Source organism: Arvicanthis niloticus, chromosome 17 (assembly GCF_011762505.2).
Source record: "Arvicanthis niloticus isolate mArvNil1 chromosome 17, mArvNil1.pat.X, whole genome shotgun sequence".
Lineage (NCBI taxonomy): Eukaryota > Metazoa > Chordata > Mammalia > Rodentia > Muridae > Arvicanthis > Arvicanthis niloticus.
The window spans coordinates 33,955,220-34,088,304 of record NC_047674.1 but is presented as its reverse complement, the minus strand read 5'-3'; the positions used below and the strand labels follow the sequence as shown (position 1 = coordinate 34,088,304).

Sequence of the window (133,085 nt, the reverse complement as noted above, 5' to 3'; positions counted from 1 at the left end):
ATGTATGTATGGGTAGGGGTGTTTTTGTGTATTCATCTGTAGGGTCTGCTTGTATGTGCACCATGCAGTGACACACAGAGGCCAGAAGAGGGCATCAGATCCCCTGGTACTGGCGTTATAGGCGGCTGGCAATTCACCAGGTGTGGGGTGCTGATTAGAACCTGAGTGGAAGAGCAGCAAGTACTCCAGACTGCTGAGCCATCCTTCCATCCCCCTAAAAGCCTATATTTAATCTCAGAGAACAAAATAGGCTGAGTCTATCAGCTATGCCGGCATCATTATTTTCTAATGTCAGTGTAGGTCACTGCACACTATAAAAATTGTTTTCTGTATCCAGAGGCAATTGAAAGGCAGACATCCCTGTTGCAGCAATGATACTGACATCTCAGAGATGCTGTCAGTGAATGAGCTCTCGTGCATCTGTCTCATCAACAATGACGGATTAATATAATACTCAGCCCTGGTAAACAAGACTCTGGGCAAACTATGGACACTGGCTTCATAAAGAGGAAAAAAATATACACAGATGCAATTTTACTTTCGCTAAACCATAAGCAGTCAAAAACAGGGTCGACTGTGCCCTTTCTGTAACCACCACTCCTGGATTCCGAGAGCCTTTAATAATTATTTACGAAACAAGATTGATGAGCCCCGGAAAGATGCTGGGTTCAGCTTCACATTAAACAGATGGTTTGAATCAAATGTGACTCTAACCTAAGGAACTTCAAGTACTCATCTGAAAACTGTATACACATTCCTTCTGGAATGACTCGGCTCCCCAGTTTATCCCGTAATAAAGCACAGTACCTTTTGCAGCATAATTTCCATGACTCATTGCTGAGCACTGAGCATGGAGCCTGTGCTGGACAGTGCCAGCCAGCCAGCCTAACTCAGCTGGCATTCACCCCTACTTGACTTGGCCGCTCCAAAACCCCTATTCTGTGGTGCGTTACACAGTTGAGGGTTTAGTCGCCATATTTGGTAAGTCAGACTGCATCCCTGTTTTTTTTCCCAGTTTGGGGTGTGCTATCCTAGAGGGAGGATGTACTAAGGCTCTTTACCAAGTGAGCATGCTGTGACCACAAGCCCTGCCGGCCCTGCTCACATGGAAAGCACAGGAAAAGAAGTCTTTCCAACAGAGTGGCTGACCCATTAAAAACTTGGCCACCTTCTTCTCCCTCCACCCTCCTGACTTCATTTCCTATTTCTGAGAGTTTGGCTATGAGAGAAGTCTAGAAACAACCATCCCGTTCTTCCTCCCTTGGCTTCCATCAGCCTAGCAGTGAAGGTCAAGAGAGCAGGAGAGGGAACATACCCTTAAGAGGTACTACAGGGAGGAAGAAACGCCCTCTCAGATATGAGCACAGTTTCTTTTTATTCTGGAAACATCAGGGAGCCCTACTAAGCGCCAGGCAGGGTTTTCTGATGAAAGAGCCACACAACTCTACCCTCTTGAACTTTACGGTCTAGTGGGAAAGAGAGATAAACAAACTAACATATGAATTAATATAAATAACTGCCAAGCAATAAATAACTCATCCAGAGGAGGCGTACGTAGAATGTTTGAAGGAGCCTTAGAAATTCTAGAAAGAGTGGCTGGGAAAGGTTTAGGAAGCAACAACAGTAAGAAATTTAAAGATTTTATCTGTAGCTTTGAAGCGTGTATCAATGGGAAGACTGTAATATTCTTGCAGTACTCACAACACTGCGATATTGGAACAGGAATGTGCAAATTAATTGAGCAGAATAGAGAATCCAGAGGTGGTCCCACACCTGCAAAGAAGCCAGCATGTGACAGACCCACTGCTCAAGTCAATGGAGCAAAGATGGACAGTTCTAAATGACTCTGGGACTAATGGCTCTCTGTGGGAGAGCAATTTGATTCTCTGTCTCTCACTACCCACAGATATCAACTCCAGCTAGTGGAAGACCGACTCAAGAGAGGTAAACTAGTAAGACTTTCAGAACAAACGTATACATGATCTTTATACTGCTTGTGTTCCAAAGAGGTCCATGTGCATGACAGTACAGGCGCAGCTGGCAGGCGACTATACTCTCTACTATTTGGGAGGCTAAAGTAATGACATAGCTTACACCCAAGATCTGGAGGCCACTTGGAACAGCACAGCAAGACCACATTTCAAAATGGGGGTGTGATGGTTTGATGCTCGGCCCTGGGAGTGACACTATTAAGAGCTGTGGCCTTGTTGGAGTAGGTGTGTCACTATGGGCATGGGCTTGAAGACCCTCATCCTAGCTGCCTGGAAGCCAGTCTTCCCCTATCAGCCTTCAGATGAAGATGTAGAACTCAGCTCCAGCTGTACCATACCTGCCTGGATGCTGCCATGCTTGATGATATTGGACTGAACCTCTGAACCTGTAAGCCAGCCCTAATTAAATGTTGTCCTTTCAAGACTTGCCTTGGTCATGGTGTCTGTTCACAGCGGTAAAACTTTAAGATGGGGGATTAGAGGTGGAAAGATGAGTAAAAGCAGCAGAGTCTGGAGAGGGGGCTCAGCAATGAAGAGTGTGTACTTCTCTTACAGAAGGGCCCAGTTCAGTTCCCAGCACCATGTCAGACAGCCTGCAACAGCCTGCGACTCTAGCTCTAAACTACCCAACCCCACTTTGCTGCCCTCATGTACATATGCCCTTATATGGACACACACACAGGCACAGAGAGAGACAGAGAGACAGACAGAGACCGACAGAGAAAAAAAGAGAAACACACAGAGAAAGAAAGAAATACAGAATTATAAAATAAATTACAAAGAAAGAAAAGTATTAAATTCAGAGCTGAAAAGCCGTGATGGCTGTGAAACAATTTGAATGTCCACACTGTTAATGAACTGTACACTTAAAATGGCCAATTCTGTGCTATATATATTTTAACCACCTTAAAAACGCAAGCTAAAAAGTAAGAAGTCACAAGAGTGGATAACGAGGGTGAAAATAGAAAGAACTGATTTGGGGGCATCCATTAGAACAAAGAACTTAAGTCTAAAATTAAGTACACGAGTATTCTAATATCCACAGAATTGGAACAGTTGTGACCAACACAGAATTAATATCCAAATATAACTAGTAAAAACAAAACAAATCAAAAAAAGCAGGGGCTTGGGTTACACCATAGTTAGTAGAATGCTTACCCAGCATGCAGGAAACCCTGGACTCAATCCCCAGCAACACATAAACCAGCGAGGTGGCACATACTGTAACCCCAGCTACAGGGAAATAGAGGCAGGAGGATCATCCCCAAGGACATAGAGTTGATGGGCCACCCTGTATACAATGAGACCCCATCTCCAAAACTATAAGTAAGTAAGCAGATACTCAGTAAAGAATGAGGGGACATCTGGGGGACATTTTCAGGGCAGAGGAAGCAGTGCTCCCTGCACAGATGAGAACACACAGGAACAAGCAAGGAGACGAACACGCACAGCAACACCACAGTCAAGGTCTGAGAATACAGAATCTCAGGAAGACTTACTGTGCTTCGGAAACAGACGAACCAATGCCAAGCTAGTGTCGGCTGGCAGGTCTCCACGTGTTTGCCCCAGCTCAAGAGTTCGAATCTAAGCACTGTAGAGTTTCAAGAGAAATTTTGTGCCTATGCATCAAAACACACAGGAATATTCACAAGCACATCAAAACACTAAAACACCAGATCCTATCCACTGCTAGGGAAGTAAATTATAGCCTTTTCACCCAATGAAATATTAAAAAAAAATTCAATGTAAACAAATGAACTTCAGCTGGAGTAAGCACAGAGTCATGAGTGGCCCAGTGACATAAGAAGCAGGTCACTCGGGCATTTATTTATCTGCTAGGTGTATTTAATTTCCCATCCCTTACCAAAAAAAAAAAAAAAAAAAAAAAAAATCACTCCATCCCTCTCCATCCCTCTAGCCTGCTCTCTGATTCCAGCTTGCTTGGGATTTATAAGCATTTTTGGTGCCATGTGCTTACACTTAGGGTTAGTCCCAGAAGGAGTAGAGAAGGAAGGAGGATCAGTATGTTTACTACCTAAGCTGCCTCCCTGCAGGGCTGTGTTCTTCCACAAGTCACTACACATCTCAAGGTAGCTGACGTTGAATGGCTTGCTGGCTTTGGGTCTGGTAGCAATTCCTGTCCCTCCACAAGACTAGCAACATAACAAACTGACTTAGAGCGCGTGCTCATAAATTATCTCAAACGCACAAAAAAATTAGCGTATTTTGAGTGTACCGTCTACCTTCTCTTGGACTCTGATACAATTTAGGATTTATATATAAAAAAATCTGAAGATTTAATCAATATAGTATTGACGAATACATACTGAAGGATGGGCAGCCATTCAATTCAAGACACCAGCATCCTTCAGAAGAGACGTGCATCGGTGAGAACTTTGTGCCTTCTTTCTCTTCCCAGGGAATACATAGAGACCTCGTAATATTGTAAAAGAAAATGAGATTTCGGAAAATGGATTCCTGACATCTCAGTGGGGCAATTTCTAGAGAAGTAATTTCTTTTCTTCTTCACATCACAATCCCCCCTCCTCCTCTATCTGTCTTGTCTCTGAACTCTATGGGGGGCATGGCATGAAGGTTCTTTTCACTAAGCCACCACCTTCGCCTGACTTCTGATCTCCAATTGCCAATAGCCCCACACAGACACACTCAGAGTGGTACAAATACGTACATACATACACACATACAGAGAGAGAGAGAGAGAGAGAGAGAGAGAGAGAGAGAGAGAGAGAGAGATACACGGAGAAAAAGAGAGAGACATGCATGTCATTCACCATGCACATATGCACCTTGCAATAATGACCTGATCGGGATCCACTGAGCATCCCAGACACACTTGGTCCTGCCTGGACCTTCTCAGCACCCTGATGACATCTAGAAGGTGGCAATGGGAGGCAGGTTTGTGTGTTAATTTGGGCATCTCCCTCAGATTAGAAAGGTGTGCTGCTGATCACAGAAACCCCAGGCTAGGCCAGTGTGTTTGTTGGTGAGGTGAGGTGAACCTCACCCTGAACGTGGTAGCAGCAAAGCTATTCTCTTGGAGCGATGTTTCTAGATATAAGAGACTGAAAGGAATACAGGGGATTTTTTTTAAGTCTATCTTTGGTTTAGCAATGTGAAACTAACTCTAAATATTAGAATTTATGAACTATGTCTTACATAGATAATTGCCGTAGGCACGGTAAGGCCAACAGCTTCATTTCTCTGGTCAAATTAACTTTCTGGAAGAATTCTGACAGTATCCAAAGATTATGAGAAATGTCTGGTTTTAATAATCTCTGATTAAAGCCTAAGCATTTAGTAGACCTTTATCCTCTATTTAAAATTAAGCTGAGCTGGACTCCATCGTACATGGCTCATCAACCTCAAATCATCTTCAATAGTGATGTTCAAAGGAGCTGGCTTGAAAAAACGACTGCCTAAAAAACCCAGGAACTGCCCTCAAACCCAGTTTTACCACACAGAGACGGCATTTTGATGAACTGTCCAAATAACCTCTTCGGTGAGATTATCTAAAGTGAGCAGGTCATTTCACATCACTCCTGCCTGATCCCGGCAGCCTTTAACTGCCATGTGAAGTCAAACTACTCTGAAAATCTTATTTTTTAAATACAAGTCTGATTCCTCATCCACAAGGTCCTGAGACGGAAAAGACCATCGCGCTGGGTTTTCCGCTCTGCATCTATCCCTTCTCTATCCCAGGACAGACACTCCAGTGGAGCCTGCTGAACTGGATTGAACTCCTACATATTTATCCCTGACTTAAGCCAGATGGGCTTCCATGTGCCATATGATGTAATCCTCCCCAAAGACGTGTTTTCACTCATGATTTTGGCTTTCTGATCGAACCTCCTGATGAAAATATTTTCCTTCCATTGACCGAGCTTTGGAAACTGAAGAAGGTGTAAATAGGCCTCTGTTGAGGATGCCAAGATCTCATTCCAACTTGACTGATCAATAATCACATCTAAAAGCCTCCCTGGAAAACGATCTTAACGTTTTACTAAGTAGAAGGCATGCGTTAAAAAGGAATCCAACTAACGTTTATTATATAAGCTGTTAAGGGTAAATGTTAAGATCTTCTTGGAGGCTCCCAGAGACTGAACCACCAGCCAAAGCCCATACCAAGGCTGGACCTAAGATCCCTGCACATATGCAGGTACCCCAACAACTGGAGCAGGGGCTTGTCCTGGCTCTGTTGCCTGCCTGTGGATCCTGTGCCCTTAGCTCAACTATGTTGGCTGGCCTCAGTGGAAGAGGATGTATCTAGTCCCGCAGCGACTTGAGGTGTCAGGATGGGTTGGTACCCAGGGGGTACCTCACCCTTCTCAGAAATGAAGGGTAATGAGGGAGGGATGGGGAAATAGCCATGTGAGGGGAGACAGAAAGGAGAGGGGGGCTTTGATCGGGATGTAAATTGAACAAATAAATTAATTAATCGAAGAAAAGGAAGGATAGTCTCTTTCAGGGCTCTCAAAAGATAACCCACCATATTAGATTAGGGCCCATCTTTATTTATCTCAATTTTCTTATTAAATACTATCTCCAAAGACACTCATATTCTGAGGCACTAGAGTTGGGACCTCAAGTTATGAATGTGGTGGAGGATACAGTTCGCCATGGCCCCTACCTAACAGATGAATAGGAAATGTTATTGGACTTTGCAGTGAACATAAGTCACTGAAACAGAAGTGTTGAGGACACTTCGAGGCTCAAAGTTCTCAAAGCACTAGCTGAAGGAATGGGGCATCGGTGTACCTTCTAGAGAAAGACATAAAGAATTAAGTTCAGATGAGCAAACTCTTTAACACATCACAGAAAAGTCCCGTGCTCAGTCCCAGTCTCAAGAAACGTATGTTATAGCAAGAAATCTGTACAAACAACCCACACAGCCGCACATGAGGATGCCTTAGGACAAAAAGTGTTTTTGAAACAAATGAGTAACAAATCAGGTTAACATGTTGTACTATGTTATGCTTTGGATATGAAGACCACAGATTTCAACTCAGGGTTCTACATCTTAGCATAACTTGGTTTTGAGTAAATGTTAGATCAAACTCAGAGTCAAAAATTGGCCAAAGTCACATGGAAGCTCCATTTTACGGCTTTTTCCTATGACAGAATTTTTAGCAGTCACTTATCAATGTCTTGGTGAGTGGGGATTCATCTGGAAGTCATACACACAGCTGCTCTCACACAAAGCTAAGATGGTGAAGGTCCCACCAGGGAGAGCACTGCCCCGCCTGTGGAGCATCCCAGGTTCCTGCTTCCTAGATAAGTGCACCCCGGCTCCAGAGGACATCTGCTCAAGTACAGTTGTGCTTCAGGCTGGGAGTGTGCAAGTGTGCACATGACCCAGCATTAAGGTGGCTCTCCATTTTAATTAGCATACAGTTGCAAATTTCACTGGAAATACTAGCAGCCAATATATTAAGAACAAAAAAACAAACAAACCCAGCCATGGGAACAAGGAAGATGTTAACATTTGAGAAACAAGCATTCAGCAGATGTTCTTTATACTGTACACGTTATACTACCTTTGAAACATTTCTGTGAGTGTAAAACTGTTTCAAATTTAAAAGGGGTTTGTTTTGTTTTGTTTAAAAAAAACTGGGCATAGTGTCATAACGCTTATAATTGTAGCACTGGGGAAGCCGATACAGGAGAATTGCCTCAAATGCAAAGCTAGCCTGGGCTACATAGTAAGCTATATATAGTTCAGTTGGTAGAGTGCCTAGCACTCAGGAAGCCTGAATTCAATCCTCAGAAGAAAGTTTACTTTTTAAAAGAGGGGTGTTCAGGGACGTAGCCCTGTGGTTAGTGCATGCCGTGCCTGTACAGCCCTGAGGACAGTGCTCAGGGCCACAACAAAAAAAGTGTGTTTACTTGGAAAAAAATCGAACACAACCCACCAGGGCCTGATATATTGATGCCTATTTGCAGTGTCAGCAGAGGCAAGAGGGTCAAAAGTTCAAGGCTAGACTGGGCTAGGTAGTAAGAGCCTTTTATTTTTAATGGAAACAGAATATGAAAACTCCTAAGAACAAATGCTAATGAGAAACAAACAGGGTGTTGGCACACGCCTGTAATCCCCGGCACTTGGGAAGCTGAGGCAGGAGGACTTCTGGGTTCAAGGCCAGACTGATCTATAGAGAGAAATCCAGGACAGCCAGTGCTACATAGAGAAATTCATGTCAAAAAAATATTTTAAAAGGAAAAAAGGGAGGGAAAGAGAGAGGGAGGGAGAGAGGGAGAGGGGAGGGAGGGAAGAAAAGAGGGAAGGGGAGGGAGAGAGAAAGGAAGGAAAAAGGAAGGTAGGAAGAAAGGAAAAAAACAAGTGAAAGGTAGAGTTTTATGTACTAAATGACCACAAACATGTAAAAAAAGATATACACACAGTCCAACAAGTGGCCTTTGTGTGATAAAGGTAGATTTCAATTTTTTTTTCCTTGCATTGCTAAGTTCCTGAGGAAAAAGTAAAGACTAAACCAGAAACAAGGAGCTGCAGAGATGGCTCAATGGTTAAGAGCACTGACTGCTCTTTCAGAGGACCGGTGTTTGGTTCCCACCATCCACATGGCAGCTCACAACATCTGAAACTCTGGTTCCAGGGCATCCCATGCCTACTTCTGACTCCTTTGGGCATCAGAAATGCATGTATTACAGAGACTCCTGTACACAAAACACTCAAACACAGATTTTTTTAAGATGGAAATAAACATATATTTAACATATATTTTGCCAACTACCTTATGTAACATTCTTCAGCACCTCTGTGGAAGGGGGAGCATTCACAGCTCTTCATGTTTCTTAACATAGCACAGGGACATGTTAACATATAACACACAAAAAGGGGCTTCCGGTATGTGTTATCTCCTTCCCTCTGCCATTCTAGCTATACTGAAGCACTTACAAGCCCACAAGCCACCTGATACATGGAGGCTGTCTTCCATCTTATTCCCCCTTCACTCCCCACCCTCCCCCATCCCCATGCCTTCGTCTCAGGACTCAGTCCAGAAAGCCTCCACCCAAGCACCACAAACAAAGGAGCACACTCTGTTGTCAGAACTCACCATACTTTGATGGGTCTGTGCCCTTGTCAGTCAAGTCCTTGAGGACAGGGACTCTGTGTTATTTTTACCTCTGAAACACAACAAGCAAGGTCTCAGCCTTTTAAAAACAAGACTAAGTTCATTCTCCCATATCTTATTTCACACACACACACACACACACACACACACACACACACACACACACAAAATCCTAGTATTCTATACGCAGAGAAATTTACCCCAGTCTGATCACATACTTCTCCAAAGTGTGGGTGGCTGGATCCTGCCTGGGATAGAGAAATACAGAAGCTGTGAATTCCTGGAAACTTCCAAATGCCACGATGGTTCCTGACCTACAGAAGGTCCATCTGCTTAAAATGCTGGAGGAGGCATCTCTGGTAGCTCCTCAGCTAGACTCCCCACAGCTGGAAAGCAACCATCCCACCTGCAAACCGAGAGACGTGTGAGACAGTGCTTTCTTTCCCACCTATAATATCAGGAATTACAGGTTGCCAACAGTATTTAATTCACCCTTTGAGACATGAATATACCATATGTTAAAAGAACTAGCACAGATTTTTAAATTTTGTGTCATCAAAATATCATTGCCACCACTCTTGATGTTGGTGCACATCTTTAATCCCAGCACTCAGGAAGCAGAGGCAGGCAGATCTCTGCGTTCGAGCCTAGCCTGGTCTACAGATTGACTTCCAGGACAGGCAGGGCCACATAGAGAAACTCTGTCTCAAAAAAACAAAAACAGAAGAAAATTTTTTCTTAAAAGGTGGGATTAGGGGTAGGAAGAACTTCTTTCCAGCCGCAATCAACAACCTTGGTAGGAATTTAGATTGCAATTAGTAGTTACATTTTAATTTATTATCTTATGTGTACAAGTATTATATCTGAATTTATGTTGCAACATGTTTTCTTCTTCCTTTTTTTACTGGATATTTTATTTATTTACAATACAGATGTCATCCCCTTTTTCCACTTCCTCTCCCTAGAACCCCCTATCCCACCCCCCTCTTCCTTTATGCTTTTATACCATTTTGATTACATGCATGTATTAAAGTCAATTCTAGGTTGAGGGACTAGCAATACAATAGATGCAAATAGTTGAGGAACAAGCAAGACAATAAACACAAATAGTGAAAGAACAAGCAAGGCATTAAGCTTAATTGTGTGAACACTCCCATAATCACTATTTCTAAGGGCTTATCAGGATGACCAAACTATCTGAGCCAACTTTCCTATCCTAGCCAAAGTCATTTTCATGTCTGAAGCCTACTTCCTTGTTCTAGCCTAAGATTTAGATTCCTGCCTGAAATTACTTCTTTGTTCTAGCCTAATGTCAGATTCCTTCCTGAAGCCCACTTCCTTGTCCTTGGCCAATGTCAGCTTCTATGTTGCAACATGTTTGTGCTAGTATCTAGCCAGGCCAGGGAGGTAGACCCCTTAGAAGTGTATATATAGACAGTGTGAATTACCGGGTGCTGGGAATTGAACTTAGGTCCTCTGAAAAAGCAGCCTGTGCACTTAACACCTGACTGTTGTTCCAGCCTCGTAGTACCTTTTTCTATTGAGCTTTGAAATGAATCTCAATATACTAGTTCCTGGAGAATTACAAGACTATTGATTTACATTATCCTCCTAGCCCAGGATTACCAGAGGGAACTGGCCAGTAAGCAGTATTCCCCCATGGGTCCTGCCCGGAGAAATTGCTGCCTGGCTTCTTTCAGAGGTGAACTGTGACTTGAAGCATAAATTCAGTAAACCTTCTTGTCCCCAGGTTGCTGTTGGTTGTGGTGCTTAACACAGCAGCAGACAGCAAACAGCAAACGGGGACAATGATCACATTTTTTTTTTCTTGAGATTTTCCTGTAAATGAAAAGGTTGTTTTTATTTCCCCGGGTGAAGGAATAAAATGAGAACTGTATACTCAAGCTTTACGCATACATGGCTTGGGCTGACCCCTGAGCATTCCCTTCTCTGTACTAACTATCCCTAGGCCTAGACCTGGAAGCTCATAGCCTCCATACAATCTAATTTTCTGCAAGCCTGGACCTTGAAGGCTTCAGCTTCCAGCCTCTGCCTGCTAACCTAGGCCTGGAATATTTCACCCTCTGGGACTTGCTGCTGAATAAACTCACTCTTTCTAGCTCTTTCTGATCTCTGGCTGGTTGATTCAACTCAGTTGTTCTGGCCCAAACTTCTTTCCAAGCTGACTGATTCAAATTGGCTTCTCTCAGCTTCCGACTTAGTTGCTCTGCTTGGAAAGACTGCCTCCAAACTCTATGAACTGAACTGCTCCCAACTGAATGGATCCAATCAGCCTTTCTCTCTCCCTCACTGCTCTTGAGAAATCCACTGAAAAATTAAAACCTTAAAAGTGGAAAAAAAATTTCAGTTTCCCAAGAAGCAAACTGAGGTTCTCAGAGAAAGCTACTGACAATGGGCCTTTAATCAATGATGATCCCAAAGTAGGGAGAAGAGGTCCAAAGGTGAGTTAGTGCCGGGACACCTGGCCAGGGGAGCTAATGGGGCCACAGCTGAGCTGGCCTCTGAAATTCTTTCAAGGTCTCAACAATTACAACTAGAGTAACATAGTAGCCAATCAAAACTGTACTGATGTCACTGCTTTGCCCCTACCAATCATATTAGAGGTTACCTAACCCTTCTGGAAAATTCCCCCAGCCCTGCACAAAAAGGCCCTTCCAGCCCCTCTGGTCGTCATCATTTTGATGAGTAGTTGATGTCCTCCACCCCATGCTGGTAATTTCTGCAGAATCAATGCTCTTTGCCTTTCCATACTATTTGAATCTGGAGTCTTCCTTTAGTGCACCCTGACACGCTTAGGTAGCCTCTCTTTCCTGTCTGTTCTTGTGAGAGTTGGGTGTGTCCTATCTCCAGACTCATCTGGTCAGATCTTTCTCTGATTCATCACTTTGTCTGTCTCTCAACTGAATGTTGTTTGGGATTAAGGTGTGGCGGCAAAAATATTTTTATGACACTAAAATTTAAAAGCTGTGATAGTTCTTTCAACATATGATATATTTATGTGTCGAAGGCTGAATTAAATACTATTTTCTGTCCAGTTGGTGGTAGTATGGTTGTTTGTTCTAACATTTTGTAATCTTTTATTCTACAGAGCACAGAAGTGTACACAGCTATTTGAGCACCACCTACTGGGCATTCTGGCTACATTCCTGATTTGAAAGAATAACAACACAGTACATTCCTGAGGTCCTACAGACTGCCATCCCTCCCTCTCTGTGGTGAATGAAGTAACAGTTTACATAATTCATAGAACCTTCTATCCACCCAAACCAGTCAACATCGTTCACAGGGCTCTTCCATAACCACTTCACTTCAGCTGTGAAACCAGGATGATCTATTTTCATTTTCAGAGTCCCGAGAGATGCTGAGTAGACAGCTCATGCATGCTTAGCTCCTCCGGGGCAGTGACTTCTCCTCCAATCAGCAGGACAAAGACTTCATTCCTCACGAGACTCTCTCTCTCTCTCTCTCTCTCTCTCTCTCTCTTGCTCTCGTTCTCTTTAATAAAAAAATTTTATTTACTTAGAAGCATTCAGAATGTCAACAAAACAGTCACATTTTTTTTTTTTTTGCAATTACAGAGTGGTATTCAGTTAACAGAACAATTATCTTCATATAAGCTGCATCAGAGACAACTGAAGATGAAAAAGAAAAGCCCCAAAACCCAAAAAACCCAAAAAATAAAACCAAAAGAAAAACAAAAATCAAACTACTGTCCCCATACATAACTAATTTGTGCTGTGCACCACCAACAAGAAACTTCTTTAAATTTCCATGCCAATTTACTACCCCCCAGACTGTACCAGGCAAGGTTAGTGGCTATTGAAAATACCACCAGGACAGGGCTATTTAAAGACACATTTGGTAGTGTGTTAACTATACCAAAAAAGACACTGTACAATTTAAAAACAAACCTTACACAGCCTTACATTTCCATTTTTTTTCTTTAAAAGGAGTGAGTTGTGTACAAGGAGGTTAAATGCTTTATAGACAAGAAAAAAATCTGTGCTAGAACCAACTTATTCATCATCATCTTCTTCATCTTCTTCTTCATCTTCTTCCTCCTCTTCCTCATCTTCTTCATCCCCCTCCTCATCTTCCTTTTTCTCTGCATCAGGTTTTCCTTTAGCTCTGTAGGCAGCAATATCCTTCTTATACTTCTCCTTCAGCTTGGCAGCCTTCTTCTCGTAGGGCTGCCTGTCATCCGCTGCAGTGCAAGACAGGAGGGTTGCTAGGGTTTGCTGCCCAACCAGGTTACCCAAGTCAGGGGGATTTGGTGAGAGAAACTGTACCAAAACATAATGTGGAGCCAGGCATGGTGTGTGCCTTTGATCCCCAGAACTTTGATCCCCAGCAAATGTGATTGGGGCTTTATGAGTTCAAAGCCAACCTGGTCTACACAGGGAGTTTTAGGGCCACCAAAGCTACATAATACGATCCTGTCTCAGTGATGATGGATGATGGTGTGTGTGGGGGGAGTGATGATGGTGATGATGTCGGGGGTGATGATGACAGTGATAGTGATGATGATGAACAAGAAACAGAAGGATGAGGAGGAGAAAGTGAACGTGATTGAGAAGACAGTCAAAAACCTCAGACTTCAATGCACACAAGTGCACATAGACATACGAACTCCCAAACTCCCAAGCACACACATGTGCATGTACCTAAGATAAATACTTCAACAGCAACAGATTGCTCTCCCTGCTCCCTGGGAACCCATGAAGAACACATATGGGCTATGGTGGCCACAGCTGGATCAAATCTATACAACATATGCTTAACTGAACTTGGGCTCAACCTGATCAGTCGCTGTGATCAGCCCCATAAAGCAGCTGTGGCTGCAGGATTTGTCCGGCGGACTCCTTGACTAGACAAAGCTAAAGATTTCGTTAATTTCAGAGTTAATATCATCAGCCCTTTAGCAAAAGGACTTATATTCCCTCTTGCTTCTGTAGGCTTTCTGGATTTGTTTCCTAGAAGCAGAAACAGACTTGGTACTCAAATCCAATTTGAAACTGCTGTTGTCTCCACCAAAGCCCCAGTTTCTTGATTTACTTAAACTGACTCATCCTACAAATATTTAAAGTAATGAAAAACTCTGCGTATTCTACTTAAACGGGTGAAAACTTTGGCCTTTCCTCTTGTTTCTAGATGTCTCTTTGGTTCAGGTTACTTCCAGTAGCAATCCTGAACCCAAATATTATGTTTTATTTACTTAGTGTTTTATCACTTATCATTTAAAACTTAAATTATCTGACTCCTTATATTTTCTTAAGAGAGGACAAGAAGCCTGCTTCTCACGGATGGTGAGCCGAGAGTATGCTGACAGAACATTGGAGAAGCCGGGCTGCATCCTGGCAGGGAAACATCAACTGGGGGGAAATGTCCTCAGATCTGGAAAATGACTCAGTGTCTAGGAACTAACTGCGTTTAACTCACAGACTTTGTTCCAAATGAGCAAACTGAAAGTTCTTCAAGGGAAGCTACATAAGAAAAAATACCCAGAGTTGTCAAGCAAGGAATTACGTATTATAAATTTCATTGACTTGCAATGATATTAGTTTCCGGAGCATCTGTGGAGCAAATTGATCATTTTTTCAAACTAAATCATATTAATCACTAAGTGCATCCTGAATTGCTCTGAGAATTGGCAAACTCCCCATGCCCATGTGTGCTCTGCTCAAGCCACTGGTCATGTGTTAACCACTGACTCAAGCTGCATGTTGATCAAACCAAAGTAGAAGCAAACACAAAAACGTTCATAGGAACAAAATTATAGGCACATTCCTGCTGTGGGTCGCCCTGGTGCTGTTTGTTTTCTGATATTAATTCTGCTTCCTCAAGAGGGGCTGAGTAGATCACATCCCCAGGTGACTTCACATGAACCTTCTCCCCATTGTAACCGGTCAAATAAAGACGAGAGCTTGTGATTGGACAGTGGAAAGAAAAGGTGGGACTGGGGGTTTAGAAAGTGGAGAAAGGGTTGGGGAGGAGGAGGAAGATGGAGGAAGAAGAGGTGGAAGGAAGATGGAGCAGAACCATGTGGCCCGGAGAAGCTGCAAGTAGCAAGGGATCTCATAGCTGGGGAATAGAGTAGTGTGGTGGTAGATCTGCCCAATCTAGGTGTACGGCTTATAAATATAATAACTGAGTTGTGTGTTTTTGCACAGGCTTGTTGGGGTTGGAAGTTTACTGCAACACATTCCAAACTGGCAGCAGATGTACAGGAGAGAGGTTACATCAAAGAGGTAATTTGAAGCCCAGTACAGGGATATATGCATTTATTTCCAGCACTTAGTAGGATGACACATTAGGATTGAGAGTTCAAGGCTAACAGGCTACATACTAAGCATCTCTGTATGTATATGTGTGTGTGTGTGTATATATGTTGATTGAGGAAATCAACCTAGTAAAATCCTTGTTAGCTAAGGTCAAACTCCTTCTAAAAAATGCATGCACAAATGCACATACACACATACACAAATTCTACACACAGACACACACAGTATTGCAGCAGTCACAGGTTTAAACCACACCTCACCATGCTGGCATCAAAGGGATTGCATATGTTTACTGAAGAGGAGCCCATCAAGAAAGGAAAAAATATTCATGTGATGATAAGTTGGACTGTGAAGATAAAATGTTTATTACCTCCCTACTGACAAGCAGTTACCAGACTAGAAAAGTAGCCCAAAATTTAAATCTGAAGCTTCGACATCATCATAAATCAGAATTAATGACAGCTCCAGGTAACACATCATCCAACACTGTAGGTAACACTAAAATACTTCCATAGCAACTGTCACCAAGGGCATCATCGGGATGCTGAAAATGTAAAAGAGGAAATCGGAGCCATAAACTGGAGACAAACAAGATTGCCTCTCTGGTAGAATGAAGCCCACTGTTCAATTTCAATAAATATTGAACCGCTTGAAGTGCCTGGAAGCAGCTATTTCAGTTTGTTAAACCCTTCTTTCTGATATATACTCTTTTAAAGGGAAAAAAAATCACCTGAAGAACAGAAAACACAAGTAACTCCCTCATGGAAGTTAATGGGAAGAAAACAGCATGTTTTAATCTTAAGTAGATTGCCCATGAGTCAGAAAAGAGAGGCGTGAGCCCCAACCCAGCTGCTTAAGTATTATCAGAGACACAAAAGCAAATCAGAAATAGCTTCTTCCCTTGGAATGTACAGGGCTAAATTAGTGAGGTGTGACAAAGGTCAAAGGAGAGGTAAGATTATAGAGGTTATGTTTTTGAGTATTTCTGGATGGTACCGTAGGTGGAATGGTATCCTCCGAGAGCATTTGTTGAAATTTTAACTCTTAAGTACGACAAAATGTGATCTTAGAAATAGCATATCTCCCCCCAAAGACACGGGTTAAGAAATGAAAATCTCAGCAGTAGGTGTGCAGTACTTCCCGGTGATACCAGTCAGGGAGGCCCCAGAGACTCAGAAACAACACAGACTCTTGGTTGCCCGCTATAAGTAGACGATGAAACCTGTTGCTAAAGAAGATAAAACTGGAAGTGACCTAAATATTTGCTCTCCGCTGGCTAGCTTTCAGTGTTGGAAGGTGCTAGGCCCCTGAGAAGAAGTGATATCAGTGATCTTACTCAGTCCTTGACTCTGAATGCTACAACACCGACTAACATGCCTGGCAAGACATGCTCACTGCTGCAATGGTAGCATGAAGGTTATACAAGGAACCACTGCTTTCTGGTTTTGGGGGGTGCTCTAGCAGAGGAAAGTTATGCCTGGGACTGTGACTCTGGCCAAAAGACCTTGGTTCAAAGGTTCATAGGCCTTGGAAGAAACCTGCATGTAAACTGCAGGTTAGCTTGGTAAGTGGACAAGTTGTCAAACTGACTTCTATACTATGTTAGAGGTTAGCATGGCTGTCAGCCCTGGCCAGAGAAACGTCTTTCTTCAGTGGGCAATAGGGCAGGAGCTCATAACTAGTGGACACCATGAGAATAAGTAGCGGTTAAGTGCTCGGCTCTCAACAGGACATCAACAGCCCCACAGACATGTACACACACGTACTGCAAGGCTCAGGGAATACTGTAGAACAGGAGGTAGAAAGAATCTAAGAGCTGGAAGATGGGGGAGGGGTCCTGTGAAATGCTGCTTCTGGATATTGAATGCCCATGACACTCATGAACTCTCTGGAGCTATGGGAACCTGCATAAAGACCTAGGCGAGGTCAAGGCAACAAGACCAGTTAATATTACAGCAAGCACCTCTAATTTGATTCGATGGGTTACAAAACTGAAGAGGGGGCATGATGTATTGAAGGGTGTTTCAGAGAGGCAGGTGGGAAGACTTGAGGGTATGTTCAAGCAAGATAACCATGTCAACAAATAAAACATTAAAGTCTTTGAGGGTATAATGAAGTTAAAATGAGGTCTTTAGGGAGGATCATGGCCCACTATTACCTTTATATAACAGTATCTATGAAAACAGAGACCCGAGACTGCACAGGGCAGAGTCAGAGACTGGAACAATGTTCTATAAACCAAGCCAAGGGACAACATAGCCTGCCATAACAGAGGCAAAGAGGGTTTTACACCTTCATTTCAAACTTCTAACCTCCAAGGATAGGAGAGAATAAACATCTATTGTTTCAAGCTACTCTGTTTGGATAGTTTGTAACCAGTCCTAGGAAACTAGTTAATGTAGAGAGATCACTTCATGCTAAGCGGAGCAAGGCAGACTGCTGGTAAGAAGTAACAAACATTGAACTTAGAAAACTCATACCATCTGGTAAAGCATGATGCACCTGCCTATGGTCTTAGCTACTCAGAAAGCTAAGTCAGGAAATCACTTGAGCTCCAGGGTAGTCTGGGAAACATAATGAGAGGCCATCTGTGCTGGCTAATTTTATGTCAACTTGACACAAGCTATAGTTATCAGAGAGGAGGGAGTCTCAGTTGAGAAAATATTTCCATAAGATCCGGCTGTGAGACATTTTCTTAATTAGTGATTGATGGGGAAGGGCCCAGCCCATTGTGGATGGGGTCATTTCTGGGCTGGTGGTCCTGAGTTCTATAAGAAAGCAGGCTGAGTAAAGTATGATGAGCAAGCCAGTAAGCAGCACTTCTCCATGGCCTCCGCATCAGCTCCTGCCTCCAGGTTTCTGATCTGTTTGAGTTTCTGTCCTGACTTCCTTCAGTGATAGACAATGATGTGGAAGCATGAGCCAAATAAACCCTTTCCTCCCCAACTTGCTTTTGGTCATGGTGTTTTATCATAGCAATAGTAACACAAACTAAGATACCATCTCAGTGTGTGTGTGTGTGTGTGTGTGTGTGTGTGTGTTTATATTTGTGAATATCCAGAAATGGGTTTTTCCATTTTCATGATTATAGCATCTAAGATTTATCAGGAACCTACTGCATGCTATATACATGGTGGTAGAAATTATTCTTCTATAAATGGACAGGCCTCTCATCGACAGATGACGTCTGGATTTGATGTTCCTGACTGACCCTGCTCCTTTCATTCTGTAATGGTTGATACATTTAATAAATTAGGCAAACAAAACTGAAAATTGGGTCATTGTGTGTGTGTGTGTGTGTGTGAGAGAGAGAGAGAGAGAGAGAGAGAGAGAGAGAGAGAGAGAGAGAGAGAGAGAGAGGACATGACTAAGCATAAGCCCAGTCTATCTGGAAGTGAGATGACTCAGAGCCTAGGAGAACATTCTCCATTTAACCCCACAAACCTAGGTCACAAGGGCATCGTTCAAAGACCAGATCCTTAAGGAGCATAAAAATCCACACCTTTGGCACAAGTTGTATCCTACAGACAAGCTGTGACACTGAGGAAAAAGGTTCAGCCTTGGCAAAGCCTCACTAAGTGGCCCTGAGACAGAAGATAAATATGTGGGAACAGGAGCAGAAGAAAGAAGGCAGGACAGTAACCTGGAACAACTATTAAAGAAAGATTGTTTAAAGGAAACTTCTAGAAATGAATAGAGGTAATTGAAGGGAGTTAGTCTCCTCTACTCAAATAGAAAAGATATTTATGGCACTGAAAAAAAAACCAGAATATAAAGGGAAGACTGTTTTGTGAGACCTTGCTATAGGATAACACAGCTGCAGGGGCCTGTAATTCGTGGGTCAGGGCTGATTTTCCAATGTAAGCCAACCTAAACCCTTGAGACCCATTTCCACTAGCAAGGATATGGAGATTGACAAGTATGCTATTTAACCTTTCCCAGATAATATTCGGTGAATTACTGCTGCTGGATCCAAAGCTAAGCCATGCATTCCTGCCACCAGAGCCATGGGGAAGAGCTGACACTCTTAAGGAGCATGGACAGGAAGCCATGAGATCAAGCATCAGCTAAGACTGCCGACACACAGAATTCAATCCAAGTTATTTAAATGAAAAGACCTCATGCAGAACACTCTTATGTGTAGGCCCATAAAGACCCAAGGCTATGGAGGAAGGATCAGGCAGCTTCAACCCCAGATACCTCAAACATTCGGATGCCAGGAGTTGGCTACCTCCCCACTCCCAACCTGACGCCATAGAGCCAGCTCCCAGCCTGTCAACCCTGGTAAGAACTTATTACCCTGACAGTTATTTGGCTTCACTTCTTGTTTGACCTCATAAGGTTCCCCTGACACATACCCTATGGCCCCTGAGTCTGCAGATGAAGCATCTTCCAACACTCCTGCCCTAGCCAATGGTACACGGCCACACAGACCTTGTTTCAGAAACCCTGGCTACCTCCCCAGGAGCATAAATACCCCTTTCTCTCCCCGCACCCCCCACTAAACAAACCAGTTCTCAGAAACTGTTCCCAGGTGTGTTCAGTGCCTTTGCTAGGCACTCACCTGCGCCAGACTAAACTCTCTCTCCAGTCCAGCTCATAAGTGCGCCGAGGGAGAAGCTGACATGGGGTTGTACTTACATTGGTGGAGACAGGATTAGGGGGATCAACAAAGTGATACTGAGGTACCCAAAGCCCAACAATAGAAGAGAATATCTTCTGTGACTCCCAGAGATGTGGAGCTGGAGTTACAATTAGGATCTGTAACCATGGAAGGACACCATTAAAGCCAGAAAGACTGATCTAAAGCAGGGAGGAGAAAGCAACACCCTACCAACATCACCTGGCACCTGGCACCTTCGAATAAGCGTAAGGGTGCCTGGGTGAAGCAGAGGCAGCATGAGAGACATAGGAAGAGAAGGACACTTCCACCGGGGGCAGGGATCCTGTCCTAGTCCTGTCTCTGCTTTGATGTGTCCTGCCATGTATCACAGAGAAACCCTTCCTCCTGGTTCTGGTTTCTGGGCCAGTTTAGCCAACGGGAGGCCTTGAATGGCAATCTTGTAGGGAGAAGCCAGTGTATTTCTTCTCTCTGTCTCTGCTTCACCCATACTGAATCCTAAAAATAAAACAAGAATAATAAGAATAGGATTATAGCCGGGCAGTGGTGGCGCACGCCTTTAATCCCAGCACTTGGGAGGCAGAGGCAGGTGGATTTCTGAGTTTGAGGCCAGCCTGGTCTACAGAGTGAGTTCCAGGACAGTCAGGGCTACATGCCAGGGCTACACAGAGAAACCCTGTCTCGAAAAACCAAAAAAAAAAAACAAACAAACAAAAAAACCAAAAAAAAACCAAACAAACAAACAAAAACCAAACAAACAAACAAACAAACAAAAAAAAAAAAAAGGATTATAGACTAAAGCATCAACATTCAAAACCTAGCATAGAATACTAGGAAATTCCTGACATGGTTGCTCACGGGTTACCTTACAGGGTTTCTCATTTCAGAGGATACCTGCTGAGATCACACTCACACCCTGATAGGGCATTTGTCTTGTGAACTGGTAATCGTCAAGAGGTTCTCCTGGTCTGACTCACTGGTCAATGCCCTGTTAGAGCCCACAGCAGAAACATGCCCTTCTTGAATTCTAGGGAGCTGGGCTGGCACTCCTCGTTACTAGTGCTCACTTGAGAGTTTGTGTCTGTTATGCTTCATTGCAACCTTCCCAGGCAACTGCTTCAAACATGTCTATAAAGATTTCCCTCACTGAAACTCCACCATCAAGTTTGGCAGACTGCTTTATTCTCTTTTACTTGGAAAGCTAACAAGGAAAACCAAAGGCAGAAAATGCACAGCAGATAGAATGACTCTATGCTGTTCTTACTTTTTATTTGCATCAGAAAAAAAATTATTTCAGATAAACCATTATTCAGTGAGGCTTCACACATCCATGTGTTATAAGAGAGACTTAAAGTGCTGATTTTATATTTTGGGATCAGTGGGTCCAAGCCACGGGCTCAGAGGGAATTGAGAGTTTGGGGGAAAATATTCTGCTTCCATGCCCAGTGAAACTAGAAGTCACCCTCCCTCTCTTCACAAAGCCCTAAGACAGTTACTCTTAGAGACATGAAAAACAGCACATTCCTGAGATATTAACAAAGATCAACCGAAGAGACTTGCCACACTCCAGTGATGAAAACCCTGTGGAAAGGCTAAGATAAGGCTTCCAGAACTTTTGCTTCAATACAAATTAACATGTGAGGCCAGCCTAGGCTACACAGTGACCTCAGAAAGAGAGACCCTCTCTCAAGAGAAAGACAAGAAGACACTAAAAGAAGATAACAAAAGATTAAGTCCTGTGTGGTGGTTTGAATATGCTTGGCCCAGGGAATGGCACTATTTGGAGGTGTGGTCTTGTTGGAGGAAGTGTTTCACTGTGGGTGCGGGCCTGAAGAACCGCATCCTAGCTGCCTGGAAGCCTTCTTCTGTCTTGTCTGCTTTTGGATGAAGATACAGAACTCTCAGCTCCTCCTGCACCATGCGTGCCTGGAAGCTGCCATGCTCCTGCATTGATGATAATGGACTGAACCTCTGAACCTGTAAGTCAGCCCCAATTAAATGGTGTCTTCTATAAGAGTTGCATTGACCATGGTATCTGTTCACAGCAGTAAAATGCTAACTAAGACATCCTAGACATCTAGAAATAAAAATAGAAATAACTCCTGTCAAGGAGATCTCACTGGGTGCCTGACACTCTTCTGCTATTTAGCAAAACTAATTGCTGATTCTCAGGAGAATCCCATGTGCCAGGTAGAACTATTATTCCCATTTCACAGATGAGAAGACTAGAGTTGAGACACAAAGACTTGAAGCAACTTGCTTAAAGACATGTAGTGAGAGAAGGCAGAAAGAGGACGCAAAACCCACAGCTGTTAACGACAAGTTGTCTACCACCAGTTTAAACTCTTGTTAAAGTTTCAGCTTCAAAATCCATATGAGGGGCTTAGGGAAATGGCTCACTGGAAGTGTCTGCTGCATGAGTGTGATGATCAGAGTTTGGATCCAGCACCCACGTAGAAATTGAGGCATGGTGCTGGAGACATGGCTTAGCTCTCTTTGGAAAATGTTGGCTTCTCTCCAAAAGACCTAACTTAGATCCTCAGAACACACATGGCTGTTCACAACCGTGAGCCCTACATGAACATGGTGCACATACATACGTGCAAGCAACACACACACACACACACACACACACACACACACACACAAAGATTCAAGCATGACTGCATGCATCTCTCAGTGCTAAGAGGTAGAGAGGGGGAGATCTCTAGGGTTTGCATCCTGGTCAAATTGGTAAGCTCCAAGCTTAGTGAGAAACCCTGTCTCAAAAATCAATGTGACCTGTGATTAAGCAGATGATAAAGAAGACTAGTTAGTCTTCAAGAAGAAAACTTAGCATGGAAACCAAAATTCACCACCTCATTCTGATTTGGTTTTATTTATTTATAATAATAATAATAATAATAATAATAATAACAATAATAATTATATTATATAATAATATATAATATTATATTATATAATATTAATATTATATAATTAATATTAATAGTAATATATAATATATAATATAATATCTATTAATATAATAATTATTATATATCATTATATATTATATAATATTATATAATATAATAAACCAAATAATTATTATTATTATTATTATTATTTGGTTCTTTGAGACAAGATTTATCTGTGTAGCCGGGCTGTCCAGGGACTCTGTAGACCAGGCTGGCCATGAACTAGAGAGCTCCCTGCTCCTGCTTTCTCGGTGCTGGGATTAAAGGCGAACACCACGACCACCTGGCTCCTGTTTTGTTTTTAGTTAGCCAGTCATGATGATGCACACCGAAATCCCAGCACTGCAGGGGCTGAAGCAGGAAGACTGTGAGTTCCTAGCCTGGCTTGGCTACTTGGTCAGTTTGAGGCCAGCCTCATTTACATATCAAGACTCTGCCAACCCTCTCCCCCTCCCCAAAGTCAGGGGTTGTTTGGTTTGTTTGTTTGTTTGTTTTAAACCATTTGTCATAGTGTCAGGACACATAGGGTAAATCAAATCACAGGGCCATGCTGCCTCTTGTAGGACTTGGTCCCCACATGAACTGAAGGCTGGAATTTTTTTTTGTTATTTTTTTTATTGGATATTATATTTACATTTCAGATTTTAATTCCCTTGCCCCATTCCCCCCACCACCCAGGAAACTCCTATCCCATCTCCCTTCCTGCTTCTATAAGGGTGTGCCCCCACCTACTCCCCCAACTCCCACCTCCCCACCCTTGAAATCACCCCTACTCAGTGTTCATCCTTCATGGGACCAAGGATCTCCTCTCCCACCTATGCCCGACAAGGCCATCCTCCCCTACATATACAGATGGGTCATGGGTCCCTCAATATGTGCTCCCAGGCTGGTGGTTTAGACCCTAGGGAGCTCTGGTTGGTTGGTATTGTTGCTCTCCTCATGGGGCCACAAACCCTTTTAGCTCCTTCAGTCTTCTAACTTCTCCATTGGGAAACCCTTGATCAGATCAGTGGTTAGCTGTGAGCATCTGCCTCTGAATATGTCAGACTCTGGCAGACCTCTAAGGAGACAGCTGTATCAGGCTCTTGTCAGCATGCACTACTTCCTGACATCCACATCAGCATTTACCTTTGGTGACTGCACATGGGATGGATACCCAGATGGAATGGTCTCCAGACGGCCCCCTCTGAAGGCTGGAATTTTAAATACCAGTCTTCCCACAGCAGAAGGTCAAGAAGCAGCAATGCTAGGAGACAGTCCCTGAACAAAACAACCCCACTTCTGTAGTAATATCTCTCATTCAAAGTCTTCCACCCAGCCCAGAGTCTCAGACTCTAATCTCAGTCAGAGCTCGTGGCTCAAAGCCTTTGAGCTGGTCACAGGTTGATTTTAAATTTTATTAAATTTTCCTTCAACATTGCTATTTTTTTTTTTTACAATTTTATTTATTTTTCTTTTGTATGTTTAGGTGTTTGGCTGTATATAAAAGTCCTTGACACTGTTGGGTTCTCTGGAACCAACTGGAGTTACTCACAGTTGTAAGCTACCATGTGGATGCTGGGAATCGAACCCAGGTCCTCTGGAAGTGCAGCCGGTGCTCTTGACCTCTGAGCCATCTCTCCTGAGCAAATATTGCTATTTGGGTATTTGCATTTTTTTTTTCCTGAGATACTCTACATCCTGTTTGCAACACCTGGCCTGCTCTAACTGGGCAATGTTAGTGTGAATCTAGCTCTGAATATAGATCAGAGCAAGTGTTCAAACAACTGACCCAATTAGAAAAAAACTTTTTATCATAACTTTACCCAATTTTCAAGATAAAAAAAATTGTTCGAAACAGATGTGGGAGAAATATGGCTTTTTTCTAGAAGCAGAAGAGGAAAGTGGGTTTTTTAGAGTGTTACTTATTATAACATTCTCATATTTACAACACCCAGACACATGTTACACATGCTTCTGTTGTCTAAGTACCTGAAAGCTGCACAGTTAGTCTGTATCCTTTCAAATTCGTATGTTTTCATAATTATTCTTCCATCTTTATTCCAAGATAGCTGCGTCTGGTCACAGTCCAACAACATGGCTTCAAATGTAAGAAGGGGACATGACCATTTTCCCAGTGAATCTACAGAGAAGAAATGTACTGTGTAATTTGGAGTCTGTTATTTTCAAATCGCACCAGAGAAGGTTGAATGAAAATCACTAACTAAGGTGCCTTCGAAAGATGTCATTTCATCTAAATGACTATTTAATGAGAGTTAAAAGGACCGTGATGCTGAGCCTCGTAGCTGCAGCTAAGGATAATTAGGTAAGTTAAGAGTGTGATTCATCACTCTCTGTGAATAGCAAAATGAATCTGAAGAATGCTTCATAACTCAAAGTTCGGTTTCAAATGCCTCCTACCATCTGTTTCCAGTGTTAACTTGCTATGTGCATAGGTATTACACCCTCCTGATCAATACAGTTCTAATTCTAAGTCATATGAAAAAAAAATCCACATGGAGTTGGAGGCATAGGCTAAATGCACAATATACTTGTATAAAAATTTTTTAAAAGAACAACTACTTGGATACATATGTATGATACACCACATAATACATATAGGATATGTAAGAAAAAATTGCATGATAAAAATATGCTAACCGAATCCATAGCTACTAAGTCAGCATGACAGGAAACACTGGAAGGAATTCTGCAGACTGAAAAAGAAAGTCAGCAAACCCGAAATGCTCCAGGACAGAACAGACAATGCTGGAACAGCAGGTAAGTAAATGAGGAACACAAAATTTTTTAAAAATCCGCAGAAAAACAGCAATCAATGCACATCTTTCAGTGCTAACAGAACGTTAATGGTCCCAGTTCCCAAATTGAGGAAGCACACCAGCAGGGTGGATTAAAATAGGATCCATTATATTTTTTTGCTTCTAGGAAATTCACGTCTCCATCAAAGGGATCTCACCCACATCGGGATGAAAGGTTATAAAAAGCATCCTGGCAGATGTCAGTAGAAAGCAGCAGGTGACATCATTCTAATATTCGAGAAACAGACTTCAAAACAAAACTAGTCCGAATACACAGATGAGAGCCTTTCTGGGCCAGAGAGATGGGTCAGCAGTTAAGAACACACTCTACTTGTCCAGAGGACCTGTGTTTAGTTCCCTGCACCCATGTAGGACAGCTCACAACCACTGTCACCGTAGCTCTTGGACAGTGGTTCTCAACTTGTGGGCCAAGACTTCTTTTAGGGGTCAAACAACCCTCACAGGTCACAGGTGTCGCCTATGACCATAACAGCAGCAAAATTACAGTTATGAAGTAGCAATGAAAATAATTTTATTGTTGGGGATCAGCACAACATGAGGAACTGTATTCAAGGGTTGCAACGTTAGGAAGGTTGAGAGCCACTCTAGAGGGTCCCCACTCCCTCTTCTGGCCTCTGAGGAGACCTGAACCCACAAGGTGCACACGCATGTGCGCGCGCGTGCGCACACACACACACATACACACACACACACTTTAAAATAAAATAAAAAATGTTTAAAGAAGGGCACCTCATACTAATTAGGGAAATTATCTATGAAGACAATGTTACTATGGAAACATGCACATTAAACCCAGATGTATGTGATTTCATGAAGCAAATATATGTAAACATAAAGTCATAACTTAGTCCCAACCCAGTCACAGTGAGTAAATTCAGTATTCCACTCTCATCACTGGATAAGCTATCCTTAGAATTAAACAGAAAACCACTTGAGTAAAATGATCCCATAAATCAAATGGCACTAATGAAAATACAGATGTTCCCAACACTCCAGAATATACATTCTTCTCAGAAACCAGGGACCTTTCTCTAAAGAAGATGGTGTTACAGGATACAAAATAAGTCTTAGCAAACACAGAAAAATTGAAATAACCTAGTGTATTCTATCTGATGACACTGGAAGCTTAAATCAATAGCAGGAGAAACAATGGAATACACAGAGAATAAGGAACACGCTACTGAATGGGAATGAGTCACTGAAGACATGAACACAAAAGAAGGTCTAACCCTGGAATTGAATGAAAATGAAAAGGCAACATAGCAAACTCTTAGATAAGTGCAAATTGTCATTAGAGGAACATTTATAACTACAAGATTCTCATTTAGAAATCAGAGAATGGTGAGTAAGCTGGCTCAGGGAAATGATCTTGTCACTAAGTCTGAGAACCTTTCATCACTGAAACCCACAGGGAAGGAGGAGAGAACCCACTCCCATAATTCATACTCTGACCTTCACATACACACTTTGGATCTAATACATGTACATGTATGTGCACTCGCATGCGTGCGCGCGCACACACACACACACACAAGTCAATCAACCAATCAATAAATAAATGTAAAAACATCTGAGAAATCTCAAGTGAATGACTTGTATACCCTAAGGAGTTGGAAAAACATGCCCAAACACATAGCAACTGTAATTACACACACAAGACCTGCCAAGGTTGTCCATGGAGGAGGGGAGGGGCTCATGAAGCACCCTCTTCCCTGAGTATCAATAGGTGGTTAATAGGGAGATGGAGGGCATATCCACTGGTAGGCTGCCAGTGATTGGTCCCGTACATGACTTCTCACCTATGCTCTTGTAGACAACCCTAATTAAGCTCATTGGGACACACACACACACACACACACACACACACACACACACACACACTGAGAGAGAGAGAGAGAGACAACTGAGACAGACAGAGGAGGGAGGGAGAGAGGTTGGATGGGAGATGGGTGGGAAGGGAGACGGAGAAGGAGAGAGGTGGGATGGGAGAGGGAAGAAGAATAGAAGAATGGGGTGTCTGGGAAGATGAATGCATCCTCAGGAGTGGAGGAGAACAGAAGAAGTTACAGAGAAGGTAGCATGATCAAAATACACTGTACACACATGTGCCAGTCCTATAATGAAACTTAATACCACGCGTGCTTAGCATGTGCTCATAAAACAGCAGATGTTGGCAAGGATGCAGACAAAAGGAATCCTGGTGGATTCACACTGCTTTCACACTGCTGGTGGAAATGTGAACTATTCCAGCCACTATGGAAACCAGTATGGAGATTTTTCAAGGCTGAAAAGAGATTGTCCACATGACCCAGCTAGACCACTGATGACTATTTACCTAAAGAATATTGGCATACCCCAGAGATATCTGCATGTCAGTATTTATTGTAACACTATCCACAAGGACACAAAAATGAGCAAACCCAAGTGTTCAGTCTCTGAGAGATGGATAAAAAAAAATGGGATGTGTTTATAGACAAATTTCTTTCAGCCTTAAAGACACCAATCAATGTCATTTTCAGGAAAACAGGCGCCACCTGAGATAATCATATTAAGCAAAGTGAGCAGTGTCATAAAGATTGATCTGTTCTCACTTGTGGTCCTTAGTTTTTTATATAGATATATGCAATTGTGTATATGTATATGGCATGGAAGTAGAAATCAAACTGCCAAGGGTGATGAAGGAACTGATGGACAGGGAAGGAGGGAAAAAGAAGGAGGGGCTATAGTGGGAAAGGTGTACAGCATATAGTACATATGTGAATGAAAACTTCTATAAAGTTTTATATAAGGCTAATAAATAGATGTGTGCCTAGGCACTAAGCAAGAATATGAATGCAGCAGAGGGAGAGCTTTATTGGTCATTGATTGATTTGTGTTTGTGTGTGCACACACACACCAGCACAATTGTAGACGTAAGAGGACAACTTTGAGATACTGAGACTTTCCTTTCAATACATGGGTTGCAGAGATCAAATTCATTGGGCTTCTGTGACAAGTGTTTTTACCTGCTGAGGCATTTTGCTGGCCCCAGATTTTACTTGTTGAAAGTGCATAATGCTAGGATTCCCCTCCAGCAGAAATCCCTTGAGTCACGAATCTAGGTTCCATAGAAAGAAAAAGTAAAGGTTCTTTCAACCACTACTTGAAAACTACGTGTTAATGTGTCATCCTGAGAATAAGATGCTGCTGCTGCTGGTGATGATGGTGGTGATGATGATGGTGGTGGTGATGATGATGATGATGATGCTGGAGATAGGTTACCAGGTCAGGCTGTCATTGAGTACAAGATGTAAACTGAGGATTACCTTGAACCTCTGATCCTCCTGCTTTGGGGGTGGGACTATAGGTGTGTACCACTGTGTCTGGAGACTGAACTCAGAGTTTTGTGTATTCTAGGCTAGAACACAAAATCTATCAACTGCACTAAGTCCCCAGTCCTCTGAGACAGAGTTTTGGCAATATCATGTTCTCACATTGACCAAGCCTTACAAAGAAAGAACAGTTCTATCTCATCTACCCCAGCTCTAAGGGAGAATGGAGAATTTATGCTCTTTCATCTTTTTTTTTTTTTTTTTTTTTGCTATTTTTTACTGAGAATGTTGACATTTATCTAGTCCTCAAAACATACCAAAAATAATTTTGTTCTGAATAAGCATCAATTATAACTCTGTAATTTATTTCACAATACTTTTTTTTTTTAAATCTCTCCTCAAAGCTTACTTGTTGATGGAAAATTCTTAAACACCTTTCAAGTTCCAAATACCCTTGGTGTCAAACAGACCTTTGAAATTTGATGAGCCCTAGAATTCATTTCAATCTACCTGAGCTACAGAAGAAATTCAGGATTTTTATAAGATTCAATCAGTATCTCCAACAACACAGCAGTGCACAAGGGCTAGCTTGAAAGAGTAAACCAAGTTGTCCTGGCTTTTTTCAATGTGACACAGCCTTGATGCATCTGATTTAATCATAGGCAAGCTTAATCTTGTATAGGCATAAGATGGTACAGGAAACACGAGAGCCATATGGGCCACTTTTGACTTAGACAGCTATGGTGGCTATTCTTGGTTGATAATTTCACTTAACTAAAACCCCAAAACGGAGGGACATACCTGTGAGGGACTTTTGCTCAATTTGAAGTAGAAAGAAATATTTCTTATCTGAACCTTTGAGGTGGGAACACCCACTTCTAATCTGGGCCACACTTTCTGCTGGAAACCTATATAAGGAAGCTTGTTCTCTGTTCCTGCTTGTTCTTACCTTGCTAGTATTCCTCCACTACCATTAGAGCCTACTTCTTAGGGATTCCAGTGTACAGTGAAGATCAACTGAGACATCCAGCCTCATGGACTAAGCAACTGCTGGATTCTTGGACTTTCCATCCATAGGCAGCCATTGCTGGATTAGCTGGACCACAGCCTGTAAGTCATCCTAATAAATTCCAGATAGATAGATAGATAGCCCTGACTAATACAACATTACTCTTTTGGGGGTATCTAGAATGATAGTTAAGATGACAGCTACTGGATATTCAGAAAAGATGAGCAAGCAATTAATATGACTATTATATAACATTATATAACTGATTCTAACAAGATGCTACTCTTGCGTGATTCTGTATAAACGCCCTTGAACCCAAGAGTGTGTACCTTCTTCCAGAGTGAACAGAGTATGGCACATCTGCCTGTGCTTTGCCATCTTCTTTAAGTTTCCAGCCCCTCATGACCCCCCATCCTTGGCTCCAGAGCTATAAGATAAGTAGACATTCCCCAGCTTAAGTTCACCCAAAGGGCACAGGCTGTCTTACTGAGGATCCATCTGAAACCAGTCCAAGAGGCATCAGCCTCCTGACTCTAGTTCCTGGATGTTTCAAAAAATGTTTGAATGGAAACTAACCACAAGGGGGTGGGTACTACATTGCTAATAGGCAGGAGTAACTTATTACTTTGTTTGAAGTGGTGTGTATGTGTGAATCAGTATAGGCAGATAACCCAGATTGCTAAGTGCATAGTTAGGAAATGCTGTGTGTATAGCTCAAGCCAGGCAGAGTCCCAGGTTGCTAAGCTTTCCTCAGAAGTGGACAGTTTTCTCCCTTGGGCAGGTTGTGTACAATTATCTCCTGGGGATGGAGATTGTTTGCTTAGTCAAGGTCCCTTTCAGGACCAGGTGTAGGAAACAGAAAAGCACCAGCTGGCCCAGAGACAGTGAGATCTAGGAAGTCCAGGCAGTCCAGCAGGTGAGAACAGGACTCTGCTCCCCATTGGCCCTAGGCAGATCAGAGCAGCATCAGCCTGTCCTACTGAGCTGTCCTGAGTGGAGAGATGCTCAAGACACCAGTGCAACACTCTCAAGATGAAAAAGCCAGACTGCTCATGGAGATAGTGCATTGTTAAGACTGTGCAAGGTTAAGATAGAGCTTCCTATCTATGCTGCTGAGCCCCTACATGCTGTGCCATTCCCTTCTTTATTTATGTAGCCCAGAATTCCAGCCAGGGAATAGCACTACCCACAGGGGATGGGGGTTCCCAACTCATCAATGTCATCAAGATAATCCCTCACAGATGTGTCCAGAGGCCTATCTCCCAGGCAATCAGGTTCTGTCAAGTCAACAGCACTAACCACCACACTGCCCTCTCCTCAGCACCTCTCTCCCTTAATGCCTATCTATAGTAAAACTTTTTCTTCGTAAACTCCAATTTTACTTCATAAGAAGCTAACAACTTCCAAACAACATGCAAACTAAACTTAGTGGTGACTTGACATTTGTGTCTCAAACATGATTTTTATCATGGATCAAACCTCTAATTTTTAAACCTGAAATTTTTAATTTTAAAACTACTATATGTGATGTATACGTCTAATACAGAAAAAAAATGTGGATGAGAGCAGAACTTAAGCAGCTGCTGTTGCAGAAAGGTAGGATGTTGGGCCAGCATGGATGCGGCCCTGGGTTTATAGAAAGGTCAGTTTGAACATTCACAAATACACAATGCTACTAGCAGCAAGAAAAACAGAAATTACCTTCCCAGAACCTGAAAAGAAAGCCCTTTCTTTTGGTTACAATTCCTTGAACATCACATAACTATTATGTTAACTCCCAGCATCTCAATCTTTCTGTTTCGTTCTCTATAGTGAAAAATTCCAGGGTGTTCAGTATTTAATTACCAGGACCAGAGAATGGAGAAGTCCAGGTCTGGGCGAGTGGCTGTGAGAGAACTTAAGAGCTAACTAACTACTATGAGTCCAAGTCAAGGCTCTTCCACATTCCTGAATGAAATATGAAATCATGATTCAAGACCCTAGCACTCCAATGCCCACAATTCTGTTTAACATGAGCTCAAAGCAACAAGTGGTTCACACAGACCCTCTTAGCTACGGCTAATGTAGGTTTTCTTTGTCAAAATTTCATTTAAAAATACTCTTGACTTGGAGTAGCTCAGCTGCTAATTGTAGGCCATACCCCAGGACCAGGCCTTTTTTTTTTTTTTTTTTTTTTTCCATCTGTAATGACTGCACAAAACCTGTCACTCAGAGAGAACTTAAAAAAAAAAGACTTATTTATTTTATGTATGTAGGTACACTGTCACTGCCTTCAGATATACCAGAAGAGGGTATCAGATCCCATTATAGATGGTTGTGAGTGACCATGTGGCTGCTGGGGATTGAACTCAGAACCTCTGGAAGAAGAGTCAGTGCTCTTAACCACTGAACCATCTCTCCAGCCCCAGTCAGGTAACTTTTAGTGTCAAGAGTTTTGAGTTAACAGCAGAAATGAAATGAACACTTGGTATGAGGACACAGCCTTGTAATTTCAGTACTAAAGAGGTTGACACAGGAGGAGTTGAAATTCAGCTGCATGGCATGTACTTAGCCAGTCTTGTATAAATAGCTAGACCTTGTCTTAAAAAGCAAAAAAACAAATCAAACAAAAACAATACAAATAAATAAACAAAAACCAAAACCAAACCCATAACCAAAAAGGAAGTAGAAAACAATGGGTTTAACATGCATTGTGTACTTTTGTGTCTAGCACTTATGCTCAACTGTAATCTGTCATTGTCTGTGTTGCCTACAGCTGCAGAGGCTCCTTTTGCATTGCTGTGTAGTGGGTCCATTACACAACGAAGAGGTATTAGTTTGTTGATGGTCTTTTGGGTTATTTCCGTTTGGAGACTATCAGGACAGATGCAGCCATGGGTATTCTGATATCTGTTTGCCTCTATATCATAAGGACAGTTCCTATCAGCTGTGTGACCAACAAACCAGTGGATCACAGGGTGCACAAGTATAACAAACTGTCCTCTTCCAAAGGAGTTGCTTCAGGACACAATCAAATTCAGTTAATTCATGTTCTTGTCAACACTTGGTATTTTATATCACCCTTTCCTGTTTTATTTTGATGTATACAGAAACAATTGAAGAAGTTTATGTCTTTTGAGACAGAGTCTATTGTAGTTCAAGGCTGGCCTTGAAATCCTGATCTTCATGCCATCATCTTTCCAAGTACTAGGATCACCCATATGTGCTACCACACCGCGTTTGAAGCAAGTTTGCTTTTTTTTGCAGGACCTTTTTTATTTGCGGGTTGGTTCTCTGAATTGTTAGCCATCAGTCTTCTATTTTGTTCAGTCATACGCTACAAAGTGTTTGTCTTCACTCAACAATTTTTCTTTTGGACACTCATCACTTCGATGCTACCACGTGCGTCTCAGGTGGTGACAGACTTCTGAGGCCCCTGGATGCCTGACCCTGTGTAGGGAAACAAGCAGCGCCTTTAATAGGTTTGCACATCCTGCTCACCTTGGTCTCCTTGGGTACCAAGGCCTGAGGCTGTGGAAACCCAGCCCGCTCCTTCCCTGCCAGCGCAGGGCGGGGCCGGCGCTGAGCATGCGCAGACGAGGTGGCGCATGCTCCTCAGCGAGACGGGCGGGAGTCCGGCGCGCCCTCCATCCCCGCCGGCGTCGGCGACGAGTAGCCCGGTGAACCCGGATACTAACAAAGTTCGCTGGAGACTCATAATCGTTCTGAAAGAGCGGAGCCCGTGCGAGGCGTCCTCGGGGAGGAGCTCGGCTCGGTGTTGCGGGCTGTGCGTTCCGGGCACGGTGTTGCGGGCTGTGCGTTCCGGGGCTCGGTGCTGCGGGTTGTGCGTTCCGGGTTGCGGACTCCAGGCTGAGGGTTCCGGGCTGCGGGCAGAGGTGAGTGCGGCCTGCGCGGCCTCCGCTCCGGGCTGCGGTGCGGCCGGGATGTCGCTGTGGGCGGGGACAGAGGCTGCGGGCGGCGCTCTGCTCCCGCGTCTTCGTCCTCGTGGGGACCGCTCCGCACCGACGACCCCGGCCGCGGCTCGCACACCAGCCGCCGTGGCTTCCCAGGAGCGGGAACCCAAGAGTGGGAGAACTCGATGCGGGAGGGGCGCACAAGGCTGTGCGACTCCGCCTGGGACGAGCCCTGTACCTTCTGTATCGGGCGTGATGTTGTAGAACAGAAAAAACAAACCCGGCAAGCCTTTCTTTAGCAAGTTGACCCATCCTTTCCTTTGCCAACGCCAGAGACTGCACTGGTTGCCAAGGGATATGAAATCGAGAGGGAATGATATTGATAATCATTGTCAGTTTTTAATTATACCCGGATTTGTGCTTTTCTAAGAACATAATTATTTTTTGCATCTTTTTTTTCTTAAAAGCGAGCGTGATTTGGGATAGGGTCTCACTGTGATGTCTTGGCTGGCTTGGAACTTGTGTAGACAAGCTGGCCTCAAACTCAGAGATGCACTTGCCTCTTCCTCCTGCGTGCTGGGATGCAGTGTTTTAACTCTAGTTTCCGAGAATCTTAACAGTTATTCCCGGCACTACGATCTGCTTTCATGTCTTTGTCTAAATTTTATTTTTTTAACTTCCATATGGAAAAAAAAAAAAAAAAAAAAAAAAAAAAAAAAAAAAAAAAAAAAACATTTGGAGCGTTTTAACTTCCATATGGTAAAAAAAAAAAAAAAAAAAAAAAAAACATTTGGAGCGTTTTAGATTCATGTAGCCACAGATACAGTCAGGATAGGGAACCAGCCCTACTACCTGTTAAAACCTCATGTTGTCTCTTTATATCTCACCTCTTCTTCCTGATTTCTAGAAATCACTGATGTTTTCAGAATGTCACTTAAGTGTAACAGTTTGAGATGTTGACAACTGTCTTCAGTGACTATATATAAGCAACCTTTGAGATTAAAGATGCAGCCCCGTTGGTATTTTGGGGGAAAGGGAGGTTCTAAATGTATTTTTGAGACAAGAGCTCAGGTGGTCCACACTAGCCTCAGACTTGCTCCAGTAGCCAAGGATAATCATGACCCTATGATTCTTCTGCCCCCACCTCCCAAGTGCTGTGATGACAGACATGTGCCATCATGCCAAGTATGTGTTTGTGCTTCCAGGCATGGCATCCAGGGCCTTGTGGAGCTTGGCAAACAATATACCAATTGAGCCACATTGTCTGTTCCCACAGTTTACCGTATGGATAATCTCCATTCCCTCTCTCTTTTTTATTGCTAAGTATTTAATTAGGTAGATGGGCCAAACATATTCAGTTATATTATCCACCCACTGAAGTGCATTTGGGTAGTTTCCAATTTAATGTGATTACAAATAGAATTGTTATAGGGCTGGGTGGGGGGAATGGCTTATTTTGTTGTTGATGATATTATTGAGGTGTTTGGGGTTTTTTTGTTTGTTTGTTTTTTTTAACTTCTAGGGAAAAGGAAGTCGACTCCCCAAAACTGAGCCAGTGTGAAACACAAGCTGGATGAACAGGGTCAGATCTTGGTAAGGACTGTAGATTTGTATCGTTACTGTTTTTGTTTTCTGAGATGACATTTTCACTGTGTAGCCCACACTGGTCTGAAACTCCCAGTTGCTCTCCAGCCTCAGTCCACCCTGTGAGGCCCAGAATGACGACATTCTCCGCCACTCCTGCTAGATTTAGATTTGCTCCTGAGCTTAAGAGTAGTAAGAAGCTGGTAGTTGAAGTCTTGGTTTCATCCTAGACTGTTGAAATCATATTCTCTGAGCACAGGATCTGTGTTCTTTGAAGTTCTGGGTGCCAGCATAGGTATAGAGTGCAGAGTCTCTAGCATAGGCTCGTGGGTCTAACATTTACGTGAATATAAAATCCCGTGAGGGAGAGTGTCCATTTGAACTGCTAAAGAAGCAAATGCCAAGATAGAATTAGCCAGGAGAGAACCTTATGGGGGGGCATTCGTGTGACCGCCGAAGAGCCTTAAGACTGCGATGCCCTTTGACACCTGTGAAAGGAGGGTTTCGAGGAAGGAGCGCCAGCCTACAGCTGCTCTGGTGGAGAGCCCAGTGCAAAGAGGAACCCCACACTCCTCAGGCTAGTCCTGCCCACCAATGTTCCTCTTAGGCAAGTGTGGATCCTGTGGTACATCCCAAAGGTGGCAGTGCAAGCATCTTTCTGAAGGGAAGGCTACGCCTTTCTTGTTTGTTTTGTAGCCATCATCTCACTGTAGACCAGGCAGACTTTAAACTTGTGGTGAGCCTCCTTCCTCTGCCTCTGAGTGCTGGGATTGCAGGTTTGGACCACCATGCCCAGCTTGCACTTCTCTTCAAAATTACATTCATGGCTACTGCTGCGAAGTTTCTGATGATGGATGATTAGATCTCAGGAGGCCCGCTTTAACAAGTACTTCTAGGAGATTCTTCAGACCATTCAAGTTTCTGAAATACCTGGGGCAACTCTGAAGAATTAGGAGAGTTCTTGCATTTCAGGTGTAGTCTGTGTAGTGATGGGTTCCAGTAAACAGAGTTTTACTGGATATAGAATAGCCAAGTAGGCTGGTCATTTCAAGAACGAGGACATTAACTTTCTATTTTTTTTTATATAAAACATGCATATTCTATTACTTTGATTGTCTGATAAGCTATGACTGGTCTCAAACCAAATAATTTGTTGCTTTAGATAATTTGCAGCGTTCGCTGTGATGTGCACACTGAAACAGTTAACCCAGAGCTCAGTCTCATACATGACTCTATATTATTACACAAAACCTTTCTTTGGCTGCTTATAAAAAAGGATCTCTAAGGTTTAACAAGCAGTTTTCTCAGGTTTTGTATCTACAAACGCCTTTGTAGCTACACAGTGTGGGGTTCACTGTTAAGTAAAATGAATGTTTGCATGTGTAACTTACACATTGCTAACATTTGTAGTGTATCCTTGGTCAGCAACCCTGTGAGATGGATATTATTGCCAGGAAATTGAAAAGGCTAAGTAATAAACTTAGTTCTTCAACCCCAAGGACAAGACTCTGTCTCTATGACAGAGAGAATTGTATGGATAAATCTTTTACCTTTCAAAGGTTAAAAAGAGAGAAGGTGGGGTGGGAGCCTCAGTCGTACAGGTTATTGCAGTGCCATGTGATTATTTCTTGATTAAAAACAATTTTGTTTTAAATTATAGGTTTGAGGGAGACGATCTGATCTCCTGGAGTTAGAGCTGGTCCAGAAACTGGTCCTGTTTCAAAATGTTGGAGGAAGACATGGAAGTGGCCATCAAGATGGTGGTGGTGGGGAACGGGGCAGTAGGAAAGTCCAGCATGATTCAGCGTTACTGCAAAGGCGTCTTCACAAAAGACTACAAGAAAACCATCGGCGTTGACTTTTTGGAGCGACAGATTCAGTACGTACCTGGCGCTTTATCCCTTGGTTCCAACTTGTAAAGTGGACTGGAAAGAGAAGCAGCCGTGCGGTCCATCCATGCCAGGCAGTGATTGGTGGAGGCTTGTGGAGCAGTTAATGCTGTTGGGTTATGTTTTTTAAATGAGGTCTTCACGTTGCCCACACTGGCCTTGACCTTGCTTTGTGACCAAGATGACCCTAAACTCCAGTCCTTGTGCTTGTCCTCCCAGGCTTCAGCTCACACCGCTGACCCTATGTTTATTTTTTTGAGACAGTCCTTTTGTTGCCCACGCTGGCTGCAAGCTGTGTTGCGATAATATAACTGTAGCACAAATTCAGGCTAGCCTGCCCCAGGGTCCAGAGCTGGATGGCAGATACGCACCATCATGCTGACACTCAGGGGCCTGACCTATTCCCCAGGAATAGGATAGCACTGTATTTACTAATCTAATACTCTCAGTAACATTTGGTGTCACTCAGTGGTAAAGCACATGACTAGCATGCAAAGGGACCCGGGTTTGATCTCCAGCACCACCCAGTGATAGAGACCACAGCGACTGCAGTGAGAATCAACTACACGACAATGGTTTTTGTTTGTTTCTTTAACATAGAGGTCCACCAAGCTGGCTGCTTCTTTCCCAATTCTAATCCCATTGCAAGGATGCCAAACCCATTTAGAGTGGTGTAGTAAGAGGAGGAAAAGATTCGACCCGAGGGATTCCACTTTCCCACTCCTGCTGATCTCAGAGCCACTGTCTCCGACTCACTGTAGAAACAGTCAGACAGGGTGTAATGTAGCTATACTTTCACTACTAGAAACGTCCCTGTCATTCAAAACCATTTCACTCTGAGAATCAACAACACAGCTTTCAGACTTTTGATTTAAAGTAAACATGTACACAAACCTTTCCATTTTGGATAGAATAAACTCATCTCTTGTTTCAGAGTTAACGATGAAGACGTGAGACTAATGTTATGGGACACTGCAGGTCAAGAGGAATTTGATGCAATCACAAAGGCCTACTATCGAGGTAAAATAGGAAACCTTTCTTCTGGCTAAAGATATTGCTTTTTTTTTTTGGTGTCTTACGGTTTCTGTTGGCCTGACAAAATACCATGACCAAAATTAAGTTTAGGAAGAGAGGGTTTACTTCATCTTACAGTGTTCAGGTCACACTCTGTGTCACAGAGGGAAGTCAGGGCGGGGACTCTGAGCAAGAACTGAAGCACAGACTGTGGATGCATGCTGCTTCTCTTGCCTAACACTCCCAGAGCCCTGAGTTCAATTCCCAGAACCAGAAAATGATAACAGCAAAAACAAAGGAAGTACTGGCCGGGTGTGGTGGCACACACCTGTCATTTCAACAAGGGGGAGGCAGAGAAGGAGGGTCATGGCAAGTTTGAGGCTAGCCTGGTCTATGTAGCCAGTTCCAGGCAACCAGTGATAGATAGGGGATCTCAAAATATATATAAAGAAATAAAGAAAAGTTTTAGGGGGTTTTTAAAGGCTCTCGTTCAGTATCCTTCTAAAGAGTTTTTTTTTAATTTATTTATTTTATGTACATGAGGGTACTGTAGCTGTTTTCAGGCACACCAGAAGAGGGTATCAACTCTTGTTACAGATGGTTGTGAACCACCATGTGGTTGCTGGGAATTGAACTCAGGAAGAGTCAGTGGTCTTAACCACTGAGCCATTTCTCCATCCTCCCTTCTAAAGATCTTGTAAAGAACTAAAGCTTTGTACTGTAGACAGTTTGTCCCACCCTAAAGTCACATGATGCCCAGAGGCCCGAGAGATAGAATCAGCCAGAAACTGGTCCACCTGTTTCTTTCATTCCTTCTTCAAGAAAACATTGGCATCTGGTTTACTTTCTTCCCCATGATTGAGTTTTGCTATTTTATTTTTATGATTTGGTGCTGCTAAGGATTGAAGCCTGGGCTAGGCACATACTCTTCGAGTCTACTGAATCGTCCCCCCTGGGTAGTGATTATAACCCTACCCACTCACTACTCTAGTACCTTTTAGATAATCCCAGATCACACCATTCTCTGTTTGTAAAGTCTGTTCGTCCCCAGAAGTACAAAATGACTCTAGTGTTGGGACTTGGATTGTAAACACGATGTTTAAATTACGTTCTGTTTCCCTTGGATTAAAAGGCTTTAAATGGCTTTGGTTTCTGTAAATTCATCCTTTTAACTGAAAATGGCTGTAAGTTTATAAAGAGATGCCTGTGAAGAGCTCTTCACAGTAATGTAACCAACTTCTTATCCAGGTAAGTTAGGATGGCACTGGGAGCTCCTCCTTGTGTGCACTTCTCATCACAAAGAAGGGGGGCTGAGTGAGGGGGAAACGGCAGCAAGTCTCTTAACATTTGAGAGGTGCTTTGTTCTGTATCCCTGTATGGTTTCTTTGGGATTCCTTAAGGTCACTGAAAACAGAAAAACACCTTCAGATTGGCTTAGGGCACAACAAGGCGTATTCGTTTGATTAATAGAGGAATAGCCTTTCACACTTAATTTGTAGGATTGTAGCTGGGCGTGATTTACGCCTTTAATCCCAATACCCAGGAGGCAGAGGCAGGTGGATATCTATGAGTTTGAGGCCAGCCTGGTCCACATAGTGAGTTCCAGGCTAGCCAGGGCTACATAGAAACAGAGGGACCCTGTCTCCATGAAAAATGGTGTCTACCCTGGATTAAGGTTGATGGTGTATATACCCAGTGTTGTGTCTGTGTTTCCCCTCTAGTGTAAACATGGCAAGTGTCAAATATTTTATTGAGTACCTAATGTCCATCACTAGGATGCTCTTTCCCAGCACCGGAGCAACATGAGGCGAAGTAGGCGAAAGGCCAGTCTTTAAGAGAAGGGAACGGCCGAGTGTGGTACTTAGTCCTATCTCTCTGGAGGCAGAGGCAGGTGGCCCTGTGAGCTCAAGGCCAGCCTGGTCTACAGAGTGAGTTCCAGGACAGCCAGGGCTGTGTAGAGAGACCCTGTCCCAAAAACAAAGAGAAAAGAAAAGAGAGAAAGGCATGCCAGGCAAAGTCATTAAGGATCATATAAAGTCTATTAACCTACATGATCTGAGCTGCATGTTTGTTTGTTTGTTTGTTTGTTTGTTTTTAGGGGTGTCCTCTATATGTGACGTAATATATGTGTATATATGTGACGTATATATGCGATATATAGTAGGAATACCATAGTCATCAGTTGGGCCCCGTGATGTAAAGGAAGCAGAGGGGCTTAGGAAGGATCCTAATGAAAATCATTTTCTTCTGCGTCCCTGAGTCCACGTTCCCTGATGCATCCTGGGACGTTTCGTCCCTGAGTCCACGTTCCCTGATGCCTCCTGGGACGTCCCTGAGTCCATGTTCCCTGATGCATCCTGGGACGTTTCGTCCCTGAGTCCACGTTCCCTGATGCATCCTGGGACGTTTCGTCCCTGAGTCCACGTTCCCTGATGCATCCTGGGACGTTTCGTCCCTGAGTCCACGTTCCCTGATGCATCCTGGGACGTTTCGTCCCTGAGTCCACGTTCCCTGATGCCTCCTGGGACGTTTCGTCCCTGAGTCCACGTTCCCTGATGCCTCCTGGGACGTTTCGTCCCTGAGTCCACGTTCCCTGATGCCTCCTGGGACGTTTCGTCCCTGAGTCCACGTTCCCTGATGCATCCTGGGACGTTTCGTCCCTGAGTCCACGTTCCCTGATGCCTCCTGGGACGTTTGATTTGATGGTTGGAACACTTGAAATAGTTCACTATCTTTAATTCCAGTCTTTCTTCTATCTGACTCTAGCTCCACCACATGTGGAGTGGCGAGCTCTAATTTTAGAAGACATTGGTCTGTAGTATCTAAGCTGTTGTAACTCTCATTTGTGGATAATAACCTGATTTGTCCTATTATCTTGCTTTGAACCAGATTCTACTTTGGGAAAGTAAAGAGAAAGTTACGTTCCAGACGAGATCAGATAACAATACAGTATCTTTCTAATTCCTTCTCAGCAGCAGAATTACCCTGTCCTAGTGTGCCAGGTATTTCTGTTAAGGTGGACAAGAGGCAACAGCAGTGGGAAACAACCTCACCAGGATCTTCTCAGTTCACACAGAGGGAAGTGGATCCAGGGAAGTGGGTCCAGTAGGAGTAATTCTGTAGTATTGTTCATCCATTTCCTATTGGCAGGGTGTGAATATTTAGTATTTTATTATTTTTTTCTATTTAGTATTTTTCTAATCCTAACTGCATCATAAAGTTCCTTGAAGATTCATTTAATCAGGGAGCATGAGCTACAAACTCCATCTATTATTTTTCATAAAATCTCCATAGACCATTCATCCTAACCTGGGCATTAAGAAGTTTGGCCATTTCTCCATAGCTGCCTCATAGATTCCATCTGTGTTGACATTGGTAACCGTCTGTGCTGTGCTGAAGGACACACTTCTTCCCACCTCTGTCTTTGAGTCAGCCCTGCAAAGTTGTCTGGTATTTTTAGACCATTCTTGCAATATGTCACTTAAATTTACAAGAGTTCCCCATCTTTTCTCCTCTCCTTTTTTCAATTCATTTTTATTTGATGTGTTCAAGTGTTTGCCTGCATGCCTGCCTGTATGTGTACCACATGTATGCAGTGCTCCTGAAGGCCACAAGGGGGTGTCGAGGATGCCCTGGAACTCAAGTTCCATGGGTTATGAGCCACCGTGTAGGTGCTGGGAATGTCACCTGGAGTTTGAAGCTACCAAGTTAGTTCCTGTGGATCAGAGATCACGTGATTGGTAGGTTTTGATAGGTGCAATACTATGAGATCTCCAGGCCACACTTACTGGGCAAATGGTCACTAGACAAGTTATGCTGTGACAGGGAACATGGGCAGACTCCTCAGAGCAAGTGTTAGATCTAGGAATTGGATGTATCTTATTCCAGTATTGATGGCAATGCAAATAGTTTTTAAAAAAAAGTGGAGAGAATTTATTTCAGTGTCTTGGCTATAGACGTTGACGCTCTAAATTACAGATATCCAAAAAGGAATTCCCGTAGGTATAAGGTTTACAATAGGGCTCTTCCTGGATTTTTTTTTTTTAAGTTCAAGTTACACTAAATTAAAAGTCCTTTCCTGGGGGCAATGAGAAATTTGAATCTTTTCAAGAATAAAGACTTGGCTCAAGTAAGATGGGAGGTCTGGGTAAGAAGCAGGCACAACTGAAGCATAGCTAGAGCAGGGGTAGCCTCATTCAAGACTTCAGTATCAACATTTTTATCTTCTAAGGAAACATACTAAAGAATATTTTTAAATTCTCAGAAAATTTCTGAAAGGTCCCAGGATAGGGTTTTAAGCCCTATTGCTGGCCCTTATTTGATGGTGCAGTAGGAGGTGAGGATCATCCCACCTTTCTGGGGTCCACATGTGACGTCAGGAGGAGGTGCTGCATGTCAGAGGTGGACATAGGACCCTGAGCTTGTGCTGCAGCACGGAAGGCAGTTAAAGTGCCTGACAGGGTCCTTTCCATTGGGGGCAAAAGACAGACAATTACTGGCTGCTTGATTCAACAGGGACGCTAAAAGAGACACTGCAAAGCAGGCTGCTTTCAGGGAAGGTTGGATAACATGGTGCGGGTATTAGGCACCACTGACTGATAGTTGGTGAGGGATGACTTGGCTGTGGCGTGGAGCTCCCGCACCCGCACAGACCTCTCCAACCTTCCCGTTGGCTCCCTTGTTGTACTGGCTGCTGTAGGGGCTGTGCAAGGGTTATGAGTCCTTCTCTCAGAACTCCTCTGTATTAATCAGGGTTTTCTAGAGTCACAGAAATTATGGGTAGTCTCTGCATAGTAAGGGAGTTTGTTGATGACTTACAGTCTGTAGTCCAGCTCTCCAACAATGGTCAGCAGCAGCTGTGAGTGGAAGTCCAAGGACCTAGCAGTTGCTCAGTCCCACAGGGCAGGCAAAGAGTCTTCCTTCTTCCAGTGTCCTCATGGAGGTCTCCAGCAGGAGGTGTGGCCCAGATTAAAGGTGTGTGTCAACACACCTGGACCTGGGACTTGCTTTGTCCCAGATGACCTTGAACTCAGAGATCTCCTTGCCTTGATCTCCTGGGATTCATAGCCACTAGGCCTCAATATCTCCATGCCAAGATCCAGGTCAGAAACTTGTATCTCCCAGCCTCAAGATCAGGATCACAGGTGAGCTTCCCAATTCTGGATTGTAGTTCATTCCAGATACAGTCAAGTTGACAACCAGGAATAGCCACATCCTCTGTGATGGGATTGATTCCCAGGAGGCCTTCTTCCTTCCAGAGAGCAGCCAGGGCAGCTGACCTTATTACCTGTGTCTGTTGAGGATTTGTCCATGATTCCATGGTACTTGTGAAAGAAGGCTATCAGCTTCCTCTTAGAGAGATCTTCTGGCTTCTTCATAGGTGGTGTGGAGACCTTGGGGGCCACCGTCTCCCAAACTTATCATCTTTAGCTTTTAGGGAAAGGCACAATGAACATTTTATGTTTCTAAAAAGTTGCATCCTAACAGGGGACAGGAACACAAACCAGCAGTAGAAGAGTCGACACCTGCAGTTTTCCAGTTGAAACTCGATGGGGTTTGTCTTGGAGGCAGCTACAGAGCGGTTAGAAACTCCCACCGTTCAAATCCTACTTTTCCTCTGAGGAGCGGAGTTTTTAAACAGTGGGATTTAAAGCAGACAGTAGCTCTAGTACCCGGCAGGGCCTTTGCTTCTTCTTGGTTAATAATTATTTCTATTTCTCTCAAGGCATCACTAAGAGAAAAGGAAAACTCTGGATTCCCACACAGCAGCCCCCTTCCAGTCTGGTGTTTTCTTCCGAGGTCTCTCAAGGCCTGTTGTCCGTTTGGGAGAACATCAACTTGAGTCTCTTTCGGTGTTGAAATGTCTAGGCTTTTTACAAGTCCTCTTGTCCCAGAATGGGGGAGCTAGTCTCTTTGTCAGGAAACTTAACTGTTTTAATTACAAGTTCATAATCTGGGCAGCCATGTCTTTTTCCCCCCACTCATAATAGTTCTTAAAAGTTGACCTGCCCATACTGTGTGGCCCATACTGTGTGGCCCATACTGTATTCAAAGTGACCAGATCTTCCAGCTTTTCCATTGTGGAGGATTTAACAAAGCATCACTTTGTCCTCTAAGTCCTCAGGGGACGTTCGGACACGGCTACCTCCCGTAAGGCGCACTGGTCAGGGAAGCCCCAGAGGTACCAGGGACAACCCAGACTGTTGCCGTTTCTCACTGTTTCCACCACGTCCAGATGGTCAGAACTCACTCTCTATAAAAGACATAGAGGAGTCAACCTCTGCTGACCGGGAAACTCTCCCAGATAGCTCGCTCTCACAGGGCTGGGAAGCACCGTGCAGGCTCTTGGAGGAGAGGAGAAAACATCAACATCTCATTTAGCATTGTACTCCTTATGGTACCATATAACAGACAGCCATGCCTGGCCACATGTGCTCACTGGCACCGTAGTATGCCAGTGGGGGACAGTTATGGGGTGACCAACTTCCTGACTGAGTATGGAGCTGGCATGCCTGGTACTGCGAACATAGAAGCCCATGACTGAGATCTTAGGTCCCCGGTGGGGAACCTACTGCTGCCTTGTTAAACGCTGTGCTAGTAGTTGTGAGTTGCCTTCTAATGGTTTGTGCTTACGTGTACAGGTTTGGGTTGCTCTCAACTATAGTGAGAAGCTGCTTGTTTCCAGTGGGTGGCAGTTAATACAGACATTCATAAACAGTCAGAGTGGTGAGGGAATGGAGCGCTCAGCTGTGGGGCCCCCACCCCCAGTCAGAGTGTGGGAGACACCACCAGGGGGCAGAGAACATTTAAAGGCGGGTAGAATGGGGAGCTGTGATACTGACTTCTGGGCATGGCATGACTGTGATACTCCGTGCTTATCTGCTCAAGACCTGCAGTCCATCAAGCCAGTTAAGATTCCAGCCTGGGTGAGGCAGGGCCCCTAGCAGAGGAGCTATTGCCAGTGAGAGTCAGCACCATGATTGGTGTCTCTGATCTGCCTGTTTCAGGCTTCTCCTGTGGTGCCATAGGTAGTTTTTACTATGTTATTTGCCTTTAAACCAGTCAAGTCTCTTCTTGAGCCCCACCTCCAGCCCCAGTGGTTTATTTGGGAAGCAGCAGAAAGGGGAGGATGTTAGGGAAGGGGGAGCTTCAACAGCCTGAGGCTACTACTGTATTGAATATAAAAACTAATTCTCACTGCAGGAAACTTGGGTTCAGTCCCTTTAAAGAACCTTGTAGAGCTGCCTGGGCAGGCTCAAGGATTTACCAAATCCTGTGGGAATGCCCTAAGAAACCCAAGAAGACACAAATAAAAACAAAATCCCTTAGACACAAAAAGAGGAAAGTGCTGGAGGTGCTGGCCAGTTGGTGACCGGCACAGGATGGATCTCTGCAGCTGTCCCACAGGGAGGGGACACAGGCAGGGGCTGGCCTACCTCAGTGTCTGCCTGGCCAGTGTCCACCGGTCGCTCAGTTACTCCCAGGTCACCTCAGCTGTTGCACCAACATTACGTCTTCCTCTGTCCTGACATTCTGTTAGCCTCTGCCAACCTAATAGCTGGGGGGAGCTGTGTTTAACACTGAGTTTTTCTGAGATCTGTGCTTTAAGCAGACTACAAATCTCACCATGAGGCTTTCAGCAAAAGCCTACCGTTCCCACTTACTGTCCTTTCTGCCTTTAGGTTGGAATTAAGCCCTGTTTTGTAATGTTTAACTATAATGTGTTCAGTTTGAGTTAACTTTGACACTTGAACTGATTGTTCTTCATAACAGCCTGTGCTTTTAATTTGAAAGTCCATTGACTGAAGCCTAAGCAGAATGTTTAAATGTGTGTTTAGTGTTGATCCAGTGGGAGCCATCCTGAGTGGAAGTTGTCTGTGCTAATCTGGTGACAGTTTCCTTTTGTGATCTTGCAGGAGCCCAGGCTTGTGTGCTTGTGTTCTCTACCACAGACAGGGAATCTTTTGAAGCAATTTCCAGCTGGAGAGAAAAAGTAGTAGCAGAAGTTGGAGATATACCAACCGCACTTGTACAGAACAAGATCGATCTGCTGGACGATTCATGTATCAAAAAGTAAGATGTCTTCTCATTTTTGCCTGCCCTCCCTCCCATCTCTCTTTCCTGTTCTTTGTGGCCTCTGTGTCTACCCCCTACTCCCCTTGCTTAAATCTGTATTAAAGCATTTCTCATACTGACTTGTCCTGAAATTCTTTCTGTGGTAGACATAAAAGTCTGCTGCCACAGGGGACTGTAGGCAGGGCTGATGTGCTTCTCCTACCCCATGGTGCACAACTGGATTCCAGCATGCTGGAAGCTGAAGTGGAGCTGCCCAAGATTTGGGCTAGCCTGGGCTACATAGGAAGGACCAATTTTTAAAAAATTAATTAAAAAGGGAAGGAAGAGAACAAAGCTTCTCTAGGTGTTCGAATGTTTATAGTAAGTAGATCTCTGTGTGGATGGCATTAAGCAAGTTTTATAGTCTCAGAACTGTTAGCTCAATTTAGAAAATTTGTGCATGAGAGAGGGAGTGGGGAGGATGTTATTTGAGGCAGGGTCTCTCCATCAACATGGAGAGGAGACCACTGCTAGCCTTTAAAAAACAAACTAAAACCAACAAGGCTTATACTTAGCAAGCCCCAGTGACCCTCCTGTCTCCATACCCCAACAGCTGTGGTCTTTGAGGTGTGTATGAGACTGTACCCCACTCATTAGCTGGGTGCTCTGATCTGACCTAGTAGTCCACATGGCTATATAGCAAGCTGTCTTTTTAACCATGGGGCCATCTCTGTGTTCCCTCGGCTTTTTTAACAGTTAATCATCCATATACATATTTTATATATCCATATACATTACTATACATATTTATTCCTTATTAATAATAGTTTGATAGCTTTTAAACACTTGCTTTATTTTTACCTTTTCTTTCTCTTACTCTCTTTCTTGCTTTGCCTGTTGAGAGTGAGTGGCTCTGTAGCCCAGGCTGGCCACAAGCTCATTCCCTTTCCAGGTGAACTCAGACCCATCCAGCCGCAGCCTCCTACATGCCGGGCCTGTATTCCTGTCCTGCATCCCGGGGGGAGGGGCTGCTCTGAGGCGGCGGCTCACTCACTTGATGTTCTCATATTCTTATAACATGGCAGCCATTTTCTTGAGAGGAACCATAATGACTTTGATGACCTCTCCAAAGGCTCTTATTGGACATAGGCCAGTCTTAGTGACAGGGTTTGGAGATCTACCCAGGGAATGCAAATCAGCAGTCTGGGGGTCACAGGGAGCCATTTTGGAGCAGGCCAACTGCAGTCCCATAAGTCTACACAGTCCTCATGAAAATAAAACTCTGTCACCAGCATGGGCACGAATGTGCTTTGTCCTTTGGCAGGAAGGGGACGATAAGTAACTGACAGAGTACTAGACTCTAATGCTGTTAAAGATAACCAGCTTCTTACCATGATCTCATGGATTCTAGAGTGGCCTCAAGCTCTTGTAACTGAGGGTGACCTTGAAACTTTGACTCTTCTGCCTTGTTATTCGGGCACTATCCCAACTGAGCTGTGGCTCCAGACCCAATTTAAGATATTCTCTAGAGAAAAGTAATATATAACTGACTTCTAGATACACATTTTGTTCCCAGCTATTGTAAATGATTGGTAGGTATCCCACAAGAGGAAGGCCCTGTTCAAGTGCCACACTCAGCTTCCTCTCCATTTTAGTTAAGGGAAAACAGCACCCCTCCACCAGCCACCCATATTATCCCCACACCCCCACACCCCTTCACCCTCCACCCCCTTTACCCCTCCACTCCCCCCAATGCCCGTCACCTCCCATTAGTCCTCTACCTCCCTTTCCCCCTCCGCCCCTCTGGTGTCGTAGATACATTGGAAGGTGACTTAGGAGACCCTCTCAGCTGTCCTGGCTTTGTTTTTGATTGCTGTGCAGTGAGGAAGCTGAGGGACTGGCCAAAAGGCTAAGGCTGAGGTTCTACAGGACGTCCGTGAAGGAGGATCTGAATGTGAACGAAGGTAACCACTGCAACACAAGTTTGGCTTGTTTTTTAAAAGGTTATTTCCATTGTGCTTAGAAATTGGATTTCAAAACAATCTGAGAACAAAATTTTCTTCTTGCCACATCATATTAATTTTGAAGGTGTTCTGTTCCAAGGGTCCCTAATGAGTCAGTAATATTTGTAGTTCTTTGACACTTTCTCTCCTGAGATTATAGTGAGCTCCTCTTGGCCAGCCTTTGTTTTCATAGCTCTTAAACCTAAGCTGTGGTCCAGCAGGCACCCAGCAGGTGTTCAGCCCTGCAGCCCAGAGTGGGGGGAGACGGGACCAGCTCCCACGGAGTTTCCCACCATCCACACGCCTGTGCACACACAGAGTAAATAACTGACCGAAAGACATATTATATAAATAATCTATGTATTCCTTGCATAACTTTTAGAAGTTACCAAATTGTTTTATTATTGTACCGTAGTAGAAACTCTGCCAGGCATCGACATTTCTTCACTATTTTCTAGTTTAAGACAGGAAGGTCAGCCAGAAGGTGGTGGCGCAAGACTTTAGTCCCAGCACTCGGGAGGCAGAGGCAGGTGGGTCTCTGAGTTTGAGGCCAGCCTGGTCTACAGAGTGAGTTCCAGGACAGCCAGGGTACAAAGAGAAATGCTGTGAACAAGACAAAAACAAATGGAGTACAATTAAAGACAATTTAGAGATTTTCTTCATTCTGGAATTTTCATGTTTCGATTGCAGCTGGATTGTCATTAGGGTCTTTCCGCTGTGCACTTTTCTTCATCTGAAGAAAGTGAATGTGTCTTTCAAGACTGAACTAGTTTAAGCAGGGCGTAGTGGGTGTGTGCCTGTGTCCTAGCACTTAGGAAGTGCAGGCAGGAGTTCAGGCCAGCCTGGGCCTTGTCTCCAAACAAGAGGATGAGTCAGGGTCACATGGCCATGTGTTCAGCATGTCCAACTTCTCAGACAGCAGAGCCGGCCATACAGTGCACTCCTCTCTCCGCTAGACACTTCAGTGACCAGCACATCACTGTACTTCTCAGGGGCTGCTCAAGTAATTTCTAAAAGTTGAATTTTAACTAAATTGTATCCTTTTAATCTAATGTAATTTAAAAGTTATGTAGAAAGTATAAATAATGCAATCTGAAAATAGACTTACTTGCATGATCATACTGTGTGTGTTTTCTAGTTTTTAAATATTTGGCTGAGAAACACCTACAAAAACTGAAACAACAAATAACTGAAGATCCAGAACAGACACATTCAAGTTGTAACAAAATTGGTAAGTGCACGGGAAACTCCTGCCCGTGCGTTGACCTGGCTCTCTACTTACTGTACGTACCTTTTAAAATGTGTAACGGGCTCATTTCTTTAAGAAGTCTGGGTTAAATCTGTTTGAATCTTGATTACTGAGCTCAGTGAGTATCAGCTCTCTTGTTAAACTGGGATTTGTCACTTCTGAGTTTTCACTCCACACAGCAGTGATGCTGTTTGATGCTGTCTTGGCCTCAGAGGCTCATGGACACAGAGACAGGCACCCCACCTTTAGTACACACTCCCTCCTTCCTTCCTTCTTTCTTTCCTTCCTTCCTTCCTTCCTTCCCTCCCTCCCTCCCTCCCTCCCTCCCTCCCTCCCTCCCTCCCTCCCTCCGTCCTTCCTTCCTTCCTTCCTTCCTTCCTTCCTTCCTTCCTTTGGAGCTGTGCAGTTAGATCTGCCTTTGAACCACCCGGTGGGTCTGTGGTCTCTCATGGGTATTGCACAAGATATATCTTGCTTGGGCATGGTGACAGCAAGATGAGACTAAGCTACACAAAAAGACCTTGTCTCCAGAAACCAAAACACGATGATATACTGTCGTATGGTATTTCTTCCCTGTATACTGTACATGACTGCAACTTCCCGTGGGCAGCGACTGGCCTTGGAGTCCGTTTCCTTGATGGTGCCTATGGCAGGGTTTAGTGTATCTTGATGTTCGGCAGTTCATGAGTTAGTGGTTCTGCTGTGTGTACAGCACATGTCAAGGTGCAGATATAATAGCTTCCTCTCTCACCCACTGGTCACTCTACCTGTCGGCCAATTTGGTTTCTGGTGTTTTAGCCTCAGGATGCAGTTCCTGGAGATGGTTAGCAGTCGGTTAGAGCAGCACTGAGTTAGGAAGCTGACCTGCATGCTCAGGATGTCTCTGTTCTAGTAAGGTAAAAAAACGGAAACAGCCGAGGTACTGGATTCTCTGTCTCCCTTTACTAATAACTGAGATGCACACGACAGGTGCCGTGGAAGTGGATCAGTCACTGTGCTTTCCCTGATTTATACAGGTGTCTTTAATGCGTCCCTTGGAAGTCACTTGGGCCAGAATTCAAGTTCCCTTAATGGTGGAGATGTCATCAACCTTAGACCTAACAAACAAAGGACCAAGAAAAGCAGAAATCCTTTCAGCAGCTGTAGCATACCCTAAACTGTCTTAGGGAGGAGAAAGCTGAATTGCACCGCACAGTTCAAGGCACCGTGTGCGGGGTGTGTCCTGCGTGTGTCAGCGGGCCTCACACTGCGCTCTCAAAGCTGACATTGTAATGTTGTTCTGCCACGCTTCTCAGAATGTAGATGGAGCCCTCTGCTGGGAACTTACTGCCCTGTGGACTCACTGTAGTTTTTACCTTAGACGAAGCTTCTCCTGTTTTTGAAGAGACATCATAGGAAATGTCAAAAACAGGATTTGCTGAATTTTAAATGCTGAAAACAAAAACAACATGACTAACTACATTGGTAACCATTTTACCCTGACGGACCAAGGAGAGATGGCGAGCTTTCTTGTTCTGAAACTGGTTGTCAAGCTTTTCTGGAATGTTCAATCTGAATGCTTAAAGGACATACCGAAGGGGAAACCCAGACTTTGTCAGACTGTCCCGGTGTGTGTGTTGTCAGAGGTACTCGTGCAATAACCGTGAGGTGTGGACTGTGGGTGTGTATGTGCATGCAGATGCCTGGCTCGGGCAGAAGGCCTGTGCCCTGGGAAACGGTGTGCAGATTCTAATTAGTTCACTCGTACAACCATTGTTCCTGGTCTCATATGAGACTCTAGGACATCCTTTACAGAACGAACTTGGACTCAAGTGTGCCAAACACTACCCCTAATTTTTACAGTCCTTTCCTATTAGACTTTGTATTTATGACATCTTGTAAAGCAGTTTCTCTCCGACAGGTAGGTGAAGGGAATGTAAATATCTGAGTGTTAGGTCCTGTCCCTCGGGGATGGACTCTCCAGCATCTTCTCCATGGCCACTGTAAGCACAGTGAGCTTGTCCCAGTACACACAGCAGCCTGCAGCCACTCACAAGACCCCATGGAGTATGTGCACACTAGCTTCTGGCTGCTCACTTGAGACCAAACTCTGAACTTCGAAGATGAAGGGAACCATCTTTGGTCCTAATCACAGATTTTCTGAAGCCCTGCAACTCGAAAGCATCCTTTTGTTTACACACTTGGTATAGCATTTTACGATTATTGCTTGAATTTTTCTGTGGCCTTTGGTTTACATGGCACCTTATCAAGAAGTATGGATGAGAAGCATCTGTAAAGAAGTGACCCAGTATGTAAATGAAGGTCAAAAACCTGTGAGTTGGACACTAGCCTGCCAAAGAAATAATGTCATGAATTCTATTAAAAACTCACTATCCCTTAGTCAGTAATTTGTTTTTGAAAGTATCAAAACCCGTTTCCACAGTCCTGGCTTTCGTATGACTTCAAAATATATAAAAGTGATTTTTCTTGGAACATGTGCTATGAAGTCCTTTTCTTTTCTTCCTTTTTTTTTTTTTTTTTTTTTTTTTTTTACTAAACTATATAGTTCCTGTATTTCTCTTGTCTTTTTTTAAGTTTACCCTCAGCGTACCACCCCCTCATGCCCAGATCCCTGTTGTGCACACAGTGGTCACTTAGCGCCCTTGCTCCATGGTGGACCCCATGCTTGCTTTTCACACCGTGCATCCCAAGCAGTGAAGATCAGCTGTGTGGTCAGCTGCCAGCGCCCCGTTGCTGGGGTAAGGCGAGGGGCGTGGCTCCTCAAGGGTCAAGTACAGACTCTTCAGTTTTGCATAAAGTAAATTTGTTGGTAAATAAATTGGTTGCCACTTTTAATGGCATTGGCAGAAAATTCATTCCTTATAGAACACCGTAGCTTTATGTACAGTCACTAAATGAGTGTTAAAAAGGTGTGTGCTGTGTCTCTATAAATAGTGTCTGGTGACCGCTGCAGTTTCCTTAATGTTTGTTACTTTGTCTCTTCCCCTGGAGCCAAGGACCAAACCCAGGGCTAGGCAAGCGCTCTGCCACTGAGCTAAATCCCCAACCCTTCCTTAATATATGTAACAGAAGTTTATGTGTTTTGTTTTACCCATTTTTTTTTTTTATGGAAGTGTTCATTACACATTTGAATTTTTACTTTGCAATACTGTATTTTATACCTAACTTTAAAAGGTCTAAAATCAGCCACAAGTAATATTAATTTATCAATACGTTCGATTCTGAAACCTTCAAAAGTCACATCATTGGTTTCTTCTGTGACTGTAATGCTGAAGAACTTTAGTATGACATTCCAGAGTTCGCCCTCTTATGGATGAACGCTGTCCAGGACTCTGGGCCGTTAGACATTGTGTGCTCTAGTTAACTTTTTTGCAGTATCACCGGTTTTTAGTGTCAGGCACATAGCTGTGGAATAACTGCCATATTTACGGTTCCTCAGGTTTCTTCCAGTCTCTGCCTATGAATGAAATAGTATATAAAACAATCCATATACGGCAGTTCAAATAAAAGCAGGTTGAACTGTTTCTTCTTGTCCACTCAAGGTGACAGTACACATGGAGATTTCAAATCCCAGCTAGCACTAACACAGAGAGGATGGCTGACCCCTTCCCTGCCGAGTGAAGTTTGGGCAGATGCTCCTGACTTGTGTAGGCAGTGCTGAGAACTCAGGGGTATGGCCCTACTGTCCCTGCCACCAGGGACTGGGGTCTTTTAGAGGATTTAGGATGAGCAAATGGCCTGATGTAGCACCCTAAAGTGCTCTTGTAATCTGAGATGATACTTGCCTTTGGAAGATTCTGGTGGCTGCTGTGAGGTGCCCTGGGAGCACCTCAGAGAGAATTGCTGCTGACTGGCTGCAGGGAGTCGGGGTGTGTGTGTGTGAAGCTTTGGTCTCCACAGCCCTAGGTGAACAGGTGGCTTTATTCACACTAACAGTTACTATGAACATTGTGTTGCTCTTAAGAGTTTCACGTATAAGACCTAAAAAAAATCTGTCATACAAATGAAGTTATCTGCACACAGGTAAACAGGTAAAACCCCAGCAGGGTCTGAAATGCCCAGGCAGCCAGCGCCCAGATGTGGCAGAATGATTCGGCCACAAGAGTTACTGCTACTTCTCTGTTGTCTCTTGAAATATCTGTAGTAGGATGTTGATAAATGGTATTTTAAAAATAAAAAAAAAAATGTTTGGATCAAAGGAAAAATTTAACCCCTTCTATATTTTTGTTACTAATAAATAATGCTTTTGTAAATCTGAATGGAAAACTACTTGTATGTATTCCTATTGACTGGTACTTAACGCCTTTGGGGTTAATTTAAAAATGTACTACTTGATTAAAATTTCCACAAAGATGAATTTCAATAACCAAAAAAATAAAACATTTCAAAGTTAGAATTGTGTGTGGTGTGTGTGACATGAGCCAGCAGTGTGGGGCAGAATACTCAAAGGAGCCAGGTGTGGGGCAGTGCTAGGCCGTCCTTGGCTAGAGTTCACTGGCATGCTCCACCTAGCTACTTTGAACACTGATATGCTCACAGTCTGGGCGCCGGTTACTCAGTTTCACCTAATAGTCATGCTTTAAGTGGTTTTGCTACAAACACTTTCACTACTAGCCTTTAAAAGAGTCATGTTCTTGTTTTGGGGCTTTGGGTCTCCCACACTGTTGTTGTACCTTCTGGTGTAAACTTAGTTCATTGTGTCAGACACCTCGCTCAGACACCCTCTCTCTTTCACACACCTCACAAACCAGCCTCACCTCCTTATGGATAGGCGGGCAAGATCTCAACCACTCGCCCTCTGCTGGCCAAAAGGTGCCTTGACTGTTCACACTGACATCTCTACAGAACATTCTGCTCTGTCCCTTTCTCATTTCCTTGTATGAGCAAACAAGTAAAGACCAGCTAAGTTTAAGCTCATTCATGTCCCTGTTATTACTGCCTCCACATCTGCAGCTGTTTCTATCTCATTTTGCAGGCTTGGGTATTTATTGCCCAGCTTTCAAAGTAGCATCGTATAGACGGGCTTGAGAAGTATCAGCATTTGTCAGAATTGAGCTTTTGAAAATAACCAGTCGTGACATTCAAACCCCTCTGTGCTTTCAGGTCATCAAATACTCTCTTGCTGTAATAGCAGTGGCTGGTAAATTCTTTGCTGTTTTTCCAGTTACAAAATGGAACTCAGGCTGGAGAGATGTTCATTGCTTAAGCACACTGGCTGCTCTTGCAGAGGACCCTGGTTCGACTCACTGAACCCACACAACTGTCTGTAACGTCAGTCCTGGGGGATCAGTGTGCTCCAAAGACACAGTAAAACACCCAGGCTCATAAAAGATAATAATGATAATGAAAAATGAAACTCCATAAGAGTTGACCACCTCTCACTACATAGCCCTGACTTAGCCTGGAACTCACTATGTAAACCAGGCTGACCTTGAACCCAGTATAGGTCTGCCTGTTTCTGCCTCCTTAGTGTTGAGATTAAAGGCCTGCACCATCATACACCCATGAGCGTATAAGTTCTAGGGTAAAGTCTAAACACTGTAATGAGGGTACAGACCAACCTTCATTCTGTACTTCATGTTCCTGTGCATAGACCCTGGAGCTGCCTCACACCCTCTACTCTCCTACCCACCCAGGGAGTCAGGCTTTCCCTGGAGCCCCTGCCCCAGCTGCAGCTGAGCAAGGGTTCCCCTCTTACTTCGCCACTCAAGGTCCCAAGAAGGCTGAGAACCACAGCACTTAATTTGTGATCCATCTTCCCCACTGTGGCCTAAGCTTCCCTGGGCTCCCATATGACAACCCTGGGGACACCGAAGCCTAAAGCCCACTCTGCCGACGGTTGATGAGTGTGCATAGGCTGCTCCCGGCATCTCTTGTAGGTCCTGCGAGCTCCCACACTACAGAGCTGTCCTTAACGGTAAAGGCAGAGAGCAGCTTCATAAGAGCAAGTGTAGGCGGGAGTCTTGGGAAGCAGAACTAATGGGGCCGAAGGGTGGCCTACAGTCACGTCCGGCGACTCACAACTGCATGTGACTCCAGCTACAGGATATCGAATGCCTTCGTCTGCTCTCTGTGGGTATGGGTGCACACCACATAGAGAGAGAGAGGGAGAGGGAGAGGGAGAGGGAGAGGGAGAGGGAGGGAATGAGAAATAATGATGCAGGGAATACAAAGGTCAAGGAGGTGGCCAGACTTTCTGATGGAAACTCTGATGGGTACGGGGTGAGCTGGGGAGCTGGGCATATCTTAGCAGGGTGCAAAGGAATCAGACACTGACGTTTGAGAACCTAAGGGAAATGTGTGTACTTTTTTAAAGATTAAGAAGCTGGTGAAGAACATGATGACAAGCATCAAGCCTGCTGGCCTCGGGTGGTAACAGCTTTCCATAGAGACAGCATTTCGGGACAGAAAGTTCAGCTCAGTAATGTCCGCATGGATAACAGTCCATGTAAGTCTTTGTCTTTGGTATGAAAAATGTCAACGTCCCCATAGAAATTGAGTTTGAAATAGTTCATTTCAATGTAGCGGGTCAAAGTAGCTGAGGGTTTGGTACGTCGGCAGCAGATTTACTTTTAATGAGAACTCAGAAGACAGCCATGCTGGCCAGCCTTCTTAGGAAACAAGGCACCCATTAAACAGAGGGCTTTGTTGTCTAACTGTAGAAAAATTATGCCCAATGCTAGAAGTTCAGCGAAATGGATTCTTTTAATTACTGAAGACAGTACAAATTGATATAACTTATAAAAGTTTAGAAATATGTTTCTGGGCCATGAAAATGTATATATCCTTTGGCCCGATGGAATTTTATACAAAGAAGACCAAGAACAGAATGAAGCTCAGCGGACAGAAGCATGTTCAAGTCACAGCAACAAAGTGAAACCACCCAACTGTCCACAGAGAAGTGGCTGCACACACGTGAGCTCAAGGCAGCACAGAAAGGCAGTCAGCCGTGGCCGTGGGGCGAGGCCCTGCAGCGCACAGGGTGGGGGGGGGGCGGAGCTTCACAGTGGTAAAATGAAGGCGGGCTCTTCACATTGTCATGCTTCCACACACACCTAAAATTACATGGTATGAGATGCATAGAGAAAACAGATGCCCAAAACATGGAGAACATGCAGAGTGAAGTTCTGATGTGTTTATCCTTCTAGGCGCACTGTGTGGTGTGAGTGCACTGCTCAAGGGGACTGGGTGCTCTGTTCACACTGTGATGTGAGTGCACTGCCCCAGGGTCTGGGTGCTCTGTCCTGAAGTCAAGGAAAGGGCAGTAGTATTTTTGCTGCCCCGCCCCTTTATCTCCCCCACACACTGCTTGTCCATCTTCAGAAGTTAAATATACAGTGCTAGAGTCCAGTTCAAGATGGGAACACTGTCCAAAACTTCCAAGTAGGTGACTGAAATATTCCTAGTATAAAGTGTTATTTGTGTGTCTGCTGACACTGGAAAACTTCCCCATCTGAAATAATTACCAGTATCAATTAAGTGGTTATGCCTAACATAAAGACGGAGCTATTTAAAATAGTAGTTTTCTTTTCTACATCTTTTGTAAGGGCCTGTGGATTTGAAGGCTAGTTAAATTTGCTGTCAGTGTTTTGCAGGCTTTTGGAACCAGCTCCTTTAGCATGCTCTAATAGTTTAATGGCCTTGTCAGAGTTGTCAATGTTCCTCAGCAGAGTCTCCAATCGCCTCTTGATTTTCTTCTGATCCTCCAGAGCACAACCGATGACTATTGATTGAAATTTCTGATCGACCGGCCCAGGTGGCACCTCTGATGAGCACGCACTGTAAAGTGACATCAGGTGGCTCTTGGCATTCCCCAGGTCATCCAGGAACTTACTGACTACCTCGTCTATTATCTTCGTGGCGTGCTTTAAGGATTCCTCCTGCTGGGGGTTTCGGATCGTTTCCACTGAGACCTCAACAGTGAGGGTCCGGCCCATCAGACGGTTGGCAGTCAGGTTTAGTTCCTCTCTTTCTCCTAAACAGGAAACATCAGTCAGTGTGAGGCAGAAACTTCCCGCCTCAGCAGTGCCAAGGCATGCACTTGTGCTATCTTTATTCTCTGCAAGCACATCTGTGAATGTTTCTAAAGGTAAGACATAAATACTACAGCGTATCAGCATAACTAAGGAAGTGTTGGATTACAGAGCAGAGAATTCCTTCCCCGGAAGTCTTCACACAGAAAGGGACAGCTATCATCCTGAGTCTGTATGTCCACACAAGCCAGAGGCATGGACAGCGTGGATGGAGTAAATTCAGAGCAAGCACAGTTTAGTTAGGATGGCTAGGGCTTATGGCGGGGGAGTAGGGGCACTAGGGGCTTGACGCTGCACACAGCATGTGGGCATGTGCATGTTTGTCAGAACACACTACCCACTGTCAGCCAAGAAGAAACAATGGCAGTACTGGACCAGTAGGCTCCCCAGCAAGTCCTGGCCTTCCCCCTGCAGACACACTCAGGCTGACCCCGGGTGTGATCTTTACCAGTGACTGGAAGCTGTGGTGGCCATGAACTCTTTTCCCGTTCCAGAACTCTCTAACTCGTTGATCTTTTACCACGCTGGTGAACAGACAGGCTAGGCAGGACCCATTGTGGATGGACAGCATTTTGGGTCTGGGAGTTGAGCTGCGTATTTCCACAGCTCATTAGCTCACTGTCTCCAGATGCCATCCTGCTCAGAGGACCATGACAATGCATTTGCTTGCCACGCCTCAGATCGCTCCATCAGTCTCTACTTTCACCTAGTCGCTCAGCTTTTACTGTACCTGCAGTCCAGGACCTTGTAAAAGGCTGTGTTCCTGAGGTGAGCTGCAAGGCCATACTACCTGCCCCACCCTGCTGGAGCTCACAGGCCTTCTCCCACCACCCCTGCCAGTGTGGGGAGCACAGTGAAACGAAGACCACCGACAGACAGACAGCGGCAGCTGCACCCCGGCTGCCGTTAATGCTGAACTGGGCTAGGCACACCGAACGACGGGCAAGCTTATCACAGACTCCCTAGGCTTGTAAGGCGGCCCTGTGGAAACGGCTCTCACCGTCGCTGATCTGCCTCATGTCCTGGCTGTTCTGGATGCTGTGGATCATCTCCAGAAGGATTTCTTTCTCTTGTTCGACAGCAGTAGCCGCGTCTCTCAGAGCTTCAACCCTGTGTGAATTGGCAAAAACAAGACGGTCGTTATAGGGACAGTGTCCTCCCTGTTCATTTTCCTCAGCTGCTGTCTACATCAGCTCAAGTATAAAGGACAGCAAGAGCACTTTTTAAAACTGTATTACTCAGGTGCCAGGTGAGATGACACACGCCGAGGAAGATGAACCTCTGAATGTGGGGCCAGCCTGGTCTACAGAGAGAATTCCAGGGCGGCCAGGGCTACACAGAGAAACATTGTCTCAGAAAGAAAAAACTAAAATGGTATTACTTAAAAAAAAAAAAATTCTTCCCTGGATGTTAATTGTTTTGTCAAAGGCAGGCCTAGAACTTGCAGCAATCCTCCTGCCTCAGTGGTTGGGCAGCAGACATGAACTATTCTCTCTGGCTCCTGTTCGCTCAGCTGTTTCCTGTTGAGGGCAATGTTAGAGTCCATTTTCATTTATGTGGACTTGTTCTTTAAAAATCTGTATTTGTTCTTTTGCGTTTTGAATTTGTATCTGCCTCTCTCTCTGTCTCCTTCTTGATCTCTCTCCCAACTTACTCTTCAGAACCACCTGGTTCCTGGGTATCGTTGCTGCGTTCTGTGTCACGTGTAGACCGTCTGATTCTCTTCACTCTGACCCCTCAGAGACAGCCACTGACGCTTACTTCAATGCTTGAGCTGGAGTCTGTATGCTCACACGTTGACTCCTTACTGGTCAGACATGATAAGCCATAATCAACTGCCCTGTGAGCTTTGTTCAGGATGGTCCTCACCAAAGAGATACTGCCCCTGCCCCCGAGATAAACTCATAATAACTGTATTACTCAGGGTGGCCCTGTGCTCTGTTTCAGCCTCAAGCCCCTGGGATATCCTGCGTATGTTAGCCTACCCAGTTAAGGGAGCCTCAGTTTACTTAATTACAGATTTGTTATTATGTGACTGAGTGCTTTAGCTACATGCATGTAAGTGCATTGTATGCGTGCCTGCAGAGGGCAGACGAGGGCTGTGAGTCCCCTGGAACTGGGGTTATGGATGGTTATGATGGATGCTGGGAACCAAACCAGACCCTCTACAATGGCAGCCAGTGCTCTTTAACCACTGAGTCATCTCTCAAATCTTGTTGTTGCTGCTGCTGTTGTTACTACTATTATTTTGCAACAGGATTTCCCAGCATAATGCAGGCTGGCCTTCCTGCCCCTGGTTCCTGAAGAGAGGGAGTTTCCAGCCTGCTGTGGCTTTGTGTGGAGTTTATACCTTTGAAGTTTTAGTTGCTTTCCTCATATTCTGGTCATAGTATTTTCCCATATTCTGTAATACTTTGACCTTCCTAGTATTTGTTAATTCCACCAAAATAGATTCCGGCATTCTATCAAATCCTGTGCCACCTATATATACAAAGTGCACTTTAACCCCTCCAGTCAGTACACTGGCTATCTCACACCCCACCTGCTTTACAGCATCATGGGCTTTGTCCCATGCAATAATTGGTAGCACAACCTCCCCCCAAAATCTTCTGTAAAGATAACATAGATATTTACTCCTCCATATAAACTGTACAAAGTTTGTACAGATAAAAAGTTTCTTTTTTAAAAGTTAAAAAGTTTCTTTTTTAAAAGTTAAAAAGTTTCTTTTTTAAAAATGGGGAGAAATTTGACATCCTTTATGGCAATGTAATTTAATTTACATCTTGTTTTCTTCAGTTTTTTTTTTTTTTTTAAGATTTATTTATTTATTTATATGAGTACACTGTGGCTGTCTTCAGACACACCAGAAAAGGGCTTCAGATCCCATTACAGATGGTTGTGAGCCACCATGTGGTTGGTGGGAATTGAACTCAGGACCTCTGGAAGAGCAGTCACTGTTCTTAACCACTGAGCCATCTCTCCAACCCTCTTTTTCTTCAGTTTTATATATTATTTATTAGCTTTTAAATATCCTTTACAGAAGCCTTATGGATTTCTGAGTGCTCTAGAGACCTGGTGGATAGTGTTGCAGAAAATTTTAATTACATTTCTGGTCTGGTCAATTATTACTGCTTGAGACGTGCTGTTTTTGCAGGCTCAGCTTACAGCTGGCAGTACCGATGGCATTAAATACTAACAGTTGTCCTGTCATGACTACCATTTCTTAGACGATCATACCATCTTTAAATTAAAAAAAAAAAAATACAACCTTTATGTCTTTAATACAATTGTTGTCTCTTTATAGCATTGACTGATGTCTTCTGGTTCTATACTAGACAGCTGCAGGGATGGGGGTTTTGCCTTTTCTCAAATTTAAAGGGAAAGCCTCTTAAAGATTTTGGTGTAAAACCCGAATCATGCCATAAAACACTTTATTCATTACTGCACATGCACACGCGCGCGCGCGCGCGCACACACACACACACACACACACACACACTGCATGCAGAGAACAAACCTAGGGTGTTTGAATCATGAAAAGCAAAAGAAAAGCATCTCACCTATTTGTGTTTCCAGGTCACTTTTCTTACAGGTTACAGTGACCACATTTCCAGCTTTTGTAGAGAAATAGTGACAGATGACCTCAGAGCATGAGGCCACCACAGGCAGGCATTCTAACTCAGACCACTGGCCATGGAGGGAACTGGTCCTTCAACCCCAGGACCTCCCATTCTCATCCCCATCGAACACACCTGTCAACCCCCAAAATAGCATGCAGCTATTAGGTGTGACACTGTGACACTCTAAGAACCAGTCTCTAAGAACCAGTAAAAGTAACTGTATGGGCAAATCTGGCCACAACATAAGGCAGGGCAAGAGCTTCCCCCAGCCCCCTGGATTACAGCACTGTCCTCTAGCAGATACATGAGCCCAGTAGGTACAAAGGAGGCCCAGCTGGCACGAGTGAGAGATGTCTATAATTAGAAACTCTAATTATGACTCCCGTGTTTAGAGAGATGATGCACAGATGCTCACAGACCAGATTCCATTCTAACACTCGAGCTCATATTAAATGTGAGATGACTGTGGGATGAGGGCTGTTCTAAAAAGGGCTCGTTTACAGTAATCGGTTAAGGCAGTGAGTCTGTGGAGCTAACACAACAGATGAAAAGGGACACATCCTTAGGGGGGAAACACCTTTCATCTGTGTATAAAAAGGCTATTTTGAGCAAGGGGAAAGAGCTTTGCCATACAGAATGCACTTCAGTTTGTAAAACCTTGAGTATGATGTCCAGCAAGTGGGGGGGGGGAGGGAGAGGAGAGAGAGAGAGAGAGCGAGCAACGGGGGCGGGCGGGGGGCATGAGAAAGAGTTCTTTATACATAATACAAGTTGCCAGTGCGATGCACATATCTAGTTACCATGGGCCTTTCATTTGCTGTTCTTACAGTATTCTTCCTTATAGTTAGCATCTTTTAGAAAACCCTTTCCCCTGGGCAGGAACTGTTCACAGCTTCCCCCTTCCTTTCGGTTAAGGAGATTAATACCTCCTTTGGAGCTTGTGTTAGTCACGGCTTCTATCGCTGTGATAGTCACCATCACCAAAAGCAACCTGGGGAGGAAAGGGTTTATTTTCCAGACTCTTCCATATCACAATTCATCGCACCAGGAAGTTCCGGTGTTCAGACAGGGCAGGGACCTGGAGGCAGGAGCTGATGCAGAGGCCACAGGGAATGCTGCTTCCTTCCTTGCTCACTCACAGCTTGCTCAGCCTGACCCAGGACTCCCAGCCTAAGCAAGGCACCACCCACAATGCACTGCTTTCTTATACACAAATCACTCATTAAAAAAAAGAAAAAGACCTAATGCAGTTGGTCTAAACCTGTGGGTCACAGCCCCTCTGGGATCAAACAACCCTTTCACAGGGGTCCTCTAAAACTATTGGAAAACACAGATTTACATTACAACTCATAACAGTATCATGAGAAACTGTATGAAAGGGTTCCAGCATTAGGAAGGTGGAGATCTTGCCTACAGCTTGATGGTTTTTTTTTTTTTTAAGATTTATTTATTTTATGTATATGAGTATTCTATACACGTGTATACCCAAATGCCAGAAGAGAGCATCTGACCCCATTACAGATGGCTGTGAGCCACCACATTGTTGCTGGGAATTGAACTCAGGACCTACGGAAGAGCAGCCAGTGCTCTTAACCTCTGAGCCATCTCTCCAGCTCCTACAGCTTCATCTTTTTTTTTTTTTTTTTTTTTTGGTTTTTCGAGACAGGGTTTCTCCATATAGCCCTGGCTGTCCTGGAACTCACTCTGCAGACCAGGCTGGCCTGGAACTCAGAAATCCGCCTGCCTCTGCCTCCCAAGTGCTGGGATTAAAGGCGTGCACCACCACTGCTCAGCTTCCTACAGCTTCATCTTAATAGAGGTATTTTCACAATCCAGAGTCCCTTTTCCCACATGGCTGTAAGTTGTGTCATTTTCTTTAAAACTAGCCAGGACAACACTGTTTTGTTACACACACACACACACACACACCACCTACCTCTTCTTTTTTGAGACAGGACCTCCTCCTGTATCTCATGCTAGCTTGGAACACACTTGAATTTTTCTGCTCCCTCTGCTTCTACCTCCTGAGTGCCGGCGTTACAACCATACCCCGTGCCTGGTTTGTCAGTCCTGGTGATGGAACCTAAGGCTTCATGCATACTAAGCCAGCATTCTTCATTGTCTGGCTTGTTTAAGACCATTTGCACTGTTTATCAACTAGTGCTATATGTAAAACTCGATTCACAAAATGTTACCTATGTAGCTTTCCCATTGGTTTGCGATTAGTGACTGAGCCTTAAATACTGCCTGCCTCTCTATCATTTCTCCAGTAATTGGGATAGACATATATAAACACAATCTTAATAAACTCAGGGGATGACTCTTCTCTTGTTGGCAGTTCTGAGCGGACTGGGATCCAAGGAACAGCTACATGTTACCTGTTCAAACAGGGAAAGAACACACCCTCACAACGCAGCTGACTGGGTGGAGCTTCTAGACAATTTCACATCACCCTAAGCAGGCCTTGGAAGAATTTTCATAAGCATAAAACTGGAGCATCCTCACCTGGCTCCCAGCCTGCAGGTGTCTCATGAGCCTGCCGTGGCAGTGGAAGTATAAAATATCAGGTGCCGGCAGTTGTCCCTAACCGGCAGCTCACAAGACTGCAAACCACCCACCAGTTGTGTGAGAAGCTACTGCTGACTTTTCGGAAATTCCCACCCCCACCCCCCCACCCCCCACCCCCCCACCAATGATAAGGAGATCTAGGCTGCGGCCAAACAAATGAAGCAAAGCAGGCCTGGAGTTTAGCACAGTGACTGACCGAACTGACTGAGAAATTCAGCATGAGTCAACCGACACAGATGATGTCAGCATGCGCTGGTTTCACGGTTGGTCATCCTGTACTTACTGTCATGAACACAGGCTCATTTGGCAATGACAAAATCACATGCTTTCATAAACAGGGAGGCAGCAGCCACTCATCTCCAAGGATTTATGTGAAGGAAACTTTTTCTTTCTTTCTTTTTTTTTTTTTTTTTTTGGTTTTTCAAGACAGGGTTTCTCTGTATAGCCCTGGCTGTCCTGGAACTCACTCTGTAGACCAGGCTAGCCTCGAACTCAGAAATCCGCCTGCCTCTGCCTCCCAAGTGCTGGGATTAAAGGCGTGCGCCACCACCGCCCGGCAAGGAAACTTTTTCTTAAACTCATTCTTAAACTCATGGACCAGGCTCCATGTGAGACCCAGGACATCTCCATACTGTCCGGAATTGGTTTTCCCAGTCACCAAAATGCTGTGTTTCACTCACCCTCATTGTGAACAAACCAGTGACCAGTAAGGCAAGGCACCTAGTCCCTCAGTCCGTCGCACCCCCCCCCCCCCCACCATCCCCATACAGCGTCTCCTCTGTCCCAGACGGACCCAGAACTCACTATGTAACCCAGGATGACCAAATCCTCGTGACTCTAGGATTTGGGCTATAGGCATGCACCACCATGCTGGTTTTCTGAAGCCAGAGATCAAACTTAGGGTGATGAACATGCTAGACAAACATCCTTCCAACCAAGTCCCATCACAGCCCAGCGTTCCCATTGCTAAAAGATAACGCCCTCCTCTCCCAGGGGTTTTGTAAGATTCAAAATTACAGTGTACACGAAAAGTGTTCTTTCTAAATTACAGACTGTTACTCCAAATTAAATATGGTGTCAACTTGCTTTGTGGGTTCTGGAACACTGGCACATCCTAAGAGGAACCTTAAACAGTAAGAAACTTAAGTATGTGTGTGTGGGGGGGTGGGGGAGCTGGTTTCCCTGGCCCCTGCTGGCAGTCATTTCCTCGCTGAGTGAACTGGAAAGGAGCAGCTAGTTCACTGTGGGATGGATCGGATTTGGGAGATGTGTAAGCAGCCAATCTCCCAGTCCTGCCAATCATTTGTACCTCCTGGGCCAGTGTCCAAACCCCAGCCCTTGAACTGCTCCCTTATGACCCACAGCTTCTAGAAGCTACTCAATTAACTGGCATGGTCTAGGTCTTCAGTGTTTACGGAATCAAATGCTAAATTGATTTTCTTCTCTTTTGGCAAAATCATACTCATTCATATGTCAGCTGGACGGTTTGAAAAGTGATATTCAAGACCAGGACACATGGTGCTGATGTAAGCAGCCAGTCTTGCCATGTTCGTATGTGAAGCCCGCTGCACTGGACTGAGACACATTGTGAATATCTGAGCTTCGGTTTCTCATAATACAGATAGTGGTAACTTCCACAGAGACCCGAGGCCTAGCCTACAGACTGAGGCTAATGTGGATTATTTAGAACCACTAAAAAGGAAGGCACTTAGCCTCGACAAGCACAGAATCCCCATAGGACTAGTCGTGAAAATCAGTAAAGGACAGGGTTACCTTTTTAGAGAAAACACCGTAGGAGAAAAGATGTAGTAAAAAAAAAGATTTTTTTTTAATGTAAGATGATGTAGCTAATATTATAAGCCATAGAAACAAATGACATCCTTTACCAGTTTGTAAAACAGGGCTAAACATTTCAAAGCATTTTAGACGCCCCAGTGGTCAGTTCATCCTGAAGGAAGTAAAGCCTTTGGTGTGGTTTCAGTTTCAAGAGGATACAGTGGGATTTTTTTTTTTTTTTTTTTTTTTTTGCTGTTCCATTCAACTGAATGGAAGATGCCCACTGGCTACAAACCAATGATTTACAGTACCCTGTCCACTGTTTTCCTCAGACACTTACACAATGAGAGGTAAGGGAAGTCACAGGAGTGTCATCTTTTCTGTACCCATATTTTAAAAAGCCTAATTTTGAATAGTGTCCTGCTCTGCCACAATGTCCAGGTGGCTTCTAAAAGGAGGCCCCAAACCTTAAGAGGCAGCACCTCTCTCTCTTTCTTTGCACCTTCTGACGTAATTACTTCTAAGTGTGCATTACATTTTTAAGGGAGAAAGAAGACTTAACAGAAATTCGCAGTTACTGGTAAAGGCCTTGAACCATTAAACACAGTAAGAAACCCCCTTCAGCACAACTGTTAATCTGTTAATAAGTAACATAATTTAATCGCTTATGTGCCCTAATCAGGAGTCCTTTGACAGTAAGCAGACCTTAGAATGGGACACTGTGCAAATCCCAGACTTTCAAGCGGCCCCCAGGAGAAGAGGGAGGACTCAGCACGTGGGCAGGATCAACTCCAGTTTCAGAACAATGACTCAGCTTGAAGAAGAGTAACAACTTCCTGAAGCCTTTCAAGGGAAAGGTAGAGCATACGTGGTCAAAGGTCAGAGCCTACCTCACAGACAGAAACATTGCCCTCTCTTCAGAGGGGCTTTAAAGCTGAGGCCCCTTTCTCAGCGCAGGTCCCTTTGTCTCCCTCCGGGATGGGAGACATAGGGTTGAGACTTCTCTGTGGCTACTCCGGAGGCTGTCAAAGTTTTTACACCTTCTGGCTCTAATAGTAATAGTAATAGTAATAGTAATAGTAACGAACGCCTCACTTGTAACAAACACTGCACTTCCCTGTGTCTGGTGGATGCACGGAGGCAGATGAAGACACACAAGACTCTTAAGACTTTGGCTCATATTCTTCTGCTTACGCAGAACCTGGAGAAAACTCGAGAACAGAGTGTGTCAGGGCGTCTTGATAAGATTTCCATGGAACAACACCTGCACACAATCAAAACTTGCACAACTTTGGAGACGTTAACGTTTCCACCAGACACATAAGGGCTCCACCAGATACATAAGCCCACGAAGTGTTCACAGCATTTGCTAGTAGTCGGCATGATTTAGAAATTTTACTACAAGGCTGTCCCCGTGACAGAATCTTAGGGAGAGTGTGACTCCTGCCTTTGGTGTTTTCAAGCCTGCGACTGGCACTTCCAAGGTGTTCTAAACGCACAACAAACAGGGACAGACTGCAGAGGGGACTGCACGTGCTCAGGAGAATGAAAGATGGTATCCAACTTGGGTACCTCGCGCGGCCCCTCATGAGTCTGATTCTCGCTGGTCCCCAGGATGGACAGTCCTGGATTTTTGTTTTCTCCTTACTCTCGTCTGACTATGAAGTGATCTGGGGCAAAAAACAACTTACTACAGTGTGTGGTGAAGGGGGGGGGACCACACCAACCTGCTGCCTCTCTCCTGGAAACAGGAAAGTTAAAGGCAGAGGAGGACAGAGCAGAAGGTCCTGGAAGTTCTGCAAGCCGCCCCCGCTCGCAGGTCCTCCGGGCCGGGGGAGGGGAGCCCACCCAGAGCGCGCCCCCGGCCGCGCGCGCCCCCGCCGCCCTCACCTGAGCTCCAGCTGGTCCAGGCTCTCCAGCAGGCGGCTGGAGCGGTCGGCCATGGACGATGAGCGGCAGAAGCGGCCCTCGTGGGCCTTGGCGCTGATCTTCGCCTGGGCCATGAGCTCCGGGGGTCCTTCGGCGTCCGCGGGCAGCAGTGGCGCGGGCCGCACGTCGCCGTCACCGCGGGCGCCGCTGACGCGGACGGCACCGCCCCCACCTCCCCACCCCCGAGGCCGCGCGGCCAAACAAGGGCAGGCGCGAGCGCGGGCGCCCGCACGCCAGGGTGGGGAACCCTGTCCCGGCGCACCGAGGGCCTCCGCCGGTCCTCCCAGCACCCACGAGTCACTGCAAGGATGCAGTGGGTGCAGCCCGTGACGTGCGAAGAGCAGGAGACAAATCCAGTACGCCCTGAGGGCAATCTTTACTAGTCCGACCTGTCCGGTGACCAGGCGGCTCCCGGAGAGGACAGGGAAAGCCTGGACCACGAGCTCCAAATAAGGAGAAGCCAAGTGCATCTGTGTTGTCCCGCCTTTCCAATGAAAGGGTTATTACCTTCGCACATAACTTGTTTAAATCCTCTGCGGATGATATTCAGAAAGCTCATATGTCAGAAGCTGTAGAGGTCAGTAGGGCTGAAATGCAAAGCCGCATCTACCTAAAGTTCTGTTTTGTCTTCTCTATGCACAGGGTACAGAAAATGGGAAACAAAGTTCATTTATATCCTTTACCCAGAACTCAAAGCCATTAGATACTGAACAGAGACAAGCCCCTTAAGTAAGGCTGGCTTCTAGTCCCGCCCCCCAACCCCCCCCCCCCGCCCCAACTCATCTTAATACCAACGAACAGTGGATTATCTTGGCTTCATTCAACACTGTCATCTGACGACACAACCGTGAAATCTGAACATTTTGTAGACTTGAAAGTCTGAGCTTGGGCAGGTCGCAGGTCTAATGCTACTCTGGAGGCTGAGACAGGGTTGTGTAACTTGGGCCTGCGTGAATTCAAGACTAGTCTGGGTAGCTTCCGCAAGCGCCGGTGTCAAAAGGAAAAATAAAAGGGGCTGCAGACATAGCTCTGTGGTATAGCATTTGCCTCTGTGGTTTGAATGAGATGCCCCCTCTGGCACTTGAACACTTGGGTCCTACGTCACTGGGGAGGATCAAGTGTGTCGTGCTGAAAGAAGTGTATCACTGTGGGCAAGTTTGAAAAGACTCAAGCTATTCCCAGTGGAACATTCTGCCGCCATCATTGACTCGGACTCTGTATGGTTTCTTTTACAAGTTGCCTTGGTCATGGTGTTTTATCACAGCAGTAGGAAAGTAAAATAGCAGGTATGTTTCACAAGTTGAGCATCCACAGAAGGCATTTCCACACTAAACTGCTATGGGTATGTTCCTGTCTAAAGACGTGTGTATGCACTTTTCCTTATATAAGTTACAACCTTAACCTCAGCATGATTTGGAATGGGCATGCTCTTTCATGTATATGGGATCCCTGAAAAGCAAGATCCCTCAGTGCTTCCTGAGTTTCTGAAGAGCTTTGCTTTGGTAATAGCTCCGAGCTCTTCCTGCTTGGTGCAGGTTGCAAATCTTTCTTTTACATCCCTGCTGTGCCTACCTTGACTTCACAAGCAGGAAGCCAGGTAATTCTCAGGCACCGAGCCTAAAATCACCCTGGACTCTTTCACTCTTGTATCTTAGATACAATCCATTAATAAGTACCAGTTCTACCTTCAGAATCCATCTTGATCAACAATATACCATCATCCGGTCGGTCTTCACCTGGATGACGGCAAAGCCCCATCTGCTCTCTCAGCATCTGTCTTGCCTCTCCCATGGACCCTCACTACAGTATTCAAACACAATAGACTGTATCATAAACTCTCGAAAACCTCCAATGGTTCATCAGAGTAAACAAGAAAGCATCTCTCAAGGTCAGGGGCTACCCTGTTTGATCTTCACATGGCTCTTTCCTTAGCCTCCTTCCAATCTTTGCTTAAGCTCACTTATCAGTGAAAATTCTCCTGGATGTTAAAAATATCTTCTGAGTTGTGCACAGTGGTGCCTATCTGTAATCCCTGCAAGCTGGAGGCTAACCCAGGCTGTACAGCAAGATAGTGCCCCGGATTTGAGATCCCCAGAGCTGCAGGTAAGCTCAGTGTCAACCCTGTACATCTCCCTCCCTCCTTCAGTCAGTACATGATCCCTAACAGATATGGCTTTATCTGCTTACTTATTATCTAATACTGTCCATACAGCCCACTCTCCTGTCTGATCAGTAGAGGGACAGGAGCACTTAGGATCACAGTCACATCTCAGGTACGCCAAGCAGTTGCTGTCACATAGTAGCATTCTAAGCTCTGCCCCAGTTACCTGGCAACAGCCAAGTAGGCCTGACCCACTATAAAAGGGGCTGATTACCTCCTCCCCCTCCTCTTATTTTCTCTTACTCTTGCTTTCCCTTCCCCTTTCTTTCCCCATCCCCCCTTCTCTCTCTTCCTGTGTTCATGGCCAGCCTCTACTCTTTCTCTCTCTTTCTGCCTTTACTACCCTCTTAACCTCCCTCCCCATGCCCTTAATAGGGGGACGAGATGCTTTAGCATGGGCCTGCAGAGGCACCCCTTCCCCACACCTGACTACACCTCCATAGAACATATTCCTCCTCTCTTTATCTTTTTATAAACACAACAGTAACTTGTGAAAAAATGAATTAATGATGGCATGAAAAAAATCAGTATTACAAATACATTTGTGGTAGTAATCTACAACTTTGTTATTAATGACTCCTGTCTAAATTACAATGCAGTTTTATAATGTTTTAAATCACTTAGTGAGTAGAAATGCAGTCAGTGGTAACATTACCTCTTCTTAGGAGCCTCAGTGAAATACCCCTTTCTTGTCAAACCACAATGTTCAGCTGTTGTCTATTACAGCCCAAGATGTTGTGCATGCCCTGTGAACTGCTGGGAGGGAGTCCCTGACAGCCTACAGCGAGTGTATGCTGAGTGAGCACACGTGAACCATATACTTAACCCAGAAGCTCCCTAAGAGACTATCAGTATACAGCATGCTGGGTGAGCCCGTGTTTTAGTGGTGGTGTTTACCAAGCTCCTGCAAATGTGTTTAAGGTCCTAGGAACACCTTTTATGGCCTTGCTTGACACCTTAACATAAAATGTCAAAGCAGCCTGGAAGGCACACTGCCACCACCTTAAAAACAAAAATAGGGGGCTGGGAGAGACTGACTGCTCTTCCATAGGTCCTGAGTTCAACTCCCAGCAACCACATGGTGGCTCACAACCATTTGTAAAGGGATCTGATGCCCTCTTCTGGTGTGTCTGAAGACAGAGACAGTGTACTCATACACATAGAATAAAATAAGAAAACAAAAACAGAAGAAAAATAAACCACAGTCTGGTTGATTTTGCAATATGAATATCAAATTCTCAACATATAATATCTACTAAAAAGTCCGCAGAGGACCACTTAGGAAGTAGAAGAGGAATAGCCAGAGGCCATTGTAGGAGCTTGCTATCTCCTCCAGGAGAGCCAGAGGAAGGAACATGAAAAGACCAGACATTTGATTCCAGACTAAATTATCCAGTGCTGCAGAAAAAGGATAAAATGCAAGCTACATCTTTCTGTCTTAACCAAAAAGAAAAGCTTCATATTTAGAAATTTGTTACTTTGTCTTTCTGTGACAGAGTCTCACCACAGGGTGGTCTTCCTGTCTCAGACTGAGTGCTGGAATCACAGGCATGCCTGGCTAGAGAAATATATTTAATATTGACAAATTATGTCTCAAGTATTTTATATGACACTTCTGCCCAAATAACATGGAACCTACAATTCAAGGCAATACGAGATGCCGCTTCTCCCACTGATGCAAGGTTTTCACTCTCAATGAAGCCTTAAGAACTAAATATACCATTCCAGATGTAACTCAATGAAGAACTAGACAAGACAGTCCACATGAAGCTGAATTTTTAAGAAGTTAAGAATTATTCCTGAGTAGACTAGACTTTAACATTATTTCTTTAAAAGTGTATTTACAAAAAAACCAGAAAATGATTAAAAAGGTTTGCATGAAATATAATAAAGAACTTATACTAAAGTAAGTTTAATTCTGTGTATATACTTTGATATTCCAAATCATACAAAAGTCTGAAGGGATAGAAAAGGTTTCATCTAAGTCGCTTTAAAGATGTTTTTATTGTAGCAATGTGAAACTAATCAGAGCAAGCATACACCTGCATGATAGCACATGGAACCTTGCCGACTTGAATCTGTTTCTGTGATCAATGTCCATTCCTCTCTTCTAATAATTATAAACAGTGATCTCCAAGGTATATTATACATTAGGGTCACATAACACACAGAATTTCTGGAAAAAACTGAGTTATGGCACCTTTTATTTATATTCATTTTCATTCCTAAAAAAATAAAACAGAGCCATTTATAAAGCACAGAATATGATGCAATGCTAAGGAGAGACAGAACTTACACGCTTTTCCTTCTAGAAAATGACTGCAACCTAAACGCATGAACTCGACGTTAGTTGGAGAAACATGTCACCCATTATTAGAACATGATTTATGTTTCCATTGGTATGCATTCTGTTCCTTCCATTCATTTTTTAAATAATAGCACAAACTACAAAGCAACATAGAGATTCTGAACATAGAAAACAGTAAGACATGTTTTTGATAAATTTATCCTAGTAGATTTCTGGTCTCCTTTAGAAAACAAAGTCAAGAATTCATTTTCCTGAGTCTCTTCAAGGCCACTTGATGTTGTGTGGTAATATCTTTAATTACATTTCCTCAAGACTTCTTCTAATAGCTTCTTCTAATTCCACATCTGCATTTAAAAAAAAAAAAAAAGATTTTAAAACAGGGCAGACAGCAGACAACTAATCATGTGCTGTCTGAGTTTTATTAACACATTTCTTTCCAAGTAGCAAACTTACAATGCAGTAGAATTCCTCAATAAAGTGTCAGTATTCTGAAATAGCACTTAATGTTACCTACTTCAATACTGACCAATACCTTTATTTCCTAAAAGATTCATGATGATACATACAAGAAACGGAGACAGTGGGCTGGTGGGATGGCTCAGGGGTAAAGACACCAGACACCAAGCCTAGTGAGCAGAGTTCAACTCCCTGGACCTACATGGGAGGAGAGAAGCAACTGCCTCAAACTGTCCTCTGGCCTCCACAGGCACACACACAGTGGCATACACAGATACACAGTAAAGAAAATGCAACATTAAAGAAATAGAATCCAGACGTAGTGGCATGAGCAGTTAACACCAGTACTCGAGGTAGAGACAGGTGGAGCTCTGTGAGACTAGCAGTTAGGGCTACAACAGGGAGAGATCCCTCACCTGGTAGAGTTGGGGATGATGACAAAGAGCGAGTCAATAAAAATAGGCAGATCTCTTGAGTTTAGGACCAGCCTGGTTACATAGCATGTCCCAGGCTAGCCAAGGCTACAGTGAGATCCTGTCTTAAAACACAAAAGAAAAGGAATGAGGGGGGTGAAGGGAGGTAATGAGGGAGGGAGGGACAGAGGGAAGGAGGCAGGGAGGGAGGGAGATAGAAACAGAAAGGTAATACTATGAACAACTATTAAATTTACTTTCTATTTGTCAACCATACCTCAATAAAGCTCAGGGGAAATTAGCTTAGATTTGTAGCACCTAAGGCAGAATGAGGCTCTCGATACACAGCATCTAAGAAGTGTGTGTGTGACCAATAGTCATTAACTAAATGCACATCATATACCAGCAACAAGAATACAGTAGAAGAGGTGGGGAGAGATTTGGTGAGTAATGTTACTGTCACAGGCATGAGGATGTGAGATTACATCCCCACAACCCATATAAAATGAGGGCATGATGGGATGAGCTTGCAGCCCCAGCACGGAGAAGCAGACAGAATGACAGTGTAGCCTAAAGGGCAATTTCAGTTCAGATTCAGTGAGATACGCTGTCTCAAAAACAAACACAAGCAAAAGAACATGGAATATTAACCTCTGGCTTTCAGACATGTACACATAGGGACATGGCGGGGGGTGGGGTGGGGGCACGGGATGAAACAGTGAATAGGACAAGCATCCTAGGTCACACACTGGTCTTTTCCTGTTCCCGCTAGAACTTATGCTAAGATCAAGAGGGTGGGACTGTAAACGTACAGTGAGAATGTGGTATTACTGATACAGAGCAAAAGAACAGAAAAGCCGCCTCAGACACAGAACCATGAATATATGGGCAACTGACTACAACAATAGTAACTAGGAAAATGCTCTTTTCAGTAAATGAGATAAATCAACTAACAGCCCATGTAGGAAAATAGGAATTCATCTCTATCTTATGGAATAAAAAAATTCTTGATACACTAGATAATTATAAAAGCAAAAACATATTAATGATGTAAGAAAACTCCACAAGATCATGGTAGAGATCAATGAGAAAAGTAAACTAAAACGACGTTTATCAATCAAAAGGTGCCATAGCTCCGTGGGGGCTAAGACAGAAGAATGTCCAGAGCGTGGGGAGTTTGAGGCCAGCCTTTGCGGCACAGTGTGGCCCTGTCACAGAGACGACGGCTAGGGAGAAGGGCACTTGGTGATTAGTTTATGTTGCTCTTTCAAAGGACCTGGCCAGGATCCACAGCACACACATGGTGCCTCACAACCATCCGTAACTTCAGTTCCAGGGGACCCGACACTCTTCTGACTTCCAGAGGCAAGAGGCATGCTTGTGACGTACACACATCAAATACATTCTAAAAACAAAAAACAAAACAAAGAAACGGAGACAGACCACATGGCACCACTCAATGAGCAAAAAAGGCAATCAGAGTCCAGAATGGGAGCAAATATTTGCCACCCACAAGATTAGTGCCCAGGAAAGGGTGGGGGGCAATATTTAACCCATAAACGTCAAGTTGATCCAAAAGAAGAAGATACTTGAAAGGGCATCTGGAAAATGGTACTTATGTAGTTAGGAAACATTTCTCACTGAGGGGTGGGGGCTGTGTGCCTAGGGAGCATGAGGCCCTGGGTCTGATAGCTAGCACTGCATCCAGCACACAATTATCTGACTAGTTAAGAATAAAAGGACTAAATGACCATGTGTGGTGGCTCATGCCTCTTATCCCACTCAGGAGACTGAGGCAGGACTGACATAGGTTCAAAGCCAGCCTGGATAACAGTAAGTTTCAGACTTGCCTAGACTATAGTATGAGACACTGTCTCAAAACAAAACTAAAACCAAACAAATCCCTTTGATGATTGATCAATCAGTGGGTTCAGAATAGCAAAAACAGGACATGTCGTCACAATTAATAACAACTGATACCACCACACCGGAAAATGTTTTATTAATACGTCAGATAAACTTCAGCAATTTCTGTCCTAGGTTCATATTCCCAGAAATAAGAGAGAACACAGTCAATCACTTCTGTCAAAATACACATAGAATTCAAATGTCAACAAACAATAGGCAGATGTGGTAGATACATAAAATACTGCACATTTCAAAAGTAAACCAGAACAGTATCGTAGACTACAGAGAGCCTCCAACACAGTGTTGCTTCATCCTAGACTACAGAGAGCCTCCAACACAGTGTTGCTTCAATGAGACCCAACTGAAGTACAGTAGGAAAGCCCTGTAATGGCAGCATTCAAGAGGCTGAGGAAGGAGGATCGTATATTTGAGAACAGCCCGTGGAATGAGACCCCACAGCAAACAATCAAAATACTACAATAAAAAGAATAGCTAAAGTACATACAAATAAACCCTGATCTACTGTAGGCTTATACAAATTAAATCACCAACTAAACGATGAATCCAGGTGGGCAGAGGCTTAGTCTACACCCCCAGGACTTATGAGACAGAGATGGCAGGCCTGCTAGGACTCTGTGTGCATCCTGGACTATACAGTGATTTCTAAGACAGCCTGGACCATACAGAGTCTCTTAATCTTAAGTCCTGCAAGGCAGCAGAAAGCCATGGAAAGGCAGAAACAAGACAAAGATGATCCCTGAAGGAAGAAAACACAGGGTCAACTTTACAGCTTTACTGTTTTGCCTTTCTAATCCATGTATGTAAGATGGCTGGACTTTGAAACTAAAAATATAGCTTAGAAATTAAGAGCCCTGACTACTTTTCTAGAGGATCCAGGTTTGATTCCCAATACCCTTAGGTCCAGTTCCAGGGGATCTGAAACACTCTTCTAGCCTCGGCAGGTGCCAGGCATGCATGTGATGCACAGACTTACATGCAGGCAAAATACTAATAGGCATAAAACAAAAAGAAATTTAAAAAGATGACTCCAGACTCCACTCCGAAGGATACACACTTAATGCCTTCAGGAATCAATAGATAGGGTTCTGGTCTTCCAGAGATGCTCGACTGAGTAGACTGGGAGTGAAAAGGAAGAGCCACAAAATAAGAAAGCAACAAAAGTAGGATCCCTGTAGCTAAGTCCTTGAGAAACTTCTTAGTGCAGCACACACGGAGAGTTCCCAAGGTAGCCCCAGAGAGATAGCTTGGTGGGTGTGATGGGCACTTGATGGCCTAAGTTTTGACTCCTGGAGTCCGCAGGAATCCTCTGATCATCACATACACATCACATGCAGGGACGCACTACCATCCCCCAACACATACACACACCCACACAGGACAAGCCAACAGAGGGAACCATAAAAGATGTAAGAAAGTGTAGGTGCTGACTATGAAATAGGGAAGAAGGAAAGATGACAGCATAAGAACGGGAGAGCACTGTGGGATTTTTACTGCCGCTCCTCACTGACCATGCCCTGACTAGTAGTAAGTACTGTTAGGTAGACAGCAGTCTCTGCTCTCAGTGTGGGATCCTGGACCCAGATTTCAGAAAGAACACAGCAGACCTTACAAATTAGTTTGTCTATTTTAATCCTTGGCTACCTGAAATGTTAATGAAATGCAGCCAGTCATCTACTTCCCTAACTTAGAACCCTCTCAGGACAATACATGGAGCATGCTCTGTGGGGCAGGGGGATGTGCTGTAAGCCAGAATAATAGCCCAACACCAACTACAACAAAATATGATTTTTGCTCATACAATCAACCATTAAACCCTGGGAAGAAAACTCAGTAACTGGGTCTCTCTGGGAAGTTAGGGCACCCAAAAGTGTCTGGTGTAAGAAAGATTTATAAAGCCATGTATATGTCTGGACAGGGTGTAAGCTGGGAAGCCATATGAAGAGAATTTCACCACTAACTCATCTGCAGGCTTGACATATACCTGGCTGGCTGGAGGTCTAGCACAGAGTAATCTGCAAAGACAGAAAGAAGTGGGCTTTTAGTTCCTGGAATTCAGCAAAATTTCTGTCAAAAACTAGTCAAAAAAAAAAAAAAAAAAACCACCCTCCAATGATCACATTAGGAATATAGTTTGTACAACTTAAGTGGCTAGCTGCCTACTCTGTCTGAATCAAGAATGGAGAGGTAACACCTGATTTTCAGTGGCTTCATTCTATCACTCCAGCACCATCAACAGCAAAAGAACATAAACACGAGAAAGTATGAAGGAAGGGCCTGCCCACTACTATACAGCCCCTAACACCGGCAACTAGATCCAGCGTTTGCATAGCCACTGCATGTCATGTGGCTGCCTGGGTGGGCAGAATTTGGTACTGGTTCTCGGACAGCAACCATCACAGGAGGGAACAGCTTAGCTCACCCCAACAAAGCAAAAGCCAAAAGCAAATTTACCTGCTTCTGACACCATCTGTCAAACAGAGTGTTAGGAGAGAGTAATTTAAGAAGATTTCTAAAGTTTTTGAGTTTGCCTCAAACAGATCATGGTAATTATCCAGTAGCAGGAAGACAGGCCCTGGTGGATCTAACACACTTTTAAGTTCTTACTGTAACTTCATCTATCCAACAAGCAATCATTACTGCTCATGCTCTGCGAGGTTCTGGTGAGGTAAACAGATAAGCATGACCGTAACTCATCATCAGGGGCTCAGCAGGGATGAGAAGACAACTATTCCAAGTGAACCAGGTCTGTACAGTTGCAGCTCTCACAGACAGCAGCTATAGCTCTGCCCTCAACCAGAGAACTGTATCTGTGTATGTAGTGTTTACCTGTAACCTCAGCTACTAGGGAGGCTCAGGCAGGAAGGTCAAGGTTGCCTAAACAGTACGAAAGACAACCATCTCAGCAAAACAGACAAAAGCAAAATGAGTAAATCAAACAGAAATGACATTTGAGCTATTTATCATACCAACTTGCAGATCTCAACCTGCAGGTCATGACACATTTGGGTGCCAAACGACCCTTCTTCAGGGGTTGCCTAAGACCATCAGAAAGCAGATATTTGCATTACAATTCATAAAAGTGGCAGAATTACAGCTAAGAAGTAGCAGAAAAATAATTTTATGGTTGGGGTCACCACAACATGAGAGAAACCTATTAAAGGGGAGAAGTATCAGAAAGGGAGAGAACACTGGTGCAGAGGAAAAGGAAAGAAAAGGTGACTAGAGGAAAGTGGGGGGATTGGATCCCTGCCTTGGCAGGGGACACTGTGGGCTAAATACTGGACAGAAGGCATCACCAGGAAACAAATCACACTGTCTCGCCCCTCTGATTGTCTGTGGACATAATGCTGGCATTTCATTTTTATTTATTTATTTATTTATTTGAGACAGGGTTTCTCTGTGTAGCCCTGGCTGTCTTGGAACTCACTCTGTAGACCAGGCTGGCCTCAAACTCAGAAATCTGCCTGCCTCTGCTTCCCAAGTGCTGGGATTAAAGGCGTGTGCCACCACTGCCCGGCAGCATTTCAAATTTATTAGTGAAAAATTTAGGGTGTCTTCTTCTGGATTCTTTGATTTGTTAAATGTTTGAGACAGGGTCTCATGTAACCCAGACTAGCTTGCAGATTACTAAAGCACCAAAGATGACCTTAAATTTAAATGTCCGATTCTCCTGTCTCTGTTAACCTCCACATCTGGCTTTATGCAGCACACTGGGCAAGCACTGTACCAACAAAGCTATGACCCCAGCATGTTACCTGAAATTCTTAACAATAATTCTTTCCCTAAACTAAGAACCATAAAAACATTCAATGTCCTAACTATAAAATAGATTGCAAAAATAACAATGGGGGAGGTTCTGAAATATACCCAGTTGTACACAATGCAAAGTGACCAGGGTAGGCAGAAACTTACAAAACTCAAGCATCCCAATATATGGGTAGTTAACATTCACAATTTTAACATTCACAATTTTGATCAGCATCTCCTGGACTTAGTCAAAGGTTTTAAAATAAAGGTTGCAAAAACATGCTACTGTGTTCTAGCCTGCGACGACTAGGTCTGCTTTTTAATCATCTTACAGAAGGAAGCAGTTTTAGAAGAAGGAACACTCAGACAATGAAGGCACAGGGAGTTAAAGACAACATGACACACACACTCTGGGTGGCGGGATGCACTCTTACCCTCCGTGGCCCTGAGCTCCTCCGTTGGAGAGCCTTTCACCCCCGAGCTGTCATCGCTGTCACACTCTGTGAGAGAGAAATGCAAAGACAGTTCTGAAAACCCTGTGTCCTGCACTTAATATGTGGCTTCAAACTCACAGCAATTCTCCTGCCCCAGGTGTGAACTACCATGCTTAGCCAAACAATATATTTTCAAAGATCTTCCATACCGAGCTTATTCAGTAGTGCCCCACTGCTAGCCCAGCAGGGCTTGTTAACGCTTATTATTTTCAAACCAGAGGCACTCACTGCTATAAAGAAGCAATAAAAAGCCTTAACTGATTGACAATGGCAATACAGGACACAAAGTCACCTAGTGTTATAATGGCTTTCATAACAAACCTCAAGTTTCTATAAACAGCTATGATTGACCAGGTATTGGGGGGAAATCATTTCTGGTGTAACCAGTAACCTTGTTATTTATTTGGCTAACCACTTTTAATCAAAATTTAAAATTTAAACGAACATATATCAATGTGTCAACACACAACTGTATGTAAAAAAGACACGCATAGCACACAAATATCATAGGGACAGAATTGAAGTCAAAATAACTAAATATAACTAGTGCTTGCCTCTGCAAAAACACAGTAAAGCACCAAGAATTAAGATTTTACTCACAATTTGAATAAACTAAATTTTGTACTTCATTCTCGTTTTTGCAGAAATTTATTTTGCTATTTAAGCATACTGCTTTAAATACTTCAAACAACATCTCGGAGAAACATTTTATTTAGTTTTCAAAACAAAACCCAGTCTCTAGAGTACAGACATTAAAAACAGAGGGAGAGCTGATGGGACGGCTTAGGCTGCTAACTCTGCGCTTGCCACCACAGCCTCATGAGCACACAGGAGGGGGAACTGAAGCCTGCACATGGTCTGGACCTCCACGGGTGCAAATGAATAAGAAAGTGCAATGAAGTTTGTTTTAAAAGAAAACAAAGAGAGAGGAAAAAATGAAAACCAATGAACAAAAAACTACAAAAGAAAAAAAATATATCAACAGGTTCTGTTCCTACAGTGTAATGCCTAGGTCAGCCAAAAGAACATTCCAGACTGACCCCAGCGCTTCGCCTTAGTGGAGGTCCTAATACATGAGCTGTCGGGGTGAACCAAGTGGAGCATACACTAGGCTGCAGAGCAGGTTTTTCTGCCCCAACCAAAGGATCTGCACAAATTGAGAAAATCATTAGCATTCTTCTACTTTCAGTCCTCTGTACAGAATTAACTGGACTATAAAGACTCAGAAACAAGAGGCAGATTTGCTGTCTGACTTACTTCAAGATTGTATGACATAAGTCCTTGTCTACAGGCATAAGACTGCCTCAACTGTCTGCATGCTCACAGCACAGGGCAACTTCTATATCCACTTTCTAAGATGGATTCTCTTCAAGAGAGGTCCACACAGAGGGGAGGTAAGGTGATGGCCAGCAGGCCAGGGTTGCTACTGCACTTCTCAGAGCTGCAGGCTATGCACATCCACTCTGAGATGCCTGAAGAACAGGGAGACTAGTTTAATGGCTCAGCACAGATCCTAGGGCATTTACAAGGCTGACTGCTTCCCCTGAGTGTGTTCAGCATCAGGTCCACTTTATTTCTGAGGCACTAGAACTCTCACAACTAATTTCTATCTTCTGACAAAAATAAATAGAAATTCCTAAATACTGGTTCAAAACGAAAATCTAATATATACCTTTATGTAAACAAAATGCATTATTTTTGTACTATAGCAAAATACATCTCTCCACTCTTTTTTGTTTCTTTGTTTGTTGTTTTTCGAGACAGGGTTTCTCTGTATAACCTTGGCTGTCCTGGAACTCACTCTGTAGACCAGGCTGGCCTCGAATCCTCTTCACTCTTAAAGCAGATGGCTATAGCCAATAAGTTACAGTGCATGTGGGTGAGTGGAGAACCCACCTCTATACCATGGAATCTGGCTTGCTAACAACCAGGTGGTACCGATGAAGAGACAAGCAGAGGCCACAGGTAGGTAACTGAATCTTCCTAAATCACTGCTTCCTCACCCATAAGGATTTAGAATCCAATACATCTAGCTCATACATATATAAAAAAAGAGGACTAAAAAACATCAGAAGTTATTTAAATGTGTCTAAACTCTAAATGTTTAAACAAGACTATAAAAATTATAGCATATTGGTTGTAAAATAGTATGCCCTCAATAAAAGCCATTTTACTGAAAACTTCAGTGACAAGTGTAATGTTCACCTCTGAAACATGAAACTGCATTAAAGATTTCTGAATAAAACGTAAAAGAACTTAGATGCCTGTGGGGAACCTCTGATTAAGTGGATGAAAATAAAAATTACAGAGTAGGAGAAAACATGGAGAACTGAGGTATGGTATAAATAGGAAAGGATTGACTTTCCTTTATAATCTTGTTTGTTTTGTGGACACATTAGGCAAAGCTGAACTCACAATCCTCTTCGGCTCTGCCTCCCTAGGGGTGGCTAATGGCCATGTGCCACCACACCAAGCTTCATTACTGCTTCCAAACAGAATGCTAAGCATGGTGGCATGTGACATTACACCCTGCACTTCAGAGGTGGGGGCAGGAGTACCTGGAGCTCCAAGCCAGTTTGGGCCAGAAGAGACTATTTTAAAATAGAAAAGGGAGAGTAAAAGAAATGGTAATTTGTAGAATCAACTGATCCCCTGTAATTGCTAATTAGAGTAACATTCTTGTGAGTTTTTACTAAAAATATAGTTTCAAATATATTAGAAGAAAACAGGGAGAATAGAAAAATGCTAATCCATCCAGAAACACTCTGAGAAGCAGCCAGTTTTCTGTCACTGAGGCCATTCGCCAAAATCTTCAAATCTTTTTTCATTTATTTTTTTTTAAATTTGACACAGGTTTCATATATCTCATTAGGACCTTTTTTTTCTGGTGGGGGGTTGTTACCTTTAGAAACAGGGTCTCACTTTGGAAATAAAGCCCAGGGTGTTCTACAACTCATAGCTATCTTTCTGCTTCAGTCTCTGAACCACTAGAAGGACCACGTGTGACTCACCACACGTGTATTACACATGTATTACATTTAAATATCATTCTTATATTCTCTTCTTTCATGTTAGAAATTAGGAAAACCAAAGCTACTTTGTCAAATACTGGGCGGCAAAACTGGACTCCTAACCACGGGCAAACTCAGAGGTGGACAGAGCAGTAAGCAAGCAGGGCAACTGAGTAGGAGGACCCAACTCCGAGCCAGGACTCACAGGCGCATCGGCATCTCACCATGTCACAGGCAACCTCTCAAATGGTCTCTACACTCGTCCTCTTGTTTATCTACTAACATCTGAAGATACATTTGCCATCTTAGAACCAGTGACGATCTGAATTCTGAGCTTTAGTATGTTTTATGACATTAATACATATTTTATACAAGTGGAAACTGATTTTTTATCTATTAGAATAAATAAAGGCTGTGGAAAATTACTGTGATTAATCTTCATTCTGAAACACTAAAGAATGAAAGTAATTAATACCAGGCATGACAGCATAGGGCTAGAATTTCAGCACTTGGGAGGAAGAGACAGGAAGATTAAGTGTTCAAAGCTAGCCTCTGCTCTATCAGCTTCTTCCAGACAGAAGTTCAAGACTAGCCTGGGCTATAAGAGATCCTGTTCAAAGCAAACAAATAAGATGTAAGTATGTAAGAAAGGACAAGCAAGACAGACGGATAAAAGCACAAAGGTTTAGGAAACAGACAGCAGTTTACAGCAGTTTATTGGTTTTCTCAGCAGTGAAATCTCCTCCTCTTGGGTGGTTTGCACTGTGGCAGCAGCTGCATACCTTTGGTAGTATCAGATATGCTATTTAACAAGGCACACATCATGTCTCCCTCTAAGTGGTGAGGGTTCAGTATATGAGCTGGCCTCTGGGTCTTCTTAAATTGATTCTCTAGCTCCAGAAAGCCTTGGTCTCCCGAGAGGATGGTAAAAGGAATTTGTTTGGGCAGCTGCTCATCTAGACGGCCAGCCTAAGGTGGAACAAATGACACGGGTTGTTACAAATCTACAAGTTTCAAATCAAGTAACATCTATTTCACAAGGAGCACATATCTAGGACAGTATGTTATACTGATTCCCTAACGAGCCTTCATAGTTGACATATGGCACCTATGTCAAAAGTCAAATGTAAGATGTCAACAATTACAAGACAACCTATGGAGGCAGCAGTGAGAAAACGCAGCAGGCAAACTACAGATACAGAGGAGGCACCTGCATGACAAAGGGACCTAAAGGCCACCTACTCAAGGAAGAACACATAAACCCTCACAGGGAACGTGTTCAGAAGGCAGATTCTATGACTCAATCAAAGGAAGAAGGAATCTCCTGAGGATGAAGCAGCAAGTGATACATTTGCAAAGGCATTCACTCACATGATCAGAGTGACACAGAAATGTTCACGCAGAGGACTTAATATCAAGTGAGTCCTGGCTCCGTCAGAAGTTTCATGGGTGATGGGCAGAGACAGATGTAAATGCAAATTCTACCTAAGACAGCAGCAGTTAATCCAGTACCTCTCAATTTCAGATATGAAGATGTAAAAGGATATTGTCCACAGCAGTGCAGCACCATCTTGACTATTCATTCCACACATAACTACGTTTGCTAGATACAGATGAAATCTGGAGGACTGCCGTAAAAAGTGAGTGTGTCTGTGGTGGGGTCCTGGCAGGACCACACAAGCAGTGTGTAGGACCTGACACACAAAGGTTTATATGAAATCAGCTCTGAATAATAATCTATGCTGCCATTACAGTCCAAAAGGCAAAAATCCAAATGCATCCTAGATTGCCATCCCATCTTTATTAACACACCTACTTATATGCAGACAAACGGAGACTGCCATCAGGTCTTTAATAAACACCTACTTACATGCATACATATGGCAAAATCAGCAGCATCTTTTCTTTTACTACAGCGAGGATGAAGAAAGAAGCATCCAATCCTGTTCAGGTAATTATAGACCTTACAGCTGAGCGGAGGCTTCCAATTGGTGTTTCCCCCTATTAATTTTAGAAAAAAATATAAATGATAGTCAAGCAAGGCACCAAGAGACTAGGGACTTATCAAGGTAAACTAGAACCTCTATTTTCTTCCTGAAAGTACTAAATTACAATGTGAGGGAACTGGCCTGCAGACGTAGCTCACTTATCAGAGCAGATGCCAAGAATGCACAAAGCCTGGCACCTCATAAACCAGGGCTGGGGAGCATAGGCATGCGGGGTGGAGACAGGGTGACCGAGAGTTCAGTTACAATGCCTACAGCTACAAGACATGCTGTCTCGGTCCTGAAACAGGTATCACCATCTTGTCGCTTTACAATCTTGGGAACAGAGTCTGACTTCCTTTAATCTGCCTACACATGTCAGAGTTCATGGGGTGAGGGGTGGAGAGATGTCTCCATGGTTAAGAACACTGGCTCCTCTGGGGTTTGATTCCCAGCACTCACAGGTAGCTCACAACTGTCTATAACTTGTCCAGGGAATCTGATACCATTTCTTGGTCTCCATGAGCACTAGCAGCTCGTGCACAACATACAAAGAGGTAAAACATCCATTTGCATAAAAATAACTTTTCTTAGAAGTTCATATGGATAGAGAGCAGAGTAAAAAAAACTAAAGTTAACATTCTTCTAATGGTGTCACTCTACATAAATTCAAAGTTTAGTAGGTTTTACAAATATGCCAAAGTCAGTGGATAAGAAACAATACATACGAATTCTAAATATTTCTGTTTATATTCATAGGTTAGTGCTGCTCTTGCTCTCTGTCCTTCTCAGACAGGCTTCTCTTGTGTGGGCAAAAGTCAAATCAGACTCCTGAGTAGTGAGAGTGCTGAGGTAACTGCTGTTGAATGCTCAGGCCTAACTCCCTCCAACGCCCAGGAAACCCAAGGCAAGAGGGGGCAGAAGACTGTAAGAGGCAGTGGACAGAGGAGTGAGTACTCTGAAGCACGGTCTGTAGGACACAGCATGGCTGATGAGACTGTGAGGACTTGCCCGGGGTGGGCCTAGCCACATTCCACAATGGACGGGTGATGAGCTCATGGTTGCTGGAGGCGGTCACTGGCTTTAGTGATGCAGTCAGTGCTAAGACAACCCATGCTCACTAAGCAGCCTCTCACCCACACTCATGCCAGCAAGAGACATGTGAAAAGAGAATTCTGTGAAGAAGGGGTTCAGGGGAGAAGTGAGATCACAATGGGGGTAAAAAGGACTATATACATGTATATGTATACGCACACACATTTTTCATATATATATATATATAATTATCAAGAATTTTTAAAAATTAAAAAGTATGACAGCAGAACTAGACTTGATAAAACATTAGTTTGGCCAACTTATCCAGATCAGTATGTTTCTATCTTTAATGCCAATTCTTACCTTTTTATGCCATTTCCTCTAAAAATGCATGCGATACTCACTACACTAAATCTCAGTAAATCAAAGAATTCTTTCCTGTAGTCAGGCCAGTGGTTTATAGAAGTATGGAGTGATGTGGTACTTCATAATGAACTAAAGAGGTAACTGTAGCATACTGAAAATCACAACACTCCCATAGCTACAAGAACACAGTTCAAGAGATAATGCTATTTTCTAGTGATCCTGTAACAAACACAATTCTCTCAGCCTGCTTCCTTAAATTTTGTTTGTAAGTTACTATTGAAATGTTAAACACATACAACTAGTCAAACACAGCCCTCCACGCCTGCTTTCTGGCATTTTCAAAGCCGGACACATCATAGGTGCTGAATAAATCTTTCTTTAATGTGTATCAAAAGATACGTGAATTTGGGGTTAGCAAACAGAGCTAAAACCACAGAAACATGTTAACAACAGCAGCGAAATCCCTAGCTATAGCTGGCCAGGCAGCTCAGTGGGTAAAGGTGCTTGTCACCAAGGCTAATGACCGAAGAATGATACTACATGAACGATACCCTGAAACCTACATAACGTAGGAAGAGAACCATTCCCACAGATTGTCCTCTGACCTCTACACACAGAAGAGGTAAATAAATGTAAACAAGTGACCTAGCAGAGCAGCGCACAGTAATAACACTCAAACTACGTTTTCATGGTCTGTTCGGGAAGGTCCACAGGGTCCTTTTTAAGTGAGTCACATTTTCAGAAGAGGTGCCTCTAATGCTTTCCTTCTTAACCATACCTTGAAAGCCCCAAATAAATGTTCCTTGATTAAGATGCCCAGGTAGATGGCCAAAGAAGTTTGACCAGTTATCAAAATCTACAAAGACTATATGAGTCATGGTTCGCAGGTAGTCCACGTCTGGGAGCTCAACTTCCTCCTCTAAGAAAAACAAACAAACAAACAAACAAAATTAACATGAGTTCAGTAAGAATCATTCATAAATATCCTAATTCCTGAAGTCTAAAAGATATTAGAGGTCCTAAATGTAAAACCGTCCATTGTTCCTATTGTCCATCTCTACTGAAACCTTTTCAAGGAATCCAATCTGTATAGAACCCTTTAGACTTAAGGCAGGTAGTATTCAGGACACTTCACGTTTGATGTCCTTCTTAAGCTGTCTTCCCCTGACTATAAGGCCTTTGTAGTTTTGATCTGAGACAGGATCTTATTTATTTAGCCCAGAATGGACTCAAAATCACTATGCTCTCAAGACTGGCCATGAACTTCTGATTCTCCTGCCTTCATCCCAAGTGCTAAGACTACAGGCATGCACTACTATAACTGGCTAAGGTTTTCTTTTTAAAGAGCCATAAAAAATTTGTTATTAAAAATAAAGTTACTTTTAACAAATTAATATACTAGGTCAAATAGAAGTTCAAATTTTAAGACTAAATAGAATTTCAGTATCCATAAATATTCAATGTGCATGAAAAGACTTGTGAACTTATATCAACACAGACACAAAAATAATCTAGTAGAATAATATAATGCATAGTGACAACATTCAAATTAGGTGCTAACATTCCGTCTAGGACAGCTCAAAGGGAACGTGTAAAAGCAATAAAGTCGAAGTACAAGGTAGGCACACACCTTAACCCAACATTCTTGAGGCAGGATGGAAGACCACAGTTTGAAGGCAGCCTAGGTGACATAATGAAACCCCACAAACATAGTTTTCAAGGTTTGTCATGAGAATCTGCTTTTCTCTAATAAATTTGCTTTTCTACTAATAAATCTAGCTGGATTTATTAGTAGCTCTCTGGCTTGAGGATCAAATACCCAAGAGAGGGTACTTCAAATAAGGGAACTTCAAAGGCCGATCTCACGGGTGCTAGAAACAGGTGCTAGTAGACTTACACCCTATTTCTTGGTTCTCTCAGGTTCTCCTTTCATCTCCCATACTTCCCTTCTTACCCAACCCCACTTTCAAGCTTTTCCACCATGACAGGGCCTTACAGTTTCTAGTGGTTTTCATGCAAGCCTTGGACGAAATGAGTAGTTTCTACTAGGACTAACAGAGACCTCTTCAATGTGTTACTACCATCCTTTCCTATCTCCAAGCCACATTACATCTTCAGGTTCTTAAATGCTACTGTCGTTCTCTATTGAACACAGACAAACACAAGATTCCCCCAAAGTAATAAAAAAAAAAAACTGAAAGAAAAACACAAAAGAACATAAAACGCTGGGGCTACTGTTTTACTTTTTTGAAACTAGAATTAACTAGACCATGAAATATTTAATGCTTTTACTGAAAACTGACAACTAAGCATCAAGACCTATGTACACTACAGATCATACCTGTGAAGTCAATGGCCCATAGCCTAGAGTGGTGGTGCACACCTATAATCAATAGTCTATAGCCTGGAGTGGTGGTGCACACCTATAATCAATAGTCTATAGCCTGGAGTGGTGGTGCACACCTATAATCAATAGTCTATAGCCTGGAGTGGTGGTGCACACCTATAATCAATAGTCTAAAGCCTGGAGTGGTGGTGCACACCTATAGTCTGAAAGCTGAGTTGGGAGGGTCACTTGAGCCCAAGAGTATGACAGTCTGAGTAACAGTATAAGACTCCATGTCAAAAAATAGATCAATGGCAAGTAATCAAAGTCTAACCAGAGCCCCAGCTTGCCAACCTCAGCTGCTGGGCCTCCACACATGCCTACTTCACACATGCTGCCAGCCAGTTCTGGCTGGATAGCTATAGATAGGTAGATAGCTACCTCTTGGTCCACCACTGGCTGTGTATCCCCAGGAGAGGCTGAGGGAAGGTGCTCTACTCTAGATAAACATCTTGGAGTCTAGCAGGTGCTGTAGCAGGGGCAAGAACCAAGGGGGTTCTTGTTCCTCAGCTGAAACCAGGAGACTCTAGGTACAGGCCCACTGGAGAGGGTTTTCCAGGCCTTACATCAGGCAACCACACACAATGTATAAGACCTGGTCTTAAAAAAGCAAAACCAAAGCAAATAAAAACTTAAACTTTAAAATTTATTTAAATTGTGTATTTTTATTTGATGTTCTTTGGTGTTTTACCTGCATGTATGTCTGTGTGAAGGTGTCAAGTCCCCTGGAACTGGAGTTAGACAGGTGTGAACTGCCATGAGGGTGCAGGCAATTAAACCTGGGACCTCTGGAAGAGCAGGCAGTGCTCTTAACCACTGAGCCATCTCTCCTGTTCCAACTTTTTTTATTTGAAAGCAAACAAACCAATATAAATACAAAAGGATTCATCTGGAGCTGGTGATGTAGCTCAATGGCAGTGCATCTGCTTAGCATGCACAAAACTAAGCACAACATACAAAGATACAGACTTAAACACACATTCACACACAAAGGGAAAAAAATCTGCTTTTTAATGAACCTTCATATTTTAAGGAAAGTATGATTTTAAGGTTCAGAATAACTCTCAAATCTTTTAGAAGAGTATCACAACCTGTCATTTCTCAAAACTTCCATTTCTTTGTAAACAGAAAGAGACCTACTGTATTATTTAAAGACAGCATAAGCACAAATCCCTGAAAGTGCACACTGGTTGCTGTCATCAGTGATACTGCTGATGTCAGCACTCACTGAGCTTTTACTGGTGGGTATACGCATATGTACGTACGCATGTTCTAGTGTGAGTGCGCTAAACTTGCCCACACTGTAAAGCCATACCTATGTTCTGGCACCGTATGTCATGCTCAGCTCCCTTTTCCACATCTGAATGTTTCTGATAGTTTGTCTGTTTCAGGTTTTTCTCAGCATGTGAGACACTGGCAGCAAGGTGGCCCATGCGTCCTCTGTCCGCTCCGCCATGGGTCACAGCGGGATTCTGGAAGGCAGCGTGCTTCCTGTGGACGTGCTGCTGAGCAGTCTCGGTGTTCAGGAAGGCTTTGGTGCAGACGCCACACTTGATGACGTACTGCTGCCCCCCATCGCTGTTCTCCTTTTTGTGTGCTTGACAGACGTGAGCTTTCATGTCGGCCACATTCTGTGCTGTGGCTGAGCACGAGCTGCAGCGAAACCACAGCCTACCTTTCTCCAGCATGACTTGCAGACATCTGTCATAATCTTCCCTTCTGTTGATTTTACAGATGTAACTTTCATGACAGCCACAGCTTAGTAAATTACTGGTCTCTACTATTTTAAAATCGCTTTCAGTTTTAATTGAGGTTTGCCTTTTTTCTGACACAAACACATAATCTATACTGTGGTGCTCCTTATAGTGACTCAGAAATGCTTCTTCCTTGTCAAAAATGAGATCACAAAGCCCACAGAAGTACTTCATCTTGATCTCATTGTCATGCTCATCCTGGCAATGTCGGTACAGAGTGTCCACTTTATGGAACGTCTTTCTGCAGTGGGCACAGCTGTATCTATGAAACTGGTGGCTTGTCAAGGACATGCAGTGCTGCTTCACACACTCCTGGGAATCAAACATGTCCTCACAGATGCGGCACTGCCACCTGCCCCTGGGAGGACTGGTTGCTGTGCAGTGATCAACAACGGCAATGGGTGAAGGTGGCTGGTCAGCATTCAAATGGCTCTCCGCAGAGGACGACGGCACGGCCTCCTCCTCTAGCACATCCACCTCATAAAAATACCTATGCCCACTATGAAACTCAGTAATGTGTGCCATGATGGCATCTTTCTTTATTAACTCCTTTTTGCACGTCCGACACCAAAACAGAAAGTTATTTAAATGCGCCCCTCCATGAAACCGGCTCATGTGTAAACGCATGACCCCTGAATCTTCACAAACCTTTCCACAGACCACACACTTGTAACACATTGTGTTTGCTGAGAAAACATGCTTTTCTACCGCATCTTCACTTGGAAACCGCCGACTGCATTCACAAAACCAGGCTTTGACTACTGAACTCTGACTCTGTACACAAGCTGTACCTCCATGGCTTTCAACTCCTAAGTTCACCTTCTTTGTTGGAATGACACAGTCCTCTGCACTGGACTCTTTAATGGACAGAATTCGTTTAAGTGATGAAATTTTGGGTTGATTGAATAAATGTAAATCACAAGGCGGCCTACTCCCTTCACTGATGTGGCAATAAAGCAAGACAGATTCTTCCATTGAGTTTGCAAGTGTAATTTTGTGTCCTGAATTCTTGTGACTTTGGGTGCTGGCTTCATCCATAAAGACCTGGAGGCAATCTGAACAATAACCTCTTACTATGAATTCTTTTGCAACCTGAGTAATGCTTTTCTCAGCTATAGCTACAGGTCCAGCATTTCGACAACGAACCCTAATTTGGATTTAAAAAAAAAAGTATAAGTTTTCTCTGCTTTGTATGACAAGAATTTTAAAATAACAATACAAATAAGCACTAAAAGATATCTTTTCAATAATGCAGTTACTCTATCATCTTAAAATACTTTTATATTACCCCTATTTTATTTTTCTCATCCACATACAAGAGTTAAAAGTAGAATTAGAAGATTCAAAATATGAAGGCAAACTTCAGAAAACATTAATCAGTATCAAATGCACGATATAAGGGCCTTGAAGCAAATTAGATTCGCAAGGTCATTCAAATATGAATGACCATTATAAATTTCTAGATAATATTCTACTTTTGTTGCTGTTTTCTGGCTTCATTGTAAGTTTTTTTTTTTTTTTAACTGATTAACTTACTTAACTGTATTTATTTATTTAACATGTATGGGTGTTCTGTCTATATAGCTGTATACTTCTTGTGGGCCCAGAGTTTTCAGAGTTATCTGTCCCCTGCAATTGGAGGGGTCAGACAGTGGTGAGCTGCCATGTGGGTACTGAGAATTAAGCCCAGGCTTAACATCCTCTTAATCACTGACCATCTCTCCAGCCCATTTTGTTCTGTTCCCCCTTTGGATGGAAGTTCACCATATAATCGAGGCTGGTCTTTAACTTGTGACCCTTCCTCAGCCTATAGTGCTAAGGGTCATAGGTAGGTACCACAACTCCCAGAACTTCTTGTTAATAATTGATTAACTTATGTCAAGAATATGTCCTACCCACATTTCTTTTCTGCTAAAGAACAATTTTCATTAAGAACCACATCACGATAGGCTGGACCATCTGAGAAATTATTCACATGCATCAACAGGCTGGAGAGTCTAAGAAGCTAACTCACAAGTAAGGACCCCTGCCTTTGGCTACACATCCCCATGCTTCCCGTCCACACTTCTCCCTGTGCCTCTTGCTTCTCTCTTTATGCTAGATCTGTGCATCCTCATTCTAAAGGAGAGACACCTGGAATAGAAAATGCTTGCCGCACCCCTGCACTACTGAAGACATCACAAGGAGTTCCTACAGCCTAAGACTAGAAGAGCTATACAAACCTGAAATGGGCAGTGAGCTCCAAGTGAGAACGCAGAGTCTGGTGGCAGGCCACACACTTAACCTGAAATGGAACATCTTTGCACAGAGAGACCAAAAGCTTCTTTGCAAAAGATGGAAATGATATTGGGCGGGCTGTTCCCTTATCATCTAAAAGACAAAATGAACCACAAATTGCAAAGTAATCTGAACAAAGGGAAACCCAATCTCTCTCATCCTTCCCTTCCTGAACTCATCAGTTAAGTAAAAGTGTACAGGAGACCATTTTTTAGACTTAAATACAAAGAATGCCTTTTCATGCAATTCCCCAGACCTCCCAATGTAACAAAAACACTGTTCTGATATGTGCTTTCCTTCCCAAGTTTCTTTTCATCCCTCAAATAGATAGGACATAGCTGGGTGGAGGCGGCTCATGCCTTTAATCCCATCACTCAGGAGGCTGAAAAAGACAGATCTCTGTGAGTTCAAGGCCAGCTAGACCTACAGAGTAAAACCTTGTCTAAAAAGAAGGGAGTTTAAAACATACAGATACAAATAAGCATTTTTGATAAATTAAGAATTTAAAACATTTAATTTTTATGATTCTAAACTGAGAAGTATAGCTAACTTAGAAGAGTGTTTTGAAAGGTGTAAGTTTGACAATGTAACTCATTTACAAAGTTTTAGCAGCAATATATTGACATACCACCCAGTTTAAAGCTCTTATGGAAATGATTCTTTGCAGACATATGCTTCAAACATTCATCCTTGGTACTAAACAGAAGAAAGCAGTGTGGACAAGCAAAACATTGAATAATCTGAGGAAGAAGGCTACTGCTATGTCCATCGGCTGCAGCTGCCTAAAATAAAAGGGAAAGCCATGTCACAACTAAAATCAGTATACAAATGGACACAGTAAAAAAAAAAAAAAAAAAAAAAAAAAAAAAAAAATTTACAATTTCCAATTTATTATTTGGAAAATGTCATACCTATGTTACAACTAAAATCAATATTCAATATACTTTCTACAAACTAATTTTAAAACTTCTAACTTTATTTAAATAATTTGGAAATTTTCATGCCAATTTTTGACTTTTCTGAGTATAAATTATACAATTTCTACTATAAGCAAGATAACATAGGTAAAACGTAACTTTTCCCTAAAAATCAAATTATAAGCATCTTTATTTCACACTAAAGGACATTTATGTCCTATACACTTCTCATTTCTGATGGTTATGTATAGTATCCTATTAACACATAAATGCGACCACAGAACACAAGACTGATTAGAGCACACAGGTATGCACTACCATGCCTGGCTACATGCTTTCTCTAATACCTAAGTTTCCAAAGGTGGTTAGAGCCTCTGCCCTAAAATTAAAATGTGTACATTTGTATGAATAGGTATGTGTGCTTGCTATAAATTTACCTTCATACTGTCCATCCTTACAGTAATAATCTTAAATGTATACTGTGTCTTAAAGGTGCTACCAGTAAGACCGGGAAGTTAGCAACTGTGCAGTGCTTACAAGACCCAAGAGAAAGGATAGGAAATTGACATTTGTACTGAGAACATGTCAAAGGCACACTCAGATTCTGAATGTGTTTATCTCAACTGTCTTGACAAGTCCAGGAGGTACTGCTCTCATCTTATCAGGGGTCACCACTGCTACCACTCATAAACAAGTTACCCCTTAAACTAGTTTCACGTCTACACTCTTCATTACTCCTTACACCCTCTTGATCATGTTTAACTTGGTAAATTCCACAGGAGAAAAATCTAGGAGGACATTCTGAATTACATGGTAAGAACAATAAGGCAATCTACAAGTTTCTCCTAATTTATGAAACTTTTTTAAAAAATTTCTATTTTAAGACCGTTAAGTAAACAAAACATTTTTAGTTTGATTCCACATTATAAGCGGATCCAAAGTAAAACCTCTTAAAGGATTTGCTCACTAAAATCAAAGTAGAATTCTACATAAAATGTTATTATACTGTATCTACTTCAGAAGAGTGGCAGGTTTGCAGGAATCATCAAAGACTGGGAGAAGGAGTAGGAAGTAGAATGTACAGTGAGTTAGACCAGAAAGGTCCATTTCATCATGTTTCCGGTGCACATGAAATACTATACCATACAAAGGACAGTGCTATGGCTTGAGTTTGATCCCGGGACGCCATGTAAAATAGAAAGGAGAAAACCAACTGAATGTGAGGACTACAGAACCAGCTCAGAGGGTAAGTGAGTACATTGTTCTTTCCAGGACCAAGTGTGTTCTCAGCACCCACACTGCATAGCTCACAAACACCTGTAGCTTCAGCTCTAGGGGATCCAACACATTGTTTTTCTGAATTCTCTGAGTATATGCATGAGCACGCACACTGAATTAAAATAATTTTTTAATAGAATAAGATGCAATTTCCTATCATGTGACTGAATTATGACCATGTTGGGTAAGGTTATTTCAAATACCAATACCACAGAAGAGTTTAATGGTAATCTTGAGGACTGCTGGAGTTTAGCTATTAAGCTTAAGTATCCAAAGTAACCTGCACCCCAAAGTCATTTTATTTTCAATAATTAAATTGTTATCTTTTGTGCATCATTAGAGATTGCAAGATTAAAAGCAACATGAAAAAGAAACTTCACAAGCTCATAGTTCTCTAGAAAGAACACGTACTCCCAGAGCGCGCTCTTACCCTGGAGAGAAGGTGATCCTTGTACTGCTGTTGAGTAACAAAATGTTCATAGCACACGGCACATGCAAACGAATTGGCAAGAGGTCCATGTAATGTAATTGTGGGATCACACGGGGAGTGATCAAACCTATACACCGAGAGAAGTAAAGTCAGGAGAGAAGTCACGTCAGAAGGATCTATTTCCCAGGAGATAACCCAGCTTGTCTTGCTTGTGAAGCTGACCCACAAGCACATGAAGCACTCACTGTATGTCTCCTTGAGACATCTGTAAAAGAAAATGGCTGGAAGCTCCGTCTTTCAGCTATCTGAAAAGGAGGCTACAAAGCCCTCTGCTTTCTCATGCCCTACAGGAAAGCAGCGCAGCAATCAGTACAGTGAGCCCCAGCAGAGCGTCTCACTGTGAAGATCGACTTATAGTGGTTGCTGTAGAAGGCCATGCTAGATTATGTAGTATAGACAAAATATCTGCAAACGCTGTCTCCTGCACTTTACATTTATAGGCTGGATTTCTCTACAACTATTTCAACTGCACTATAATGCTGAAAACAACCTAAAATCTTACTCAGTTTTTTAGAAAGCCTAAATATAAATTCCAAATAACACATCAAAAGAGTACAAAACAAATTGAGTTTCAAATAGTAAGCTAAAACTATACTGGTAAAGGTATATCACATTTCAATTAACAAAAATCACCGAGGACTGTTCGAACTTGAACGAGACCCTGGATTGGCTCTCCAGGCCTAGATGACTAACCTTTAACCTTTGCATCCAGAGTGCCCTACTTACCTTTTCAAATGTCCCAACAGAAGGTGCCCATTGTCAAATTCCTTGTTACAGTACATTATAGGACACAGAATTGGCTTCTCAGACCTCCGAATCCTGCCTCCACTTTGGAATGATCTTCTGGTTCCAGACTTAACTGCACTTGTTCTGAGTCCTACATCATCATAACAAATTCCTAGGTTACTATTTCAGAGAATTGTGCACTGGGCTGGTCATCAGAATAACAAAACGGTGGGAATGAGAGCAAAGCATCAAGGATGGTCCCAGTTACAATCAGGTGTTCGCAATCTTAGACTCACAAACACAGTCAAGCTCCCTGGTTCATATAAATGGGAAAAACTCTTTCCCTTGAATTCTTATTTAAGCTAAACTCTTCAACTGGTTTATCTAACTTCTAATAAATATCTAAAGAGCTCAGGGAACCAAAGGAAGTCAACAGCAAAGCAGGACACTGGAAAACAGTGGTATTAATGACTAAAACTCTGTGTGTGTGTATGTGTGTGTGTGTGTGTGTGTGTGTGTGTGTGTACGTGTACATGTTCAGATATGTGCACATCACATATGGAGAAAGTCTTGGGTGTCCTTTTAAGTTTCATCTCTTTGGGACTGTACAGTTTTTGGGAAACAAGGTGTCTCCCTTGCCTGAGCAGGCTAGGCTGGCAGGCCAGTGAGTCTCCAGAACTCTCCCGTCTCTGTCTCCAAAGCACCAGGATTACAAACACATGTATTGTTAATGTGAGGTCCAGGGAGCAAATCCTCAGTGCTTGCACCTGACTGTCCATCTGTCTGTCTATGCTCATAGCAATGAAATCAAACCCACACACTTTCTGCCTTAAGGCTCCCAAGAAGCTTAGAAAATGAATTGTGATCTCCAGTGAATACCTGACATTTTTAGCCACTGGTCCACACACTGTCTTGCTGCTTCTGTTTCTGAATGTCCTTGAATAAATTCCAATTCTTGTAAACCATGAGCGTGCTGAAAATCAATTTTTTCCTAAAGACAAGAAAAAAATTCAGTTGATTTATGATAACTACTGTTTCTTGGGTGAAAAGATCTTTATTTATTGGTGATCAAAAAATACTGAATACTCTTTATCCCAAGAGCTCCACATGTAGATATTTTTAACAAAGATTATATATCTGTCAAAATCAAGTTATATGTACTGTATAAAGATGTTGAGCCCAGAGTTATTTGCTGGAAGTTGCTACATACTTACATCAACAATAGGGGAGGTACGTAAATCACAACGCAAACATCTGACGCAAGAGCATGTATTTGTAGGTCACCAAATGATGTTAATCAGTAAGAACCAAATGAAGGAGTCATCTCAAATTACGTAAACCGTATCAAAAAGGGTAAGAACTAACTAAACATTATTAAGGCAATACTGGAATGCAAACATAGAGGATTATTTACATCTTTAAAATTTTAGGTTTTTTCAAAATTTTTAATAGATTCATAAAAAAAAGCGCTCAGTGAATACTTGTTTAATGAATACTATTAATATTAGGTCCTCAGTAGCATTTACTACATGGCAGCACAAAGTGTCTGTCACCACCTACACTGAGAGTTGGCCTGCACTTTGAACACAGTCGCAGAGCAGACGTTTTTGGCTTGCTCAGTGTGCAGTCTCCACTACTACCTCTCAGCCCTGCTGCTGCGGTGTCAGAGCACCCACATACAGCATGTGAATGAGCATGGTAGCATCTAACACAACTTAAACATAAAAAAGCTTCACTTACAAAACTCCATGTACAAATAAATACATCATGACTCCCGAAAAGATGGATATATACTTAGCTCTTCCTATCCACATTTAATACATGTATGTGACCAACCATTTGTCCAAATTTTCTGAAAACTGTTTCTGTGCTGCCATGTATTGACTTTCTTCTTAGTCTCTAAACAATATAGTGTCATAACTATTGTGCAGCATTAACATTGTATTGGGTATGATAATTAACCAGAGCCAGTGACTCTAGACTTTTCAAAACCGATTTAGCCAGATAATGAGATTTTCCATAAGAAAGAGTGTGCAGGACAGTTCTATGTCAACCTTGACACAAGCTAGCTAGAGTCATCAGAAAGAAGAGAACCTTAAGTGAGAACATGGCTCCCTCATCAGACCAGCTGTAGGACATTTTCTTAATTAGTGATTGATGGAGAAGGGCCAAGCCTGTTGTGGGTGGTGCCATCCCTGGGCTGGTGGTCCTGGGTTCTACAAGAAAACAGGTTGAGGCAGCCATGAGGAGCAAGCCAGTAAGCAGCACCCTCCATGGCCTCTTCATCAGCTCCTGCCTTCAGGTTCCTGTCCTGTTTGAGTTCCTGCTCTGACTTCCTTAGATGCTGAACAAAGACATGAAATATAACCTTTCTTCTCCAACCTGCTTTTGCTCATGGTGTTTTGCTGCACCCTAACAAAGACAAAGGGTTAAGTGAAGAGGATTAAGGTTAAGTTAAGATTTTAATCTGAACATAATTTATAAAATATTGTTCTGTAAAGAATTCTCAAAAATGCTGACATGTACATACTTAAATTCTCTATAGTAAAGTAATCATAGAAATACTGGCTTGAATATAAAACTTTTAAAGTAGCCGGGCGGTGGTGGCGCACGCCTTTAATCCCAGCACGTGAGAGGCAGAGGCAGGCGGATTTGAGTTCCAGGCCAGCCTGGTCAACAGAGTGAGTTCCAGAACAGCCAGGGCTACACAGAGAAACCCTGTCTTGAAAAACCAAAAAAAAAAAAAAAAATTAAAGTATCTATCATATAGAACTTCTAAAGCCCTAACACACTAATGTGAGTTTTCGAAACACAAAGCAAATATCTCGACTTCACAAACCACCAGTTTTTTACTAAATAATCATTAGGTAAAATCTCCTTTAATATTAACAGTATAAAGTGAGGATGACTTAGTGGGTCATGTGCCACGAGCATGAGGACTGAGCCAAGTCCTCATCCCTAGGGCCCACATACAGACCAGGCCTTCGTCCAAGCCAGTGCTGGCAAGGTGGAAAGGCCAATCCCTGGAGCACATTACCCAGGCAGCCTAGCCTGATCCATGAGCACCAGGCCAATATCAAACCTTGTCCCAAAATACAAGGTGGGTGGTCCAAGAGCAAGCTCTCTCCCCCACAGGCATGACCACACACATACAAATTATAAAACACAGAAAGCCACAAACACCAAAAATAACTAAAAGACAGTTTCTGTATGTGTTTAAGTAGAATAATTACTCACTAGAATTCTTCAAAAATTCTATTTAAGTTTCTTTTTTGGAAATATCTTTACATCTTTAATAATTCTATACATTAAAAAAATCTCGATTAAAACACACACATACCCTGAATGCCCTGTTCTTCTCTTCTTTTTGTTGTTTTTCCACTTCAACATGGCGTGCCAGGCGAGCTAATGTTAAAGCAACTTTATCCTTCTGATGGTCTATATAGTCTTTGCGTTTAAAATTCTCCTACAGTACAAACAAAGCAGAAAAATTTTCATTTTATTTAATACAAAATTAGCACACAGTCAATAAACATTCATTTACCAAACAGTTACTATATTCAAGAACCATTTACTTGTTAGAGTTCTAAAAATCTTGATGTGTGTGGGGGGGGGGGGGGGGGAGGGATATCCTGTCTTTGTCTTCGGAGTATATTTTGTATTTTACTGTAATATTTTGTAATTGACATGCTAACAGAAGAGAAAAATAGAATCAAGTAAAACTCTCAATTAAGGGGCTGGAGATATTGCAGTGGTTGAGAACACTGGCTGCTCTCCTGGGTTTGATTACCAGCACCACACTGTGGCTTACAACTGTCTGTAACTCCAGTTTCATGGCATCTGATGTCCTCTTCTGACCTCCAAGGGCATTAAGAATGCTAGTGATATACAGACATACATGCAGGCAAGATATACATACACATAAAAACAAAACACACACACACGCCACTGAATTAAAACTACAAATGGGAAACAATGAGAAAAGACAAATTAGCAATAAAAAAAGACAAAAGAAAGGCAACAAATAAACAGTAAAAATAAAAATACATATGGTATTAACACAACTATGTTATCACTCTGCATGGCAATAGTCTAAATGCACAAATTAAAAGATTCACTGTCCATATACTTTGAAAAACATTTTGAGGACCAATGGGATGCTCAGTGGCTAATGTTCTTGGTACCAAGCTCATAGATACAGATACACAGGCACACAAAATAAACAGATGTAACTTAAAAACAAATTTGAAAGCAAGGTTCAATTATGTTTATAAGAAATCGTCCCTTAAATAAAGAGACATACAAATTAAAAGCCAAGAATGAAGAAACACAGTATTTGCTAAGGGCTAGGGATTAGCTCAGTGACAGTGCTTACCTAGCATGCACAAGGCCCTCTGTTCAATCCCCAGAGGCCAAGAAAGGTGGGAGGAAAGAGAGTAAGAGGAAGGTAACCACGGAAGGGAGTAGGGAGAGATTTGCTAACACAGAGGTCAGAGGTGGACTTCAGAAGTCCTTGTAGTTAAACACTTTCCTACAGATACAGAACATACTGGGATCAGAGTCACCCTGTTCTATCTCTTCACACACACACACACACACACACACACACACACACACACCCTCCCCACACTCCTTCTGACCCCTTTCCTTCCCAATTTCTCCCTCTCCCGCTTTATCTTTTGTTCTTTGCCACCCACTGGGTCTTATTCTTAGTAAGAAGGATTCTTATTTAATTCTTAGTAATAAAAAGGAACTCTGGCTACCAATATTGAGGGTAGATTTGAGAGGCACTGCTGCAAACTTGGGGAAAATCTTAGTAAATGAAGCAGGCACACAGTGTAACTTTGAACCTTTCCAATTTTGAAGTTAGCAATTTGAAAATGAAAAATATTTAAGTGTTTTCTCTGTAACTCAGGAAAAATAAATACATGAGGCATCCTATCATCATCATCAACAACCAATCACAAATCTTCTGTTTGAGGGTCAGAAGAACTAGCTAATACTGAAGGCAGGGCACAATGGTAAAGCACTTACCCACCCAGAATTGCAAAACAAAATAAGGCAAGCTGCTGATTAAAGCCAGGCATGAGTGATGTTACCATTCTCTCAAGAATGCTAAATCCCATGTCTAGGGGTAACACAGCGAGGACTGGCCACTAGACCGCATTAGATTATACTCTTCTGTGCTTCTAGGACAGGACACTGACTCTGGAAAACACTGGCTAAAAGTTGACCTAGAGACCAAAGGGAATCCTATTCTGAATTGCAGCATAGCAGCTAATCCAAGGAATAAAACAACCTAGATACAAATCTTAAATTATCACAACGCTGGGAAAAGAAAACTTTGCATTAGCTCGTTAACACCTGATCCTTTACTCTTCACTGTGGACTTGAATGGATTTGGAATCCCCAAGGAGACACACCTCTGTATTTGTCTACAAGGGTGTTTCCAGCCCTTCCTGTTAGGACTGTGACAGCTGTTTCATGTTCCTGACACAATGGACTGTGCATTCAACCTGAGAGCCAGACAAGCCTTCCCTTTAAGTTGCTGTTACAACAATGAGGAAAGTAGTCCAGCCCAATCCCAGAAAAAGTGTATAGTAGTGAGGGGTACAAGCAGAAAGCAAATTCTGAATTCCAGAACAGATGGAAGTTCTTAAATTCCTATAAAACTAAGGCAAATGGGCCACAATTTCTAAGGACCGACTGGAAATGTTTGCCATTCACTAATGCCCAAATGCTATTGTGATTTAATTTATTGTGATTTAAGTCACAGACACAGATTATAATTCTTGGAAGTTCCCATACACTGAGGCTTGGTTTGCCATCAGCTTACCAAGGCCACACTAAACTAGCTCTGAATCCATGTAAGAATAATAGGATCTGAGTTCTGTTTGAAACATTAGCAGCTAGAGCATCTCCAGGACCATCCATCTTGAAATACCATGGTCACTTAGGACTAACTTCTGTGTAAGGTACACAGTACAACCGGAGAGTCCACGTGGGCAACAACGAATGAGAAGGCTCAGTGGAGCAGTGGGGGTGACCCAGGACTCGGGGAGGTCCTGCTGAGGAGTTTCTATAAGCAGGGAGGTAAGCAACAATACACCCGGCCCCCAGTACTAGGGATTAAACGAAGGCCCTGTGCTCCACCACCTAAGCAACATCCACACCCTCTCTTTACTCATTTTGAGACACAGCTGAAGCTGGCCTCAAGTCTTCAAGCTTTCTACTTTAGCCTCCTGAGAAACAGGCTTATCTGTAATTACTGCATAGAACAAAGAATGACAGTGCAAAGCCAAGAGGCTAAAAGGCAGACACATGTTTAGCCACTATGAAATTCTTAGACTTTCTTACGTGCTGTTGCTGCTAAGAGGGTCTCCTAAAGGCTAGGCTGTCCTCAAACTTGATATGTAGTCAAGGATGTCTTTTGATTCATCTGCCTCACTTGGCAAGTGCTGGGATTTCAGGTCTGAGCCACCATAACTGGTTTTTCCTCTTTTAAACTTGGTTAAACATGTACAAAGTGTCCTGGGTATCCTAGAAATGGCAATCAAATTTAGGACACTAGCTAAATCTGACTATTCTTGCCCATGAAGTGTAAGCAGAGACAGATGCCAGGATAACTTTTAATCTAAAGAACACCTGTAATCCTAGCACTTCAGAGACAAAGGCAGGAAGACCTAGAATCCAAGACCAGTTTTGGCTACACAGTGAGTTTGAGACTGGTACAGGCTACGTTAAAAAACCATAGTAGGGCCAGGTGGTAGTGGCATATGCCCAGCACTCAAGAGGCTGAGGTAGGCATACCTCTGAGTTTGAGGGTAGCCTGATCTACAAAACAAGTTTCAGGACACTCAAGACTACAAAGAGAAACCCTATCTTGAAAAAAAAAAAAAAGAAAACTAAAAAGAGTGGAGTGTGATTAATTAGCAAGCATATGTCTCCGAGTTCATTCGATAACACCACAAACAACAAAAAGTTTATCCTTCAATGTAGCTTGCAAGTCCACAAACAGGGTATAGGGTATATTTAGCTTGTCACAAACTACCTACAATATCCTTTTCTTTTTACTGCAGATCAAAAACCATTTCACCAGAAACCGGTTCAGACTATTAACTTAAATTCTGCATTCTAATGGCAAGAGATTCATTAATAATTACCTCCAATAAAAATTCTACCATTCTGACAAAAAATCTCACCAAAAGGTTTATCTAATTTAATTCACAAGGATTCCGTGTAAAGTATCAGAACCTGCAACACTGCTAGAAATTATGACCTGCTATGTATGTAAACTGTGCAATAAACAAAGTATAAGCATTAAATAGACTAGCCAGTGAACTGACACAAAACCCTACAGATAATAAAGTCATACTAAATTACATTTCAATCTTTGCTATTACATACATATATGTGAAAATAATCACAAAGGGTAAAATTTAGGAAGGTAGTGGTTCTATCTGTTTGGTCAGTCTCTTACTTCCCTATTTCCTCATTTTCCCACAAGCAGTACATGCATTAAAATTGGTACCAAACCTACAAATGATCAGAGTAAATAAAGGCAAAGCATGTTTAAGCTCTTATTCTTTTGTTGTTTGGAAATACCCTTGAGGTAAAATGGTTGGACTGCAACTTCCCCACATTCAGCGGAAGCGTATTAATGAGTCTAGGTGTAGTGGTGCACATGCCTGTAGTCCCAGCTACTTGAGAATTGGTGAGAAGCATGCCTAAGACCATGCCTTGGATATCAACCTGAGCGATACAGGAGGTACATGAAAAAAACAAGAATTAAGATAAGTGACTTCCAGATGGTAGGCTGGCTTATTGGCTACTGTTGAGAAACTATTTTCACAGTTTTGAGACCAAGTACCATTATCATTTTAAAGCAAAAACTATTCAGCCAACACCAATTAGTATTATTTTTGTTCACTTAAATATGATCTCCATGTAACCAGTCTCCAACTCCTAGCTCTACTATAAAAGTATCTTTTATTCACCTGGAGTAATTGCTGTCTCTAAGGCTTACTGCCTCTGTCTGCTAACCCAGGCCTGGTCCTGGAAGCTTCTAGTCTCCATACAATCTTATCTAGGCCTAGATTGTTTTCAGCCTTGACACTTCCTGCTGAATAAGCCCATTCTTTCTTCTTCTTTCTGAACTCTGGCTGGCTGGTCAACTCAGCTATTCTGGCTCAAAATGCCTCTTCACACTGACTCAATTTGGCTTCTCCCTCTCAGCCGCTCTTGAACTGCTCTGCTTTGCAGCAAACTAACCCTGACAGTCTGTTCTAATCTTCTGGCTCCTACTCATTCTCCAGCTCCTTCTCTCTTCACCTGTGTCTAGCTTGTTCTCTCTGCAGCCTGGTTTTGTACCACTGGCCCCACAAAACTTCGTCCTTCCTCCTGTCCTCCCTCCACAATGCTCTCAGAGCCTCTCCTTCCTCCCTCTTCTCATCAGAGTTGGGCACAGCCTATTTAGCAAATCTTTCTGATTGTCACTTTGTCTGATTAACCACCTAACTATCACAGAAGATTGGGAAGATTCCCTAAAACAAAGGCATTAATAATTCAGAGCCTTTGTCACTACCATTCTAAAGCTCCAAGGTCAGTTTGTAACCCCAAAGTTCTGGGGACCAGAAGCCCCTTTTTGCCCAATGTATGATTTAAGCCTCATCCCAAAGAAACAGTTTGAAAGGCAGAAAGTTTTCTCAAGAATTTTATATGAAATACAGATGAAGCAGGAGATGAGCACAATGCAGTACAATATATATATTCACACTCCCCAGCAATAATTCTGAAACCAAGAAACCCTGTTTTTACAAAGCCATCTCCCTTACACTCCAGTTGTTTACAAATACAAAGTACACATATTATCTGCTTTATATAAACAACGTCAAAAACAAACATGCAGATATACCCCCATTCTGTTCTGTATACCACTAAGGAAGTAAGTAACATCAAACTTGTTAAGTAAGATTCTATCTGTTGTGTCTTTTGAGCAAACTGTTAGTATCTTTCTATTATCTTTTTTTCTAATGACAGACCCTCTTAGCATAGGAAACACATGTATGTTCAGTTTATACAACTTTGGGATTTAAGGAGGAATTTCTAACTATCATGAACATGTAAAATTGTGATAAAGGACAGCTACTTCTCAACCCTGACTGCCACTGTGATGCCTCTGACAGAGAAAAGGAAGGATGGGGAGAAAGCAAGCCAGGAAGAAAAGACAGAGGGAAAAGAGAGTATGCAGGACTAGGCATACTCATGCCAATGATTCCCACACTCAGGAGGCTGAAGCAGAAGGACCTCTACAGACCTGAGGTTAGCCTGGGCTATAGTGTGGAGCCTGTCTCAAAAAGGAGAAAGGGCTTGGAATGTATGAACTGGTAAGGTGCTTACCTGCTTATCTGCAATGAACAAAGCCCAGGTTTAAGCCTCAGCACAGCATAAACCAAGCATGATTTCTCAAGTCCGTTACCCTAGCATTCAAGAGGTGGAGACAGGAGAATAAAAAAATTCTAGATCATCCTCAGCTATACAGTGTGTTCAAAGCCAGCATGGGCTATAAGAGATTCTGTAGCAGGAAAAAGTAATAATAAAAAGAAGAGGGGGAAAAAAACAGTTGGTAAAAAGTGGTTGGGGCTACCAGAATTATCACTAGCACCAGGTTTACAGTTCCTATAAAAGACCCACAGATGTCAATTACAACAGTCTCACAAATGTTCATTTTCTCCTCTCCAAGTCTCCTGGAAACTTCCTAAGTCAACACTAAGAGATATTAGCCACATGCAGCTGCTCTGAGGAAGGTGCTGGCTGAAGGGACCCTGTGCAGCTGTACTCACGATAGACAACCACATTGTCTGTCTCCAGTGCTTTTGCTCCAATAGCCCTAAATTCTCTCTCACGGTTTACGCTGCCGGAAAGGCAATGCTAAGGTCTTTCTTTGAGCTGAAATTGTTTTAAATGTCCACATCAGACAGAGTATAAAACAATTTCTGGACGACTTACGTAACCTCCACTGAAACACTACTTTGGACCTTAAGAACCAAAACATTTTTATGCGTAACTTACTCTTTCCGTAGTTTAGCTTCCTCAATTTCTGTCGCTAACAGCTGCTCTTAACAATTCTGCAGCCAGGCACACTCAAGGCTATCTCACCTGTGCATGAGTCAGTTCTTCCACCTAAAGGAATGGCTCTCTCTCTCCAGCAGACCAACTCCACAGACATCTCCGAAGCCAGATGGTAGAAAAGCTCTCTGACCTCTCAAACTGGCCTTTTCCTCCAACATCACCACAGGCTTTCCTTGGAATTAAGTAGTTTCTACACTGCATTGGCATTTGGCTTGCTCAAGAGAATACCTGGTTCTCTCTTGGTTTTAGTTTTGAGACAGGGTTCCCGTGAGACCATACCCAGCCCTCAGTATATACCCATGCCTTTCTCTGCCCTTGCCTGCACACAATGGGTACTGAAGGCTGACTACTGGTGGGCTACCCATGCCCAATGGATGACCTCATACAGTGGGAAATGTTTTTAAAGAGCCATTAAGTTGGGGGTGGCGGGAAGGCTCAGAATAGCAGGACGAAGTCGGGGTGAATAGGATCAGAATACATGGTATGCAGGTAAAAAAAAAATCTGAAAAAAAAAGTATTCATCCATTTCTATCCAATGTCATCCCATTCTTAGAAATTCTAAGAATGTGGAACATCAAAATTAATTATAAAGTTAAATCTGCATTGGGCTTTAATGTTTTTCAAAGTATTACAGTTATTACTTTATACTTATTTTATTTTGAGACAAGGTCTTTCTATGCAGCTCTGGCTGTCCTAACTCACTATGCAGACCAGCCTGTGACTGCCTCCCAGTGCTGGCATGTTAAGGTATATGCCACCATACCCAGTTAGTACCTACCTTAAAGTAGGGAAGTAGGCTGAGACAGTAGATGACTTGCTAATTCTGAGGTCAAAGCCTTTATGTTTTAAAAAAATCAATCCTTTGCACCATTCCACCTTTGTTTCATCAAACAGAAATGGTACAAAAAGCAGGCGGTAAGAATTATGACCAGAACAACCGGTTATGCTAGTGGTCTATGAGTGCCCTGTTGAACAGAAGCCTTGAGCGCTTTAACAACAGCCTCAGTCCAGAACAAGGACACCTCAATGGAAGAGCGAGGAAGACATGGCTCATCTGACAAGTACCAAATACCAACAGTGCATGTATAGCCACAGACAGAAAAAGACTCATCTACAAAGACATGGCAGCACCTAACCTGAGGCCTCGGGGAGTCTACATCAACGTGGAAGCAAACTACTTGAGCAAATTACTTAATGACTCTTTTAAGTTTCTTGTCCACATCTGCAGAGATAAAGGTGTGGGTAAAGAATGCTTAGTACACACAGGGTACATTCTCTCCCTGCCTTTCTTCCCAGACAGGAAGGTGACAAATTCAACGCAATCAAGATCAAGGTGATCCAACACACATTAAAGAACTATCAACACACACACACACACACACACACACACACACACACACACACACACTCTGCTAAAAAGCTGAATGAGGCTATTTACATATTAACTGTATTTTTCCTTAGTAAAGAATGGGCTGCATTACAAACAGAAAACTGCCACGAGGAAAAAGTATTTTGTTATTGTTGATTTTCTGTTTTTTCTTGAAACAGCATTTCACTATGTAACCTTGGATGACTTAGAACTGGACATGTGGACCAAGTTGGCCACTCAGAGAGATCTACCTGCATCTGCCTCCAGAATGCTGGGAGTTAAAGGTATGGGACCACACCTAGCCAGCAATCAAATAATTTTTCAAACAAGACTTAGACTCCCAGTACTTGGAAGAGGGAGGACTGCACCACGTCCTAAGCCAGTCTGGGTGATACAATGAGACCAAATACGTAAACAGACCCACCACTCCACACAGAGCAACAAGAACACAACTTGTATCTTAAAGACTGGGGTCATTTCACTCCACCGTTATTCAGGACAATGCTGCCTCACTAACTGAGAGAGACGGAAAGGGTCCACAAGCATGATAGTTACTTAACACAAACTGCGTTTTAAATCCAAGGAGTATGAATCAGCTCTCACAGACAAAAGTGGGAGTTCTAACTGTCCCTTCAAAGTGAATGCTGTGATGGTCACTCTTACAGGTAATAAAAGAAAACAAGAGGCACAGGATACAGTTCATGGGAAAGGAGCATATGAGAAGCTAGCCTTGTCAAAGGACTAAGAGAGCCTCCAACAGCAACACTTGAGACATTTGCAATAAAATAAAAACAAAAATCACCAAATATACATTTACTTTTATTTATACAAAAGAGATTAGTCAAGGATATCAGACACACTATAATACTAGAAAACAAGGCCTGAGGTCTTCAAAGTTCTAAGAGAAACCCAAGAACTCTGACCTCGAAACACCCAATATACCATCTGTACTAGCTCCCTCAAAACAACTAGTAAAGCCCTTAAAACCCAAAGATTGCTTAACTTTAAGAAGAAAAATATCAGAGCTACACTATAAATTAATTGTATGATACTAAATTCAACCATATTAGTATATACAGAATGCATCTGTGAAAACTACACAATGACTCACTCCTGTAACCCAGGACTTGAGAAAATGAGGTGGACTCATCTTGAATTCAAAGCCAACCTAGACTACAGAGACACTGTATCAAAAGACAAAACCAACAGCAGTGGTAACAAAATAAATAAATAAAAATACATTTGAACTAAGAAAACACCATTAAATGAGTTATTAAAAATAATTAAAGTTCAATAGTTAGGTATCACTTCTGAGACTGGATTGGCTACATGATTTTTTTCTTTCCTTTTTGAGACAAGGTCTCATGTAGACCATGAGAACCATGAATCTAATGTATAGCTAAGGGATGACCTTGAACTTCTGATCCTCCTGCACCTACATCCTAAGTGCTAGGTTTACAGACATTTATCACCATTACTTTTAGGCCCAGGGCTTTCTGCACATTAGGCAATACTATCCCCAATGAGCTATATTCTTAGGCCCTGTATATTTTTAAGTATTTTGGTGAAAACTAAAATTTCTTATCACAAATGCGTACGACTATTAAGCATACAAATTACATTTAAACATACAAATTCATATCAAAGGCTTGGCTAGGAGGACATAGTGGCTTACACTTGAATTCCAGCATTTAAGAACATGAAGTAGGATTGGTGGGGTATTTGGGGAAGAAAAGAGGAGAGAGGGAAGGGGAGATGGGGAGAGGGAAACTTGAACAAGCAAGCAATGAAGAGGTGGGGAAATGGCTCACTAGATAAAAGTGCTTGCCACATAAGTATGAGGACCCAAGTACTGCAATACCTAGGTAAAATATGGGCCACAGCTGTATGCATCTGCAACCCAGTATGAAGTGGGGATAGGGTAGGAAATTCTTGGACCTCCCTGGCTAAACAGTCTAGCCAACCCTGTGAACTCACTGTTCAGTAAAAGACCCTGTCTTAAACAAAGAAAAAAACCATGCCAAGTATATAAAGAAGACACCTGACATTAACCTCTGGTCTCCACATGCTATGTACACACCCTATACGCAGACATATATTCCACCACCCAACACACACACACACACACACACACACACACACACACACACACACACACACAATTTCTGTTTAGTATATAATGGTAAAATTAAAAATATCAACATCAACAAGATTAAGGGAAAATCAGACTTCCTTTTGGAAAGAGGTTCTGAGGAAAGACAGATCAAAATCACAAACCCTCACTAAGAGGACAGCACTAAAAGCCCAGCGTGGTGCCACATCCCTGAAGTCCCTGCCCATAGGAGGAGACATGAAAATCATGTTTGGGCAGCTTGAGAAGCTACATAAAGCTCCACTCAAGACACAACTGAACTGAGACCACCTCTATATCCTACAGGAAATGAACACAAGCTCCAGTAGTAAGATCTCAACATTCCAAGTGTTACAAAAGTGCATTATAATAAAGTAAAATAAATAATGACACAGGAGTACAAAAATGGGACTCCAGTAATAAGAGAGAAGAATTTAATAAAACAGCATTCTCAAAAATCATTCAGAAAGGGAAACACCATACATTTTAATGGTTTATAAAACTGGTTAAATATGGAAAGATTTGCATTCAATACAATAATCAACATTTACTTACTGGTAACTTTCTCCTTTAAAATTTAAGTGAAAAGAACTGACTAGTTTGTATGTCCACTAAAAACCATACAGAACCAATCTGACCAATTGAATGACATGCATAAGATGTACCCACAGTGACAATTAGGTATTGGTCTAGCCACCAACATTAAGTACATAAAGGTAAATTTCAAAAAATAAGAACTAGACAGTGCAAGACTGGGGCAAAATATGCCTCACATTAAAGAAAAAAAGTTTTTTGTTATTGCAACCTTCTACTTCTAAAGAGATCTAACCCATAGTTTCAAGCCTTCAGCAGAATCCCAATTAACTTCAAGAATGAGGAATGTGCTGCTAACCTCTATGCTCACTCTCATCAGTATCCAATTCTACTTCGAGAGGGAATCCTGACCTCTGTCTTTTCAACCTCCTTGCTTACAATACCTGAGAGGTATATATCCTGGATGTATCGGGCCCTTAAGGACACTATCAGTCAGGTCACTTAGGTATAATGCAGTAAAGTAGCCTGAAAGAGTATACACTGCCCTCAAAACAACATTTTGAAGGCTAAGTAAATAAATGCAATTGTACTGATAAAGAAGCTGCCAGTTTAAAAAAAAAAAAAAAAAAAAAAAACAGAACAAAACAGTAATTACACTGCAAGGGAAGCTGCCACCAACTACTATTTATAAATATACAGTGCCACCAACGTCACTGTTTTAATGTCCTTGCTTCTTCTGTCCCAGGAAACACATCCATTTAGCAGATATAAGTAGTGTTGCTATGGCTATGAACAAGGTTAGATAGGAGACAGATGACTCAATCAGAAAAATCTAGAACATGCAAAGAAAAAAAATAGATACTTTTATGGCTAGAAAGCAGAACCAATTACTAAAACCTAAAAAGAACTTCTGTGATGTTAAGAGGGAAATTTATTCTATAACCTTCTGAAATTAGTAACAGTGTTATAAAGAAAACAAAGTAGCATTCAGAAGGAGTACATTTAAATAGTGCAATTGTACAGATAATAAAGATAATAAACTACAAGTAAATCACTGTACAGAAGTCACATAAATAACACATCAAAGGTTAAGTCTTAAACATAAGAGTAAAATTTAAAAAGGCACTTTATATAACAATAAATGGAAATAGTATTTCTCTATATATAATAACTACAAAAAATCATATTGTCTCCAAATACATCTTATATCTAGTCAAGAAATGACACTTTGAATGAAAGGAAAAACCAAATCATTAAATTAACTATTCAAGGTATCTAGAAAAGCACATGGTAGTCTCACACAAAAGTCAACCTAACAGGAATTCTGATGCAGGCTCTGCGCACAGCAGACACAATCTAAATATCCATCTGGGTAAATCTCAATGCTATCTTCTACTGGGGCTGTCTACTGGGGTGTCTCACTAGACCAAGTACCAATTTTTACCTTTACACCATCATCATTCAAGTATGTCAAGAGAGAGAGAGAGAGAGAGAGAGAGAGAGAGAGAGAGAGAGAGAGAGAGAGAAAGAGAAAGAAACAGGTGAAGGAAACTGGAATATTACTGAGTCAAGTAACTAGAGCTAAGTGTTCCTACACTACCACACTGTCCACGACGACTCAGCTGCCAAACACTTCTATTAGGTTGTCTGACTGATCACCAATTTGGCGATTTCCTGACGCTTTTCACTTTCAGAAAAACACAATTCTTTGGAGTTGCTTGGGTTTACCAATTAGTGGTCACGCAGTGTTACTTTTACTTCATTAAGGAACCAAATAAACATCAAGACAAGAGTAGTGCTGTCTTGAAAAATACTTAAGAGTTGTACAATAATGTCAAAATTATTAAAGTGCTAAATTTTATGTGCTTTTAAGTTGCTGTTTACTATAAAGCAGGGATTGGTACAAATAAATTAGGTGAGCGTGCCAAAACAGTTTCAGAGAACATATCTCCAAGCATTATTTATTTTGTTTTGTTTTTAAACAAGAGTATCTCAAATCATATGTGATATGTAGCATCTAATTCAGGGTAAGATGGAAAAGAACAAACCAGCTGAAGCAGCCCCAAAAACACGGCAAAACACGGCACAAAGCCAGGTGCAAACTTGCCCCAATGAGGTCTGGGTGGCTACCCCTTTCTCAGACGACACCTGCAATGCTACAGTTATGCACTAAAGTCTACCCTTTGTACAGCATTGATTACAAGCCACAAAAGTCTGTTTTTCTGGAGTTTGTCTGAGAGACATTTTAGAGACCCCTGGTAAAATTTTGTGGACAATATTAACTTATTAGGTAAATACTAACTCTAGATACAATCCAGTTAAATTTGCTAAACGATCTTGATAAACTAGTTCAGGTTTGGTCTACAAATAACACAAACAGGACTAATACAGACCCTAAAATTATCTAACAAAGTAACATCTTCCATGGTGGGAAACTCGTGCCTTCGGATCTATATGGCACAAATGAAAAGCAGCAGCCTTGCCTAGTGGCACACGCCTTTACTTCCAGCACTCAGGAGGCAGAGACAAGCAGATCTCTATGGGTTCAAGGCCAGCCTGGTCTACTTATCAAGTTCCAGGCCTGCTCAGTGTATGTGTAAGACCCTGTCTTAAAAACATTTAAAGAAGAAATGTAGGTTAAGTAGGCTGCTGAATATGGGTATGAAAGTAGGAAGAGTTTTCTAATGAATTACAAAGGGTGAGCATCACAGAAAACGTCAACCATTATGATAAACAGAAACCACATAAACCCTTAAGACAGTGCTATATATATTCCAATAATAGTATGCCTAATACATTTTGATCAAGCAGATTAAAAAACTAAGAAAAGGCTGATATTTAAACAACCAAGAGGTCACAAAATTACATCCATGAAAAAATTATTTTTTGGGTGCCAAGTTACATTAAGTGTTCAGAGCTCCTCAAACTTGACATTTTTTCTACTTTAAGTCATGCTATGAAGACAGGGACACAGGGGCTGGCATATTATACAGCATTGCCTTGAGATTAAAGAGATGATACTGTGGGACATTAATATAACTGAGGTATCTGCTGCCAGCTCCGAAAAGGTGGAGTTATTATGGAGAGCAAAATGTTAAGTCATTTCAGATTGAGTCCAATTAGATTACATGACAAATTAACCACTTAACCAAGAACATGTCACTGAAGTCTTGATTCCAGCCTTTTAAGAACTCAATAAAAAGTATTATCTAGATATCCAGAAACAGCTAGCTGTGTATCTTGAAAACACCCAGTCACTTTATATCTCAAGGATTTTACAACGAAGTCTAGACTAATGGCATCCCTCTTTGTTTCAAGAGAGATCAGATTGTCAGGCATGTTTTGAAATTCTTGCTCTTAAAGAGTTCACATTTGCATGCCTGGTGATAGAAATAATATCCTGCATTTCCAGGGCCACAAGGATGCATTTGTCTATTGTGAGAATGTAATGCACTATCAAGCTCAAAAGAACCAAGTGCTTAGAAGACAGGTTTAAGAAGGCCATCTCATTGAAAGGCCATAATAGAGACTTCTATGCCTGAGTCTCATGGGTGGTTCATATGAGAGCTTGTTAAGTCAAAGACTAGTAGAATTGATGACAACGAGATATCTCACATGCAGCGTTATGAGTAGTGATGGTGTGGTACCCCATCATAGTCAGGATGAAGACAGTTTATCTTTTCTACAATGATGTTACAGGTATTTTTTTTCCATATTTTTTCCATATTGAGTCCAAAAGTAGACCTGTGACATTTAGTCACCCCAGTTATAAGTACACTGGATTTGGCAAAATTTTTAATGAATTCCAGCAGACACATAGCTTCAAGGCTAATTCTGAAGTCTCACAGAGCTTGATAATAGTATGGACTATGGTGAGCTGATCATCCTAACACAGGGACTGTATATAACAGATCTATCATTTTTTGATGACCCATCAAGCTGAAGCCTGAAGTTCCAGAAGCAATGATGACCTAAAATGAAGGTTTTACACTTAGTCTTAGTAAACACTGATCTAGTAGCAAATTGTTTCCAGATCCAAAATTCTGCTAGTCCTCAGTTTACCAACAAGATTTTCCTGAGGCATGAATCTATGTATTTCTTTTAATTCCAGAAGATTCCTGAGTACCCTTCTCTGGACTTAGTTTGGACCAAAAATACTGTGTAAACCTCTATCCAACACTCCTTAGAGCAAAGTCTCCATTTGGCCAATAAAGCTTAAGTCTTTTTATATATACTAGAACTCAAACATCAGCTGTGATTATTCCAGACATGCACTCATTCTTTTGAGATGACCTTCAACCTGGGAAAGAACAGGTAACGTAGGATCTTGGAAGGCTAATCTGCTTAGCATCCAGAGTCAGAGTATTAGTTCTTATACCCATGTCGTTCCGGAGAGTCTCCTTTTTTCCTGTATCTATAGGGGTGATTGCGGGGTTTGTACCAATCCCCTTTGGAGTACCCTCTGTTGTGATAATGTGCTTTCTGATCATGACTATAAAAGTATCGATGCTGAGTATAGTATTTATTGTGATCCTTATATTCATTTTCTTTAATACTATTGTCTTCTGCAACAATAGCATTCACATCTTGTCCAAAAAGAGATGTACCATCAAAGGGCAAGTGTAAGATCTTCTCCTGGGTTTTCTTAGTGAGAGATGTTAGTCGGAGCCAGGCCTGTCTTCTATAGTCTACTGCCATGGCCATAACTCTGACTACAGAGTCCATTATGTCCCTAGTGGTACAGAGCTGCCAAAGTCCTGCATCCATGCCATCAGATATTATACACCTTGCTTTCCCACGATCAAACTCCGGGTCGTGAACCAGATCTTCCATGTCTTCCCAGAGTTTACGTTGATACTGGGTCATATAGGCCATGTAGCTAGCAGCCCGGGCTGCAATGGAAGCAGCATGGTAGAACCTGCAACCCATGACCTCCATTTCTTTTGAGGTAGAGTCTAAAGGAGATGTTGTGTTTCCTCTTTTGCTATGTTCTAATACATCTATGATGGGTCCCTCAGCTGGTGGATTTGGCTGGAAAGGAGAGGTGTCCTTGGCCACAGGATAAACCCTGTGTCCCATGAAGGAAGAAGGATGGCAATCAGCAGGGTCTTTAAAAACTTCAGTGGTGGCAATTCTCAAAAGTGGATGCAGTGGAGGAACCAAGCGTTTTTTAGAGGTCATCCAATCAGGCTTGCCCTCACAGGTTTCGGTTTCAGACTGGAACGTCACCCTCTTTATAACACCCCTTTGTTCCATTCTCTTCAAAAGACCTGTGAAACTGGACTGCATGGGGTCAGGTGGCTGCCCTTTGTCATCAGCTGATGGAGATTTGCAGTCAGCCTCCTCTTCAACTGTGGATAAACCGTCCTCCTTAGAGCTGGAGATATCCCACGGAACTGACGAGCTCTCACTTGGCCTAGAATGATGAAATCTAAAACAACTCCTGGACTGCAGATCACGTATGACTCGGGACATCTCAGCTACTTGTGTCTGGAGATACAGGATGGCATCCTGTCCACTCTGTGAAGCTGAAGACATCGTGCCAGGTAAATCCTCTTTGACCTCAGAAAAAGACTCCTGGGGGACCAGAAGTGACGCTGAAGGCAGAGTCTGATTACTTTGTGATTTAAGTGTCTCTTTTTCAGAGACACTAACATCAGAATTACTCTGATCATTTTTCTGGTTCTCCAATGTGTTCTCAACAGAAGAAGGTTGAGAAACTATTCTTTGTGGACTGTTGGCACAACTCCCAGAGGAGGAGTTGCTGTCTCCAATGGGAAGAGGAACACTGCAGCTAGAGCACATTTCTGGGCGATGATTCTCAGAGGATGGCACCTTAGATTCAGGCATTCTCTGGGTTATCCACATGAACAAGAAAACCAAGGAAGAAAAAAAATATGCTTTTAATATGTTAACTTTGAAGTGCAGAGATGCATGTCCAGTAAGTAGAATTCAAATTTTATATTATTACACATAAAAATGGCAGAAACAATCCACTATAGGTCGGCAAAAGATAAGAGAAGTCAAATACACAGGATTCATTACCCTCAACCCCATAAAAACTATAGGCATTAATGGTGGATTCTGTCTATTAAAAAATCATGATTAAAAATAAGATCATTTGGGGGCTGGTGAGATGATTCAGTATGTAAAGTGTTTGTCGCGCAAATATGAGGACCTGAGTTTAGATCCCCAGTACCCAAATAAAAGCTAGGCACACAACTGCAAATCTGTAATTGAGCACTGCGGAGGTGGACACAGGCAAATCCCAAAATTCACTGGGCAGACAATCTAGTCAATCAGTGAGTTCCAAGTTCAATGAGAGCTCCTCAAAAATAAAGTTAGGTCAAGAACAACTGAAGACTGCTGATGTCAGCTTGTGGCTCTCACATACTCACTCACATGTGCACCTGCACACACACTTGCACACATCCACACAAACATGCGCACCACACAAACAAACTTCAGTCCACAGTAGTCCTATCCTAGTCTGCTGCCTGATCCCAAGCTGCAGTAAGATGCTAGGGTGAGGCTACTGTAGTAACAGCTAACAGAAGAAAGACCTACCCACTATAGAAAGGGCACAAGTGGAGGAAAATGATGGCAGAGAAAGGTTGAACAAAATCCTACTGAAATTAAAACAAACAAACAAAACTTTTAAAACTCCTTCAGTTGGGGCCATTTTAAATTCTGTTAAAAATTATTAACTGTCCATGAATAAACTTCCAGTTGTACCTCTCTGCCTTACATTTTGTTGTTAATCAACTTTCATGTTTGTTACTTTATTACCTCCTCACAACAACCTGTAAGGTAGGACTTACTCTCTTCTGAACTGCAAAAACAAAATAAAGCAGCACAGCCCTGAGCTAACATAGTGAGGTTAAGTCTCAAATTAATGCACACTGATCACACATCCAAGTCTCAAGTCCCATAGCACAGAACAAGAAGCTTCCTGGACACCACGAGCAAGAACCAGGAGTTCTCTGATCTATCAAGAAAAGTCCATCAGCAGAAATGTGGGCCAAGTCAGGAACAAACAGAAACCAACCCTGCTGCAAAGGGCTCAAGGAATTCAACCCCCACAGTGAGGCACTGGTGTTAAAGTCAGTCCTACAAAGCAAGTCCCATATACTGGTTCTAAGAATGGAGAGAGAAAAGGCCAAATGGAAAGAAGACTGGAGTCACTTCTCAGCTAAAGACTCCACACTCCTTTTTCTAAAAGATCTTCACACACCCTTTCGCCCAAGAAACATTTTCTGTTGCCACATAGTTCCAAACTAAAGAAAAAAAAAATCAGTTCTATGGGTACCAAATGTGTTATAGCAAAAAGGGAAGATGGGGTAAGCAACAAGCTTGTACTATTTATTATATTCTCTTTTATCAGTTGTTACTTCCCAGGGTTTATATTTTCCTACAAAATTTAAGTAAAAGCTGCTAGAGGCAAAACACTCATGGAGCTACTGGTGCTGGCCCATCCTAAAGAGCAATGAGCATTCTTTACAGCAGCTATGCTCTTAAACACGCCATCACCGCTTTCCTAGCTCTTTAGGACACTATAGGCCTCTTAACTGACACCACAGAAAAAATGAAATCAAATGTAATGTACTTACATCACTGTGAGAGGTACTAGGCTCTTCATCATCACTGCTGACCAGATCAATATATTCAAGAACAGGTCTTAACGGTCCTTCCTATAAAAGAAATTGAGGAAATTCAGATCATGAACATCATTTAAACCAAACCAGCATTTTAAACAATATTCTTTGTTGGGATTGGATCTGAGAAGGAAGACATACAAGCAGCAGGGAGAAAAAAACAAACAACAAAAGTAAACTATTCAGAGTACATATAGTTTTTTAAAAAGCTGACTAAGGCAGGGCAATAGTGGCACATGCCTTTAAACCCAGCATTTGGGAGGCAGAAGCAGGCGGATTTTTGAGTTCGAGGCCAGCCTGGTCTACAGAGTTCCAGGACAGCCAGAGATAGAGAAACCCTGTCTTGAAAAACAAACAAACAACAACAACAAAAAAGCTGATTGAGTCAAGCGTGGTGGTGCATGTTGTGGTGTTAAGTAGTTTAGTAACTGAGACAGGAGAACCACAAGTTCAAGACTAGCTGGGCTATTGCACAGCAAGTACCAAACTACCCTGGCCTGCAAAGTAAGACAAAATCTTTAAAAAGAAAAAAAAAAGTTAAATTCCCAACCCCTAGGGACACAAATACTATGACCCAGTGCATTTCAGCAAGGATGTAGCAACAACTTATTAAAACATCCAAATTTGTGAACACCAGAGTATACAGATGAAAACTTGGAGATCTTTGACCAAAAGCTTAGCTTCATCTCCCAAAACTTGAGAGTAAAACATCAAACCCAGATTACTCTCCAATATTCTTCCTATTCTTACAGCAGACTTAAAGGCTTAGATCTCATTCTACAGGCAAAGAATTAATAAATAACATTATGACAAGACTAACTTATTAATATAAGAATCTCACAGATTATGAAACCTGGTAAAGCAAGATGAATAATGAGTACAGACACAAAGTGATGTGCAACTAACACCGGTGGTAGTAAGAAAGAAGTGCACCTGAGACAATCTAGGGACGGTAGAAAAAAAAATGACTCATCTTATCTCAAAGAACGAAAACCAAACAAAAAAACAAAATTAAGGAATCAAAGAAGCTCAAATAACTAGAATTATGCTTGCATAAAACACCAGTGGTATACAAAGGCGCCTGGCCAACAACCGGACATGCAGGCCTGTAACATTTGGGCGTGAGATCTAAGAGCTGACCGGAGCTGACACGCACCACCCCATCCCACCACTGCTGCATGTGGGCAAAAGCACTGCACAGCAAGACTAGACAGTGAGTTACTTACCAAATACAATCTGTAATGATGTTTGAAGAAGAAATGCTAAATAAAGCAGTGAGCACATAAACCATATAGTAAAAAAAAAAAAAAAAGAAAAGAAAAAAAAAAAGGCAAAGAGAGCAAAGTAAAAACAGAAACAACAAAAACTCCTTCTAAAATCTAAGATATGACTGAAATATGCCTGTGTCATCAGCACCAGCGGTTAGCAAAGAAGGTCAGGGCCACGCTGGGGTACGAAGTGAGACCTTGTCTCAGATTGGTGAAATCCAGTGTACTGGGAACAAAAGTGGAATGGGGACAAAGGAGAAAACACCACTGATGGTTTCCTAGACTAGGGAAGGACGGTTGTTAGAAACAAGATCCAGCTCATGATTCTTTTTCTAGATAGCCTGTTTCTCTCTTAGGTTTTAACAAACCAGAAACTACCATCCTCCTGGATAGTGAACCAGACATCAAGGTAAAACCAGTGAGCAAACCAGAGACCCTGGGATGTAATAAAGGAACCAGGATTTTTGCTCAAGCTGTTAAGATAAAAGTTCAAAAGGAAAATAGCAACAATCAGGTGGTCAACAGAGCCACATGTAGCATCTTTAAAACTAAAGCCTGCTCTTGGTTCTGATACTGTCCCATCACAGAATCAAGAAGAAAGCAGGAAAGTTGAAAACATAACTGCTTTTACCATTGGTCTAATCACCATTACTTGGGTTCCTCAAGCAATGTTACTTAGAAATTTGTTAAAATGTATTATTTTATTTCACTTGGTTGGTTTATTTGTTTCTAACATATGGTCTATGTAGCCTGGGCTGGGCTGGCCTGGAACTTTATGCAGCCCATTGTGGTCTCAAATTCAGTTGCCCTCTGCCTCCTGAGTACAGAGACCACAGACATTACAGCTGTGTGTCATCTAGCCTGGCCTTTAAGAACTTAACACTATACACAGAAATAGTAAATCAAGAAAGTCGCCAGGTAATCAGAAGCACAGAGGCAGGGCCAGAAACCGAAGATGGTCTTGTCTTACACCTATACTCCCAGCCCTGGAGAGGCAGGATAGTTCTAGGCTAGCCCAGTTACAATGTTTAGGTAACTGCAGGCCAGCTGGACACTACACAACTATTTCAAGGAAAAAAAAACAAAAACAAAAACTGGGCGTGATCAGTACAGACCTTTAATACAGGACAACTGCTACAAGTTCAAGGCCAGGACTAAAGCGCAACCTGCAAAGGACTGGTGGTATAGCCTGGTGTAGAGTGCTTAACATGCACAAAGCCCTGGGGTCCAAGCCCCAGTACTGAGGGAAATAAAAAGATGTTAAGTGTAGTAGTATACATCTATAATCCCGGCATTCAGGAGGCAGAGGCAAGAGCTACCAAGACCAGCCCCGGTAAAATGCTAGCTCAAATATAAAGAATTTAACCATTTATAAAATGTAATTAAATATATAAGATGCTATGAATACAGATAAAGCAAGACTATGAGAACTTTACTACTCAATCATTTCACTGACATGCAACTGCTGTTGAATTATAAAAAAAATAATCTCACATGCTTTATAGTAATTAAGACAAAAGAATGAACAATAACCAGGACAGAAGAAAACAAAATAAAGGTGAACTTTTTTTTTTTTTTTTTTTTTTTTTTTTTTTTTTGCTGACTTACAAGTAACAGAATGACACAAAAAGAATGCTGCTCCTCTGAGCAGTAGTACTCCATGGGCTGGAACCGGGAGCGGAATACCAGCCTTATCACTCCCTGCTTCCTGCCTGTGGACACGGACTAACTGGTACTTCTTCATTTCTGTCACAATTCTAAAAGTTGCTTCTTGCCAAGTATTTGGCCACAGCAATGAAAGAGAACATAATTGATACAGAGGACATTAGAAAATGAAAGTCCTACTTATGAGCATGCCAAAGGAAAACACTTACAGAGTATACTCTCAAGTTTTCAATGCACAGATACAGTGATTAGCAGTAATCCTCCTGCCTCAGCCTCCTCAAGGCTGATTACAGGTATGGACCACAACATCCTGGCTTGCTTTGTCTTGAGACAGGCTCCCAATCCCTACCCTGCCCATGCCAACCAGGATTTCTCTGTGTATTGTTTAAAGCAGTGACTGCCCTAATCACTTGGATTTTAGGCCCTCGCCAAGACTAACTTCCCTTTTATCTTTATTTAAAACCCTGTCTGCCATATTGAAGAAATCACAACATTTAGCTCCCCATTTGTGCCACTCCTAACCAATAATATTTACTGAGCCCCCATACCAGGGTCTCTGCTAAGTTTTCCAATTATATCATCCAAATTCCTTAACAGCTTTACAGAGATTCTCAATTACTGAAATCATACTAGCTTACAAATAATAAAACTGAATGACACACATGTAATTGGTTGTGCAGTCACTATAATTCAGAGGTACTTCAAAGAGGTAATCAAATTTTAAAAAATTGTTGATTACCCAACCTTTCAAGTTATTGTGGTCCTTCATTCAGTAAAAACCAAAAATCATAACAAAAAACCTACTACTGCCTGATTTATGAATATTTCATAATGTTGCCCAATCAAGTAAGTTACTAATTCCCTAAGTAACGTTCATAATACAAACATGAAGAAAAAGATTGTCTCCTACCTAAATATGACAACCCATATGTGCATTAAGTACAAATGCACGTTGTCCTTCACTTATACTACCAATTAGTAAATCAGTCTTATCTCTTCTTGTATTAGTAACAACGATTCAACTTAAAATGCCATTACAATTTAGCAGCAACGGCTCATGCAGAACACATTTAGAAACACGGGGGTATATTCTAAGTTTTAGAATATATATTTTTAATGTGATAAACCATTTGCATTCCTGTAATTAAAATGTCAATTCTAAAAATGAAAACCACCAACCTTTTTATTTGGAAAAAGATGTAAATACATTAAAATACCACTCAGAAGTATTTTACTTCAAAGAAAAAAGTCAGGGTAGCATCTTACTTGCGCAGTCCTGCCGAGTTCAAAACTTATGGTTTCCAACCGCCTACTCTTTGGTTCAAATATACCACATCCAAGATCAGTGTCACATGGCACATCTTTCTCCAAAATCACACATGCTGCTGCTGTTCCTTCATCTCACACCTTTCCTTTCTCTTTCTGTGCAAAATGCCATTTTAAATACTCAAATATCTGGGGATATAGAACTAAGTAGAGGGCCGTGAAGTCAAGCCCTGCTACCCCAAAACTCAATACAGATAACCAGCTACTATTGCACTAGTAAACTAATAAACAGTCTTTGGCCTGTTTGGTGTGTGTTATGTGACGGCTATGCATGCGTGTGTGAACAGACACTCTGCTGTTGAAGGTATGCACAGCTAGAGGACACCTCTCAGCAGGTCTCATACTGCAGAGGCAGCGCTCTCGTTTCAGCTGCTGCACAGATGCTTGCCATCACAACTGTTTGATTTATTTACTTGCTACAGGATTTTTCTGTGTAGCCTTGGCTGTCCTGGAACGCACTCTGTAGAGCAATAGAGCAGATCAGGCTGGCCTCCAACAGATCCAAAGAGATTTGTCTGCCTCTGCCTCCCACACACTGGGATTGTGGATTCCAAGGAAAGAATTGAGGTCAAGTGCAGTCACTCACTAAGCCTTTTCCCTGGACTTTATTTATTTATTTATTTAAGCACTCTTTGCTTTTTATAAAAACAAATTCCTATTGGAGCCATTTTCTTCTCCAATCTCCTTGCTGCACCCTTGTTTGTTACTGACACAACACCACGTGTAACTAACTCCAGCTCCAGGAGTACAAACACCCCCTTTTCTGGTCTCTACACCTATACACATGACACAGTTACATGCATGTATGCACGCACATGTGCACACACACATAAATAAATATACTATTTTTTTTAATGATGCTTTCTACATGCATCCTTTCATTGCAGTGAGCAGTATTAATATTCAACATGGGTTGATTAGGTTAGATCATGACAGGTTCCCACCAGTTTGTATGCCTTTATATCTAAAGTGCCATTGTGAACAATACTGTTAGCAGTTACTTAGCTCAAAAAATTTTAGAAGTAAAAAAATTGTAATAAAAAAGTTCCATTTCAAAAGAAAACATGAGACACAAGTTGAATAAAGGGTTATATTACTAAACAGAAAATGTAATTAAAAAGCAGAAACATAAAGTTCTTATCGGTGCTACGTTATTCTCTTTCTTGATTTAGCCACTGTCCTAATTTGCTGTCCTATTGCTGTGATTTGAAACATCATCACCAAAATCAATTTGGGGAGGAAAGGGGTTAGTTCATCTTGTACTTCTAGGTCGAAGCCCAGCTCTAAGGGAGTCAAAGCAGGAAAGGAGTAGGAGAGCTGCTTACAGACTCGAGCTCTCTCTGGCTCACAGACACACCTATAAGCCAATCCAATCGAAATAATTCCCCAACTGAGGCTCCTTCTTCCTAGTTGACTCTAGTTTAAGTTGACAATAAAACTAACCAGTACAAGCGCCATTTATGAAAATGTATTACTTTGAGAAGACTGGAGAGATGGCTCAGCATTTAAGAGCACTTGTTGCTCTTACAGAGAAACCTACACTATGTTTCCGGAACCCTCCTGGTAGTTTACATCTGGGTCCTAACAACTATGCTGTGGCTCACAACGATAACTCCCGCTCTCAGGGGATCAGAGGCCCTCTTCTGATCTCTATGGGCACCACACATGTGATGCTATACATACATACAGGTCAAACAGTCATACATATAAATACATCTTTAATTTTTTTTTAACTTATTATCTTTGCAAATATCTAGGGCCCCTAAGAACTATGTACCTCCCTGCATATTTAAATAAAAGTTAAAAGGATTCATATCTATATTACTGCTTTCAGCATGCTATGTCTGGCTTCAGTCTATGTTTGTGAGACACAGAAAGTCTCTTGTCCAATGGTAGTTTACTCTTGCACAACTCTGTTGTCCACATAATTTTGTTATAAATTACAAGCTAATAATCAGAACTAAGTAAACCAAGAAGTTATATTATAATGTAGCTTGCATCACGACAACTCGGGCAGAAACCAGGTTCTCATCTTTACTAGACAGGAACTACCGGAGGGACAGAATGTGTTACAAAGAGCTCAAGCTTCTGTCTCGGGGTACATCTGTTGTGGTGGCACAGCAGCATTGCTTATTGGATAGGGTTTCACTACAACACAGCAAGCCTAGAACTTCCTAAGTAAAGCTCAGCCTGCATTCCAGTCAGGATCCTTCTACCATGACCTCCCCAGTGCTAAGATTCTAAATGTATCTTAAAATAAAAGTAAGCTATCACTAATTATCTTTAAGTGATAGCCCTTACACACATAGGCAGTTTTATATATTATACATTCTTGATTTTTTTTTAAAAAGATTTAGTTATTTATTTTATGTATAAGTACACCATTGCTCTCTTCAGACACACCAGAAGAGGGCATCTGATCTCCATTACAGATGGTTGTGAGCCACCATGTGGTTGCTGGGAATTGAACTCAGGGCCTCTGGAAGAGCAGTCAGTGTTCTTAACCACTGAGCCATCTCTCCAGCCCCATTCTTGATTCTTGATGCAAAGATAGATACAACTTTATAGTTAAAATAAAATTTAAATATTACTTTTAAAACTCAGATCAATAGACACCTGAATTAACTAGATACAGACTATACTGGTATTTTATTTCACAAGATATATGACCAAAAAAACTTACTTTTTGAATCTTACTCTTTCCATAGTCTATCAGTTTCTCAAAAGGCCATACTGTATAATGAAGAGTGACTCCTTCCTGCCTTTTGCATGAAACATCAAAGTAAATATTCTGTTTACAAATATATATTATTCATGAACAATCCAAAATATTTGTCTTAAGAAGTTATAAAAACCTTTATCATACATTTGTTTGTTGGAGGGGTAGTACTCATTAGCAAAATTCTCCTTTCTCCAAAATACCCATATTAGGAAGAAAGGACAAGACACAATGTATCCCCAAATCTAACTTCAGATCCTCAAAGTGAAAAAGACAAGAGTCCAGCAGGAAAACTGCCAAGAAAATGATTTTATGAAGGACTTCCCTCCGAACTCCACTAACACACCATTCCCAACAGACTGTCACAATGGCTCAGTGTTGGGGAGGATGGGCTTTAGTAAGTACTAATCTACAGTTGGCCATGATGCCCACAAATATAGGCTGACCAATGAGAACTGCAGAGCTTTAGTGACAAGCTTGGCCAACTATAGCATTTCAGGAGAGCTGTATAAAGCAAGGGTGCTCTCTGGCTACATACTACTTAAGAAGAACTGATGTACAAATTAGCCACTATAGGTGAAAATCACCCAAAGCCATTTCTCTTCCCTCTCATTATCACTTTAGGACAGGCTGGAAGACCCCAATGTACAGCATTGTACTTTAAAACATTACCTAGGCTCCAGCCTAGATTTCTGATTCAACAGATCCGGAGTGGACCCAGATCTTACAGCTTTCACTTAATGCTGGAGAACTACTGTCCCCAAAGGAATAAACTTAGAAAAACTCAGCAGTGCTCCTCCAGCTGACACAAGCCTCCTCATTGTGACCAACAATTGTTCTGTGCTATAACAAGATGACCTCAGAAGTTAGGAAAAGTCCTCAGCTATTAGAAGATGCATCACACTAACATGCAGTGTTCTTTATAAGTCTTACTTCCTACCTCCTGGCATTAACTAGTACTGTGTGTCTTCATTTGTGTACAGATAGTAAGTTAAGCCCCGGGAGGTGCCATGAAGTGCAAAACAATTCTCCATTCCACCCACTTTATGATGCCTACTGCAATTTTTTAGGTATCACCTTCAGCCAAGCATCGAGGTATCCCTTCAGGTAAAAGTCCCCTTCACCGGTGTGTGTCAGCTAGTCAACATTCATGACTATCTGCTGAGTGATGACTGCCTGCCTGGTGGGGTTTAATCATACACTGGCTTACCACACTTTCACTCCAGCAAACGGCGACTGTCAGTCTGTCTACTTACACTAACAAACTGAATGTCATCTTCATTTTCATCCGTTGTTGACTCTGATGCCTCGGGCCCAGCTGGTGGGACAGATTCTATTATCTATAAACAAAAGCCAAAACACGCTTATCTATTCAGTCACAAGATCGCAGAAAGAAATTCTCCCCAAGAGGAAAAAGCACAAATCCGGCTCAGGGAACTTGCATGGAGGAGGCCGGGTTTGCTAAGGCGTCTTGGAGCTGCAGAGACCTAGCCTCCCAAGCGAGCTACCACCATTCCCCTCCCCGCCTCCTCTAGGTACAAGGGATGTAGGCTCTATAAACCTCCGGGATCGGGGATACAGGCTACAAATACAAGGCCAGCCTGCTTCCAATCCCCTCTCACCCTCCGGGCTGCGGCTGCTGCAGCTAGGGCGGCCTGGGGCTGGGGGCGGCCGAACCGCCATTGTTGAGGGCTCCACGCAGACGTGCACCAGGCCCGGAGGCCCCGCAGTCGCCCGAGGCCGCGGCCCTTTGAGGCCCGAAACTGAGAAGACAAACCAAACCCTTCGAGGTCGGGCTCCGCCGAGCCAAGGCCCCGGCCGCCACCACTCACCTCCGGTCCTGGGTCTCCCATTTCTCCCACGGCCTGTCAGCACCACGCTCCCGCCGCCGCTGCTGTTCCCGACGCCGCCGCCACGACTTCCCTCTCGCCCTGCGCCGCGCGACCCACCCTGCGTGAGCGCCCACGCAGCTGACGCCTCAAGCCGCGGGAACGCCGAGCTGCCGGACCCCAAGCGCGGCCTCACCGCTGCCAGCTTCCAGCGCAGCTTTGTACGCTCCCCGCCTTCCTCCCGCCCTGCGAGGGATTCTGGGAGTTGTAGTTTCCGCCGGCCTTGAGGCTGCACACCTCGTGGTCCGGAAAGCTGGCGAGGGCGTAGAGCTCGGCGCTCACCTGCGTCTCTGAAGATGGCGGGAGGGGGTGGCGAGGGGCTCGATGTAGTTTTGAGTCCAAGCCAAATCTCGTTCTGTTGTCGCCTTTAACTTGAGAGACACTGACACGGAAAGAGCTCTATTGGCAACAAGCGAGGCGGATGAAAACATGGAAGACTTTTTTTCCTCCCAGTTGTATCTTGGCAAAGGTGGCAAGAGCATATATATATATATGGCGTTCCTGAGAGGTCATTAATTCTTGCACAAATCACACAAAGTGGCTTCCTAGTCCACAGGTTACCAGACTGTGCATGGTTCCTGTAAACTAAAAGAAGCATTACTGATTAGGTCCCAGAGGGCTGCCGCTGGTCTTTCATAATTCTCCCTTGCTCTTTTCAGGCTAGGTTGAGTTGATAGGTTAATTTACTTTGAGAGTGAGACACAGAGGTGTGGGCAAAAAAGGAGACCAGTGGGACACAGACTTGGTAATGTCAGTTAACTCTTCCAGACCTTTAGTGATCATAGTGCTATGAAAGCAAAACTCAGTGGGTCTGTTTCGGGCCAGAAGGAAGGAAGGAAGGAAGGAAGGAGGGAGAGAGGGAGGGAGGGAGGGAGGGAGGGAGGGAGGGAGGGAAGGAAGGAAGGAAGGAAGGAAGGAAGGAAGGAAGGAAGGAAGGAAGGAAGGGTAGGTTTAAGAGATGTCCCAAGACCTAAAGCACTTGAGTTATTCAATCTCTCTCATCTCTACTATCAATTTCCCAGTACTAACAAGTATTCAGTCTCACTAAGGACCCAGAGAGAAGAACAAGAAGTAAAGCTAGAGTCCAGAGTTCAACCAGAAAGTAAGTGCAACTAAAGCCTGTAATTTTTCAAGATAATCTCAGGCCCTTAAAAAAATAAAACTGAACTTATGAAAATAGAAGTTGACTTGTTCATCAGTCAAAACAGCTATGGCACTTAATATTTTCTCAAATAATGACTTAGAACAAAAAGCTTTTTAAAAAGATATGTAATCAGTGGTTAGTAAGATTTTTTTAAAAAAGGTTTAAGGAAGAAAAGTCTGTGGTGCCTGGTGTTGTTTACCTAGATACAAAAATACCATCTAATTGCCTATGCCTTAGAAATTATTGTTTAATAGAAATTATTATTTAATAGTTTATCTCCTGCCTTACTACAAAGTGCTTTCTAACATCTCTTGCTTTCTATCTAATACATTTGAGATTTATATAGGCCAACTGAGAACCAAAGATTCATCCTATGCATTTTCAAAAGCTATATTTATGTAAATTGAATATCTCTAAACTCAAGTGTGTAGACCAGACTGTGAGAAGATAAGTCCAATGGAACGATGAATTGGTTTCTAGTAGGAATTGGTGGGTAAAACACACAGAAAACGTGAGGCATTTGCGACTAAAGCAAGAAAGTGGTCATACTTCCTGTCTGCTAGCTATAGTTGCAGTGACTTACCCTGAGGTTATGTCACAGGTTTGTTTAGAAAAGAAAACATTAAAAAAATATCTGGCTAGTGTTTGAGGCTTGGTGTCTTGCATCTTACTTTTTTTTTTTTTTTTTAAATAGGGTTTCAGGTCTCGAGAGATGGCTCAGTGGTTAAGAGCACTGACTTGCTCTTCCAGAGGTCCTGAGTTCAATTCCCAGCACCCACATGGCAGCTCAGAACTGTCTGTGACTCCCATTCCAGTGAACTATCCCCCTTTCCATCTTTGATTCCTGGACCCAGGGATTCTAGCTATGAGAGATACTGCAACACATATTAGATGCTGATTCAAAGCCTTCTGGAAATCTGCCTCCTGGAAAACCTTTTTCCAGCTTTCCAGGCTGCTGTGGCACTGTGTTCTCTAAAAGCCATTCCATTATTCTTCCAGGATAGTGTAGAATATAATAAGACCATCGGACTCTATGCGTATGGGCCCATTGTCACACATCTCTGGCTGTGAAGTGAGTGTCTTGATTAGAAGCAATACTATGTTGTTACAGGGTATTTAATTATTGTACATAGAAAACCTAATTGTTAGCAACATCTAAAAGCTTAAATAGGTATTTCCTTCCTTGGGTGCAGTTAGGTGAGTACAGTAAAGAAGCAGTTTGCCTTTAAAAGCCTCCATAGATAAGAATGCTAAAGAAAGAAAAGTTCCCGGTATTTTAAGGCAAATTGCTTGGGGGGGGGGGGGTGGACTTGTGCTTTTTGCTCTATGACCAGAGGCTAAGTCAGCAGGATGGCCTTGAGCTACCCCATTGTGTAGGTGAAATGGTTCAGCCTTTACTGATAAGGCTTAGAGCCTGTGTAGAGTTTAGGGGAGGACCTAGAGACTTTTTATCTGTGCAATTGGACCTATGATAGAGCAAGAGCTCCCTCCCTCCCTCCCACTTTCCCTCCTTCCCCCTCCCACTTTCAACTTCTCCCCTTCTCCCCCTCCACTCTGTCCTCTCAACCCTCATGCACCCCCTCTCCCTTCCCCCTTCCCCCTTCTCCCGGGTCAGAGATTGGGTTTTCAGAAACAACAGAAAAGCAGGACACAGGTAAAACAAAAGTTACCTCACTGAGCTAGCAGGTTTTACGCCTCCTGTGTCTTTATTGGTATAAATGTGGGATAATTTAAACAGTCACATTGTGTGGAACACCATAACAGTGGATAAGGCATTCTGTAAGACCCTAGATGGTGGGTTTTGCAGAAAGATTACTTGCAGGAAAGACAAATCCATAATCAGAATAAGAATCTACTCCACTAAGGACAAAGTGTTCTTTCCATGGATGAAGTGGTCCAATGTAGTCAACCTGCCACCAGGGAATGCTACCTGGGGAATGGTGCTATACCTGTGACTCTGTTGCTCTCTACTGTTGGAAGATCTGGTACCTCAGTAGCCAGATCAGCCTTGGTGAACTGGAAGTCACCCCATGAAGTTATAAGTATACACTTGGCAGCATTAACAGGACTAGAAAGCATTGGGACTAGAACAACTTCTTTGTGTAACTTGCTTGTGCCTTCAGGGCCTACTTGGGCCCAATTCTGTATATGCCTCTTCCAGTTGATAATACATTGCTGCTGTGCTCACCTTATTGTTTGTCTCGGTGGGTCAGATAACACATCACAATGTCCCAGGATCTAATCTGAGAGTGGTGAGTTGATACCTAGACTGCTTAATGATTTGAAGTTGAATTTCTTTTGTTCTGGCAGAAATGAACCTGCTTATTCATTTAAGGAGGTAAGGTGGGAAAGTGTAGAAGAAGGTAAGTTTCCTGTTGGGATAGGAGTGACAACTGTGTCATGTGAATCTAAACAAAGATTGCAAATCTGGCAATGAGAACAGGTGAATACCTGCAAGCCCGAAATGAGGGGAAATTATGTTCCCCAGGAGATACAGAAAGAAGGCAGAGACTTTTGTTTTCCTAGATGCCTTCACGAGGCAGGAGAGAATCCAGATCCGTTTTGCATAAGATCAGTGAAGGCTGAGATTCATAGGAGTAGTTATGGCATGTGTTTCAAAGATGGTTACTGTACAAGCAATATAGGTTGAGCTCCAGGATGGGTATGACAAACCCGTTGGTGATGGAGTTGTTTTGCAGAAGAGATTGTTATCACTATTAGGAAAGCAGCCGCTTGGGGGGACACAAGCAATGGTGTCTAAAACAAGGCTTTCGTTTGTAATTCTTGTTACAAATGTATATAATTTGGAGAGCATCTAGGTTTCTTTGTGACCTCGTCAAAAGACCTTTAGAGTTAGTTTCTCTCTCTCTCTCCCTCCCTCTCTTTCTCCCTCCCTCCTCTCTCTCTCTCTCCCTACACACACACACACACACACACACACACACACACACACACACACACACATCCTGCCCTCCCATCCCCCCCACTATAACCCTTCCTGTGCCATTATTCCCTTTTCCTCTTTCATCTCGCTACATTCTTTCTCTTGCTCTTGAAAGATCCCTCATTCCTTAATAGTCTCCTGACCTCTAAGAATTTTCAAATGAAACAAATATATCTACAACTCAAAGCTAGGGTCCACACAAGAAAAAAAAAAATGTTACATCAGTCAGGATGACTGCTTCAAGTTCATTTACCTGCTATTTTTTAAGTATTAATAATTTATTTTTCTTAATATCAGACTAAGATTAATTGTGTAAATGTATACCATTTTTGATCCATTATTATTATTACCAATTGATACACATCTCGCTAGTTTCCATTTCCTGGTTATTGTGACTGGAGCATAGATGAACAAATATCTCTGTAATAAGATACAAAATCCTATTGGGCATATGCCCAAGAGTTATCTAGTTGAATCATGTAGAAGATCCAATTCTAACCTTGGAATTTGTGCACTGATTTTCATAGAGGCTATAGCAGTTTACACTACCAGCAATGTTAAGTGTTTCCTCTTCCTCACATCCATTCAAGCATCTGTTGCCAGGTGGGTTTTTTTTCTTTAATTTTGAGAATATGTTGTATGAATACTATATTCACCTCATTTCCATCTGTCTCTACCTCCCCAAGGCCTCCTGTGGCCCCCATACTCCTCTCAAATGCATGACCTTTTCTTTAATTATTGTTATACACACACTCACAACACTACCACCGCCACTAACACCACCACCACTACCACCACCAACAACAACCACCCTCAACACCAAAACAGCCCTCTGAGTCCATTTGGTGATAGTCTTATGTATATGTGCTTAGGGCTTTTCACTTGTAGATGTGTTTGTTGTTATCGTAGCCATTCCAGCTGGTATACAACAGCATCTTAAATTAGTTTTGACTCGCATTTCCCGGGCTAAGGACGTTGAACATTTTAAAAAATATTTCTTGAATATTTGTATTTTATCTTTTGAGAACTTTTCATTTGGTGCCTTCCCCCAATTTTTAATTAGGTTATTCATTTTCTTGGTTAGATTTGTGAGTTCTTTATATATTCTACATACCGGTATTTTGCCCATTGTATAACTGGTCAAGTTTGTTTTTTTTTTTTTTTTTTTTTTTTTTCCTGTACTGCAGGCTGCCCCCTCACTGCAATGGTGCTGATCCGTCATGGTACAGAAGTTCTCTCTCATACTTTGGGCCTGTTTCTCAACTGCTGGTTTTAACACCTGCCCTACAGAGGTCCTGTTTACAAAGTCCATTTCTGTGCCTATAAAGTTCAGACATATTTCTTCCTCTGCCCATCTATTAGGTAAAAGGTATTAGGTCTTATATTGAGGCCCTCGATACATGTATAGTTGAATTTTATGCAATGTGACCAATGAAGACCTACTTTAATTCTTCTGCTTTAACCAGCACCATTTATTGAAGATGGTGTCGTCTTTTCCTCAGGGCATAGTTTGGCATTTATATCAAAAATTAAGTAACCAAAGATGGGTGGACCTATGTCTGGGTCCTCAGTTACATTCCATTGATCCATTAATGTATCTTTTTTTTCCTGCCAATACCATGCTGTTTTTAGTCCTATATCTCTGTAGTATAACTCAAAATCATTGATGGTGATACCTCTAGAAGTTCTTTTATTGTTCAGAATTATTTTGGTCATCCTGAGTTTTTATGTATGACTGTTTCCTTATAAAGTTTTAAAATATTTTTAAATTTTTGTGAAGAGCTGAATTTGAATTTTGATGGAGAGTGCACTGAATCTGTAGATTTCTTTTGATAGGATGACCACTTTCACAATATTAATCCTATGATTTCTATGAGCCCAGGAGGTCTTTCCACCTCTGATATTTTTGTCAATTTCATTCTTCAATGTCTTAAAGTATCACAAGACTTTCACTTTTGATTAAATTTGTTCCAAGATTTTTTTTTTCGGAGGCAATTATGAATAGATTGTTTCCTTGGTTTCTTCCTCAGAGTGTTTTGTGTTAGTACATAGGAAGGCTACTGATTTTTGTGTATTCATTTTGAATCCTGCTACTTGCTGAGTGTGTTTATAAGCTGTAGGAGTTTTCAGGTAGAGTCCTTAGGGTCTTTTGTGTAGAATCATCATATAGAATCAAGGTATCATATAAGGATGCTTTGGATTCTTCCTTCGTTAAATGTCTCTCCTTTATCTCCTTGTTGCTGTAGGTAAGGACAGGAGTGGGGAGAGTAGACATCTGTGCTTTGTTCACAATTTTAGTAATGCTTTAAGTTATTCTGCAATTAGCATGATACTGGGTTGGGCATTGCCATATATTGCTTTTATTAATGTAATATGTGTCCTTATATCCCTTTATTATCCATTAATTTTATCATGAATAGACGCTGTATTTGTCAAAAGACTTTTCTGATCTAATGAGATGATTATGTGCTTTCTGTCCTTAATTCTCTTTGAAATTAATTTTAAAAATTTTATGTGTATGAGTGTTTAGTCTGTATGTATGTCTGTATATCAATTGCATACCTGATACCTGAGGAGGCCAGAAAAGTGTGTCAGATCCCCTGGAACTGAAGGTACATCTAACTGTGAACAACCATGGATGTGGTAGGAATTGAACATGGGTCTTCTGAAAGAGTAATCAGTACTCTCTTAATCACAGAGCCTTCTGTCCAGTCTCCTCCATTCTATTTACGTGGTAGATCACATTTCTCGGTTCATGTATGTTAGATAATCTCTGCATCTGTGGGATAAAGCTGACTTGATCAAAGTGCATAATCTTTTTGATGTGCTCTTGAATTCAATT

At 42.6% G+C, this 133,085-nt stretch overlaps 3 protein-coding genes across 7 annotated transcripts; 1 reads left to right on the top strand and 2 right to left on the bottom strand.

The window, feature by feature from the left end:
• Positions 1 to 33,857: 33,857 nt before the first annotated feature.
• Positions 33,858 to 54,205, top strand: Rab23 (RAB23, member RAS oncogene family). The gene is made up of 8 exons (XM_034521646.2): positions 33,858 to 33,997; positions 35,538 to 35,608; positions 37,260 to 37,478; positions 38,423 to 38,508; positions 46,419 to 46,575; positions 48,439 to 48,521; positions 49,699 to 49,791; positions 50,826 to 54,205. The coding sequence occupies exons 3-8, from the start codon at positions 37,324 to 37,326 to the stop codon at positions 50,963 to 50,965; spliced, it is 714 nt and encodes a 237-aa protein (XP_034377537.1). The 5' UTR covers positions 33,858 to 33,997; positions 35,538 to 35,608; positions 37,260 to 37,323; the 3' UTR covers positions 50,966 to 54,205.
• A 2,290-nt stretch (positions 54,206 to 56,495) lies between these two features.
• On the bottom strand, positions 56,496 to 67,958 carry Bag2 (BAG cochaperone 2). The gene is made up of 3 exons (XM_034521871.2): positions 67,697 to 67,958; positions 58,843 to 58,952; positions 56,496 to 57,784 (listed from the first exon to the last, which is right to left on the bottom strand). The coding sequence occupies exons 1-3, from the start codon at positions 67,807 to 67,809 to the stop codon at positions 57,375 to 57,377; spliced, it is 633 nt and encodes a 210-aa protein (XP_034377762.1). The 5' UTR covers positions 67,810 to 67,958; the 3' UTR covers positions 56,496 to 57,374.
• Positions 67,959 to 72,083: 4,125 nt separating this feature from the next.
• Positions 72,084 to 126,419, bottom strand: Znf451 (zinc finger protein 451). Of its 5 annotated transcripts, XM_034521223.2 has the most exons (16): positions 126,099 to 126,343; positions 125,523 to 125,606; positions 117,244 to 117,324; positions 98,809 to 98,934; positions 96,348 to 96,459; positions 95,469 to 95,619; positions 94,683 to 94,809; positions 92,686 to 92,839; positions 92,003 to 92,150; positions 89,342 to 90,927; positions 86,419 to 86,559; positions 84,125 to 84,255; positions 83,037 to 83,223; positions 79,184 to 79,249; positions 76,984 to 77,014; positions 72,084 to 72,548 (listed from the first exon to the last, which is right to left on the bottom strand). In XM_034521223.2, exons 1-16 carry the CDS (start codon positions 126,117 to 126,119, stop codon positions 72,524 to 72,526), a joined length of 3,171 nt encoding a protein of 1,056 aa, XP_034377114.1. In that variant the 5' UTR covers positions 126,120 to 126,343; the 3' UTR covers positions 72,084 to 72,523. The 5 variants fall into 5 exon arrangements, 4 of the variants coding, with proteins under 4 accessions (XP_034377114.1, XP_034377115.1, XP_076771239.1 ...); XM_034521224.2 differs by lacking the exon at positions 76,984 to 77,014 and having other exon boundaries at positions 126,099 to 126,345; XR_013104659.1 differs by lacking the exon at positions 83,037 to 83,223 and having other exon boundaries at positions 72,440 to 72,548; positions 126,099 to 126,261.
• Positions 126,420 to 133,085: the final 6,666 nt, after the last annotated feature.

Coding starts and splice junctions, on each gene's coding strand:
- Bag2 (XM_034521871.2), bottom strand. CDS start 67,809: ATGGCCCAGGCGAAGATCAGCGCCAAGGCCCACGAGGGCCGCTTCTGC. Junction 58,953..67,696: donor CTGGACCAGCTGGAGCTCAG/GTGAGGGCGGCG, acceptor CAATTCACACAG/GGTTGAAGCTCTGAGAGACG. Junction 57,785..58,842: donor CATGAGGCAGATCAGCGACG/GTGAGAGCCGTT, acceptor TTTCCTGTTTAG/GAGAAAGAGAGGAACTAAAC.
- Znf451 (XM_034521223.2), bottom strand. CDS start 126,119: ATGGGAGACCCAGGACCGGAG. Junction 96,460..98,808: donor AGAAGAACAGGGCATTCAGG/GTATGTGTGTGT, acceptor TCTTGTCTTTAG/GAAAAAATTGATTTTCAGCA. Junction 92,840..94,682: donor AGGATCACCTTCTCTCCAGG/GTAAGAGCGCGC, acceptor CTTTTATTTTAG/GCAGCTGCAGCCGATGGACA.
- Rab23 (XM_034521646.2), top strand. CDS start 37,324: ATGTTGGAGGAAGACATGGAAGTGGCCATCAAGATGGTGGTGGTGGGG. Junction 38,509..46,418: donor CACAAAGGCCTACTATCGAG/GTAAAATAGGAA, acceptor GTGATCTTGCAG/GAGCCCAGGCTTGTGTGCTT. Junction 48,522..49,698: donor GGATCTGAATGTGAACGAAG/GTAACCACTGCA, acceptor TGTGTTTTCTAG/TTTTTAAATATTTGGCTGAG.